At 38.6% G+C, this 106339-nt stretch overlaps 2 protein-coding genes across 7 annotated transcripts; one reads left to right on the forward strand and one right to left on the reverse strand.

The window, feature by feature from the left end:
* Positions 1-18587: 18587 nt before the first annotated feature.
* Positions 18588-66837, reverse strand: ZBTB25 (zinc finger and BTB domain containing 25). 5 transcript variants are annotated; one of them, XM_021004703.2, is made up of 4 exons: positions 66719-66837; positions 31650-31829; positions 31399-31455; positions 18588-23807 (listed from the first exon to the last, which is right to left on the reverse strand). In XM_021004703.2, the coding sequence occupies exons 2-4, from the start codon at positions 31820-31822 to the stop codon at positions 22670-22672; spliced, it is 1368 nt and encodes a 455-aa protein (XP_020860362.1). In that variant the 5' UTR covers positions 31823-31829; positions 66719-66837; the 3' UTR covers positions 18588-22669. The 5 variants fall into 5 exon arrangements, with proteins under 5 accessions (XP_020860362.1, XP_020860366.1, XP_020860368.2 ...); XM_021004707.2 differs by lacking the exon at positions 66719-66837 and adding an exon at positions 39749-44423; XM_021004709.2 differs by lacking the exon at positions 66719-66837 and having other exon boundaries at positions 18588-20845; positions 22861-23807; positions 31650-35163.
* A 180-nt stretch (positions 66838-67017) lies between these two features.
* Positions 67018-93761, forward strand: ZBTB1 (zinc finger and BTB domain containing 1). 2 transcript variants are annotated; one of them, XM_021004698.1, is made up of 2 exons: positions 67018-67087; positions 89229-93761. In XM_021004698.1, exon 2 carries the CDS (start codon positions 89249-89251, stop codon positions 91388-91390), a length of 2142 nt encoding a protein of 713 aa, XP_020860357.1. In that variant the 5' UTR covers positions 67018-67087; positions 89229-89248; the 3' UTR covers positions 91391-93761. The 2 variants fall into 2 exon arrangements, with proteins under 2 accessions (XP_020860357.1, XP_020860356.1); XM_021004697.2 differs by lacking the exon at positions 67018-67087 and adding an exon at positions 68168-68255.
* The last annotated feature ends 12578 nt before the right edge of the window (positions 93762-106339 follow it).

Genomic DNA, 106339 nt, shown 5'->3' on the forward strand with positions numbered 1-106339 from the left:
TTGGCAGTTATAAATGCTTACCTTGACTTCTCCCTTCTTCCTCCTCTATACAATTACATTGATACTCTTGTTCCTACTTTTTCACGAGACATCCTTGAAGGAGGGAATAGGGAGAAAAGTGAAGCGTCTCTACTTATTAGGCCATGGCTCTTCCTTAGGTCATGGTGCTAAATGAAACCCATTCTTTCAAGAAATCACCCTGGAATTAGCCATTTGCGGTTCCCCGTCGTTCTAGCAAGTAGGTGGCCTCAAAGGATAGCAAGCTCAAAGAAAGATAGCCTGGCAGCTTAAAACCCTCTGAAGAGCTCAAACATTTTCATTTTGGGAAAGTGTCAGTCAAATTTGGCCAAAATACCAAGTTATTTATTATCTCCTTTATTAAGATATGTGTGATGTTTCCAAAAAATAATTTTTACTTTAAACAAATCAGCTCTGTGATGAAGAAAGATGGATAGAGCATTTTCCATATTCTATTCAGAGAAGGGTTTTTTTTTCCTTTCAGATTTTAGCTACACCAATTATAGAAGAGATCTGTATAACAAATTAAAAGGAATTTTGTTTTCTTAAAGAAAAGAGAAAAATAAACACATTACTACCTTTTGTCATTGCAAGAGTTGAACCAAATAATAGATATGACTGGCACAATTTAGACAATCTCGAAAGGAAAGGTGAGCCACTATTATTCAGAAATAATTTAGGATAGGGTCCTTGTTAGCTGCATTAAGAAGGGGGATGAGGAACTCATGATTTCTGGTGTTGTTGGTGATTGCCTTTCTAGCTCAGAGGGAGTCATTTTGCTGCCTCAGGCTCTCATCAGAACAAAGGCCCACAATGTTTCACAAGACTACCTCACAGGTCAGTTGTTTGGGTCCTAGAGCTTAATTGTGGCAAGCTCCAAATGGGGTATTCCTGAAGGTAACAAAAAGCTTTGACCAGATATGTAAGGTATCTGCAGTTACAGAGAATTTCACATCAGGCAAAAATCAATTAGTTAACCAGACAATTAGAAATGCTTTCCTGTGTGAATTCTTATATTTTATGGGTCACATACAGTGCATATTACTAGCTTGGCATACAAAATCCTTCTTGTTCCATTCTGTATACACATTCTCAGCAGAGAAAATTCTTCACCCTGAAATGGGAAAATTAAATCAAATGACAGATGTGTCATGGGAATTTTTACTCCAATATAAAAGTGCAAAGTTGCCCCCCAGATTTATATGTCCTTTGTGCTTCCAAATCTGGAAACAAAATACCAGCAATTTCTCATGCAGTCAAATATATCATTCACAGTTGTCTTCAGGATATATCTTTTAGGAAACATGAGGAAAGAACCCAAAATCAAATTTTTTTAATTGTATAAACTTTACTTTTAAAAAAAATGACTTTGGTCAATTACCTTGATCACAGTATATCTCTAATTCACTCTATGTGGTGCTAACAGATTTGGATTTGTTTTTATAACTACCAGCAAATACCATGCCATATTTATGAAATAAAGAATTAAAAAACCCTTATGTACATCCTTATGTACTTTAGTTTCATGACAGATACAGTATCCATCTATTGCAAATGCCTTTGTGCCAGTGGACTTATTTTAATTTTAAGTAATCATTCATAGCAGATGAAAGAGCTTTTACTAAACACTGAAAGTGTTTTGAAAGAGGTGCCATACAATTAAGCGAGCAAAATTTACAATATAAATTTTATGTTGTACCAATAGCATATGAAAATAGCACTATCACTAAATGCAGAAAATGACTTTTTTAAACTAGCACTGTCAATTGCTATTGGTTTTTATTAGCATATTATATTGGATTATTTTTACAATGAGATATATCTTTGGTTGCTTGCATACTAAACTTAATGTTGTTTCATTATCCTATTATAAGTGATCAGCTAATTAAATTAAATAGGACTCCAGCCATAAAAATTAGTCCAAATGTAATTGATTGATTCTATTCAGTTATAGGCTAAATTTTGACATGTCTTCCAATGAGTTGTCTAAATAATTTCATTATGCAGGAATCTAGGGCTATCAGTTGAGGCTTAGAAATATTTATGTCAAAGATTTCCTGCAGTAATAATGTTTTAGGGGCAGCTACATAGTGCAATGGATAGAGCATCAGCCCTAAAGTCAGGAGAACTTGAGTTCCAATCCAGCCTCAGACACATAACACTTACTAGCTGTGTGACCCTGGGCAAGTCACCAAATTGGGGCAACCCCAATTGCTTCACCAAAAAAAAAATTAATAATGTTTTAAATTAGTTGACTTTAAATATATTAAACCAATTAAAAGAAACAAAATTTTTAAAATTCTAATCCTAATTCATTTGTTAATATTATTGAAACAATCAATAGGTAACCTAAGGCTTCAAATATGCACCCATAGGCTACGATTCTGAGTCTCACTTAAATCTCAAAATTTTGTTAGCTACAGTGGATTATTGGCTCAAAAAAAAAATCTTACCCTGGTTTCCTTGGTTCTTGTTACAGTCTCTTGAATATCAAAATTCCCCTCTGTTTTATGCACATTATTCACTTAGCATTTTCTCTGAGCTCTTAACAAGGTATAAAAATAGTACGCAGTAACATTTAAGTAAAGGTGACAGGAAACAAAAGAACCTTCAAACAGAAAGTGTTCTCTGGCACCACCGCCCCCTCTTCAAAGAATAATAAGCATATGGCAGAAATTTATGCCTGTGTGATATGGGCTCAAGAGAGCTACACGCACATTCTCTTTTGAGATGATCACCAACTTACGTCAACTACATTAATTAAGTCTACTTAATAGAGTTGGAGGAGTTTTCTAATTAGTTGACATAGATGCCCTGTGAATTGTACTGGTAAATAGGGTTTTTGTCTTCTCTAGGCTACCAAGTGCAATTCAGTGTTAATCTGAAACAGTTTGCTTTAACTTTTTTTTCCCTTTCCCCCTTTGTAACAATTCAGGACTCACTGCCTTTGTAAATCAGTTTAAGACCTGTTTTTCCTAGGGACCAAAGTAGACTGCCCTTGACAATATTTCATTACCTGATTTCATCTTCCCAATTACTTAGGTGTTATCTGTAGTATTCTAACCCTCTAGAACAGGGACTCTTAACTTGGAGTGGATGAACTTTAAAAAAAAAACTGTTGTGATAATTATCTCAACATAATTGATTTACTTTATAATCCTTTGTATTTTCTTATGCATTTAAAAACATTATTCTAAGAAGGGGTCCATAGGCTTTACCAGATTTACTAAAGTAGTCCATGTTACAAAAAAGATTAAGAATCTCCTTAGAGAAACTTAAGTTTTATTTTGTAGTGCAATTCCATTTTAATGTGTAAGATGGGTTTTGAAGACGGCATTTGATTCTGCAGTTGATTGTGTACTTTTCTTTTTTTTTTGTATTTCCATATAGAGGGCTTTAAATTAATTTTTTAAAACTACCTGGTCATATTACAGACATTTTGTGAGAGCCCACACAGACAGAAGCTCTTCATCCCACATTTGGCGGGCCTGGCTTCTGACTCTTAAGAGAAAACCTAAACTTTCAAGGAATCCCTACACATTCAATTGTGATTCTGCCATATAACAACAGAATGCCTAGAATCACTTCATTCTAGAGCAAATTCTGGGCACACCTTAGTTTGATTTCCAGGCTCTGAATCTCAGATTTTTTTTTAAACTAAAGTTTTTAAGAACATAAAAAGAGGATTGTATATAAAACCATGAATCTCTCTTCCATACTGCTTGCCCTTTTAAAAGCATATAAAAAATTCAACACATTACTTTCAAAGCTGTCCTGATCGTGTGTTCCATCTGAACATCCTTCTGTTGTCTTCTATGAATAATTTCTGTGGCCCCCTTTTATGGGCATATCATGATTGGTAGACCTCCTCTGTTACCCAAATCCTTCCCAATTAAAAACAGGAGGAAAAAAGAAATCACGTAACAAATCTACAGTCAAGCAAAATAATTCCAAAAGTGGATGTCTCTATTCCCTGAGTCCATCACCCCTTTGCCAGGAGGTAAGAGATACACTTTGTTTGGTCCTTTGGTTAATCATTGCTTTGATCAAAGTTCTTAAATTTTTCAAAGTTGTTTTTTTTTTAACAGTGTTGTTATACAAAGCGTCTCCTTGATTCTGCTCACTTCATGCTGTATCAGTTCACACATCTTTCTAGGATTCTCTGAAATCATCTTTCATCATTTCTTACAGCTATATTCAATGTAATTTAATTACATTCATATACCATAATTTGTTCAACCATTCCCCAGTTGATAGGCACTCCTTCAATTTCCAATTCTTTTTTTTTCCTTCAATATTTCCCTCCTTTTATGATCCACCCTCCAAAGGTGAGGTTTGTTTTGCTTTAACTATTCTTTCCCTGGTATTATCCTCCCTCTTAACCCTACCTTTCCTATCCTCATCAGTTCCCTTGTTTAGTTTAATGTATTTATACACCAAACTCTGTGTGTGTGTGTGTGTGTGTGTGTGTGTGTGTGTGTGTGTGTGTGAGAGAGAGAGAGAGAGAGAGAGAGGGAAGGAGAGAGGGAGGGAGGGAGAGAGAGAGAGAGAGAGAGAGAGAGAGAGAGAGAGAGAGAGAGAGACAGAGAGAGAGACAGAGAGAGAGACAGAGAGAGAGACAGAGAGAGAGACAGAGAGACAGAGAGAGAGAGAGAGAGAGACAGAGAGAGAGACAGAGAGAGAGACAGAGAGAGAGACAGAGAGACAGAGAGACAGAGAGAGAGACAGAGAGAGAGAGAGGAGACAGAGAGACAGAGAGAGAGACAGAGAGACAGAGAGAGAGACAGAGAGACAGAGAGAGAGAGACAGAGAGAGAGAGAGAGACACAGAGAGAGAGAGAGACAGAGAGAGAGAACAGAGAGAGAGAGAGAAGAGAGAGACAGAGAGAGAGACAGAGAGAGACAGAGAGACAGAGAGAGAGACAGAGAGACAGAGAGAGAGAGAGAGACAGAGAGACAGAGAGAGAGACAGAGAGAGAGAGAGAGAGAGACAGAGAGAGAGAGAGACAGAGACAGAGAGACAGAGAGAGACAGAGAGAGAGACAGAGAGAGAGAGAGAGAGAGAGAGAGAGAGAGAGAGAGAGAGAGAGAGAGAGAGAGAGAGAGAGAGAGATCCTTTGGTTCAAATAAGAGTGAAATTCACTGATACCTGCTCACCCCACCCTTTTCTCCATGTTTGTTTACTCTCCTTATGCCTCTTCAATTAGGAGATAAAGCAAATTCCAACCGTTTTTTTCTTTCTTTTTATATTAGTGTATTCCTGACTCTCTCTTTTCTTTCCTTTCTTAAAACTCTCAGAATACAACCAATCTATCCCCTGGGACCTCTGATGGTGTTAACTCTGCCAACAGCTTTTAAGGACATTTAAGATCTGAAAAAACACTTGTTTCTTCTTCCCCACTTGAATATTAGTGCTGTATCATAATATACCCCCCTCCAATGGCTCAAATACATTGACCTTTCTAGGCTTTTCTTTGCTCATGTGTTAGCATTTCCAAGTTCCTACTCAGCTCTGGTGTCATAAGGAAGGTTTAGAAGTCCTCTACTCCATTAAAAATTAATTTCCCCCCTACAGGATTATACGTAGCTTTACAACATCCTTTGCTTTTTGAATTACTGTATTTCAAGATCTCCTGTCACTTATAAGAGAAGTAGGTAGGTCTTATGTGATTCTCACTATGCTACCTTAGTATCTGAATTCTTTCTGGTTGCTTGCCACATTTTGTCTTTGACATGGGAGTTCTGGATTTTGGCTTGACATTCCTAGGTGTTTTGAGTTCAGGGTTTTTTTTTTTCTTTCAGTAGGCAATAGGTGAATTATTTTTGCTTTGTGTTCTGGTTCTAATAGATTGGAAAGTTTTCATTAATGATTTCTTGCAGTACAGTGTCCAGGTAAATGATTTTCAAGAAGTCTGATGATTCTTAAATTATCTATCCTTGACCTGTTTTCCAGGTCAATTACTTTTCATAGTGAATAGCTTACTTTTTCCTCTATTTTTTCTAATGGCTTTATTCTAATATTTCTTATTTCATAAAGTTCTCAATTTCTATTCCAATTTTCAAGGAATACATTACTTGAGAAAGATTTACCACTTCCTGTTCTAAGTTATTTATTCACCTTCCAACTCTTTCATCCAGAACTTTGATCTCTTGCTTCCTTTCTTCTGGCTATTCATTTGGTCTTTGTGGAAGATTGATTTTTTTGTCCTTTGGAGTCTCTGCTTGTGGAACTCCTCTCTTCTTCTAGGTTGCATATTTGATTATCTCTGGATCTATAATAATTTATAGTGGTCAATGTCTTCTTATGTTTACTCATATCTTCAGCCTTAGTTCCTAAACTGGGGCTTTGTGCCAGGGCCAGGCTCTGCCCTCTGCTATGCTTGTAGGTGGGGTATAGTGAGCCTTTCTGGTCTTGACCTGAGTCACTTGTTCTTGAACTGACCTTCACTTCCCAGGATGTGTCTATGCTAAATGCATAGCATTGGTTTTTAGGCTCCCCCCACACCAGATCTTTGAGATTCAGTGTGCTAGATCATCAGGGTCCTTCAACAGCATCTCTGGACAGAGTGCTATGGACCTCAAAGCCCCTGGGCCAGTAGTGTCCCAATCTGAGCATACTCCAGGGAAATCACCCTGGGTATTTCTTGTGGGAGAGCCCTCTCTACTCTTGCTGTCTCTGGATACAGAGCTTTGCAGGCCATTGGTTTCTCTGGTCTGTCGTTGGGAGGGTTGTTCCTTCTACCTATGGCACAGGCTTTTCTGGAAGGGCTCCTTTCTTACTGCCTAAAGACTTCTGGCTGACTTTAATTCTGGGATGGATGAAGTCATTTACTGTAGTTTCTCAGTGGACTTCTTGATCATTATTCAGTCTGGTGCTATTTTTAAGTTTTTGCTGAAATAAGTATGTAGGAGCTGGGACGCCAGCATTTGTTCAAGCAAGCCATCTTGGCCTGACCTTGACTGTGCACTTTTGTAAATGGGACTATTTCTTCGAGAAGTTGTTCTCATGTAGTAACTGAAATTTTTCTAAGAGGCAGTAGAGAGCACCAGACTTGTAGTCTGTAGACTTAGACTCTTCTTATCTCTACCACACCTCAGATGTTGGACAAATCTCTTTGTTTCTCTGGGCCTCAGTTTCTTCATTTGGAAAACAAGAAGGGATTGGATTAGATGATCTCTATTGTCCTTTCCAACTCTAAAGGCCTATGAGTCTTTGGCAAGGGTTCTTAACCTGAGTTAACACTGAATTTGTGGGGTCCATTAACTTGAATGGGAAAAAATAAATCACATTTTCACTAACCTTTGGTTTTCTTTGTAATTCTATGTATTTCATTTTATATATTTAAAAGGATTATTCTGAGGAGTCTATAGACTTCACCAGAATGTCAAAGGGGTCTATGACACACACACAAAAAATTTAAGAACCCTTGTTGTGTGGTCTATGATTCTACTATCAAATGGAAGTATTATTAAGTGTAATTATTTCTGTCTTGACCTAGCCAGAACTAAGTAAATCTGAAAGTATTTAGAGCTTTTAAACAGCTACATGATGTATTCATTTTGAATATGTGAACAGGTGCAGGAACAAAAATACATATATTTATAGTAGTACTTTTGTCTTGAAAATGTTAAGTAGAAGAGATATTACAAAAGTTCAAGTTGCATTTGTGGCTCTCATTAAAATGGCTAGAGTTATATTTCTGTAGAACAGATACTACTGTCAAAGAAACTATGGAGAAAAAAGATGTCAAACTGAATTATTATGTAAAAATTACTAATACAGATTAAATATGCTTTATCAGGTCCATGTTGTCTTTTGCATAATATGGCTGGTCTATCTCTTGTATGTGAAACATGAATACATTATGTTTCTTTTCTGAGCACAGAAGGCTCATAATTAAACTACTAAACATAGCTCAGTTATAAAATCTCATCTTTCATTTACGCTTTTGATTGGGCAAAATACAAGAGAGGTCAATCAATGCTTTTACATCACGACCCCATCTTATTATCACATACCCTTTTTTTTTTTTTAACGAGTGCACCCGAGGTAAAGGATAGTAGACATTTAAAACATGAAGGAGATACTAGTGAATTTCACATAAGCCAAGGGGCAACTGGAAGACAAATTAAGGACTTTGGTGGGACCAATTCCAGATGCACTCCAGTTATTGATCTTGAAAAACGCCACGTTTACTTTCCTAATGTTTTACCATTTTTACTGCAGTGGACTTTTCATTACTTTCATTCATTGTAATTTTTATCACCTTTTAAAAAGGTTTATTATTTTTTGACAGTGTTGATGTAAAAAAATCCCTCTTAGAGGGTGGCAAATTATATTCTTCCTTGAGGTTGAGGTAAGCACTAATCTATCCATTACAATTTCTTAGGAACTTAACCCGCTGTTTCTTCTTAAGCAGTGTAAGAACTATGCTACTCTACTGGAACTTCTACACATAACACTCTCTTTGGGGTGTTTATGCCTATGTCTGTGTCTTTTAAGTAACATGTAGTAAGATCCTTATAAGTGCCAAATCCTGCTCTAAAGCAAAAATGACACTAATAATAGTAATAATAATGATAGCTAGCATTTATATAGCACTTTTAAGGTTGGCAAAGCACTTTACATGTTATCTCATTTGACCCTCACAACTCTAGGAGGTAGGTGTTACTGTTATCCCCATTTTTACAGATAAGGAAACTAAGGCACAGAGGAGATGAAATGACTTACCCACGGTCATATAGCTGGCACCTGAGGCAGGTCTTCCTGATTCCTATATCCACCTAGTGGCCTCAATTTACATACTTTGCCATAGAGCATCACTTCATCTATTTCTATAAATACACCCATACGTGTATGTATACATGCTGTGTATGTATGTACACAAACACACCACACCCACGTTATCTCCTGATTTTCCCTGATGGTGCCTTGTTCCTTCAGCTGGACTAGACTGGCTGCCTGGTTGGTGGCAATACACTGGTAGTCGGAGATGGCAGTTGCTTCATCACAAATGTTGCTTCCCTCAGTGACTGCCAGGTCAGGATGTATGGCCAACTGGGGGCGGAGGGGGCAGGAAAGTGGAGGCACTGCTCTTCCCTGGGCTCCTGGCCCTCAAGGGGGTAGTAGTAATGGTTTAATACCCTCCCACACACCCCATCCCCTGAAGCCCTTCCTCCATTAGTTGCCTCCTATCTCGTCCTCCAGGTGCCATTCAGCTAGTCTGACTTACCTGCCCCTTCACAGGCAATTTGGGTTGTGAACACAGGAGCTCCTGGAAGTCTTGCATGTCCATCACAGTCTGCTCTCCAGTCCACACGAGGGATCAAGGAGAGGAACTCTATGGGAACTCGCACCTTGACCACAAGTTGTCCATCTCCAGTGTCTATTTGTCTATGCTACCCAAAAGGGTGTTCCCTATGCCTGTGAGTATTATACTCAATTGTACAGAGGCCTAGGTTCTAGCTTACTCACATGGTCCTTTTGCTCAGCAGGTATTCCAAATTTGGCTCCACAGTTGAAGAATGGAATACCATTTGTACAGAGCTATATTTACCTGCTTATAACTGAAAAATGCCGTAATACTTTGGAAAGGCTTTATTTTCATCACTGTGTGGGCACTTCCTTTGGTGCTGCATGTTGAAACCCTTCTGGGTTTTCACGTCCAAAAAGGTAATCCAAGTGAACTATCTAGCAGCTAACTTTCTGGTGATGAGCCTCTCCAAATCTCACTAAGCTCTGAAGTCTGAGGAGGGAGGTAGTCCATTTTAAGACTCTACAGAGCTTTACACTCCACTAGGGTAACCTTTGAGAATTCCGAACTCCCTCCACATCTAATGACACATCAGGACAGGACAAAGCAGTACTCCAGTGGACAGAAAGGTACAGGCGTGAAAATGGGAACAACTTTATGCATTAAACAACTATGACAAAACCAACTAGATACAAATGAGTCCAAGAGAGAAGCTATGAGTCTGGAGGCGACGGCAGAATTTTATTCTTCCAAATTATAGGAGCAGCTAGAGGAAGAAAGAACCCCCGAACCCATAAATGTGTGGAGAGCTAGTTAAATGTTAGATAAGGTTGTCACAAACAAGGACGAAGCAGAAAGTCATTCCTGAGATGAAATACAAGTCTTTTGAGTGGTGATAATTTTATTTAGCTCCTTGATAATGAGACAAATGGTATTCTTTTCATTTTAGGAACAGCTGCTAAGGATATATACATAGTTCAGAAATTTAGATATGGTGGGGTTTCCTTTCAAGTAGGTCACTGCCACTATGACCCTTTTCCCATGCTTCCCCAGGATTCCTAGTGGAGAGGGAAAAAACACTGGTTAGCAATGCCCACCCCTCCCAAGCCAATCTCAAGGTTTCAGGAAAATTAAAAATGGCTCCTTACAAAGAGTCTGGGGAAGGCTGGCCAGTACTTTAGTATTATATGTAAAAATGAAAAGAGGAGGTTAGAAATAAATACCTGTTTGTTCAACCAGTCCAAGTAGTATCAGACATTTTATTTTTTATATAGAAGTTTTAAGCAGCCCTTTTAAAATGAAAAAAAGTGTATTAAACATGTAATTAGACATTATATATGTAATATATATATAATTTGCATACCTTGCCATAAGACACCACTATGTGTGTGTATGTGTATATGTATTTAAATATGAAAAGCTTTTAAGTAGCCCTTTTTAAATAAAAAAGTATAAAATATAAAACAGACATTTTATATATATATATTATATATTATATATATATTACATGCAATAGATATAATTTGCATACTTTGCCATAAGGCACCACTATGTGTGTGTATGTATATATTTAAATATGAAAAGCTTTTAAATAGCCCTTTTTAAAAAATGAAAAAAGGATAAAATATGAAACATATAATTAGACACGAAGATTATGAAATTTTGAAACGGGAACCGTCACCTCCCTCGCTACTAGCTCTCACCCTCGAAGTCCTTGAAACTGCCAAATGATTCAACATCAGAAATGGTTCCACAATGGCAGCGTCATTAAAGAGGATGCATCCCCTTCCTTTGGTCCCTTTGTCCCAAGTTCCACTGAGCCTCTTCCTCTAACTCAATCTGAAACCTCCTGTAACATACCGTCTCCCCCTTTAGGGGGTCAGTTTCTCGAGAGAAGGGGCTGCCTTGACCTTCCGTTTGGGTCCCCAGGGCTTAGCAGAGTGTTTGTCCCATTCATTCTTCATAGCTCCTCGGCACACAAAGGGGTGCTACCACACATAAAGTTATGACCCTAGAAAGCTGCAGGTTTGCCCTGGAAAACATATTGCTGCTCCAGGTACAGTTCCTCACAGACCTCGGTAAAATTTACTCAGTATTTTCCAGTTCTAGGTTTTCAGTCTCTAAGTTAGGGGGTCTTGGTTACTATTTTGGCTTATAATGAAAAACTAAAGTTCTGTAAAATACCCAATTAATTAATTCCCTTCAGGAATCAGGGGAGCATAATCTCACTTTTGGGGGTAAGAGTAGGGGAATATGCATTTATTAAGTATCTATGTGCCAGGCATATAATGTTCAACCCTGGGAGGGAGGTGCTATTATTATCACCATTTTACAGGTGAGGAAAGTGAGGCAAACTGAGGTTAAGTGACTTGCTCAGGATCACACATCTAGGAAGTGTCTGAGGCTGAATTTGAACTCAGGTCTTCCTGACTCCAAGTCCAGAATTCTATCCACTGTGCCACCTTAGCAGCCTCAATGCATATAGCATTTTTCTTTTCTAGTTCCCAAAGACTTTGTTTAGAATAATAGAGCAAACACATTCAATGTTTGACTGACATATTTCTCTTGACTAACAAAAAATTTAAGGGGAAACTGTCATAATTACATTCTAACACTAAGTACTCAAAGTTGTCCACATGCTTGGACCCGAGTTCCTTCAAAGCCCGTCACTTGTTTATTCTGCGTCTTTTGCTCTTAGGACATTTCCTGGACATGTCACTCAGGGCTGCTGATCACAGAAATTCAAATATATATTTTTCAAAATGAAAGATGAAAGCAAAGTTATGAAGGGTTTGCAGAGGCAGGAGCTTCAAAGCTCAGAGCAGTGGGTTTAATGGTGAGACGTGGGCCATGTGAAAGAAGGAATTCTTCACATCCAGGGTAGCTGGTGGCCGTAATTGGTTTGGAGATCCACTAGATAAGAGCTCTACCCACTGCTGCTCAGAGTTCAACACTATTTGTAAAGGGCAAGGGCGGGCAGTTAGGTAGCCCAGTGAATAGAGCTCCAGCCTCAGAGGTCAAATCTGGCGGCCTCAGACACATAACACTTGCTAGCTGTGTGACCCTGGGCAAGTCACTTAAGCCTGTTTGCCTCAGTTTCCTCATCTGTAAAATGAGCTAGAGAAGGAAATGGCAAACCACTCCAGTATCTTTGCCAAGAAAACCCCAAATGGAGTCACAAAGAATCAGATATAACTGAATAACAAACAACAAAAGGCCATGAAACTAGATAAAAGGAAATGAGAGGGAAAGGTCACTTCTTAAAGAAAGCCAATTTTGGAAACCAGAACACTGGGCCTACTTCATGAGGGTGGGTGTGAGGAACAAAAGCAAGCAGGAACAGACCAGAAAGTACTTTGGCCCTGGCTTCCTCTCCTAATTTTGTAGCACATCGCAAACTGCACATAAGGCTGCCTGACTGTGAGTCTCCAAGAATATCTAAGCTGGAAATCCAAGCCCCAGAGTCACTGGTACCCTAAAGACCCTTGGAAGTGCTTTCAAGCACTTGCATAATCCTTTCAACCAAGCTGTTTATGGCTATTATGCGTTTAACGACAAACTGGAACCATCCTAAATCTGGAGATGTCAGGGGATGATGTTGTCTTGGTTTCAAACCCATGCAAAATAAAGCAAGTTCTAGGAAGGACTGAAGTCAGGTGATAAGCCAAAAATAATAACGAAACTGAATTTATGAACATTAAGTTGAACACAAGCTAAATGTAGACATGTTTTGTCTTTTTTTCTCCCAATGTGAGACTTGGTATAAATGACAGAGTGTTGCCACCTTCTGGTCAACCTAGCATTAGCACAACTAACCAATAAAATGTTCTTTCCTGCAAATGAGGGCGGGAACAGGCTTTTATTAACACCTAGTTTCAAGCAGCACCACCCTCCCATGTACCCTATCTCCACTAGTTTTCCCTTCTCCAGCCTAAACAAACACACAAATGATCTTCAAACAGGATGATCGTCGGGCCCTTCACAGAACTCACTCCCCTCCTCAGGACGTGTCCATCTTTCAAGAACGTGTTGCCCCAGACTGAACTCAGTCTTCCAGGCTGGGTCTGACCAGGGCAGAATAAAGTAGGCTGTTAACTCTGAGGGGCGCCATGGATGGAGCATTTGGCCTGGAGTCAGGAAGACTTGAGTTCAAATGCAACTTCACATACTAGTTGCACAACCCTGAATGGGTTGGGGGTGGGGTGAGAAGGAAAAGCTTCCTCCCCCCGTACTTCACATTAAGGTAGAGAAACTAAAAGGAGAAGCCATTAAAAGCATAGGATATGTATATGTGTGCTGGGTCCATGCAGTTTGAATGTTCATGTGTATTTTTTTAGATGTGACTCAGAGGCATGAAGGCGTATCTCTGGAGTCACCTCTGCCTGTCCTCCTTCAAGGGAGGCTGTGATTCCTGACACGAGGGGATCAGGAGGCTAGGGCCATGATGCTAGCTACTCTGCTGCCCTCAAAGAGGGGTCACTGGGCTGGAGTTGTATCTATCTATCCCCTCCAAATATAGCTAGTCAAAGAGAAGTGGGTTTTAGGTTCAAGCCACTCTCCTGATCATTAGTCCTTAATGGGGGGAGGGGCGGTCATCCTGATCTGTATCTCACCACTGGTCCCGGATGGCTCCAGAGGACAAAGTCTGAGGCTGGTAACTGCACAGACCTCCCTCACTTAAATCCAAGTCACCTGCAAGTCATGGCATCACCTTCCTGATGTCATGGTTTTCTTCAAGGAAAAAAAACCACCAGGTGTCAGAAACTGTGCTAAGCACTTTAAAAACACCACTTCATTTGATGTTTCCAACAACCCTATGAGTCAGGTGCTATTAAGACCCCCATTTTACAGTTGAGGAGACTTGCTCTGTATTGGAAGCTTGAACCTGATCAGGTCTTCCTGACTCTAGTTCCAGCGCTGTATCAATTCAATAAAATGAGGGGAGAGGCTGGCATGGGGTGGGTATGTGTGTGTGTGTGTGTGTGTGTGTGTGTGTGTGTGTGTGTGTCTGTGTGTGTGTAGAAAAATAGGCAAAAGAGAGCGTGGACCCTCAAGGAGCTTACTGCCATCTACCTGCCACAAGGAAGGGTCTACCCTGGACAAATTTATTTTTCTTGCAAGGTAGAAAAATTATGAAGTGTGTAGGAAGGAACAGAGAACATGAATATGGAGTGTGTATTTCATTTTTATAAGCAAATAATAAAGAGAATTAGGATCAGCCATTGGGACTAATAGTCCAAATGAAAGGTCAGCAGAATACAAAGGATGGTTTTTAATCTACATACCTTTAAAATTTTTATTGATATTCATAGCAGCCCAACATAAAAGAGCACATCATGCAATTTAACCAAACCACTCTGAATACTTAATGTTACAGGTAATTATAATCAAACATCCATAAGCCCACTTTTCCTCCCTGACTTCAATTCAGACATCCCTTTACTGAGGCCTCTCCAGAAACTACCCACACTTTCACTTATTGCAAAAGTTTCCCAGCCATTGTGAAAAAACATATTTTTGAAAGGATGGGCTTAATGGTGTATGCCCTACTACCACACACCTCTCCGTTGTTTACTGAGTTTGGTATCTTTTTCCAGACTGAAATTTAATCTCATTTCTTATTAAAATCTCAGATCACAAAAAGAGTTCCTCTTCAAAATACGAAAGAAAGTTATGTTCCAGTCTCTGACCCTGGGCTTTGTGATCCCGGACAAATCACTTAACCTCTCCAGGCTTCAAAGAACAGGCAGATTGTAAACTTTTAAAAACTACCAAAATTATCTCACTGCTTATCCATCTCTAAATAAATGTTTCTAAATTAGCACAGTTCAAATGTCCAGAGAACACTTCAAAGCAGATCTGGCAGTAAGACAAAGGGGACAAAAATTCCAAAGCTCAAGGCTGTGCTTTCATGGGAATCACTTGATTTCCACAATAACTGAGAATGCAAATTGCTTGCTTTGTCATTTAAGCCAGTCGTTATCTGATCTACCTCTCCAGGCTTATTACACATTACTGCCCTTCATACCACAGTCCAGCCAAAGTGGCCTTCTTGCCAGTCCCACATACCTTAAACCCGCCACTACCTCTAAGAATCCCTAACTTCCTTCAAAGCTCAGCTCAAAAACCATGCCCAGAATGCTCCCCTTCCTCTCCTCCAACTACTATTGCCCTGACTTTAAGTTCCAACTAAAATTCCATCTTTTTTTTTAATATAAATTTATTTTTAGTTTTCAACATTCCCTTCCACAAGTTTTTGAGCTCCAAATTTTCACCCCGTCTCCTCCCTCCCCCACCCCAAGATGGCATGCATTCTGAATATCCCTTCCCCTCCTCTGTCCTCTCTTCCATCTCTCTCCCCTTCTCTTATTTTCCTGTAGGGCAGGACAGACTTCTGTTCCCCATTTCCTATATTTATAAAATTCCATCTTTTACTGGACGCTTCTCCCAACCTCTAATTCCAGTGCCTTCCCTCTATTAATGACTTCCTACTGATCTTGCATGTAGCTTGCTTTGTATATATTTGTTTGCAGGTTCTCTCCCCCATTAGATTGTAAGCTCTTTGAGGGCAGGGACTGTCTTCGCCTCCTTTGTATCGTCAGCACTTAAGCACGGTGCCTAGCTTGTAGTAAGCCCTTAACACAGTTATTCCTTCCACATCAAGGGGATGGGGGGGGCAGCGCCCACACAATCTGGAATTCATGTAAACTCTTTTAAAACTCCCTACATACCAGAGAAGTCTCAATTTTTTTTCTTTTTCTTTTATGGGGTGTTTACAGTACGTTATTGTAAAATTTGGGTTAAGTATTTGGTCATAGGCTCTGTGTCGTCTGCAGCCTCCACAAAACTCCCATTTAATTTCTTATGCCGACTCACGACATATCAAAAGCACGATGGGGAAAGTCGCACTGTGGAAGGATAACTGTAAATGTCTGACTGACTGACTGATTAAATGACATCCCTCTAAGAAGCATTTCCTCATCACTACTAATGCCTTCCCTGTAATCCCCAATAACACAAACCCACACAAATTACTTTGTATTGTTTTGGACAGAATCTGACATTTCATTGATACGGGGAACTCCTGGGAAGGAACCCCCTCTATCAAGGCAGATCAGCATTTGCTCCACAACTAAAACACTAAGTGACTGTCACCCAGACAGTACGTGTTAAGAGGTGGAACCTGAAGCCACATCTTCCTCATGCACAAGCCAGTTCTCCGCCCACTACCACCATACTGCTTCTCACCGTGGATTTTCTTCTACGTGTACATGTTGCTTCCTGGACAGAGCGTTAACTCCTTTAAGCTAGGGATCAAATTCGTTTTCTGCCATTGTATCTCTAGAGCTTGATACAATGCCTGGCACACCACAGGTACATAATGCTTGTGGACTGATATTCATTATGAAGCTTACATTTCAAGCTTTAGGAACATTACTGTTTGGGCGTAGAGAGAGGACAGAGGATGGAAGAGAATGGCCAAGGTAGGTTACTTTTTTGTTATTGGAGGCAATCAAGGTTAAGTGATTTGCCCAGGGTCACACAGCTAGTCTGAGGCTGGATTAGAACTCAGGTCACCCTGACATCAAGTCCAATGCTCTCTACCCACTCCACCACCCAGCTGCCTAACACAGAATGTTATCCAACACAAAAGAATACTTACCAAAAGGTTATGATGCCAAGCTTTAGTAGACACTGCTGTAAACTAAAAATTAATTCTTTAAGCAGAGCCAAGGAAAAGGTTTTTAGTTTTGCTTTAAGTAAACATGATCCCACATGATAAAATAAATTTAAAATACATAAACTCTTGGTTTTTCTTCCTTAACCTTGGTCTAAAGCAGTTTGCTAAACACACTTGTATTTGGCTTCAACATTAATGACGTATATTTCTTAATATTTACCTTCTCCATTTCATCTGGTTTATTAACTAACACAGGCAAACCCTGTTTTATTTGCACTTCACTTTACTGTGCTTTGCAGATACTGAGTTTTTTTACAAATTGAAAGACTACATCAAGGCAATCCTACATCAAGCCAGTCTATGGGAGCCATTTTGCAACAGTATGTGTTCACATCATGTCTCTCTGTCATATTTTGATAACTCTCACAATATTTCAAACTTTTTCATTATTATTAAATCCGTCATGATGATCTTCAATCAGTGATCTTTGATGTTCCTACTGTAATTGTTTTGGTGTGCCAAGAACCATGCCCATATAAGAAAGCAAATTTAATCAATCAATGTTGTGTGTATTCTGACTATTCTCTGACCAGCCACTCCCCCAATCTCTCTCTCTCTCTCCTGAGACACAACAATACTGAAGAACGTTACATAACCTTAGTTGATAAAGTAGGGGCAGGTTTGATTCCAATTGATTCCAATTTTGAAAAAAGTTCTACCGTGGGTAAAATGCTATCAAACAGCATCACATGCCACAGAGAAATCTTTCATGAAAGAAGGAAGAGTAAATCAATGCTGCAAACTTCATTGTTGTCTTATCTTAATTGCCACAGCCACCCCAATCTTCGGCAATCACCACCCTGATCCATCAGCAGCCATCAACACTAAGGCAAGACCCCCCCTCCCCCCCCAAGCAAAAAAATTATGTGTTGCTGAAAGGCTCACATGATGGTTAGCATTCTTAGCAATAAAGCATTTTTTAATTAAGGTACATACTTTGTTTAGACATAATACTATTGCATACTTCAAAGACTACAGTATAGTATAAACATAACTTTTATATGTACTAGGAAACAAAAAAACTCGTGTGACTCACTTTATCGCAATATTCAGAACCTGCAATATCTCTAAGGTATAACTGTATTACTAAATTTATTTTACAATCTCAAATTAACATCAGCTGAGTGACTGGGGGAAAGCAACCAAGGATAGTAGAAAAGAGCTATTCTGAGAATAAAAAACTGATCTCATATAACTTCATGTGGGTCATAAAGAATATGAGATATTCTCTTTAAAAACCACAACCCTGTCAGTATTGGGATTACAAGTATTTATCAAGTCACATGAAAGATGGGGGCTACCTGTGAGAGGCCAAAAACTTTGGTTTCGGAGCTGATATATAAACAGTGTCAATGAGTAAAGGCAAACAGATCACCTGCCCATTTTTTTCACTTCTGTATGTTGAGATATACTTAAATAAAAAAAAATAAAAATAAATAAATACATTTTTAAAATACGATAAATTTAAAAAATAAATAAAAATAAAATAAATAAAAAACAATTAATGACTTATCACAATCCATCTGTTTCCCGAAAATGTTTCACAAATCGATTGTTTTTGAAAACAAGCACAAATAGTCTTTTAAATTGTCAAATTTATTTTTTCTTGATAAAATACATGAAAATGCAATTGCTTTATTCCAATTAAAAGATGACAGTTTTATTTTTTAAAGGAACAGGTATTCTAAACATTTTAAATTCATTATAAATTGAGCTGCATAACTTTGTCATGCAATAATACAGTGTATTTATTATTGGTATTGGTCTGCTCTATTTTCTGTGCATTACCTGTCCCTTGAAAGCTCTCTTATGGGGGCTTTATTTTTTTTAAACTATGCAAGTTTTGCAATCCAAGTATTTTTTAAAATGCTTCCAGTTGATATTTTATCTACCTGACAAAACAGTAGGCACACAACAGAGACAAGTCAGTAACAGGGAAAAAATGTAGCAGGATGAGCATCAGCCTAGGTGTGCAAGGTGTGTCATAGACACATACCGAGTTAAAGCACAATGGATTGGCTCCTCCAAGCCTGGAAAACTCACGGGCTTGGCTTTTCTGGTACTTAAAAGATTCCATCTTGGGAGAGGTGGGCTGGGGGAAAAGGTAGATAATCTCACCACAATTTCCCCTGAAAGTCCAATATATCACAGAGTAATCACGGATTCTGGCATGAAGAATTTTAAAGTCAATGGTCATAAGAAAATACTATACAGCTACATTTACAGTTTAAAACATACAAAGACGCAAAGTCTAAACTAGGTGGGGTTTTTTTGTACTCTTCACACAGTATTTTAATCTAATTTACTACCAAAAATGACACTCAGTCTTCACTTTCAAGATTAAAAACTTGCCTAAGCAAAAAGGCTTTTTAAAAATGAAACTGTCCCATCCCAAGACTATTATTTATTTCCTTTAACCTTGAGGTCTTGCGTCCAATAGCATGGATGAAAAAGGACATGAACTGATATGTTTCATTATCCTCTTTTTCCTTTTCTGTTTGTATTATCTAGAAACAAAGGGCTTTCCCCTCATTGTTCAATGTGTTTTCGTAGGGTACAAAGCTGAAATTAGCTGGTTTTTAGTAATGCTAGAGCATATGTTTAAAGTTCACATTCATATAATATCATATCCTAAGTCTCAGATATTAGGCATTAACTCATCACCTGATGCCTCCTAAGATGAAGGTTTTCACAGGCTAGAGAATTTCCATGTTTCTAAAGGCCTGAAATACTGAAGCTCCATGTTTAGCTAAAGAATAGAGGAAAGCAACAGCAAAAGTCTCCTTGCATGTGGGATTAGCAATACTGAGCACTCTGACAGTTTCACACATTAATTCTCACAACACCTGTGAAGTAGGCATTTCTCTGATACTTTTTAAGGACAGGAAAACAGAAGATCAAAGCAAGAAATAACAATCTGGACAATTATAAATCAGAAAGTTCTCAGTCTCCTTGTAAGGCAGACGAAATTAACTTTCTCTGGACACTGACAAAATCCATAACAACAATCAGACACTGTCTACCTGATTTTTTTTTAAAATACTGTTACATCATAACCAACATCTTTAAAAAGTACAGCATTTTCTGGAATCTGCTTGGGTCCACAGCTGTCACATTTGAGCTAGCAGATGGTAAATGCAAGACAAGGAACCCACTATATTTAAGGTCTGGAAAGTGACAGGGGAGATTTCTAAAGATGATTCATAAGGGACATCTGTGTATTGTATTTGTTAAATAATGTGATAATGCTTATTAAACAAGAGTGGCAGAATGGACAGTCAGAAAGCCTCGGAGTTAGGCAGATCCAGGTTCAAGCTCGGACTTTATTGTCTGTGACCACAGACAACCCTCAAAGGCTCTAAGTAAGTCATAGACAAATTACTGATCTGAATTCAGTGGAGTTTCTTACACCAATGAATTATAGGCCAAAAAACCCAGCTTATACAGCACTATGTATTTTGAAGAACTCCAAATTCATTACTGAACAGATTCACACTGCATCCCTATGAAGTGGGTTGATATTGCACCCCTATGTGGAAGAAGACAAAATGAAGTCCCAAATTATTTCACTGATTTTTTTAAACATCTTTCTTTGCCAGTCTTTGTGTCTATTATAATAACACCAGACTTAGAACATTGTGTGAAGCACACAGAAGGTGCTTTAACAAAAGTGTGCTAAACAAATGAATGAATGCGAATATGTATGTATGTATGTATGAATAAATGAACAAATGAAGGTTGGGTTCAGTCCCCACACCACCACCACTTGACCTCTGGGATTCAGGTTTTGGGGTTTTTTCTGTAAAATGGAGTTAGTAGTGCTTTTCCACTTCCTAAAACAGAGAGATAGCATGAGGATTAAGGAAAGACCATACATATAGACTTATTTTGCATTTCAGCCAACCAATACTTTTCTTAAAATCATCCAAACAAATCAGAATGAACTTCTTTAAATCAATGTTCTTCAATCTGAGATTTCTTGGGGGCAAGGGTAGGATGTCTGGCAGCCCTCTCCCTATATTCTCATTCTTCCTTCCCCTGGCTCTACACCTAACAACACATGAGACAGATATACCTAATGCCCACTGTTTAACTCTCTACTTCCTATTCAGTGACCTTTATCAATGATAGGGGAAAGAATTAAAGAAATAAAGTGAAAAACAGGAAAATTACATTCTTAAAGGGAAGCATAATTACATTTTAATTTAAAGTATTATTTTAAAATAAATTATGAATATACTTGTAGCCAAATGCAGCCAGTTGTGGCTTGAGGCCTAACTGGAATGAAAGAATAAAGTTCAAGATTAATTTACTTTGTTTAATATCCCAAAGAGCAATCCTACCACAACTCTCCAACAAGAAACACTTGAATGTGATTCCCTATGTATTAACCTGGAACCTAGAAAGTTCAGTGAACTCTTGCCTTCTTTTAATTAGTGTTTGGAAAAAGTTTATTCCCTTCAACTTAAATGCTCTCCCTGAAAAAATCATCTGTGTCAATACTAGCTGGAATAGTTTTCTCAAGTGACTTCTTACTGAAAGGAAGACAAATGTCATGGTACATTCAGGAAACAACACTATTCAGTAAATAAGCTTAAACAAATCTATTATTTTTAATATTTCAGTTTTAATCACAAGTCACTACCAAGAACCTTCAGTTGTTTTGGAATTCTGGGCGTTTTAACATATTTTAAAAATAGAAAAAATAAGTTAACTAGACTCTATCCTTCAGCATTCTAATAACTGAAGTCCATGAGCCTAGTCAAAGTAACAAAATGAATCATCCCCCTCTAACGATGTTAGTTTTGTCTTAGTCTTGGGAAGAGCAATATTAGAAATGGGAATCACATTAAACTTACAAGTGGGAAGGTTTTAGACATGGTCCTGGAATACTGAATTTAATTCCTTCATGTTGGGATAGTTGGCTAAAATAAACAGTGAACTGAAAAACTATTTTTAAAAAATTAATATTATCTTTGTTGTGTGGGTGACTATTTTGAGACGAAGGGAAGATGGTTCACATTTGTTATGCTTTAATATTTATAATTCATATCATTATTTTAGGATTGGGAGCTTTAAAAAGTAATTTTAAAACCATCATCATAGCTAATGAAGGTTATGCTTCAGTAACCAACTCTAATATTTTTATATTTAGCAGGTTTATTTAACAATTACTTATTTTCTACATAATGAAAACATTATGGAATATTCTTCATAGAGTTGTGATTTATGTGAGATATTAACCAAGTGAGATTCTGGAATACCCTTTCATAACATAATTGATCTACTTCAAATTCCATAGGACAACTTCAAAAATTCTACATTCTGGAATAATTTAAATGAACAACTATAAACAAATTCCTGAATTCCGTCTGGCTATTTTAGCTGATTTCTAAAGAAGTATCTAGTTAATTAATGGAAAGTTTGCCTTTAAATTAGTCACTTCATTGTTGTACTGTTATCAAGGGCAATGTGATTTCAAATTAATCTTACCACTTTGGAAATCAAATCTTCTGGCTTTTAAAATCTTGGATGACTGGGTGAACAGTCTAGTAATACTAAAAAGGGGCTGAGGGATTGGAATTGCAAATAAAAACTATTATATAATTTTCCCCTTCATTTTCAAAACCAATAATGCTGTTTTAAGGGAAAACTAGCTACTCTACGAGGATAGTGTCTACATTTTCTTGTGTGAGAGCAGACTCTAAAGTACATGATGAATCTAAGTGTTCTTGAGACAGGCTAGAAATTTTCAGAGGGCCCTCAGACCAGCTGTTACAATATGACTGAAATCTCTGGGCCACTGTATTACCAAAGCCTCGACACCGGTTATATTTATAAGGTTTACCTTTATGTGTGTACATGTGTTCCAGCAACTGGCTTTTCCGGAGAAACTTATGACCACAGATAGTACAGTGGATTTTTCTTTTCCTTGAGAAAGAAAAGTTGCAGTTTAACTCCACAGGTTCTGTGTCTTTGGAGATCAGGGACAGCTGACTGATCTGTAGTGGTTCGATGGTGCCCCGGCTTGGGTGGTCAGGCTGCTGCTCATTTTCTTTGACAAGGAAGGTGTTGAGCCGATGGCACTCGCTGAGAGCCTCGCTGCTTTCACCGATTGGATGCACCTCCCCGAGGTCATTGCTCTCCAAGATGGAGGCTGGGACACCAAAAGGAAGAGACCCAGACACGTGAGTGTGGAGGTGCTCTCGTAAGTTACTACGGGAATCAAAGCGTTCCCCACAGTAATGGCACAAGTGAATTTTGATGCCACTTTCAGTGAAAGTCGGGCCTGTTATCTCTGAAGAAGGTGAGGGGTGGCTCTGAGAGACAACAGACTCAGGGTCGCACCGTTCTTGCTTGATTGACACTGGTGGCTTCTGGAGCTCCTCCATTGACTGGGAAGAAGCATGCGATATCTGCTGGTCTGGAGTGCCATCATCTAGACCAATAGCAAGAGAGAGTTGTAACTGTGGGTGGTCCCCTTGGGCAACGCTTCTGTTTCCATTGCTGTTGGAAGGGTTTTCTTTCATCTCCAGCCCTTCCTTGGCTGTGGTTTTTTGTGTGGTTGAGATCTGAATCCCATACAAATTTGAAGACTGCACAGTCTCTGGAGAAAATACTTGGTTCATTTCTGTAGCAATGTGAGAAAGGTAATCTGCATGAAGAAATCGAATCCCTTCTTCCAAACGGCCATGATCCACAGTTTGCTTTGGCCCTTTCCCAGTGTACATAATGTGCAACAAATAGCTGAATATATCAGGTTGGATGTCAGTTGGTTGTATTTTTATGCATTCACTGTTTAAAAGAAAAAAAATTACATTAAATTTGTCAAAGTAGACAACTTAGTTCTACCCCATGTTTAACACAGTTACTTTCATAAAGTGACATAATGTTAAACTAAAGGTACTTCTTTACAATCAAACCAGACTTGGGGATCTCACTAGATACAGTAACCTGAATTTATACTTATCACTTTCAGGTTTCACTGGCAATTCTTCATTTATTTGGTGTCACTGTCATGTTTTTGGTTCTAAATACTCAAAATTGAAGGTGAGGTATACAGATGGAAAATGGAAAATTTTAATAATTACTATACTAAACTTGTTTCTGTCTCTAAATTATTTACCTGTGATGACATTTATACATACACACACACACACACACATGTTTGGTCAGACTTGTGATTGCACTGGTAAAGGTTATTTCTAGGGAAGAAACTCTCTTTACCAATACAGATCCAGAAATTACTCTGCAACTATAGTCTATTGGGTACCTGACAGGTTAATAGGGTCACATAGCCAGTACCAATCAAAGGTTTAGATCCAGGTTTCCTGACTCTAGAGGTTAACCCTCTATCCCTTACCTATACCAACACCTCACTAACATATAAGGTAAACTATTTATTGAACAAATAAATGTATACAGTTGCAATAACTTATAAAAAGGAATTTCAAAACCCCCACAAAACACCTAATCTTTGTAGGTGAACTTAGTATTCAAGTAATAGGAGATACCTAAACACTGAGGGGAGCTGTCCATTCCCATCCCCAAATGAAATGTTACCAGTAAAGGAAAGGACTGTTGCTGGCCAAGGTATGATGCCAGCAGTGGACCTATTTTGGGTCTTTGTGAGTTCCCTATTTACTTCTTGAGTTGATTTTCCTAAAGTAGGTGTTTATCTGCACTGTCTATCAGCATGCTCTCATGCTCCTGGGGTCCTGGTCTCTGCAAGACCCACTGCCACTCCAACTCATGGAGCCCCATTCTGGCTTTGGCCCGCACCCCTCAACATGGTCTGCTGGGAGTAGTTTTAATGCCAGTTGTAAGAGTTCCTTTATTCAATGGACCTACTGATTTTTTTTGATGTGGGTACTCCCTTAATTAGTACAGCTTATGATCCATTCACACCTGCTCCTATAAGAATCTATATCTTCCCATAAATCAGGCCTGCCCAACATACAACCCACGAAAATGGCCCATGGGTGGTATGTTGTGCAAGCCTGCCACAAATCCTCCAAAGAAGATCTATCGACCCAATATAGTGAAAGCCCTTCTCTTTTTAATGTTTTGTAGGTTCTAGTTACAGAGTCAAGCTATCCCTGTTATTATGTGACTGGCCCATCTTTGTTTCTGATGGCCAATGTACATTCCCAGGATAATATCTTTAATACCACTTAATTCTACTAACTAAGATTTGCTACTTACAAAATAAAAGTCACCATATTTCAAGAATGTTAAAAACTCTCAAGGATTTTTTAAAATGGGATAGCTTTGAAAGCCATTAGTTAATCCCTCTCTCTCTCTCTCTCTCTCTCTCTCTCTCTCTCTCTCTCTCTCTCTCTCTCTCTCTCTCTCTCTCTCTCTCTCTCTCTCTCTCCATATATATACACTATAACGTCATAAATATATATATATATATATATACACACATACACACACATATAAAATATATATGTTTTTCTGTTCTAATATAAGCTGTTAATGCTTAAAGCTACCCTAAGACTTTTGAAACACCCTGGATATGGCAAAGTTCATTTCATTTGGTGTTTGAGTTCAGAATAAAACTAATTTAATTCTTTTTTAATTTTTTTTAAATTTTATTAATTTATTTTGATTTATCAACAATCACTTCCATATGCTTTTGAGTTGAAAATTTTTCTCCCCCTTTCTCCCCCCCACCCTCCCCAAGACGGCGCACAATCTGATATAGGCTTTACATTTACATTCCTATTAAACCTATTTTCACATTAGTGAAGTTGTAAGTAAAAATTAAAACCAACAGGAGGAACCATCAGAAAGATGAAACAAAACTCAACAGAAGGTAAAAATAAAAAATAATTTTAAAATTAATTTATTTTTATTTATCAACAATCACTTGCATATGCTTTTGAGTTGAAAATTTTTCTCCCCCTCCCTCTCCACCCCCTCCCCAAGATGGCACACAATCTGATATAGGCTATATACATTTACATTCCTATTAAACATATTTTCACATTAGTGAAGTTGTAAGTAAAAATTAAAACCAACAGGAGGAACCATCAGAAAGAGGAAACAAAACTCAATAGAAGGAAAAAAATAGCAAATAGTATGCTTCAATTTGCATTCAAACTCCATAGTTCATGCTTCGGATGTGGATAGCATTTTCCATCATGAGGACTTTGGAAATATCTTAGATCTTTGTATTGCTGGGAAGGGTTAAGTTTATCAATATTAGTCATCACATAATGTGGCTGTTATTGTGTACAACGTTCTCTTGGTTCTGCTCACTTCACTCAGCATCAGACCATATAAATCTTTCCAGGTTTTTCTGAAGTCAGCCTGTTCATCATTTCTTATAGCACAATAGTATTCCATTACATTCATATACCATAACTTGCTCAGTCATTCCCCAATTGATGGGCATCCCCTCAATTTCCAATTCTTTGCCACCACAGAAAGAGCTGCTATAAATATTTTTGTACATGTGGATCCTTTTCCCATTTGTATGATCTCTTTGGGATACAGCCCTAGAAGTGCTATTGCTGGGTCAAAGGGTATGCACATTTTTATAGCCCTTTGGGCATAGTTCCAAATTGCTCTCCAAAATGGTTGGATCATTTCACAACTCCACCAACAATGCATTAGTGTTCCTGTTTTCCCACATCTTCTCCAACATTCATCATTTTCCTGTTTTGTCATCTTGGCCAATCTGATAGGTGTGCTGTGGTACCTCAGATTTGTTTTGATTTGCACTTCTCTAATCAATAGTGATTTACAGCATTTTTTCATATGACTACAGATGGCTTTAATTTCTTCATCTGAGAACTGTCTGTTCATATCCTTTGACCATTTACCAATTGGGGAATGGCTTGTATTCTTATAAATTTGATTTAATTCTCCATATATTTTAGAAATGAGGCCCTTATCAGAGAGACCTGTTGTAAAAATTCTTTCCCAGTTTTCTACCATCCTTCTAATCTTAGTTGCATTGGTTTTGTTTGTGCAAAAACTTTTCAACTTAATGTAATTAAAGTTATCCATTTTACTTTTCATAATGTTCTCTATCTCCTGTTTGGTCATGAATTTTTCTGTTCTCCATAAATCTGATAGGTAAACTATTCCTTACTCTCCCAGTCTGCTTACAGTATCAGCCTTTATATCTATATCATGAACCCATTTTCACTTTATTTTGGAATATGGTGTGAGATTTTGATCTATGCCTAGTTTCTGCCATACTCTTTTCTAGTTTTCCCAGCAGTTTTTTTCAAAGAGTGGCTTCTTCTCCCAGAAGCTGGGGTCTTTGGGTTTATCAAATAATAGATTACTATAGTCATTGACTACTGTATCTTACATACTTAACCTATTCCACTGATCTACCATACTAAGCAGTTTTGATGATTGCTGCTTTATAGTACAATTTAAGATCTGGAATGGCTAGGCCACCTTCCCCTGCATTTCTTTTCACTAGTTCCCTTGATATTCTAGACCTTTTGTTCTTCCAAATGAATCTTGTTATTATTTTTTCTAACTCTATAAAATAATTTTTGGTAGTTTGACTGGTATGGCACTGAATAAGTAAATTAGCTTAGGTAGAATTGTCATTTTTATTATATTAGCCTGGCCTACCCATGAGCAACTGATGTTTTTCCAATTATTTAGATCTGATTTTATTTGTGTGAAAAGTGTTTTGTAATTGTGTTCACAGAGTTCCTGGGTTTGTTTTGGGAGGTAGACTTCTACATATTTTATAATGTCTACAGTAAGTTTAAATGGAATTTCTCTTTTTATCTCTTGCTGTTGGGCTTTGTTGGTAATATATAGATATACCAATGATTTATATGGGTTTATTTTATTTATAGCCTGCAACTTCACTAAAGTTCTTTATTATTTCAAGTAGTTTTTCACTTGATTCTCTAGGACTCTCTATAAATATATCATCATATGATCTGCAAAGAGTGATAGCTTTTTCTTCTTTGCCTATTCTAACACCTTCGATTTCTTTTTCTTCTATTATTGCTAAAGCTAACATTTCCAGTACGATACTGAACAGCCGTAGTGATAACTGACATCCTTGTTTCACTCCCAATCTTACTGGAAAAGCTTCTAGCTTGTCCCCATTACATATGATGCTTGCCTTTTTAATGAGGGTGGGTGGGGTGGGAGGAAGGGAGAAAATTTGGAACCCAAAGTTTTAAAAACACCCGTTTAAAAAAAATGTTTTACATGCAACTGGGAAATAAGAAATACAGGAAATGAGGTATAGAAATCTATCCTGTCCTACAGGAAAATGGAAGGGGAAGGGGTTAAGAGAAGGCGGGGAGAGATAGAAGGGAGGGCAGACTGGGGGAAGGGGTATTCAGAATGCATGCCATCTTGGGGTGGGGGAGGGGCAAAATGGGGTGAAAATTTGGAATTCAAAATCTTGTGGAAGTAAACGTTGAAAACTAAAAATAAATACATTTATATTAAAAAACAAAGAATTTGGTAAAACTCCTTCTTCACCTATTTCCCAAATAGTCTATATAGTATTGGAATTAATTGTTCTTTAAATGTTTGATAGAATTTGCTTGTGAATCCATCTGGCCCTGGAGATTTTTTCCTAGGGAGTTCATCAATGGCTTGTTCAATTTCTTTTTCTGAGATGGGGTTATTTAAGTCTTTTACTTCTTCTTCTGTTAATCTGGGCAATTTATATTTTTATAAATATGTATCTATTTCACTAAGATAGTCAAATTTGTTGGCATACAGTTGGGCAAAATAATTCCTAATTATTGTTTTAATTTCCTCTTCCTTGGCGATGGAGTCACCCTTTTCATTCTTGATATTAGTAATGTGGCTTTCTTCTTTCTTTTTTTAAATTAAATTAACCAAAGGTTTATCTATTTTATTGTTTTTTTCATAAAACCAGTTCTTAGTTTTATTTATTATTAGTTCAACAGTTTTCTTAATTTCAATTTTATTAATTTTTCCTTTGGCTTTCAATATTTCTAATTTAGTGTTTAATTGAGGATCTTTAATTTGTTCTTTTTCTAGTTTTTTTACTTGTATGCCCAATTCATTGATCTCCTCTTTTTCTATTTTATTTATATAAGCATTTACAGATATAGAACTTCCCCTAAGAACTGCTTTCGCTGCATCCCGTAAGTTTTGGTATGTTGTCTCATTATTGTCATTCTCTTGAATGAAGTTATTGATTGTTTCTATGATTTGGTGTTTGACCCAATCATTTTTTAGGATTAGATTATTTAGTTTCCAATTATTTTTTAGTCTATCTTTCCATGGCCCTTTATTACATATAATTTTTATTGTATCATTATCTGAAAAGGATGAATTTAATATTTCTGCCTTTCTGCATTGGATTGTGAGGTTTTTATGCCCTAGTATGTGGTCAAATTTTGTGTATGTGCCATGTACCACCAAGAAAAAAGTTTATTCCTTTCTATCCCCATTCATTTTCTCCAGAGGTCTATTATATCTAACTTTTCTAATATTTTATTCACCTCCTTAACTTCTTTCTTCTTTATTTTGTGGTTAGATTTATCTAGTTCAGAGAGGGGGAGGTTGACGTTGCCCACTAGTATAGTTTTGCTCTCTGTTTCTTCCTGTAACTCCCTGAATTTCTCCTCTAAGAATTTCTCCTCTCTCTCTCTCTCTCTCTCTCTCTCTCTCTCTCTCTCTCTCTCTCTCTCTCTCTCTCCCTCGTGTGTGGTGTGTGTGTGTGTGTGTGCGTGTGTGTGTGTGTGTGTGTGTGTGTGTATGTGTGGATACAAACACATATGCGCTATATGAGAAACAATAAAGTCATAAATATATACATATGCATACATATATAAAACATATATCTTTTTCTGTTCTAATATAAGCTATTAATGCTTAAAGCCACCCTAAGACTTTTGAAACACACTGGATATGAAAAAGTTCATTTTATTTGGTGTTTGAGTTCAGAATAAAATCACATTTCTTTTTAAAAAAGAGAAAAAAGAAGGAGGACTTTTATGGACTATAATCAATGCCAGATTTGTTGTGTTGTGTTGTTTTTTTGGGGGTTTTTCGGTAAAGGATCAATCATCAAAGGTACATTTGATATCCAATCTGATAAAGTTTGATTTCATGATGAAGAATTAAAAAAAAAAACCTCATGGAAATAAAAATCTCTAGTAGGAGGCTGATCTAAAAGTCTTACTTCTAAAGTGAAAAAGGTATTCTACGCTAGACACCGATAAAACCAGCTAATAATAAGGATTTAGCGTACAAGGAGAAGGAAGAGCACCAGATTTAAACTCTGATAATCTGACTTCAAATCCTGGCTCTGCCACTTACCATCTGTGTGATGTTGAGCAAGTCACTTCCCCTTCTGTGCCTCTATGAGGGAGTTAGATTAGATGACCCCTCTGTCCCTTCTAGTCTAAATCTATGAGCACATGGTTTTATCACCTAGAAACTGATACTGGGAAATTAATTCTCCATTTCACACAGGGTTTCTTTACTTTACTCTTTAAAATAACCCAGGCTACTGCCAAACTGGGATAAATTTAAATTGATAGTTAAATGATTTATCCAGGGTCACATAGCTAGTGTGTGTCAGAGGCTTGGATCTAGACTTTCAACACTGGATTTTACAAGAACTCTCCTCCTTCCTCCACCTTTCAATGTATCTTAAAATCAAATCATATCCTTTTGAGGAATGTGTGTAGATGTATATATGTTTCTCCGTGTATATATACAATTGTTGTTGTTGTTCAGTCATTTCAGTTGTGTCTGACTTCACAATCCCATCTGGGTTTTTCTTGGCAAAGATACTACAGTGGTTTTGCCCATGTTCACACAAGCTAGTATCTGAGGCCGTATTTGAACTCAGGTCTTCCTGACTTCAGGCCCAGCACTACCCAGCTGTGTGTATATCTGTATGAAAAACTTTGACTCTGAAGCAAAACTTAGTTGCAATCATAGAGAATTACTGCTCTATGAGTTATCTGCTTTCTGTATTTCTTTAGGAGTCATTTTTCACATTTTATTGGTGAGAGAGTTAATATATACCTACTACCTAAAAGAAATGTTGGAAGAAGAAGAGATAGCATATATGAAGGACTTTAAGCTCCTTTTCAAAGCTTTCATCTGAATACAAGGCGTTACCATAAGTTTTATAACGGAACCATATTATATAACATAATTAACTATGTAGTAGAACTCAAAAGACATGTCTATGTTAGACTCAACTGGGGAATGAAGGAATCAAATTTTAGTTACTGATATAACAAAAAGATGATTCTTTAAAAAGATGATAATATAATTTTACTAAGTAAGGCAGTCCCACATCAAGGTTCACATTATAAGATACACCATTATCGTAGAATTCAACGATTTCTAGTATTAAAAAGTGTTCTGATTTGCAAGAATACATCCTTACCTGCAGAATAGGTATGGGTGATACACACTTTCCTCCTCTTGGTAGAGAGGTAGTAGACTAAAAGTAGAAAATATGGCACAGACTATCAGATGCATTTGCTGTGACGGCTTATTGTCCTTAATTTTTCCTTTGCTATAAGGGAAGGTGCTATGGGGGTACAGGGCTTAAAGGAAGTGACAGTTGTGTTTTAAAAAAAACAACAACAAAAAATATCAATGAATAAATAAATATATAAATACTTGTATCCTTACCTAGTCTGGTGAATAAATATCATTTTGAAATAGTTAGAAAAAGCGGCAAGCACGGCTCGATGAGCTTTGAAGTAAACATCTCCAATGGCAACTGTGCAATCACAGAGAAAACCAAATTCCCTCTGCATATTCAGCTGCTGCAGGAGGACAAGGCTATGGCTAGCAGTGTCCATGGTGGCTCTAGGAGAGAGAAAGGAGGACATACAGATGTACGCTTAACAAAGTCAGCTGTATTTTAACCCAACTCTGTTTATTTCCCCTGCAGAGATTCCAAAGAACACAGCATAATTTAATTGTAAATTAAATTGTAAAATTGTAAATCTTCAAAACTGCTCAATACTGGTAAGTGTGCCACAACTGGGTAATTTTTTCCAGTACAAACTATTTAAAAATATTGATGTTGACATGAAATTCAAGCTGCCTTAATTAAAATTACATTTTCAAAAAAGAGAGAGGTCCAAAATGTCAGTCTTTTTATTGTCCCTTTGCCACTTACCTCTTCTTCTCACCCAAAAAAAAAACCCTTTTCCTATCTCATTTCACCCCCATCATCTCATGAAAACACATTTATTAAACACTAAACTTCACATGGCACTGTGGAAAACTGCATAATTAGTGCTATAAGACCAGACTGATCCCTGCTCTTTAAGAAGCTCAAGCCAACATGTGGTGACTGTTTCCATTTAATTAAAACAATACCTATTCCATTTAAAGTAAATTAAAGATTCATTAATTTAATAAACATTTATTAAGCATCTGCTATGTACCAAGCAGATTTTAAAAAACAAAACATTTTCCTTCCCTCAAGGAGCTTACATTATATTTCGGAGGGGGAAGGAAAATGCACATAACTTGAAAAGGTAAAAAAGAAAAAAATATATATATTGTATGTATATACATACACACATTATATAAATTTATACATATGATTCAAAATAATTTCTGAGGGAACAGGTTACTAGTAACCAGAAGATTCAAGATAGGCTTCCTGTAGGAGGTTGGTGGGGGTATATTTTCTGGCATGACGAATATAGCCAGTGCAAAGGAATGCAGAAAGGAATGTAGAAAGGAAAGGAAATGTAGTAAATGGAGAACAGCAAGAAGGCTGGTCTGGCAGAAACACACAGCATCACGGACAGCAATGTGTAATATACTTCGAAAAGTAAGCTAAAGACACACAGTGAATAGCTACATAATGCCAATGAGACTTCCAGGTCATACAATCAACAAGATTAGACATTTTCACCATCTTCTCTCCTCAGTAACTCTCCAAAAAACAAAACAAAACAAAAGAGGAATCATATACTAGAGGCAGAACAATTACAGCTGAATTCACGGGAGAAGAAAGTAAGATGACCACTAGAGAACTCTTAATCCTTAAGGCAATTTTAGCAGTGCTTCCTCACCAGCTGCCACACTATGACAAGGGCACACAAAGCCAGCCATGGGATTGGGCTTTAGAATTTACAGAGGGATTCTTCTCTTACTGAATAGATTCTGCCAGGAAGCAGACATTAACTTTTGCCCAACTACATGGGAGAAGGCTGAGGAAGTTTTGCATTCCAGCTTTGAAAGTATTCTGACCATCAAAGGAGAGGAGTCAGAAAGTGAGTGAAAGGAAAATATAAGGAAAAAAGCCTAAAGCCACCAAAAATTTCAAGAAGAAGAAAATTCCATTAGAAATCAGGAAAACAAGCAGACACATCAACAAGGACAATACTAAAATTAGAAAGAAACATTCATACTAAAACCTCAAAAAGATTACAAACTTCTCAAAGAAATATTATAAGACGAAAGAAACTGAATTAATACCTGATAAAAGACAGCCCCTTGAAATCCCAAGGGAGTATGGAACCACAAGAAGATGTTCCAGAATGGTTCAAAAGATGAATGGAAACCATAAGTTAGAAAGGAATAAATGTCAGAATTTATGGCCTATGCTTAAGGAATAATTAGCAGAACAGAAAAACTGAATCTCTCCCAAGAAGTAAAAGAGAGAACAATAGATACGGAATACAAACATAATGAGATAAAGGACAATCATGAGGAAGAGAAGCAAAAAGCAATAATGCTAAAACCAAATGTGATTTCTATATGAGCAAAAGATATTGATTTCCAAAGACAAGATGCATAGAAACAACCTAAGGATTATAGGTCTCCTAAAAGAACATCGCAAAATAGGGGGGGAAAAAAACCACAATACAAAAAATAGTGCAAGAAAACTACCCAGAACTTCTGAATGCAAAAAAAAAAAAGCATCAAACGATTCACTGATCATTTCAAAAGAATCTATTGATCACCTCCAGAAAAAACCTTATGTTTCAAACTCTAAGACACAACCCTCTGATTAAGCTTAACAATTCCAATGACAAACAACATATTCTGCAAGTAGCTGGGCAAAAGACTTGCAAATGTAAAGGAAATTCAAATAACACTATTCCACATTCTACATTCACTGGAAACTACAAGAATATATTCCAAGAAGTAAAAGAACTCAAGATGCGACTCAAAATAACACAGCCCATGCGAATCTGAAGCTAATCATCAGTGGAAAATGTGTGAACATTTATTTGACTTGCAAACACTCTAAACAACAGAAACATAAGAGGTAAATCAATACAACGCCAAAGAAAGACTAAGCACTGAATGAACAAGAGTGACCCGCTGGTTTAAAAAAAATAAACAGCAAGACTTTTAAGAGGTTTTCTTAAGTATATAGGAGGATAAAGATGAAATCAGAATTTAAAGAGAGAGAAGTAACGATAGAGAAGCAGGCCTGAAACACCAAAGGCTAAATAAAGCCCCCTAAGCCTTCCCTCTTGGTGAATCAATATACACTCTGTGGGACTAAATCCCAGAATGGCAAGGCACATAAATGAAGAAAGAAGAGATCGAGGAGAGAGGAGAATATGTGACATACACTAATCAAGTCTATGACCACAAAAGGAGTTCTAACTCTTGGAGTGTCTGAACAAGAAGGGTGAAGGCGAGTAAGAGAAGCATCAAAGGGAAAGCTATTAGTGGGGGAATGAAAAGGACAGATATCTCAATCCAGTGGAGAAAGGAGGCCTACTGAAGAGCACTATAATGACAGATGGAAATCAACAATGGGTTTAATCTGAAAGAGTATCGCATCTCCATGGACAACATTCTTCCTCAGAAAAGAGGGAATTAACCAGGATCAAGAAGGGTAGAAGGACACTGACTACCTGGCAAATGGGAAGGACAATAATGGAAAGGGAAAGAGGTAAAATGATAGTGCAAGATTGAAGACACTGTAATCTCTACTATGGGGCAATGCTTCTGTCCTCATCACCTCTCTCACACACTGATACTTCTAAGAGTGATGCACAACATAAAAAGAGATGATGAGAGCAAGAACTATCTACAAAGACATTAACAGAAACTGGTGAGAAGAGGAAACTCAAACCTGGTACTTCAAAAGCTTTAATTCCACAAGAAGATTAAGGAATAAATAAATGTATAGATTGTAAACCAAAGAATAAAGGTTCAGAATAAATATAAAGAGAAAATAATTAATGAAAAGAGCAAGGCATACAAATCCTTCTTAGAAAAAGGTTCAGAAAAACTAATAAACAAAATAAGTTGAAGGGGAGGAGATTCTGAAATGACCATGTAATTGAAAGGGAAAAAAAAGGGGAAGAATTGAATAACTAAATAAAAGAAAAAGAAATCAGTAAATAAAACACTTAAACTATAGAAAGGTTGTAAAACAGGAAGGAAGGGGTGGGGAGGAATGGGAGAAAAGACAGTCTATGGAAACAGAGTTGCATCAAAGTAGATTAGTCAAAAATAATCTCCAAAATCACATGGCTATCTCAATAGATTTCAGAAAAGCCTTCACAAAATACAACATTCATGTTAAAAACAACCCCTCCCACAAAAAAAACTGACAAAGTGCAGGTACAGTAAAAGCTTTTTTTTTAATTATGATTTTTTTTTAAAAGTATCTAAAACCAAAAGAAAGCATTACATGCAATGGGGATACATTAGAAGCATTCCCAATAAGTAGAGGAGAAAAGAATGGCCCCTTTTCCTGCTATCATTTGATATAGTTTCTAGTAATGCTAGCAACAGTAATAAGATAAAAGAACAAAACTAAAGATATTAAGATAAGCAAAGAGGAGACAAAACTCTTTATTTACTACTAACATAACTGTTTACTTAGAAAATCCTAGAAAAGTCAGCACAGGAACTGAATCAATTAATAATTTTAGCAAAGTTGCAGAAAATCATGAAAACCAACAGCACTTCTACATACTAATAACAAAATCAAAGAGGAAAGGAAATCCCATTCAAAAGAACTACAAAGTATATAAAATATTTTAGAGTCAGTTTACCAAAGCACAAAATTCTTGTTGAAGAAATTAAAAGGCAACTTAAAATAGCTGTAAGGATATTCAATGCTCATGGCCGGGGTATATCAATATAATAAAAATGATACTGGTACACAGTACTACTATAGATATAATGACATATCAACCAAAATACTAAAGGGATACTTAACAATACTAGATGTAATAAAATTCTCCAAAATATCCAAAAATCCTCCAAATAAAATTTGGAGGAAACTATCTAGAACAGTTAACTGTGTTAAACTGTGGGTTGTGACCCCATGTGGGATTGCAACCCACAGGTTAAGCAGCACTGAAGGGGTCGCAAGTGAAAAAAGTTTAAGAAGCCCTGATCTAGAACATGAAGGAAAATAGTGAAAAAAATGTAGGAATAAAGGAGGAACACCACTTCAATACTCAAACTATGTCATAAAGCAGCAATCATCAAAACTATCTCGTATGAAAGTCACAAATAATTTAATTCATAACCCAGTATTTAATAAACCTGAAAATATAAATTACTTAAGAAAGAACTCGCAAAAGTTAATAGCTTTGAGGAAAACCAGAGAGAAGTCTGGAAGAAAGAACAGAACAATAATAGAACATCTTACATAGTAGTTTACAATAAATTCAAAATAGATAGATAATGTGAGTGTTAAAGATCATACCACAAAACCATTAGAAGAGAATTAAATCATATACTTTTCACAGTTCTGGGTTAAGGGTGAATTCTTAATAAGAGAAAAAGGAAAATTATAAAAGATAAAGTAAATCATTCTGATTAGATAAAATTGAAAACTTGCGCAAACAATATTAATAAATTTAGGATAAGAAGGGAAGTAGTTGAATGACAAAAAAAATCTTTGTATTAAATATCTCTTATAAGGGTTTGATAACCAAGATATATGGGCAACTAATAGAAATACGTAAGGCCAAAAGCCATTCCTTAATACACAAATGGTCAAAGGGCAGAAACAGATGGTTTCCCCCAAAAGAACTGCAAACGATGAATAATCAGACTGAAAAATGCTCTAAATTACCAATAATAAGAGAAAAGTAAATCCAAATAACTCTCAGTTTTACCTCACACCGAGGAAAGATGGCAAAAGATGAGAAAAGTCAATGTTTGGAGGATCTGTAGAAAGACAAGCATTGTTGGTGGAGCTCTGAATTGGTACAAACATTCTGAAAAGCAATCTGGAACTATTAATAACCATTAATAAGTGGCAGCTAGGTAGCACGGTAGAGTGCCAGGCCGGGAGTCAGGAAGGCCTTGGGCAAGTCACTTAACCCTATTTGCCTCAGTTTTCTCATCTGGAAAATGAGCTGGAGAAGGAAATGGCAAATCACTCCAGTACATTTGCCAAGAAAACTCCAAATGGAGTCATGGAAGAGTCCAAAATGACTGAACACCCACATCACTAACAATAAAGTGACTAAAATGCCCATTCCCTTTGACCCAGAGACTCCACTGCTAAGCATATACACCAAGGTCACTGACAAAAAAGAAAGGCTTCATGTACAACACAATTTGGACTTTTTACGGTAACAAAGAAGTGGAAACAAAGTGGATTCCCATCAACTGGGGAATGACTAAACAAACTGTGGAATGTGAATGTAACTGAGTATTGTGCTGTAAGAAATGATGAATAGGATGGACACAGAGAAGCATGGAATAACTTACATAAGCTGATAAAAAGTAAAATAAACAGAGCCAGAAAAACAATGTACAAAATGACTACAACAAGGAGCATGGAAAGAACAACCACCAGGAAACAATCAAAACTGAGTGTTGTTAAAGTTAAAGGACTTAGCTTGGACCCAAGGAAGAGAAGTGAGGTGATACCTCCCCTCACTCCTCTGCAGAGATGGGGGTTCTGCAGGTTAAATATTGCATATAATGTCAGGGTTTTTTTTTTCAGTATGCTGATAAACTTTGCTGAATGTTTCTCTTTTATTAAAAAAAAAATTTGTAGGGGCAGCAAGGTGGTGCAGTGGATAGAGTTCTGGCCTTGGAGTCAGGAAGATCTCGGTTCAAATGTGACCTCAGACACTTGACACTTACTAGCTGTGTGACCCTGGGCAAGTCACTTAACCCCAACTGCCTCACCCAAAACAAAAACAAAAACAAAACAAAAACAAAAAAAAATTTTTTTCTTATAAAGGATGGTCGGGGGGGGGATAAGGTGATACAGGGTGAAATCTAGATAATATAAAAACAAGCCAAATAAATAAAAATACATTATTCTTTAAAAGATAAAGAGGCCCCATCACTACCATCTGCCTGGTGAAGAGATTACCAAGGGGGTACAAGGGCCCTCTTCAGGTTTTCCCTCCCTATCATCACCCTAACCTCTCAAGAAACCATCAAGAACCATCTTCTATCCAGGAACAGGACCATGCAGACCCCGCAAAAGCTTTTCTTCTTCCACTGGCCTTGATGCACATCGCCAGCACCTAAGCACAATACCCCCTAGCTTTTATCCCACAGTGCCACCCCATAAAGACTACAAAATACTTCATGTCATGCTTCTGGAGGAGACAACAATGTGAAAGTCTATAGAAGAGCTGAGCTTCTCCTATACTCCAGAAGATAAAATCTTTTTAGGAAAGTAAATTATCTTTAGAAGAATCTAAAAAGAATCCAAAAGAGAATAATAAAAAAGAGGTTAAATGCTTCCATCCAATCCAGAACTTCACAAAAAGATGACCAGAAGCTAGCAGTGGCTAAAAGAGGTGAGTGGGATTTGGACCACTTAGTCAAATAAAAACTCAGAGGTGTCTCCAGGTAGAAAACAGGTTTTATTCTACCAAGTCTGGCGCGAGAGTTGGGCGTCACCTACCCAGGGCAGACTGGAGTAGGGAGGCTCAGCACAAACAGCAGCAAGCACTTACATAGTCCTAGGCAAACCATTCCAAAAAGCCCCCTCCCCACCTGTCTGTCTCAATCTCTTTATCCTCATTGGCTGAGGCAAGAGACCTCACAGTCCATATTTAGAACCCAAGAGATACATTTTACTCAAAACTTGCTTGAGAGCTAGAAGATTGCCTTATTTGGTAAAGATAAGGCACAAAACAACAGAGGGGGTGGTTACAAAACAAGGGAGGGGGTGGGCAGCTGGTGCACAACCCCCTTCCCCAGAAATGAAAGTGAAACTTAGGCCCAGCTCATGCTGAAGCCTCACTACATTTTGGAGCATAGCTTACATCTTACATGAGAAACTTTCACTTGTCCCATACAGTTCCCCCCTCTCATTTCATAGTTGAAAGTTTCTCACACCAAAACTGGTAGGTTTCTTCAGTTTCCCTATTGGCTATTTCATCAAAATTGGGCCTTCCTTCCTCCTGACTGACTGTCATCCACCCTTGATTCTTTAATATCATTAGTCTAATGGACTCACTGACAGGTTCTTTTAATGTAATCATTCTAGAGAGGGTCTTTTGTACTGTAGTAGTAATTAATTGCACAATGCAAGGGACACACAATGGGAGTAGTATGACTCCACATACTGCTATTAACAAAAACCATAATACTGCTTCCACCAAGTTCCCCCAAACCAGGACCACCAGGAAGTATTAAATGAAGAGGACCAAGTCTGAACTAGAACATGGGCCATCTTTCGAATTTCCTTATTAATGTCTCCAATGGTTTGTCCCACATCGTCTATTTTCATACAACAAGTGGACAGGTTCAGCTTCCCGCAGACACCTCCCTCCTCAGCTAAGAGATAATGCAAGACTAACCTGTGTTGTAAGACAGCCTCCCTGCTTTGGTCTAAAAAACAGACAAGAAGTCAGTAGTCATAGCAGTTTGATTAGTAATAATTTCCCCCACCGCTTGAAGTCTAATTATTCTGTTAAGCAGATATATATTGGGGTCTGATATCCCCAGCTCCCATCTTGTGCCCAAGTAGCAGGTCCATATTCCTTTATGATCCTTTCAGGGGGCCAAGTATCTCCCCATCCATTTGCATTTCCCATGCTAGCAATAGAGGTATCAATGGCTCACTGGTTCCTTTCTAAATCATCATATACTTGTACACCCAGATGTTTGCCTCCTTGTCCCAGGAGGAAGAAGAATTTAGGTTGAATTAGTTGCATTGTGGGGAGACATACCAGGAGCAGGACAATAATTCTTCTCAAATTTTACAATCTAAGAATTTTAGAAACAATACAATTTAGTATATCATCACATATACAAATCATCATTCTTACGATATCTTTAACACTTGGCACTCTTGGTACCTTTCACAATCACATTAAATAATTCAAATTCTTCTCCGCTCTTTTTCTTCTCTCTCTAACCATCACCCCTTTAAGTAAATTCAGGCATTAATCTAAACATTGACAAATCAAAGAAGCAGTCCCTTCATAAATGCAGATACAGAGACCCAAAAGAAAACGATAGTGTAATTGTCCCTTTAAGAATCCAAAAGTCTTTTCTTATACAGCTGTCTGGCAGGGAACACCACCAATGAAGTCCTCTTGTCCTTGGTATTTGCTCCAGCCATCTCCAGCACAGCATCTTCCTCTTCTTGTCTTCTTGCAGGAACCAGCTTTCTGTCCATTCTCCTATAAAAGTGACCTTAGCACAATTTTAAATTACTATTTCCCAATCTTTATAACCCTGATCATTTCACAGACTCAAAATTGGAACCATGGCTAATTGTCATGTTTAAGAAATTCACATCAGAACCCAGTGTCTTCTACTTTACATCAATCCATTATTAATTTCCTCACCAGGGGATGAGACTTCACTATGGAATTAATCACAGGCTCCAGTACGTACATATCAGTTTTTAACACAACATATATGAAATCTTAAAATTTTAGCCATGCCTTGTTTCTTTGATGGCATTTACACCATAAACCACAAGCCATTCTTTTAACATTATTAATCAATAGTAACAAAACTTTAGACAAGTATGATATTATCCCAATAACAAAATAACATTCTCACAAGCCCCTGATTATCTCCATACCATTAGCAAGAATCAAAAAACCCCAACTCATACAGGAACACTAGTTCCAGTTCTATAATAACCTAAAATGTTCCATAATCAATTATTTTAGTAAATTTGTCAAATCTTCTGATTATAGAAACTTACTATGAAGGAAAAAGAGCAGGGAAATGTGACATGTCACATATGACAGGATAAAACATCCTTAGCTTTGTTTAAATTCAAATGGAGTCGGAGTTCTCCAATCATGCGGTATCTGTTCCATCTCACAGCCAGACTCAGAAATAGTCAGGTGGGAAACATTCCTTTCCCAAGGAACACAATGGGGAAACTAAGCCAGGAGGATCCCATCCTAGACTGAGGCTAAGACTGTCCCCTCAGCTTTTCCCCAAATAAATCACATTTCCTCTAAATCGACCTCCACCTGTTCTTGTGACATTTCTCTCAGATACTGATTTAATGCAGACAACTATACCCAAATTCAAACTCAAAACAAAATTAGTTATAGTCCCAAAAGCCTTTTTCCTCAAACAGCAAGTCTCACTAATCACAGCTTAAAGCCAGATCTAGTTACTTTTACTCTCATGGAGTTGCAATAAGCAATAAGAATTTACCAGCACTCATACATACATAACAGATCTCATTTTACATCTTTCCTTCTCAAATTCAAACTTGCCCTGGTGTAAAAGCCAATCATCAAAAATCATTTCTATCTACTGAACATAAACTGGCAACTTCTCAGCAAACCAAATTCACTGTCTAGGAACTGCACAATCCCAACAAGTTCTCTTCTCAGGGCAGATAACCTTGCCCCCTTTCCTCCCAGGTTCTCTCAAACATATGTACTACTCCCCAGGCATACTCTGAATCAGTGTAAATGCTGCCCTCTTTCCCTTTTAATAATTTTAATGCCCGAATTAAGGCATATAGTTTGCATATTTGGGCAGACCAATTTTTTGGTAAACTTCCCACCTCATCCAAGTATTCTTGATCCCCATTAATGACAGCATATCTGTTCCTTCTTTTCCCTTCCACCACCCTAGAGGAACCATCAATAAACAAACTGATTCCTCTGGGAATCGGGGATTCTTGTAAATCCCCCTGAACCCGAGTTTGAAGGTCAATAAAGTCAATACAATAATGCTCTAATTCAGATGCATCTCTGCCCCCTGAAGTCAGAAAAAGAGGCAGGACTTAAGTTATTCTCTTGTGATAATATTAAATCATCTTTCTCCAGTAATATGGCTTCATATTTGAGAATTCTGGAATGTGTAAGCCACCTCCCTGCCCTTTGATTCAGGATGGCTCCTACCTGATGGGGAACGCTCACTATCAAGTTTCCCCCAAAGGTCAGCTTTCTATTCTCTTCCACTAGTAGAGCAGTAGCCGCCACTGCTTGAATACAGGTCGGCCATCCTCTAGCCACAGAATTTGAGGTTTTTGATAAGAAAGCCACGGGTCTCTTCTGCCCCCCCCATTTGGGTCAAGACCCCCAGTGTTACCCCTTTGTCCACATTCACAAATAAGTGACAGGGTATCTCCAGTGAGGGGAGGGGAGGACCTCCTTTAACTTCTTAAATCTCCCCTCCCCTTCAGGGCCCCAACTAATTTGCTCTGGTTCTTCTTCCAGTAAGTATTGGTACAAGGGTTTTGTGAGGGACGCATACAAATCAATCCAATTTCTACAGAATACTACTAGCCCCAGGAACTTTCCGAGTTCCCTCTTAGTTTTTGGGAGGGGAGTTTGAAGGATATCTGCTACCTGCTCTGGGGCCAGCTTCTACTGCCCCTTACTTATTAAACGTCCCAGATATTTCACCCCTCATTCCACAAACTGTAATTTATGTTTGGAAATCCTCAAACCTTCTGATCCCAAATAGTTTATCAATTTGATCGAGGCCTCACTAATTTCTATTCTCTGGTTATCTGTCACCAGCAAATCATCTACATATTGTAATACCTGGGTCCCAAGGGGAGCTCTAAACCCTTCCAGGATTCTCTCAAGGACTTGTCCAAACAAATTTGGTGATTCGGTATACCCCTGGGGCAGGACACACCACCTACGCTGCTGCTTCCTCCCATTCTCAGGACCCTCCCGCTAGAAGGTAAAGATATCCCTACTACTAGGGTCTAAGGGACAGGCCCAGAATACATCTTTTAAATCAATTACACTGAAACACCTACTGTCTTCATTTACCCTTCCCAAGATCGTGTAGGGGTCAGGTACCACTGGGTGGGATGGTAATACAACCTTGTTAATTCCCTTAAATCTTGGACTAGTCTATATGTTCCATCCCTTTTCCGGACCGGCAAGATGGGAATACTGAAGAGGGAAATAGAGGGTTCAAGAAGTCCCCCTTCCAACAGCCCCTGAATCACCGGTCTGAGTCCTCGCCTCTCCTCTAGAGATACAGGATATTGTTTTACTCTCACCACTGTAGTGGATTCCCTCAATTTGACCTTAAGAGGGGTTATGTTAACCTTCCCCAATGTTGGTTTCCAGGGATATTGGCAAGTTTTCAACATAAGGAGTAATTGCCTTGTGCCCCTTCTTTTCACACACAAATAATCAATTAACAATTCTAGGTTTTAACATCAAAACAGTAACCCACAAACAACCTAGTCAACAATCTCACAAATGTAGCACAACAATTTTAGCTGAAAATGCCCCTTAAATCAAGATAAAACTTGGAAATTTTATGCTTTCTTAAATTACAATACTTAAAAAGGAAACGTTACAAAACAGGATCATATAGAATACCCCAACAGCCAGATTCATTCCTTTTTCTCTTTTCCCTGAAGGCACAATTAATTTAACATTCCAGATTATAAAAGAAATTGCCCTTCCAGCAACATAACTAATACAACTGAAAACAGACTCAATAAAAAATCTTTCTTTCTTTCTAGACCCCTTCACCAGATTCAACAGTCTCCTGGGGCCACATAGTTAATAAATTTCTTACTGCCAAATAACAATATGTGCTCTTAAAATTATACAAATACACATTTCTAAATTCAATACCCTTGGCCCTTATAAAGGGATATTACCCACAAATTCATACATTTCTTCAGTATTTCAGTACCCCATTCATGTCCACATTTTCTTGCAAAAGTTTTACAAACAGTTTAGAATCACCTATTGTAATCAGGTCAGTTTAAAATGTACAGGGCCAGTATTCTAACTACTTCTTTTTGCTTTCCCTCCAGGTAGGCACCTCTGGAGCTTAATAATTAATTGAACAGTAATAATCATAACTCACAATAACTAAAATCTTTACCATAGCCAGTATCCATATTATATTTAATAGAACCCACCCATGGATCTAGCCTGAAAGGCAGGTGGACATAATTCCTTCCATCTCTCCATAACTTTATCTATTGTTTTTTAAATTAGGGGAAAAAAAGAATTTTATTTTTCCATCCTTCTACTTTAAAATATACCACTTCTTCACACCTCTTTTTAAAATTTTATTTATTTTGATTTATCAACAATCACTTCCATATGCTTTTGAGTTGAAAATTTTTCTCCCCCTTCCTCCCCCCCACCCTCCCCAAGACAGCGCACAATTTGATATAGGCTTTACATTTACATTCCTATTAAACATGTTTTCACATTAGTGAAGTTGTAAGTAAAAATTAAAACCAATAGGAGGAACCATCAGAAAGATGAAACAAAACTCAACAGAAGGCAAAAATAAGTGACAGCGATTCGACTTCCATAGTTCTTTCTTTGGATGTGGACAGCATTTTCCATCCCGAGGCCTCTGGAGATGTCTTAGATCCTCATCGTGCTGAGAAGGGTTCAGTTTAACAATCTCAGTCATTGCATAACGTGGCTGCTATTGTGTACAAAGTCCTCTTGGTTCTGCTCACTTCACTCAGCATCAGACCATATAAGTCTTTCCTTCTTCACACCTTCTTAACTTACTTAAACTATCTAAAGCTATTCAGAGGATATCCTCATCCAAGGGTGGGGAACTTAAGATCCCCACCCAAATTACACTCACCAAGACACAGCTTTCTTTTTGCATTTCTGAAGGGAGATAATTGCTCTCCCTCCCTCTCTCTTCCCAAACTGCTTTTACAATTTTACTACGCATTCTAAACCATTCACTTTGCCTTACACAATTTTTCCACTGTTCTTTAGTTCTTTCACTTTACTCTAGTGCCAAACAGTATAATAAGTTCTGAAAATAAAAACATCACATTTTTACTAATTTGAATGAGTTGGGGCTCGTGGGGAAACATCATGGTCTCGGCAACAGTCGAACCCAGTCATCCCCAACAAGCTGAAGCCCTCAGCACAGCCAATCCCCCCCATCCCCCACCCATAAATTACCTTTTGTTTATGTTCTGGTACACAAAAACTTTTCTCTCTTATGAGATGCAGAAAAGATTAAGTGCTACCTCTCTTTCTGATCTGAGGGGAAAAGTTTCCCTTTTTCTCTCTTTGCCTCCACACTCAAATTTGGCCAGAATTAGAATGCAGAGAGAGAGAGAAATTATTATTTTTCCTCCCAAAGGTTTCAAAAACCTTCTTACTTTCAAAACCCTCTATTCACACCGTGCAAATAAATTATACCATCCTTAAGCTTTCTACACATACTCCCTCTCCTACATGTTTAAACTTTCTTGCCTTTCTTTTTAATGGACTTTGATTAAAGTCCTTTTAAAACTGCACCTATCTTACTTCTTTCTAATTATGACCTGACACTTAGAAAATCCTTCTCAACTTGCTTTTTACCAATCATATAACCTAAATAATAAAGTATTTTTCTCTCTTTCTCTCTTCCATTCACCCCTCTGAGGCTGTCGTTATCAGTGAGTGAGAAGGGAGAGAAAGAAAGACACACTCCGGAGTCCAGCTGCAGCACTTGGAATGCTTTTCTTGCCAAATCTTTTACTATCAAATACTGTTAACACTCATTCACACCACACACAGACACAAACACAAAAAAGGGAAATAGACATACAACAACCCTCTGCCCTGTAGAATCCTCAAATCATCAAACCATATCCAATCATTTTCCTTTTATCTTTTCCTCTGTATCCTGGCAGTTCATTCCAATTCTGCAGTCGATTGCCTAAAGGACTGTTATAGGTACTTCACATTTGCACTCCGACTGAGCAGATTTGGATTGTCCCTTACATTCCTAGGGACCCCTTAGGCCCTCACCTAGGGAATTTACAGTAGCCATCGCTGACTCCCCAAGTCTAAAGACAGACCCAGCCGAATTACTGAGGAGGGTCACCCACCTCACCTGTTACCCATGAAGCTTTCTCAGTGGCGTCCTTCTGATGAGGTCTCTATTCTGCAATTTGACTAGGCCCAGACTCTGCCCAAACTAGAGCCTGTCCTAAAGGGCCCTCACCCCATGCCAATTACCTCCAGACCCCTGGGTGCTTACCTCTGGGTTGCACACGTATAACTTACATGACTGCTCTTACCCACCAGCCAGCCGGAATTTTGCAGTTTCGTTTTTAATCGTCGGAGCCCTAACAAGCCTTCCATTTCTCCAAGTCCCTCTCTTTGGGTTTATTTCAATGACTGGGTGGTAACTCCCCTCCGGAGCTCAAGGCCTCTGAGAAATCTCGGATGCGAGCTTGGCCTTGACCTCGGCAAGGAAGCCCCCTCCCTAATCAAAGAAAATCCTGGACGAGCCCCCACTGAGTGGGATTTAGACCACTTAGTCAAATAAAAACCCAGAGGTGTCTCCAGGTAGAAAACAGAAGTTTTATTCTAGCAAGTCTAGCGCAAGAGTTGGGCGTCACCTACCCAGGGCAGACTGGAGTAGGGAGGCCCAGCACAAACAGCAGCAAGCACTTATATAGTCTTAGGCAAACCACTCCAAAAAGCCCCCTCCCCACCTGTCTGTCTCAATCTCTTTATCCTCATTGGCTGAGGCAAGAGACCTCATAGTCTAGATTTAGAACCCAGGAGATACATTTTACTCAAAACATGCTTGGGAGCTAGAGGGTTGCCTTATTTGGTAAAGTTAAGGTACAAAACAACAGAGGGGGTGGTTACAAAACAAGGGAGGGGGTGGGCAGCTGGTGCACAGCCCCCATTCCCCCAAAATGAAAGTGAAACGTAGGCCCAGCTCATGCTGAAGCCTCACTACATTTTTGGAGCACAGCTTACATTTCAGGTGAGAAACTTTCACTTGTCCCACACAGAGGGAAGCCAGTTAAAAACCCCAGTTTTTAACCTGAAGCTTTCAAATACAGGGAGAGGGGCTACATCAGGGAAAATATGAATAAACAGAAGAAAATCCCAAAGATAATGAAGAAATACTATTAAAAGAATCCCAAGAGATAATCCCAGTCAAAGAGAATAATTTCCTAAGTAAGAGTAGAACCACACAGAAAAAAAAGTACCACAATATAGGATGGGCTAGTTTTTTCCCTAAAAAAGTACTGAAACTGTCTCCAAGATTTAATTGGCTAAAAGGACCTAGGTTCCACCCAATGATGTATGTAGCTGGTGCCCGAGTATAAAAAGGGTGAGGATTCACAACCACATGAAAGAATGCTCCAAAATCACTAATATTAAGAAAAATGCAAATCAAAACACTGAGGTTTCAACCTCATTCCCTGCAAACTGGCAAAGATGATAAAAAATGGTCAGTGTTAGAGGGGATGTAGACTAAAAGAGACACACTGTTGGCAGAGCTATGAAAAGTGACTAAAATATCTATACTTTTTGAAACAGAAATTCCATTACTGGGCTTATACGTGAAGGAAACAATATACACCAAAATATTTATAATGTATTTTTTTGTAACAGCAAAAAACTGGAAACAAAGATGTCCATAGATTGAGAAGTGGTTGAACAAACGGTGGAACATGTATCTAATGGGATATAAGAAATTATGTGATACATACAGATCAGCACAGAATGACATACACAAACAAAAGCAGTGTGAGGTGAGCAGAGCCAAGAAAACAATGTACATAATTACTACAACAATGCAAATGGGAAGAACAACCACATACAAAAAAACCCAAAACAAAACCCAAAAGTGAATGTTACAAAATTATAAAAATCAAGCAGGACCCAAATGAAGAGATATGAGGGCACATCTAACCCACCCTTTATGGAGGTGGGAAATCTAGAGATGCACCTGTTTTCAGACTTTTTCAATAAATTCTGCAGTCGTGCTAAATTTTTTCCTTTTCCTTCAAAAAAAAAAGTACTTTTTGTTATAGGGGATGACTTTCTGAGGGGTTAGGAAAGATAAATGAAGATAACTTTGAGGATGTAAAAAACAGAAAATATCAATAAAAACTTAATTTTTTTAAAAAGTCAAGGCAGGAGAAGCTGCTCCCTGGAGCTTTTAACTGAAGACCACAGAACAGCCAACACCAGCAGTGCAAAGCTACACTCAGTGAACACCTGTTCACAGGCCTCAGGGTCCTCCACCTCCTCTGAACATCCTTCCCCTGCCACAGCTGAGTAAACCTCTTTCTATTAACTGTTAGACCACAAGTATCTCATTTCATTTGAATCTCAAACCTAATGTACCAGCCCAGCCTAAACTAGGTCTGGCCTACTACAGAGAATAAGCAGCATATAACAGAAGATAGAAAACCTCACCCTGGTTCAGGACTCCTTAAAAAACAGACTAAAAATATCAGAATTTCATAAGACAACAAATTATTAGAATAGAGTCAAAAGATTAAAAATGGGAGAAAATGTCAGGTACCTACTAGCAAAAAGAATGACCTAGAAAAAAGATCAAGGAGAGATAATTAAGAATTATCGGACTGGGGGCAGCTAGGTGGCACAGTGGATAGAGCACCGGCCCTGGAGACAGAAGGACCCAAGTTCAAATCCAGCCTCACACACTTGACACTTACTAGCTGTGTGACCCTGGGCAAGTCACTTAACCCCACTGCCTAGCAAAAAACAAAAACAAAACAAGAATTGTCAGATTATACCATATTTCAAGAATTCATAAATGAAAATTGTCCAGATCTAGGGAAAAAAAGAGGATTAAGTGAAAAGAGAATGAATCCACCAATCACAACCCAAAAGAAAATCCAATCTGAAAACACCCAGGAATGTCAGAGCCAAAACTCAGAGTGTAAAGGAAAAAACATCAGGCAGCTAGAAAGAGAATGTTCAAATGCCAGGGAACCAAAGTCAGGTGCATAGATTCTATGGTGAAACTATGACAAAGAAGGCAGCATTGCAAAAGGCAAAAAATATGGGCTTATACCAAAGAACGCTACCCTGTCAAAGTGCACATGATCTCACAGGAGGAAAAAATGTGCCTTTAGCGGAACAGAGGACTTCCCCACTTTCTTCTAGCTAGAACTGCACAAAGGCTTGGAATGTGACATGCCAAAAGGCAAAATAGATGAGGATCACCAAGAATGATCTATCAGGCAAAACTGAAGAGAAAAAAACCAGACCATTAATGAAACAGAGCACACATGGAAAAAGTAGGGAAGGTTTAAGAAGTAGGGCAGGATAAAGGAACAAGCAGTTATGGTGGTGCAGTGGCTAAAGCACTGGCGTCAGGAAGACCTGAGTTCAAATCTGGCCTCAGACTAGCTGTGTGACCCTGCACAAGTCACTTCATCCTGTTTGCCTCAGTTTCCTCATCTGTAAAATGAGACGGAGAAGGAAATGGCAAACCACTCCAATATCTTCGCTAAGAAAACCCCAAATGGGGTCATGAAGAGTTGGACATGTCTCAACAACAACCAAAGTTATAAACAAAAACTCCAGCCCCTGAGAGGGAAACAAAAAAGCTACCAAAACAATCTTTGCAGCACGTTTCTCTGAAACAGGTCCCATTAAAGATATATAAGAAACTGATTCAAAGTTGTAAGACCAAAAACGATTCTCCTGTAGAAATATGGTCAAAAAATAGGGACAAGCAGTTTTCAAAAGAAGAAATACAACCCGGGCAGCTAGGTGGCATAGTGGACAGAGCACTGGCCCTGGAGTCAGGAGGACCTGAGTTCAAATCCAGCCTCAGACACATGACATTCACTAGCTGTGTGACTCTGGGCAAGTCACTTAACCCCAATTGCCTCACCAAAAAAAAAAAAGAAGAGAAAGAAATACAACCTATCAACAACATTATTTTAAAAATGCTCGAAATCACTAATAATTAGAAAAATGTGAATTAAAGCAACTCTGAGGTTGTATCACACCCATCAGATCAACAAAAATGAGAACAGAGGAAAATAACATATTGGAGGGGGTTCAGGAAAACAGGTACACACCAATGTGCTGTTAGTGGAGGTGAATTATTCCAACCATTCTGGAAAGCAATCTGCAACTATGTCCAAAAAGTCACTAAACTGTTCATGCCTTCAGACCTAGAAAAACACCACTACTAGGCAACTACCCCAAAGAGTAAGCTCTTTTTGTAGTGCCAAAGCAGTTCTTTTTGTAGTGACAAAGCCATGGAAATTAAGGGGGAATCCATTAATTGGGGAATGGCTAAGTAAATTTATATTATATTAATCTAATGGAATGCTATTGTACTATAAGAAATTATGAAAAGGACGGTTTCAGAGAAACCTGGTAAGACTTGTATGAATTGATGCAGAGTGAAGTTAGCAAACCAAGGATAACAGTTGATACAATAATATTATAAAGAAAATCATTTACAAGACTTGAAAACTCTAATCAATGCAATGATCAATTAGTGTTCCAGAGAGTTGCTGTGGAGCGTACTATCCACCTTTTGACAGAAAGGTGATGGATTCAAGATGCAGAAGAAGAGAGTCAATATGGTAATTTGGTTTGTTTTATTATGCATACTGTTGCCAGGGTTTTATTTTTCTTTTTTGTTTTCCAATGGTGAAGGGGTGAAAAGGTAAGGATGAGAAGGATAAGAATAAGGTAACAGAGAAAGAAAGAAAGAAAGAAAAGGAAGGAAGGAAGAAAAAGGGGTCATTGTGGCATCTCTTTAAGAAACAGAAAAGAAAGCTAAAAAGAATAGACAAGCAGAAAAATTTTAAATGCTGCAGTTTGAATTTAGTATATATACATAAAGAAAACTATACATAATAGGAATATGCAATTTCATTATAATCCTCCTTTTCTGTTCTACTATGCAAATGGAAATACCCATTTTCTTCAATGCTTGTTAAATTCAGAATAAAAATAAATTTTTTAAAAATTTAGCTCGCGTCATTTGACCAAGCGATACTACTACTAGGCCTATACCACCAAAAAGATCAAAGAAAGAAAGGACTCATATGAACAAAAATATCTATAGCAGCACTTTTTTCTTACGACAGCAAAGAACTGGAAATAAAGAGGGCACCCATCAATTGGGGAACAGCTAACCAAATGATGGTATGTGAATGTAATGGAAAATCAGTGGTACATAAGAAATAACAAAAAGAGATAAATTCAGAGAAATTTTTTTTGGAGGGGGGCTAGGCAATGGGGTTAAAGTGTCTTGCCCGGGGTCACACAGCTAGTAAGTGTTATACGTCTGAGGCCGAATTTGAACTCAGATCCTCCTGAATCCAGGGCCAGTGTCCTATCTGCTGCGCCACCTAGCTGCCCCTGATTCAGAGAAAATTAAGAGGACTTCTATAAATCCATGCACTGAAATGAACAGAACGAGGATAATTTATATGTAACAGGAAAAAGGTAAAAGAAGAACAATGACCAATGAAGTGACCCATCATGACTTCAGAAGAGGGGGGACGATTTATATTTCCCACCACTGGACAGAGAGGTTAACAGCCTGATGGAAAATGAGACACTAGTTTTTAGGTACAGATGATGGGTAGATTTTATTTTGGTTGACTATGCTTGTTTGTTACAATGGAAGATTTTTCATTTTTGGAAGGGGGAAGAGTTATGAAGGAATGGTAAGGTAGTAACAGCTGCATCTGAAAAAGAAAGGAAAATATCATCACAATAAGTTATTTTAAAAATGCATAGAAGACAATAGAATGAGTTTCAGAAGTAAACACACAAGAAATATATTGTTGGAAATTGTATATATACTTGAATGGGAATTGGTCCAAGTACTCTGATAATCAATTTGGCATTATGTGAGAAAAGTCACCAGATTTTTCTTATCTTTTGACCCAATGATCTCACTTTTGGGCAAAGAGGCCAATGACACAGAGAAGAATCAACAAATTATTCACAGAAGTACTCTTTGTGATAGCAAAAAAAATAAATAAACACAGAAACAAAATGCATCCTCATCAACTGCAAAGCAGATTAACAGGTGGAGCCAAGATGGAAGAGTAAAAGCAGGGACTTCTTGAGCTCTCCCCCAAACCCCTCCAAATACCCTCTAAACAAATTCTAGGGCAGCAGAACCCACAAAAAGACAGCCCAAGACAACCTGGATGGCTGACAGGAAGGTCTGTTGCACTGGGCTAGGAGAGTCTAGCATAGGCCACACCTGCACAACCTAGGCCCTGGGAAATCCAGAGCAGGCCTCAGGGAGCTGAATCACTAGAAGCTGTGGCAATTTCCAGACTTCTCAACCTACGAAGCACAAAGATAACTTAAAAGGTGAGTGGGAAAGGTCTGTCAGACCTGGGTGAGAAAGGAGAGGAGTCTACCCTGGCCCCAGCACAGCCCTGGGGCAGCAGTGGCTGTGGTGGCAGTAGCTGCTTCCAGAGCTTTCAGCCCACGGATAGTAAGGGGACTGACGACTGATCAGGAGAAGATTACAGAGATCTCTTTGCTGGCGCTGAGGCAGGATTCTGTTGCTTTGCCCACACTTGGATCTGGGTCGTAGTCCTGGGTAGCATTCCTGGGACAAGAAGGAACACTGACAGAGCAGAGCTTGTGGCAGCAGTGGAGAGGGAACCCTCCTCACAATTCCAGGGCAAAAAAGAGTGCTTGTGGTCACTCACTGGCCACAACAAGGCCAGGAGAGGAGTAAACCCCAGATCATAGCACCCTGGAAGAACTGAAAACTTACAGGTCCCTAGAAGTATCTCTGAAAACAGCTATACAAAACCCCCAAAGCTTGGGACAGTGCATTCTCCACACTGAAAGCAGTGTCCCACCTTAACAGAGTTAAAAAATCAAGTAACTGGCTAGTAAAATAAGCAAACAGTGGAAAAAAACTCAGACTGTAGAATCTTACTTTGGTGGCAAGGAAGATCAAAACATAATCAGAAGAAGACAACAAAGTCAAAGCTCCTACATCCAAAGCCTCCAAGAAAATATGAACTGGTCTCAGGTCATGGAAGAGCTCAAAAAGGATTTTGGAAATCAAGTAAGTGAAGCAGAGGAAAAATTGAGAAGAGAAATGAGAGTGATGCCAGAAAATTATGAAAAATAAGTCAACAGCCTGCTAAAGCAGACCGCAAAAAATACTGAAGAAAATACCAACTTAAGAAGTAGACTAGACCAAATAGCAAAAGAGGTCCAAAAAGCCAATGAGAAGAATGCCTTAAAAAGCAGAAGTGGCCAAATGGAAAAGGAGGTCCAAAAGCTCACTGAAGAAAATAATTCCTCAAAAATTAGAATGGACCAAATGGAAGCTCTATGAGAAATCAAGAAACGATAAAACAAAACCAAAAGAATGAAAAAATTTTGGACAATGTGGAATATTTCATTGGGAAAACAACTGACCTACAAAACAGGTCCAAGAGAGAGAATTTTTAAATTATTGGACTACCTAAAAGTCATGATCAAAAAAAGAGCCTAGACATCATCTTTCAAGAAATTATCAAGGAAAACTGCCTTGATGTTCTAGAACCAGAGGGTTAAATAGAAATTGAAAGAATCCACTGATCACCTCTTGAAAGAGATCTCAAAAGGAAAACTGCCAGGATTATTTTAGCCACATTCCAGAGTTCCCAGTTTAAGGCAAAAATATTACAAGCAGCCAGAAGGAAACAATGCAAGTATTGTGGAAACACAAACAGGATAACAAAGATTTATCAGCTTCTATGTTGTGATCGGAGGGCTTGGAATATGATATTCCAGAGGTCAAAGGAGCTAGAATTAAAATCAAGAATCACCTACCCAGTAAAAATGAGTGCAATCAATGGGGGGGCAGGAATTGACATTCAATGACGTAGATGAATTTAATGCATTTTTGAGAAGCCAGAACTAAATAGAAAAACTGACTTTCAAATACAAGACTCAAGGGAAGCATGAAAAGGTAAACAGAAAAGAGAAATCATAAGGGACTTATTAAAGCAGAACTGTTTACATTCCTACATGGAAAGATATTTGTAACTCATGAGATCTTTCCCATTATTAGGGTAGTTGGAGGGAATATATAAACAGAGGGCACAGGGTGAGTTGAATAAGAAGGGATAATATCTAAAAAATAAAATTAAGGGGTAAGACAGGAATGTACTGGGAGAAGGAGAAAGGGAGGGGTAGAAAGGGTTAAATTATCTCACATTAAAGAGGCAAGGAAAAGCTTTTACAGTGGAAGGTAAGAGGGGGAGGGAATGAATGAACCTCACTCTCAACAGATTTGGCTTAAGGAGGGAATAATATACAAACTCAACTGGGTATGGAAATCCATCTTACCCTACAGGAAAGTAGGGGGGAATGGGATGAGGGGGTTTAATAGAAGGGAGGGCAGATTGGGGGAGGGGGTAATCAGAAGCAAACACTTTTGAGGAAGGATAGGGTCAAAGGAGAGAATAGAAAAAATGACTATTATTACAGTGTTTTGCATGACTACATATGCACAAACTATATCAAACTGATTGCCTTCTCAATGAGGGTGGGTGGGGAGGGAGGAACGGAGAAAATTTGGAACTCAAAGTTTTAAAAATGAATGTTAAAAGTTGCTTTTAGTGGGGGTAGCTAGGTGGCACGGTGGATAGAGCACCGGCCCTGAAGTCAGGAGAACCTGAGTTCAAATCCAGCCTCAGACCAAATTCTTGACACTTACTAGCTGTGTGACCCTGGGCAAGACACTTAACCCCAACTGCCTAAAAAAAAAAAAGTCCAAAACAGTTGTTTTCACACAGACCTAGGAAATAAGATACACAGGCAATGGGATATAGAAATCTATTCTACCCTATATGAAAATAGAAGGGGAAAGAAATAAGAAAAGGGAGGGGGGAGTGATAGAAGGCAGAACAGATTGGGGAGAGGGTAATCAGAATGCACACCATCTTGGGGGAGAGGGGAGGAGAAAATCGGGAACTCAAAATCTTGTGGAAGTGAAGGTTGAAAATGAAAAAACAATAAATAAATTGATAAAAAAAACAAATTTTACATGAGAATGCATTTGATAATCCCACATTAGATGGTAAACTCCTTGAGAACACAATCTGTCTTCTGCCTCTTTTTGTATTCCCAGCACACAACTCATTATTAGGGGCTTAATAAATGTTTATTGTTTAAGTATTTGAAACTATTATTGTGGAAATATATAGACTAGATCATAATACAATTAGATGATCTATAACTGGTTTGATGATTGAACAGTCATTAATGGTTCCCTGTCAGTCTGGCAAGAGAATTTTATATTGCCCAAAGGATCTGCACTCAGCCTTGCACTCTTTAATATTTTTTGAATGACTTGAATAAAAACCTAAATGGCACACATCAAATTTGCAGTGGACACAAAGCTGGGATTGAAATCAAACACACTGCACAACTGAGTAAGGATCTAAAGAGATCCAGATCCTGACAGGATCAACTATTAGACTGAATCTGGGATGACATTCAACAAAAATAGCTGTGAAATCCTATACTTGGGTACAAAAAAAAATCAATTTCACCAGTACAAGATGAGGGTAGGCATAGTTAGACAACAGTTTAGTCTTTAAAAGGGATAGGGGTATTACTAGGCTGTAAACTTAATATTGTTCAGCAGTGTGATGTGGAAATTAAAAAAAATTATCTATTGAGATCTTGTGAGGCATAGCTTCCAGGAATGAGGAAAAGAGAATTTCTTTGTACTCTGATTTAATCAGACTACATCTGGAATACTGCATTCAGCTCTGGGAACTAGTTTAGGAAGAATACTGCTAAGTTGGAGAGCTTCCAGAGGGCAACCAGGAGAGTGAAAGACCCGAGCTCTTTTGATAAGCTGAAGGAACCAAGACTGTTTAGTCTGGAGAAGACACAAGGACATGATAACTATCTTCAATTAAAAGAATGGGGAAAAGAGACCAGACTAGTTCTCTTTGGCCCCAGAGGGCATAACTTCCACTGGTGGAGTATGATGTCAGGAAAAACTTCCTAACAATCAGAGGTACCCTAAAGTAGAATGGGTGGCTTCTGCTGGTAAAGAGTTTCCCTTCCTTGGAGGTCTTCAAGGAGGAGCCAGATAACTTATCAAGTATAGAACAGTGGGGATTTCTTTTCTGAGTTGAATTGGACCAGATGGCCGATGGGGCCTCTTCCAATTCTAACATCTTAGGATGCTGATTCAATGGAAAGGAATATTATTGTGTTGTAAAAAATAACAAATATGAGGAATTTAGCAACATAGGGAGACATCTATGAAAGCAGAGAAAGGAGCATATTATATACAATGACTATAATAAAGATAAGCCATAACACTAAAAAGCACTCGAATCATGACGAACTATATCGATCCTAGAGATTCCTGATAAGGAAACACACTGCCCTGAGCAGAGAAATGACAACAAGGGAAAAGGCAAAGTTAACAATAAAACTTTTTAAAAAGTTAATGTATTTTTAATTTAGCCTTGCCAATTTTTTTAAAAAAGCAAATAAACATTTTTATAGTTCCCACAATCAATTCCATACCTGATAAATACAATGGAATTGAGGAAGAGTGACCTGAAAAAGTATAATATAATAGGTTTGGTTTTCTTTTTTGGTCAAACTCATTTATCAATCATCTTACTTCTTTCCTGTACCTGTGATTATTTACTAATTATCATATTAAGCAATAGCTTCTGCAAAATATAAAGAGGATAGGAAATCACTACTAAAATTCAATTCTAGATAACTTTTTTTTTCTACTTTACATTAGAATTTCCAACAGACACCTGGATTGAACTTCTTAAACGCAAAGAAAACACAACACAGCTAAAGGAATAAAATACTAAAAGGTTATAAAACAAACATTATTTATCTGATTAAAAACTGCAATTATTTGCTTCCAGAACAGGTTTTCAAAGGATAAGCAAGAGGCAACACGGTTCCAATGTGGTGCTTTTAGGAACAGCTATAGTTGTGTTCCATTTGTTGATGTATTTCTCTCACCAATATTTTTAATTATTTTTTTCCTGCAAAAGAAACAATGTGATAGGGTTTTTGTGTATCTGTATATGTGTGTATAAATATGTATAAATATATATATATGAATATATATAGGGGACAGCCGGGTGGTGCTGTGGATAGAGCACTAGCCCTGGATTCAGGAAGACCTGAGTTCAAATCCAGTCTCAGGCACATAACACTTACTAGTTGTGTGACCCTGGGCAAGTCACTTAACCCCACTGCCTAACCCCCCTCCAAAAATATATATACACACACTATACACACACACACACACATATGTGTGTGTGTATATATATATAATAAGATACTTTTGACAATAATTAGTGGAAATTGGAAATGAGCTGTCAAATTTAAAAAAAAGATTTACTGAATAATTTTATGATGATTACAAACACGGGGCCAGAACTATGATAGTACAGAGAGAAATTTAAAAGCATTTCTGTGTGTGTGTGTGTGTGTGTGTGTGTTTGGTCTGGACCCATTTCATTGGTTTAAGGACCTCCCACAATGGACACTAAGGCAGCTAAATGGTTCAGTGGATACAGAACTATTATTTGTCTCACACAGTTGTTATGAGGATCTATTATGCATGTGAGAACACTTTTTTTTTGAGAAAATATTCTTTTTTTTTTAAATTTTTTTTCCATATGCTTTTGAGTTGAAAATTTTTCTCCCTTTTTCTCCCCCCCCATCCTCCCCAAGACAGCGCACAATCTGACATAGGCTTTACATTTACATACCCATTAAACATATTTTCACATTAGTGAAGTTAATTAAATTAAAACCAATAGGAGGAACCATCAGAAAGATGAAACAAAACTCAACAGAAGGTAAAAATAAGTGAGAGCGAATCAACTTTCATATTTCTTTCTTTGGATGTGGTCAGCATTTTCCATCCCAAGGCCTCTGGAGATGTCTTAGATCCTCGTAATGCTGAGAAGGGTTCAGTTTAACATTCTTAGTCATTGCATAACGTGGCTGCTATTGTGTACAAAGTCCTCTTGGTTCTGCTCGCTTCACTCAGCATCAGACCATACAAGTCTTTCCAGGTTTTTCTGAAGTCAGCCTGTTCATCATTTCTTATAGTACAATAGTATTCCGTTACATTCATATACCACAACTTGCTCAGCCATTCCTCAATGGATGGGCATCCTCTCAATTTCCAATTCTTTGCCACCACAAAAAGAGCTGCTATGTATATTTTTGTACATGTGGGTCCTTTTCCCATTTGCTTGATCTCTTTGGGATACAGCCCTAGAAATGCTATTGCTGGATCAAAGGGTATGCACATTTTTGTAGCCCTTTGGGCATGGTTCCAAATTGCTCTCCAAAATGGCTGGATCATTTCACAACTCCACCAACAATGTATTAGCGTTCCAATTTTCCCACATCCTCTCCAACATTTAGCATTTTCCTGTTTTGTCATGTTGGCCAATCTGATAGGTGTGATATGGTACCTCAGAGTTGTTTTGATTTGCATTTCTATGTGAGAACACTTTGTAATCACAAAGGACTACATAATTATTGAGGCAGGTAGGTAGCACAGTGGATAGAGTGCTGGGCCCGAAGTCAGAAAGACTTGAGTTCAAATACAGCCCCACACACACTGTGTGACCCCGGGCGAGTCAGTTAACCCTGTTCGCCTCAGTTTCCTCATTTGTAAAAGGAGCTAGAGAAGGAAATGGTAAACCTCTCCAGTATTTCTGCCAGAAAAAGCCCCAGTGGGGTCACAAAGATTGAGACACAACTGAAAACGACTGATCAACACCTGGAGCCTGGGTTCTGGTCTCTGAGACAGTGACCAGTGACCACAAGGCTCCCCCACTTTTCACTCTGGGTGGTGCCAAGCGAGTTTCATAGCACGCATGGACCATAGCAGATCTCCTTATGTTACTTCTCTTCCCCAAGCCCCTCTACCTGCTAAGTTTCTCTGTTACTATCAAGAGCAGCACCAGTAAATCTGGGTTCACAACCTCACGGTGTCATCTTCAATGCCTCACCCCCTCTCATCCCACATAACCAGTCAGTCGCCAAATCTTCCTATCTCTGAAGTACATGGTCGTTTCTTTCTATTCACACAGCCATCACTTCAGGTGAGGCCCTCACCACCTCTCCCCTGGATTACTGAGACAGCCTCTCCTCAGGGGTCTCCTTCCCTCAGGTCTATCCATCCAGTCAAACCTGCCAAGTGATATTCCTCAAGTATAGATATAACCTTGTCATTCTCCTACTCAATAAATTCCAGTGGCTCCCTATTGATTCTAGGATCAAGAATTATTTTATATTTAACTCATCCTTTTTAAAATTTTATAATGTAGTGGTGCAGTAGACAGAGCACCAGTCCTGTATTCATGAGGACCTGAGCTCAAATCTAGCCTCAGATACTTACCTTGTGTTACTCTGGGCAAGTTACTTGATCCCAACCGCCTCCAAAAACAAAATAAGTAAACCACCTTATAATATGCATAAATATTAAATGGTGGTATAACTGTAATTTACAAATACGTACACACATATCAGGAACACCTGCTCAAAAATATTTTGCTGATAGGACAGCACTATCAAAAAAGTTTGGAGATGACTGCCTTAGGGCACTCGAGGTTAACTGACTGACTATTTAATAGCAAGTCTTCCAGTATTACATGTCAATGTGGGAAACAAGTGCTAAAGAAAACTGTGGATTTTACCAAGAGAGGGTCAAAATGGATACATGATTTCTTTTCTTTTTTTTTTTTTCCAGCTAGGCAATGGGGTTAAATGACTTGCCCAAAGTCACACATCTATTAAGTGTTATGTGTCTGAAGCTGGATTTGAACTCAGGTCCTCCTGAATCCAAGGCTAGCGCTCTATCCACTTCACCACCTAGCTGCCCCAATACAAGATTTAGATATAAAGGAAGATATCGTAAGTAAATCAGAAGAACGTGGAACACGTTACCTATCAGACTTGTGGATAAGAGAACTTACGAATACACAAGAGGGAGCACTGTGAGATGTAAAGTGGACAGTTTTGATTACATTAAATTAAAAAGCTTTGTACAAATAAAACCAATGCAGCCGAGATTAGAAGGAAAGCAGAAAACTGGAGGAAATTTTTATAGATGGTTCTCAGACACAGGACTCATATCTTAAATATGTGGAGAACGTTATCAAATTTAAAAGAATGAGTCATTCTCCAATTGATAAATGGTCAAAGGATATGAACAGGCAGTTTTTCGACAAAGATATCAAAGCTATATAGAGTCATATAAAATGCTCTAAATCATTACTGATAAGAGAAATGCAAATTAAAACATCCTTGAGCTACCATATCACAGCTATCAGCTTGACTAAAATGACAGAACGGGAAACTGACAAATGTTGGAAGGGATGTGGAAAAACTGGGACATTTATACACATTAGTACAACTGTGAACTGTTCCAACCATTTTGGAGAGCGATCTGGAATTATGCCCAAGAGTAAATACTGCACATATCAGCTCTCTTTGTGGTAGCAAAGAACTGGAAATGGAGGGAACATCCATCAGCTGGGGAATTACTAAACAAGTTGGGGTATATAACTCTGATGGAATACTACTGTGCTGTAAGAAACACAAAGCGGGTTGATTTTCAGAAAAACATGGAAAGACTTGCATGAAATAATTAAGAGTGAGATGAGCAGAACCAAGAGAACATTGTATCCAGTAACAGCAATATTGTTTTATGAATAACTGTGAATTAAGTTATTCTGAATATTGCAAATACTCAAATCAACTACAACAGACCTCTGAAGGAAGATGCTATCTACCTCTACAGAAAGAACTGATAGACAGAAGTATGCATAGTACAGTGGCCTTCTCTAGTGCAGGATGAGAGAAGACAGGTCAGAATTGAAAAGGCAACCCTTCCCCCCCCAAAAAAAATTTTTTTTTAAAGAAATAAAATTGCGGATTAACCAAGCTGCAATGAAGAGATGTATGATGGGAGTAACTACTGAAGGAGTACCTCCATCACTGTGATCAATCGAAGCATTAAAGCATGTGAGATGTGATCATAATTTTGTATTTATTGACTTTCTATGGCTAGTTTTCTTTCTTTTCTTTTTCTTTTGTCTAAGATGGACAAAAATATCCATGATAGCACAATCTAAATTCTCTTTTGTGAATCTTTACTACATCATCTCCACCAAGACCTACGGGTACAATGTCTATAATAGGTATTTCATTCATGTATTCATCTCTCAATGAATAATTTGTTACAATCAGGCTCTTTCTCTCTGTTACTGACCTCCTTGGACTTAACGATCCTCAAAAATGAGAAATGTAGGACTGGGCAGCCTACTGCACAACAAAATTAATGTATCAGATGGTTTCTGTCCAGTTAAAAGAAATCTGTCCTATAGATAAGCACCTGAGTGCTTGTATGGGACTTGACCCATTTCGACAAGATCAAAATTCTGATGTCTCCAGGGAAAACCCTGAGGAGGGATATAAACCATTAAGTTATTAGTGAGAAGTCTCAAGATTGATCAGGGTCCACTGGAGTCCGAGGGAGCACAGAGTTTCAGAATATGAGCCATGCTACATTTTACATTTACTCCCCGGTACACTGCAAATTCCACGAAGAAAGGAATCATTTTCAATTTTGGTCTTTTTTGTCCTCTACTCATAGTACAATGCTTTGCATGTAGTAGGTGCTTAATAAATGTCTGATGAACTAAATTCTCCCTTACATTCCTTCTGTCCACATGAATGTGTTACAAAGGGGCTAATACACATCTTCTGAGCCCATAAATATGCAAAAATAAAAGGTCAACAAATTTAAAATGCCTGACAAATGCCAAGAAGCCATAAATACTTAGGTTAGCATTTCTAACTCTAATGTTCTGAGTTTAGTAAACTTTCTTTATGTCAGAGGAAAGCAAAATGTAATAAAGATAAACATTCAAAAATCAATGGCATAAACTCTAATTCAGAGTCCAAAACTCCAAGATAAGTTCATTGCAAACTAAGAATATTACCATTTTGAGAAATCTTTTCTGAGAAAATATTGGTGGAAAGCATTAACTTCTAACTCCCTATATTTATGTCTACAATACCTGACCCAGGGGCGAAAATCCAAAGACTGAAACCAGTGTTCAAAATGTTCATGTGAGCCAAGTGCAGGAATTTCCTTTAATATAAAAAAATATTTAGAACACTGACACAGGGCAGGAGAGACGAGAGGAAGAGATGTTCTAAATATCCTTAAAGGGGCAGAAAAATTGTAACTTGCCAACTCCCGAATGTTGATGTTCAGTTCTCTGCACCTATCACACTGCTCCTAGGATACTCGGGGGCCCCTGAAGTATGGTTTTAAAAAAAAAAATGCTAACACCAGTGGTGAAGTAGATAGAACCCTGGGCTTGGAAGCAGGAAGATTCATCTTCCTGATTTTGAATCCTATCTCAGACACTTACTAGCTGTATGACTCTGGGCAAGTCACTTAACCTTGTTTGCCTCAGTTCCTCATCTGTAAAATGAATTGGAAAATGAAATGGCAAACCATTCCAGCATCTTTGCCAGGAAAACCCCAAAATGGGGTCACGAAGAGTTGAACATCACCATCACCACTAGAACAAAAATATAAATGGATCTAGCACTCTTTCACCCTTCATCTCCACCTCCTGGCTTCCCTGACTTCCTTCAAGTCTCAGCTAAAGTTCTATCTTCTGAAGGAAGCCTTTCCAAGTCCCTTTAATGCTACTGCCTTGCCTCTCTTGATTTATGGCCAAAGTAATGTGCAGAACTTATTTGTACATAGTTGTTTACCTGTTGTCTCACCCATTAGACTGTAAGCTCTTTAAGAGTATGGACTTTCTTTTGATTTTCTTCATGTCATCAGCACTTAGAACGTGTAAATGGCACATAGCAGGCACTTAACAAATGCTGGTTAGTTGACTGCCTAAAAGACACCAGCAGCCTTCAGTAGGAAAGAATAAGGAAATATATACTTGTTTAGGTAATTAAAAAATGGAACTATAATTTTTTTGGGGGGGGAAGAGGAGGTGAAGAGCCTGTGATTTCAGCAATCTAAAGACTTTCTTCCCAGTGTAGAATACCCTCCACAGATGCAGATCAGCAACTCATCTGCAAAATATAACAACTTGTTCATAATCACACAAAATATGTCAGAGGCGGGCACTGAATCTTGACTCTAGGACAGGATTCTCTACTATGCCAGGGCACTTCTCTTTTATTATTCATGAACAGAAAATAAGATCAAGGATATCTTAAAAGAAAAAGAGGGATTTAAGAAAACAACGTAAAAGTAAAGGCACACCCACAGCACAGTGCAAGAGTTGAAAAGGATCTGATATGAACTGAGTCTTCTTCCTCAATCCAGCCATACAATACACCAGGAAGTCATTATTCCTTAGGGGCTAAAAAGACACTGTCCTTGAAGTGCTCTGAGTTTCTTCTTATATTATTATTATATATTAATGATAATTATTATTTATATTATATATAACATCATAAATCAATTTATTACGGAAAGCAAATCAACTGCAAAGGATTCATAGAATAAATGACCATAGTACAACAGGAACTAAAAGACAAGACGTTCATATAGCTTCATATTAACAAAAAGGAAGAAAATAATTCAATCAGTACTTCCACCTTCTTTTCCCTCCCTACTTTCAGTAACTTAGCAAGCAAGAAGGATTGTAATGTTTTCTACTGCAGATTTTTCTTTCTTTTCTTCTAAATTAGAAGTAACATTGTCTTTACAGAATTCACTTGGAAGCAATGTAAAGCCCCTAACTCTTTTCCGAACCTAATCTACTTTATAAAATGGATGAATTTTTCATTACCAAGTGTGACACCTCCAGGTCACATTAAATCAATTCAGCATAACAGCAGGAAAAGTACTATGTAACACTTCCCAGCAGAGCCCTGACCAGGACTTTTTTTTTTTTAATGGCCCAGACACTTAGGCCCCTCCTCCCATCTAGACAGCCTGGCTCCTTTAGCATCCCCCAACTCTGGGGCTGGGATAGGGAGAGTGCCACTCTTCAAGGGCAATAGAGAGTCTTGGAACCACAGGCGCCAATAACCCAGTCACAGGCCTCTTCCCTCAGCCTTCCTTCCCGATCCCAAAGGGGGAGGGAACAGACAGCAACCGCCCTCCCCATTAATAATGCACATTCAAACTGGGCCTGCTCCAAGCCAAACTGTGAGGTGGGCAAAGGGGGACCCAGCCATCCCTCTTCTCTAAGCACTCAGGCTCTAAGCACTTGCCCTTTCCATGCCTAGAATCATCTCTCCCCTCACCTCCCCAAGGCTCCTAGTCCTCATTCATTCATTCATTCATTTAACAAATATTCACTGATTAGGACTTCAAAAATAAGCCGAGTCTTGAAAGAACAGGAATCCAAAGACTGGGGAATGAGGGAAAGAGTTTTCTAGGTGACTGTAAATAAAAATCCCATGACAGAAATGTCTAGGGAATATTTAGACCAGTTTGAAAAAGTTATGGATGAAGAGTAGTTAAGAAGGAAACCCCAAAAAGCAGGATGGGGCCTGTCTGGGTATGGTCTTAAAAGACTTACAAGTGAGAAGACTCATTATATAAGGATTGTTGTACTCTAAGTCCATCATCTCTCCATCTGGAGGTGGGTAGTCCTTTGGAATTCTGGTTGGTCACTGCCTTCATCAGAGCTGCTTAACTGTTCAGAACTGTTGTCTTTACAGTATTGTTGTGGTATCAATTGTTTTCTTAGTTCTGTTCAGGACATGAGGAAATTCTTTGAAGTGGAGGTGAGAAGAGAATAGATTGTAAGTGTGGGGAACGACCAGTGCAAATACATGGAGACAGGAAATGAAGTATCATAACAGAGGAACAGAAAGAAAGCCAGCAAATACCCACCAAGCCACACTTATTGCTGAGAGGCAGCATCATAAAACAGAATCAGCCCTGGGTTTGAAATTTCAAAGATAAAAATTCAAGTCAAGACTTTACTATTCACTAACTGCAATTCTGAAAAGATCATTTGCCTTCATCTAACTTCAGTTTCCTCATCTATTAAAAAAAAGTCTCTTTGCATCCAAAAAATGCACCACAAAGTCCAAGCACTTGAAAATTCCTAAAGGCTGCTATCAGAACTTCCAGAAGAACCTTTTTACTCTGATTTAGATAGGCATGGTTTCAAATTTAGCTTCCCCCCCCATTCCATCAACAGACTACGAGCAAATTAGGATGGATTAATTCCAGTGCCTAATATAGTGTCTACAACAATCCTTATATAAGTGTTTAATGAGCTAATTTTTTGTTGGCTGACACATTGTCAGATCACAAAAAGTTCGACCAATGCCTTCACAATAAGAATTTCAGGGCAATTAACAAGCCCTGGGAGGGGCTGACACATTTTTGCTCCTCAAATCACAACATAGGTAGTCTTTGTTCTTTACCAAATATTTGGTTTTATCCTAAAACACTCACTCAAGGTATGAACTGGCATACACTAGCACTGCTTGATTCACCAGGCCAGTCCATAATTAAAATTCATTTATTTTACAATTTAAGTGAAAGTTATGATGTAGAGAAAAGAAAAATAACCCTAAAAGTCGGGAAGATGGCACTACACTGTTGTGTAGGCATGGGTAAAATGCTCAATAAAAGTCTCTGGGCCTCAGTTTCTTCAATTGGGGGAGATGGCCTGGATGATCTGGAAGCTCCCTTCCAGAGCCAATATTCTGAATTGTACTTTTGACACCTGAGAAATTCCTGTGGAAGGGAATGAAGGGACTTGAGAGGCCTCAGAAGAGCTCCCGCCTAACCTGTATGGAGTACTGGGGGAGGGCGGTCAAGCCGTATGGAGCTGGGTAAACGATGATGACCCTGTAAAAAAACGGGGGCAAAGTAACGGCAGGTGGAGAATAAAGGTACTTGACCGGTAGACTAAAGCTGGTGTGAGGTGATGACAATAAACTGATGAAATGAGTCACGGGAAGAACTTCGCGCCCCAGGAATCGTTCAAGCCCAAACCGGGCAGGGGCGTGGCTGAACGATGGAAGAAGCATCGCGCTTCGGTTCTGCATAATGAGAACGGACCACGGGCAGGCTGGACTGGGGCGGGGTGGGGGTGGGGGGGGGTCTTTGCGGGAAGAGGATTTGCAGTCCATCCCAGAAGCAGGCAGATCCCCTACATCTGGACCCTCAGATTCACACCTGTGTCCCCCCTTTCTCTAGGCAGAGGGAGCCCAAGCAGAATCCTGGGGGCTCCCCCACCTGAGACAGACGGAGAAACTCCAGATTCTAGCGAGAGGTCCCTTTAAGGCGGCCGTCTTCAGGCCCCCATCCCCCTGTAGCGGCCGCCCCATTCCGGGCAGAATGCACTCAACACCGTGGCCCCCAAGGGCACCACCCTGCCACCCGGAGACTAGGGAGGAGGGGAGGGCAGCTCCTGAGCATCCTGGCCTCGGAGGGCGCTTCTGGTTGCCATTTTCCTCCTCCCTTTTATGCACCTCCAAAACTAAAGAAAAAAAAACGAAAACAAAACCAATAACAACAAAAACAAAAATCCCACCCCTCTCCCCCGAGCTACTTGCATCGGTCTCGCGACGGGTGCTGGAAGCTTGCAAGCCTCCGCGGAGCGGCTCAAGCCCGGAGTCTGCGATCGGAACGGAGAAACCCAAAAGGGCTATGGAGGTGCATCCCTTACCCAGGTGCCGCCGCGGCACTGCCCGCTGCTCGGCGGGGGAGGGGCCGGGAAGACTAGTGGGGGGAGGGGGAACAGGCGAAGGGAGCGGGGGGAGCTGCAGGCTCCTAGCGGGGGACCTGGCAGCGGCTCGCGCGCTCACCCAGCGGCCCCGGGTCTCGCGCGGCTTCATGCGACACCCCCCCCCCCGCCGTCGGAGATGGCCCACGTGACCGCGCGCGTGGTCGTAGTGGGGGAAACGAGAGACTCGAAAACGAGGGTAAGCGCGCAGGTGGCTGGACGGGCGAGGTTTTGCTTTGCGTTGCTCCAGCCGCCGCGCCTCGGGTCCAAGATGTAGGGAGCGGGTTTGCGCGTCGGCTGGCGGATTACACACTGACGAGCGCACGCGCATGCTGGCCCCCTTCGATGACTTACTAAAAGCGTACAAAAAGCATGGGCTTCCCTGCTGAGAAACGTGAGGGTGGGGGAAGACCGGTGAAGCTGACTGACTCTGGGTTGTGACAGGACCTGGGGTGGGGGTGGAATCTCAGGCTAAGACCATCGGTCCTTGGTGCCTCGACACCAGTGCAGCGTTGGGCAGGGTGGAGCACGAAGGGGCTGCCGAACCAAAGCGGGTGGGGGCTGGCGTTTTTGTGACCGCCGACCCTACCGTAGGGCAGAGCCCACGGGCTTTTAAGTGTTTCGCGAAAAAAGACACTGTCACGGCGCCAGTGCTTTGCAGATCTGAGGTGCGGGGAAGAGTCCCTCTGTTGGGCCCTACACGTCAGAAGCCATAACGTGTGGGACTCGGGGGCGGAAAAAAAAAGCAGCATCCGGACCCCGGGGGAGTTGGGAACGCCAGCCTAATCAATGACCTTAGGTATACAGCCGTGGAAAAAAAAAAAAAAACCCAAAACCCCAAAACACCGCCGGGAGGAATCCCGAGATCATCCCTTCCCATCCGTTCCCGAAGTTTGTGGAAACCCTCCCAGTACGGATAGCGCCAGCCCCGACGCAGAAACTTGTTGCAGAGCCACGAGCTGCCGCGAGTGCCCCTAGGAGCGAGCGAGGGAGCGACTGAGGAGGGAGTGGGTGGGCGGGAGGGGAGGAAGGGAGGGAGGGGAAAGCTGGCGGACGCCGCCGCCGCCGCCGCAGCGAACGGGTGGGCAGACCCTGAGTCGCCGCGTAAGCGGGGCCGGCTCAGTGCGGTGCAGCAGGCGCGGCTGTGCGGCAGCGGAAGTCCTTTGTTGCAGCGCAGTCCCTGGCAGAGCAGGAGCCGAGCTCGGGGAGCCGCCGGAGCCCAGGGCGCCTTCGCTGCTGTCGCGGCCGGGCTTCATATTTTTCCTTCGCCCTTTCGCCTTTCCCCGCTCCGCCGCCCCCAGCTTTGCCTTCAAAGTCCCCCCGGGCTCCCCCCCAGTTGGCACACAACTGCAGCGTCCAAGTGGCCGGTGAGTAGATTGGAGGCGCGGGAGGGTGGAGGCCGGGGGGCCGGGACGGGACGTTCGCCCAACTTTGCGGCTCAGCCTTGGCCTGGCCGAGGGCGAGGGCCGGGAAGGGGCGAGAGGACACGCGGCTGGCGGCGGGAGCGGCCCGGGCGCCTCCAGCCTTGCCTTTGGGCCTGCGGGGCCGGGCGGGCTGCGGCCGTCCTGGCCGGGGAGCCCGAGCCGGCGGCCTCCGAGCGGACGGATTTTGAGATGACTTCGCTTCTTCTCTTTTCTTTCTCTTGTTCTTTTTCCGCTTGCTTTCTTGGCGGGAGGCGGGAGGGTTCGGTTTGATTGGCGTGCTCGGAGCCCCGCCACTGGGTGGGGGGGGGGCTCGGGGGAAGGGGGAAACGTCCCGGAGCTCGGGCTGACGTGCTGGGCCGGCGGGGGAGGACGCTGCAAAGCCCCGGGGGCTTTCCGTGCTGCTCTGCCACCCACCCACGTCCTCGGTCCCGCAGCACCACACGCCGTTGGCTGTGCATTGGAAAGTGCGTGGGTTAGGAGTTTGGACCCTGTTAGCTAAAAAAAAGAAATCCCTTCCGCTTTCAACCACCTACAAAAATGGTTAGCGCGGGACCGCCCAAAATATAAGTCTCGAGTTCGATTTCTACCCCCTCCCGTTCTTTACCTCTGAAGTGTCTTAAAGAGAGAAAAAGATTTCCAAACTGAGAATAGGAACCCTCCTACCCCCTATTATTGAAATAGCGCTTTGTTTTAGAACACATGGTAATAAGTATATTCCTATGATTTATTTTAATGACAGGACGGGTCTTAAACGTGGCAACTCGACTCAGCCTTATCCGTCTGTCAAAAGTGTAACGCTACACTGCAGGGAGGTTGCACCAGTGTGTGGACGGAGCCTGGGAGAGACTGTAACTTTGGGTGGGTTCCAGAGGGTTTTGTGGTGTCTCGGAGTCGATTTCTTAAGCCAAAGTTGACATATTCTCGAGGAGATTTTAGCGAGGAATTCAGTTGCCACGGTAGAGGAACTTTGGCACACAACTGCAGCGTCCAGGATTAGCTGCAGACTTACATGGTTTTTGTGCAAGTAGGACAGTGTAACTTGGGGCTGAAGATGGAGATAATTGGGAAGAAATGGGGAAAACTGAGACCAAAAAGCCAAAACTTTGGTGCTGGAATGCTGTCGGCTACCAGGTTCTCCGAATCTTAAAGGTTTTGGGGGTGGTTTTTTTGTTTGCTTGCTTGCTTTTTGTTACTCTCCTGCCCCAGCATAGTGCTAGACAGGTCATAGGCCACAATACTTGATTTGACCTAACTTGTCACCTTGCTTGTTTCTCTTTTCTTTGGTAACTAGTTAGGAGCCAGCCAGTCTACTCATTTTTAAATAAGGGGATGAAACTGAAAGAGGGAGAGGTGGTTTGCCAGAAGTTAGACATAGAAAGTCAGTAACAGACCCCAGTGCTATGCTTACATTCAGATTTATCCTATCCACCAGAGCCAGAATTCTTTACCCAGACGGTGACATCATGGTGGACATATTTCTAGTTGAACTACCTTTGCTAGTACTTTTGCCACTCTCTTTAACATAGTAGTTTTGTGGGGAGTCCAAGGGCTGCCCACAAGAAAGGGAAACCATGCCTCAGCTTGAGGCCTTGTACTGTGTTGAAGCAGGAAATCAAATATTCCACCCACAGAGCCTGGGTACAGAGGTGACCTGACTCCTCATACCTGCTGTGCTTACTTTCAATTTATGGGGCTTTCCCAAAAGTTGAGAAGCACAGCATTATGGTGTATCAGTAGTGGTTCTCAGCAGATTTTGCTACTGCCAGGATCCCAACCCCAGCAAAATAGAAGTGTGTATACCTTCATGTGCTATTTGTGCTGTGATTTGGGTTCCATTTATGTGTCGGTCTCATCACCTCTAGTAAAATGGTGAGCCCCATCAGGTGATCTTGTTTATTCTTGTCTCCCTCAGGGCCTCCTAGCACAATGCCTGGCACACAGTGCTCCCTTCTTACTGTGTCATCTCCTGTCTTGATTTCACTTTCATTAAGCTCTGCAAAGTGCTGGTGTTCCTGGTGCTTCTTCCCCTGCCCCAGAGGAGGGATGTGATCCCTATATCTTTCTTTTCCTCACCACCCTCTTCTATTTCTAATGGAAGGAGGAGTGGATGCAGTTTTGTAAGCTTTTCCTCACCCTCTTTTAGGAAGCTAGGTCTTTTTCCTACCACTTAACAGTGATAACTAGAAAGAGAAAGAGCCTGTTTGTTTATCGGATCTTCTGTTTGGTAATTGAAAAGCACAATTAATATTAGGCAAATAGACCCTCCGAACAACATAATTGAAAATTTTATGGAATGTAAAATGGTTGTTTTGTTTTCCGGTAGGGTATGTACTTAGTGGGGAAACCACGATACAGGGTCTTATTTTCAACTTTGCACATTCAGGAAGTCACTTTTACCAATTCATCCATGTGAACAGGCTCTGAAAACTTAGCAAAACTAAGCAAATTCACATAAGATTGATTTGTAAAATAACACCAGGTGGTTATTATTAGGGCACATGCCTGCTCTAAAGACCAAAACATTCAAGCACGATATCAAGGTACCTTGAAAACCTAATCAATAATTTAAAGGTTTCTTGAGATCAAGGAGTTCATAAGGTGGGGATTTGTAACTGACAGGTCCCAAGGGGGAGGAGGGAAACAATGGCACAACTGCAGCTGTGTATTGGTACCTAGATGGGATTCCTAGATACACCTAAGTTTTTGGCTGGTAGCGCTCTATTTATTATAGGTCAGGGTGATTTAGTGATGAATAACACTGGATTTGAAGTTAGAAGACCTGGATTCAAATTTTAGCTCTTAAATTTGCTATTTGAATAGCCTTGAGCTAAGCATCCCCCTTCTCTGGCAGGTAGTATCCTCATCTGTAAAATGATAGGACTGGACTGGGTAATCTTTATAGCTCTAAATTCGGTGCTCTTGTATAAGAGGTTTTAGTAAAAGTAAAGCATTACTTGTTTCAAGTCAAGTATTAAGCAACTCCACTATATCAAGGGAAGAAAATGAAGATACTGCATAGGACTCAAAATGTTACCCAGAAAGAGAATTGTAAGCAAACTTACATTGTAATCTATGTACAATGTATTTATTACTTTTCTTTACAGATTAACTGATCTTTTTATTTTTTTTTTTTGATTCATAAGTCTTATCCATTCAGTAAACATAGGTGAGGATAGTCCCTGCTCTCATACAACTGAGTTTCCTGGAGGGATGAAACAAATATATAGGGGCAGCTAGGTGTCGCAGTGGATAGAGCACTGGCCCTATAGTCAGGAGGAACTGAGTTCAAGTGTGGCCTCAGACCAAACACTTAACGCTTAATAGCTTTGTGACCCTGGGCAAGTCACTTAACCCCAATTGCCAAAATATATATATGTATGTAATGTGTGTGTGTGTGTATCACTACATTACACAATATTACATGGTAAATGCATCATAAAATTGCAAAACAAAGTGATATTGTGGCAGCAGGAGGAGGATTTCAGTCATTAGTGATCAGGGGAGTTGTGGAATGATCCATAGCGGAGCTGACAATTGAATTAGACTTTAGAAGATAGGTCACAGTATAACAGGTTAAGAGAGTAGACATAGCAGACATAGAGAAAAAATGTGAGCAAAGTAATACTGTAAGAAGTAGTGTTGTATGGGGATATCAGGCTCAGGCAGGAAGAACAAACCCCGTGCTTCAGAAATTTACTATTAGGTCACTGAGCCTCTCTGTGAGCCCCAAGTCTCCTCATCTGTAAGTGGGGGTAATAGTAGCACCTTTCTCTCTGGGTTTTTGTATTAAATGAGGCAATGTAAAATACTTGTAAAACTGAAAACCCTATAGAAATGTGAGCTATTATGGTGGTGGGAAAGTACAGAACATAATTCAGTTAGAGTGGAGCATATTAATAACAATCAACATTAACGTCTCATTTAATCTTCACAACCATTCTGTGAGACAGGTGCTACTGATATGTGGAAAGGAATATGAGAAAAGGTTGGAAATATACAGAGGCACTAGATGGAGCAGGGCCCTGAATGCCAGAGAGGAGCTTGAACCTAATTCAGGAAACAGTAGGGAGACTGAAGATTTTTGAGGAGTACCATGCTAGATTATTCTAGTCTTCGAATTAGAAGCAGATTGGGAGTGGAAAATCCAATTAGGAGCATTGGCAGGGTTGGTAATAAAAGCCTGTAACTAGCAGTGGGAATTGGGTGGAAAAAGGGAGAGATACTGTGGTGGGAGGAATCCGTGGAACTTGATAACTTGGCCTCTGGCCTGCGCAGATGCAGAGTATTAGGGGAAGGTGTATTATGAGTTACCAATGGCAATGAACAGATGGGACAAAAAGATGAAGTGTCAATGAAGTCCACCAGAAAAAGATGACAGAATAATAGCTCATATTTACATAGCACTTTATACTTTACACAGATCCTTTTAGATAGCTGAGCCCCGGCTCCTAGTGCTATCTGTCCTACAATTACCATGTATTTGTTTTATATAGACTACATATACTTCTATATACGTGTTGTCTCCCCTAATAGAAAGGTCCTTGAGGGCAGGGCCTTTTTCGTTTTTGTCCCGTTGCATCCTCAGAACTCAGCATGATGCCTGGCACACTGTAGCGACTTAATAAATGCTTGTTCACTGATAAGATGTGAGCTAGGAAATCCAGGGAGAAAGCAGTGGTAGCTATAGGTTCTAGATATTTCACAGGAAGGATTCAAAGCTAATATTTGCCCACAAAACTGAAGTGAAAATAAAGGTTGAAAGAAATGATAGAAAAACTATATGCCTGATTGCTTTTGCTGTTATACATTCCCTGGTGTGCTTTGGAATTGATACAAGGCTGTAATACTTTGCTGAATCTGTGATCTCATCAGTGTGGGCATTTCCTGGAACAGTGGGGAACACAACCCGTTTGTTATATTATGACTGGTCCACGCCCACGAGGGTGGGTGGTAGGGAACGACTTTTTTCTATGTTGTTGAATATTGTGTGGATACCCCTGGATCATGAGGGCTGTCTGCTGGTTATCTTGTAATCTTAGAACATGGTGACCTTTCTGGCTATATCTTTGACAGTCTCCTTAAATTCCCTTCAGTAGTAGTATGTTACAGCTTTCTCATACCCATAGTGCTTTCCTCTCTTGCTCTTTGGGTGATGTGACTAATTCTGAAGAGACTGTGTTATTCTATGATTTGTAGCAGTTTAGCATTACTGGAATATTCAGTCAGTCAATAAATTGATATTTAAAAGGTGGGCCTTTCTTTTGGAGAGAAGTTCAGTGTCTTTAAAAGCACTGCCATTTACCAGATTTAATTCAGCCTGCTCACCTCCTCTTGTTCATTTCTGATCCTGGTCTATTTGCAGCATGTGTTAGATGTACTGATGGACTAGCTCTGTGGGCTGTCCATCCACCTCTTTTGTAGTCATCAACCATAGTAGGCTCTTGTTTTCTCTGTGTGTGTGGCTGTAAAGATGTAATCTGTTGTAGAATTTCATTTGTAGCAAGTTTACCTTTTCCTTTTCTCCTACCTTCATCAAATATGTCCTTCATTATTCTCATAAAGATTTTGTAGGAAAAGAGGAAGTGACATCGATTGGTATGTTAAATTTACTTAAAGGTTTAAAAATTGAGTTATGTGCTCCTTTAAGTTAATAGATTTGTCTTTTATTTTGGACTTTTCGCTGTTTCATTTCATTGTGTGTTAATCAGGGTATATGTATTGTGAAATGTCCTAGAACCAGAATAGAATTGAACATGAAAAAAAGCCACATGTGAGAAAGCATTGTAACCACAAAATTGCAGGGGGGGAGGGGGGAGGTAATAATTCAATAAAATTACAACTCTAAAATATTGGCTGACTAGGGAATGCTAAAGAGGAGAGAAAAGCTGAGCTACTCCCAGAGCCAGGAGAAGTATCTCTCAGGATGCCATCCATGGGAACAGAGTAATTATGGGCATTTAGAAGTCCCCTGGGCCTAAGGTACATAAAAAGAGATATTTCCTGGGTTTTTTGTTTTTGTTTTCTATAGACAGAGAGAAAGCTAGAATGCATTGCCTTTTAATGGAGGGATCATTGTTGCCTTTTTAATGAAGAAACTGAGATGTAAAGAAAGTAAAATAAATTGGTCTTGGTCCTACATAGTTACAGAAAATCAGAATTGTAGGTCTCCCAACTCAGTAGTTCTTCTTTTACCACAATCAATGAACATGCATTGATTAAACACCTACTTGATGGCACTTACCCTGCTAGGCTCTGAGGACTCGAATGCCACCCCCCCAAAAAGATGGCTGTCTTCAAGTTAATTACATCCTGTTGGGGTAGACCTGTGTTGCTCGAACAGGATAGATGCTTGTTTGTGTGTTGTCTCCCCCATTAGATTGTGAGAGTCTCAAATGCAGGGACTGTCTTTCGTGGCCTTTCTTTGTATCCCCAGGGCTTAACTTGGTACCTGACACATAGTGAGTGCTTAATAAATGCTTACCTGACTGAGCAAGTATGAGGTAGTTAAGGGGGATGGGCATTAGCAGCTGGGAGAATCAGGAAAGATTTCATATAGAAGATAGGTTTTTGAAGGAAGTGAAGAAGGTCTTCAATTTTTTCCAAAAGAATCTGCCTTTCTTCCTCATACCTCCTTTTCACTTCACCTCCCTGGCAGAAAACAAGACAACAAACTCTTCGTGAAAAAAAAATAGCAGTCTGCTGTCTGTCTGTGTGTCTCATTCTGCACTCTGAGTCCATCATCTCTCCATCTGGAGGTGCGTAGTCCTTTGGAATTGTGGTTGGTCACTGCCTTCATCAGAGCTGCTTAACCGTTCAGAACTGTTTGTCTTCACAGTATTGTTGTGGTGTCAGTTGTTTTCTTAGTTCTGCTCAGGACGTGAGGAAATTCTTTGAAGTGGAGGTGAGAAGAGAATAGACTGTAAGTATGGGGAATGACCAGTGCAAATACACAGAGACAGGAAATGGAGTATTGTGAGGGAGGAACAGTGAGAAGGCCAGTAAATACCCACCAAGCCACACTGAACTGCTGAGAGGCAGCATCATAAAACGGAATCAGCCCTGGTTTTGAAATTTCGAAGATAAAAATTCAAGTCAAGACTATACACTAACTGTAATTTTGGAAAAACTCCTTACCTTCTCCTAGCTTCAGTTTCCTCATCTATTTAAAAAAAAAAGTCTCCTTGCGTCCAAAAAATGCATCACAAAGTCCAAGCACTTGAAAATTCCTAGAGGCTGCAATCACAACTTCCAGAAGAACCTTTTTACTCTGATTTAGATAGGCATGGTTTCAAATTTAGCTTTTTTCCCCCCTCACTCCATCAACAGACGAGGAGCAAATTAGGATGGATAAAAGTCTCCTAGAGAATGGCTTATTGATAGAGTGATAAGTGATAGGAGCTTGAAAAGGAAGGAAAAGCCAAAAATAATATAAAAAGTGAATATCATTCAGCATATTCTTAGGAAGGCAAGGGAGAATGTGACCAAAAATGGTTAAAGTTTGGCACTAAAAAGATGCTGGTGAATGAGATGTTGTAGTATCAATGCTTTCAGTTACGATTAATTCTTTACCTACTTCAGTGCCTCAGCAGGTGGCCCAGAACTGACCCTCATTTCTCAAAGGCCACCACAGCAAAGCAAAATCAAGGTCAGTCTTGTCCAACTGGGAGGACTCGGATAAAGGCCCAGCCTCAGACTCTCCCATTGATACCAGAATCGTTAGGGTCGGAGAGGCGGGTCCTCAGGACCCAACAGAATAGCACAAAGTGCTTTGTAACTGAAATGTTCTGTATGTGACAGTGAACTTTTCAGCCACAAAACTTCATGAAGGTTTTCTACTGGGGCAGAGAGGCTGTTTAGTATTTTTTGGAATGAATACCCCCCCGAAGTAGAACTGCTCTAAAGAGTAACAGCCAACGTTTATATAGTGTGTTAAGGTTTGCAAAGTACTTTGCCAACGTCTCACTTTACACTCACAACAACCCTGGAAGGTGAGCGCTGTTATCCTCATTTTGCATGTAGAGAAACCGAGGCAGACAGAGGTGACGTGGTTTGTCCAGAGTCACAGAGCTAGCAAGCATCTGAGTTTGGATCTGAACTTGGGTCTTCCTGACTCCCAAGTGCAGCACTCTGTCTACCATACTGCCTAGCAGACTCTACTTCTATGTCTGACGTGTCTGTGACCTTTTAACTGCGGCTTTGTAGTAAAAATTCAGAGCCATCCATGCCTGCCTCCGGTCTTCCGTAAGTGCTGCATGGAAGAGATTTCATGGGCCACAGAGCAGGCTGCGGGCCTTTCTGTCTCTTGACATTACATGGATAACAGTAGATTATCGGTTTGTCACACCAGCCTCTTAATTAGATGACCAGCGTTTTAATTTTTTTCCAGTCATCTCATTTTCTAATGACCTCCTCCTCCTCAGTACAGTGTTGCCTGTAGCTACCACTGGGCACCTCTCCATTGTCTTCTGGGTGACCAGTAACTTTAATTCTTCAGAACTTTGTTATTTCATGACTTGACTCTATACAGCATTACCAGAAGAATATTACTATTAAAAATAGATATTTGTTTCAGGAAGCAGTTTGAGGTCATTAAAAGCATTATCCAGTTTCCTCCATTCGGTCTAGGCCCAGCTCTTTGTCCAGTTGCAGTGCCGGTCCAAGATAGATTCAATGGTAGGCCGGCCTGGAAACCTAAAAAGTATAACATTGTTTGTTTCTCAGACCCAGATGGCCTTCTTATAAGTGAATTTTTTAACACGACTGTTTTATGATTAAGGAATATCCTACACCAGTGTTGAACTCAGAGCCATACACAATTTCTGTAATCTAGGAGCCAGACCAGAGGTGGAAATCAGTGATCACATACTTAGGTATCTAGGTGAATCTGTAATTTAATGGGTGTGGGGATCCCTTCTGTCCTTATATGTCACAATTCAATTCATACCTTCTCATCTTCTTGTCCATATTCTCTGTAAAGAATCTGCCCAATGCAATAAAGGCCTAGGTCTTTTACTCTTTCACAGGCTGTCTATATGTTAACCCTCAAAGTAGCTACGTGTCTACCCCCACTTCTTTTTCCAGTCATATGTGCTCCTGATGAAGACTTTTATACTTCTTTTTGTTTCCTGAGTTATCATGATAACCTGCTGCACCCTTACACTCACCTTGTAGATCCTTTGGGCCATCTAGAATTAATACTTCTTTGGGGTTTGTGATGTTATTACTTGCAGGCATCACCAGGAAAATAGCATACTTATAAAAAATGGGTTTTGGGTGGTAGGGAGAAGCTTAAGATCATGGAGAGTACTATATACTTTTCTAAACAAGTTGCAAACCATTCTGTTCTTCAATTCTGGGCCCAGATCATTCCTATTGCAGGTATATAGCCAGAACCACAGGGTTTAAGCACTGAATTATTCCCTACTGTGCCTACCTACCACATAGTAAGCACTTAATAAATACATGTTGACTAGACCAGAGGCAGAGTAGCCAAGTGGACAGAGCACATCACTTAGTGTCAGGAAAATTCCTGCCTCCTTTACATCCCGCCTCACACACTTAGTATGGGGACTCAGAATAGACCCATGCTAAAGTTAAAATCTCAAGCTGCATAGGAAAGAAGACAGGCCAGGCTGGGGTGGGGGTGGGGTGGAGAGACTTTATAGTTATCACTTAATCTCCCTCAGCCTCAGTTTCCTCATCTGTAAAATGGGAATAGTCCTTTCACTGTTCTTATAAATGACTTAGATATATGTTTTTAAAAAAAAAAAAAGAGTAGACAGTATCCCTCCAGTCCCAGGGTCCCTAACCTCTTTTTGTACCATGCGATCCCTTTGGCCGTCTGGTGAAACCTGTAAAGCCATTATCAGAATATTTTTAATTGCAAAAAATATATAGCATTACAAAATAAACCAATTATATTGAAATATAGTTATTTTTTAAAAATGTTTAAACTTTATGGATGCAGGTTAAGAACCTCTACTCTGTTTAAATTTCTGATATACCATGTACACATTGGGGTCATTAAAAGGATGCAGTGTAAAACTAAGCATAGAAATACATGACAGAATAAATATGTCTTAAAAACTCCAGGGAGACTGAGAAGGACTTCAGTTGAATAACTCCAAACACAGAACTGGAAGTGAGTTGACTAATTCTCCTACTGCTGATCAGAACCTCAGCATCTGAAATTTGAAGGAGACCCTCAGAGGCCGTCCAATCCCACACATTCTGACCAAGAACTGCAGTTACATGACTGATGAGTGGCTGTCCACACTCTGCTAGACCTCCCAAAAAGGGACACCCAAGGCATTCTGCTCCACTTTTGGACAGCCCGCGATTGTTGGAAAGTTCTTCATTATCAAGAAGAAAATTGACTCTGCATCTTCTGATTATTGGTCCTGTTTGTGTCCTGTGGGAGCTCACAGAACAAGTCTAATTAATTACTCTTCCACATGATGGCCCTTCAAGTACCGAATGACCCAGGAAGTTTCTTCTCCAGGCTAAACATCCCCACTTCTTTTGTCTGATCCTTGCGTGGCTGCAATCTCTGGACACACAAGTTTGTTTACATCCTTCTTAAAATATACCACTCAGAACTGGTGTTCCATCCAGGGCAGAGTATACAGTGGAATTAACACTACTTATTCTGAATATTACCTAGTCCGTTTTTCAGCTAGAGTGTTAACACCTTGTATAAATCCTTCTCTGTTATTTTCTATAATGCTAGTACTATCTATGCCTCAGTTGTGCCCCCATAAGAAAAAACTGTTCAGAAAACAAATCAATTATAAAGTTGCTTTATGTAGTAGGGGAAACTAATATTTGTTTTACACAAAATCATTCTTACACCTGGAGCTAGTCAACAGGGACTTTAAAGCCATATTATAATGCCTGTTGAAGATTAATCAGAAATCATAACATACCATGCAAATTAGCATACTTGACAGTAGATGGGAAGTCAGTATTGGAAGGGCTGTGGAAAGATAGGCTCATTGATGCACAATTAGTGGAGTTGTGAAGTGATCCAGTTCTGGATATCATTTTGGAATTATGCAAGAAAAGTGACCAAACTGTCTATGGCCTTAGAGCCAGTGATCCCCACTATTAGACATTCTTTGTAGTAGCAAAGAGGTGGAAACAAAGCAGATGCCCACTTATTGAGTATTGACTAGGGAAAAACAATCAACTGTGGCATATGAATGTAATGGAATATTATTGTGCAGTAAGAAATAACAAATAAGGAATCTAGAAAGGCATGGGACCACTAAATCAACAGTATATGAACTTCTGGGGAAAGGAACCAGACTTGCAGATGAAGAAGGTCCCTCTAAGGCAGCGTAGTAACCCTTTCTACACTTCATAGGGAAATATTTTGAGCAGGGAGAGGTTAAGTGATTTGCCCAGAGTTACACAGCCAGTATGTGTTAGAGGTAGGAGTCAGTCTTTTTGGCCTTAGTAATAATAGTTAACATTTATATAGCATCTGGGGCAGCAAAGTATCAAAATGGATAGCACAGTGGGCTTGGAATCAAGGAGACTTAATCTTCATGAGTTCAAATCTAGCTTTACACACTTCCTAGCTGTGTGATCCTAGGCAAGTCACTTCATCCTGGCCTTAGTTCCTTGTCTGTAAAATGAGCTGGAGAAGGGAATGGCAAACCACTGCAGTATCTTTGCCAAGAAAACCCCTAGTGGGTTCACAAAGAGTCTGACATGATGAAACAACAAGAACATACAGCACCTGCTATGTGCTGGGCATTGTTCTAAGTGCTTTTCAGATATGTCATTTGAGCCTCACATCAACCCTGGAGTCAGGCCTTTCTGTTATCCCCATTTTACAGTAAAGAAACTAAGGCAGACAGGGTAAGTGGGTTTGAACCTAGGTCTTCCTGACTCCAGGCCTAGCCTCTGTTCACAGTACCACCTAGCTGCTTTAAGGCTGGTTCTCTGTCCACTCTGCCACACTTCTCATATACTGATGCAGAGGAACATAAACAAAGAGAACCAGGGGAAGCAGTTATACAAGTTTGATAGATACACACACTGATTTCAAAAAATGTAAACAAAAAGATTTAAAAGGAAGTCAAACTCTGAGGACCCAAAAAAATCATTAAAGAGCCCAATAATAATGAAACATACCCTCCCTCCTCATGGAATAGAAGCATTACTAGGACAAAATAGCTCATATACTGTCAGGTCTTTTTCTCAAAACTGTTTTGTTTTGTTGCAATAAAAGACTCAATCTAGAAAGGAAGAGTAGTGATCAAAAATTAAAATAAAACACTTCTGAAATAATGTCTCTGGAAATTATTCAAATATGGAAATATATTAATTTACTGAATTCCTCTTTATACCTACTCACTTTACCACCTCCAATTCCTTTTCCTTGATATTTCAACTCCCCCAATCCCTAGAGTAAGTAATGCAGTCCTTCCCCTCTATTTTGGCACTTTATTCCCTTCCATAATTTATACTCTAAAAACCTGAAATATTAACCTCCCACCTATTCCCCATACTTTGATAGCATACAAAAGACATTTCAAAATGCTTTCAGCTGAGAACATGGGAATTTGAAATAAATCCATTAAAAGTTAAAAGGCCAAGGTCCATAGGAGAGAAGATGTGGAGAAGGATTTGATAGTCATCTTTAAATATTTGAGGAGCTAGTTGGAGGTGGGATCAGACTTTTTTCTTTTCCCACCTGAGAGAACCATACTGGAGCAAAAGTGACAGGGTCAGAATGTTGTAGGTTTCTTCTCACTGGAAATCTTAAAGCGGAGGCTGGGTGACCACTAGTTGGCAATGTTGTAGAAGGGAGTCCAGTTCAGCCGTGGGTTAGACTAAATAACCTCAGAGATCCCTTCCCAACTCTAATATGGTAATTCTAGGCATATATATCATTATTATTATTTTTTTTAAGGCAGTTGGGGTTATGTGACTTGCCTAGGGTCACACAGCTAGTAAGTGTCAAGTGTTTGGTCTGAGGCCAGATTTGAACTCAGGTGCTCCTGACTTCAGGGCCAGTGATCTATCCACTGCACCACCTAGCTGCCCCCTAGGCATATGTATTATTACATAAATCCTGGTCTTTCAGTAGCCACAGGATTTCCATGGTGCAAGAGACTTCAAAGGCCATATACTTTAACTCTTACCTAAAAGAGCAACCCCTCTGTAACATACCCCCCCAAAAATGCAGTCTTTGCTCTAGTAAGGGGGGGGTTGCAAGCAGGGATGTTGGGGTAGAGGAACACGACCATCACTAGAGGCATCTCATTCCACTTTTGGATAAGTCTGCTTAGGGAGTTTTTCCTCAAATCGCGCTTAAATTGCCTCTGCAGCCTCCACTCATCATTCCTAGTTCTGCTCTCTAGAGCCAGTCAGTCTGATCCCTCTTCTACTGGGAGTTCTTCAAATACTTGAATGCAGCTATCATGTACTCCTGACTTCTCTTCCCAGGCCTTTTCTTCTAAATATTCTCATTTCAATAGATTTGACCCCTCTACAGCATGAATTTGAGACTTTCAGTGTCCTTCCTAAAACATAGGAGGGAAACATAGTAGTATTCCAGATGTGATCTGATTAGAGCAGAGTCAACCACTTTGAGGTAATTGGCTAGTGTGGGGTAGGAGGTGAATAACAAGTAGTTTTTTAAGTAATTATCTCCGGGCAGCTAGGGGATGCACCGGCCCTGGAGTCAGGAGGACCTGAGTTCAAATTTGATCTCAGACCGGACACTTGACCCTTACTAGCTGTGTGACCCTAGGCAAGTCACTTAATCTCAATTGTCTCGCCAAAACCAAAAAAAAAAAGAATGAAAGAAAGAAAGAGAAAGAAAAATTATCTCAACTATGAAAAGTTAGATTGGACTTTGAAAATGGTTAACAAAACCTGTGAGAAATTAAATAAAAATCAGTTGCGTTAGTTGCATCAAACTCTAAAACACTTCAAAGGTCCCTCAGTTAAATCCACTACAGTGTCAGAGAGGTTTCAGCCATCACAGTGGAAACACAGTGGATGAAAAACGTACTGCTTAGCTTGTGCTGTGTAGCTAGATGGATAGCCTGTTGAGTTCTAGATAGGCTAAGCAGATGAACCCAGAATTAAGTAGAGAGATAGTATTTTGGAAATTGCCTTATGTTGTTAGATGCCACCAAGGTCTCTTTCTTCACACTGCTGGTCTCCTGATGTAATCCAAATTAACATAATGCAAAAAAGATCAGTGGAAAACTGGATCATAGACATAATTAGGGTATAGCATCTTGCTAATAATGGCCATGCAAAAAGTGGGATAAAAGACAAAATTCAAGACAGATACAACTGGCAAAGGTGTAGTAAAAATGTGAAACAACAAATGGACAAGCCTGAATAGTAACCCTACCATGTTGAAAGAATGAGTGGAAGTCCTCTTAATGTCTTTCTTACCAGAACACTTAATGGGCAAACACAGACAACACTATGCAGATGAGAAAGGATACAGTGATCATAAAATTTAGACCTAGAAAGACTATCAGTCACAGTTTTATAGACAAAAGAACTGAGGCATAAGGAGGTTAATTTACTCGCCCAGTCATACTAAGCAGCAGTGTCTGTCTCCCTCCCTCTCTCCCCCTTCACATATAACTAATATCCTAACTGTAAATCCTACCATATTTTCACTACCAACATTAATGAAATTATAAGTCTCATCAAGTATGATAACTGCTACAAGTGCTGTGCAAAAAACATTGGAGGTCAGGAGTGCTAGGGCTGTGGCAAGTTACTTTACCTTTCTACCTCCGTTTCCTCTTTTTTTTTTGTTTCAAGTGACAATGTTGGACTAGATCTCTTAAATATATTACAGGTTTAAAATTCTGTGAATATATGTGTGCAAACTTGGCTTAAAAATCAACTTATTTTAATTTATGCTTCATTCTTGGAAAACTGTTGGAAAAAGTGTTCACATAGCCACCAGGGGGACTCCTTAGGATGTGTGGACAGCTGCCTATATACAAGAGACAATGAGTTCTTTGAACAGAACCCTGTTGTTTATGTGTTCAGCTTTAGCTATAGCAAACCAGTTTTACTAGTGAGGTAATTGGCACTGTGTAACCGTGAGCTAAACTAACGTAACTCATATTTTATTCATACAAACAGAAATAGTCGGAGTATAAAGCACTTTTATTTTAACTTCTGAGAAAACTTTGCTACAATATAAAGTCTGTAGCCTTTTGGTAATTTATTATGTGTGGTCTATACTAAAAAAGAATTCAAGGTTAAAACTGACTTGTTTAACTTGAGTAAAATGTGTTTAGGTAAGAAAACTGAATGTTTATAGAAGTTGTCATCCACGGGCAGCTAGATGGCATAATGGATAGAGCACCGGCCCTGAAGTCAGGACTTGAGTTCAAATTTGGCCTCAGACCAGACACTTGACACTTACTAGCTCTGTGACCCTGGCAAGTTATGTAACCCTGGCAAGAGAGAGAGACAGAGACAGGAGTTACCATCCGGAGGTAATAACACTAAATCTGACAGGAATTTACTCAATAATTGCTCTTCCTAATTAAATAGCATAATTGACATAAAAGCTACTATAGTGACAACAGTGAAGCATTCTGAATAGCCTTTGTCAAAGCAGAGCCACAAGTTCCTGTGTACAATTTGCACAGGATCATCTTTAAATATCAATAACCTCGGCATAGTTTTGCTTCATGTGACTATCCTAAACAACAAAACCTATATAGGGAAGGATGAAAATACCACATTTACTGTGAATGATCTGTGATTTCATCATCGCGTCATAGATTTTGAGCTGGAGGAACATTAGAAGTCGTTTAGTCCCAGCTCTCTCCTTTTACAATGAGGAAGCTGAAGCAAAGGGGGCGGGGGTGTAGAGGGACTTGCCCAAGGTCACACACAGTAGTACGTCACAGAACTGAGATTTGAATCCAGATCCTTGGACTTCATGTCCAGCATTCTTTATGTTGGACCATACTCTTCCTATTAAAGATACTTCCTATATCACTGCACACTGCATCCTTACTCACCTTAGGTTTAATAAATTTCTGTAATCTAGTCTTAATCCTCAATAAACTGGTCTCCTCTGGTGATACTGTTACCAGGCCCATACTTTTTAGCTCAGGAGGGCCTCTTAGTACTTTTCTTTTGCACACCTAGTCTTTGAGAATCCAAAGTCACCTCCATGTAAGAATAAAATATCAGATTAGGATTTTAGTCAAGTGGAAATACCAGAGACACACAACTTTGCATAGCTATCAAAAGTTTGTGTCATCTCATGCCACTTTAGAAATTATAGATTTTAGTTTCTCTGTTCTCCCAAAATGACATAATAGTTCCACAATGCCTGAAGTTAGGAGTACAGTGAGAAAGGAGACTTAAGTATTACTATAACAACTCAGATTTATATAATGTATTATGATTTACAGGGTATGTTTACCACAACCCTCAATACCTAGCTAAGGAAACTGAGGCTCAGAGAGGAATTGAATAGGGATTTAGGAAATATTGGGATCGAGTTGGTATCAGTTATAATTGTGACATTAATAGAAATGTAGACATAATACAAATAAAAATCAGGACTCAGAGCACAAGATTTTGCTTATTAGCTTTCCAGGTTCCCAAAACTAATTTTTTTCCAGTATTTAGGCAAAACATTCACAAGGGAGAGAATTCATTACAAAAATTAAAAAGACAAAAATGTTTAGTGCTATCAGAAGAAGCCTCATAAATAAATTTGAAAAATTATTGTCTTTCAGTCGTATCGCACTCTTTGTGACTCCGTGGATGTTTTCTTGGCAAAGATACTAGAGTGGTATACCATTTCCTTCTTCAGTAGATCACCTTTTTGTCAATGATCCATAAGGCAAATAGAGATTAAGGGATTTGTTCAGGGTCACATGGCTAGGAAGTATCTGAGGCTGGATTGGAACTCAGGTCCTCCTGGCTGCAAGCCCAGTGGGCCACCTAGCTGCGCCAAGTATTTGAATTATACTTAATAATATTTGGAGATCTTAGGTAAGCATGACACCCTGACACATGTTTAATATCACAGAAGAAGCCCAAAAGGGAAATGTCTGGAAACAAGAGGTTCCACTCCTTAAAACCTGACAAACATGAGTTGTGTAGTAGAAGTGGTAGATTATTTGGGATCAGAGGACATCGGTTTAAATCCTAGCTGCACCACGTACTACCAGGACATCATGAAGAAGTCAGTTTAACTCCTTTGGCCTGCATTGCATTACCTGTACAATGAGAGGGTCCCTTCTAGCTGTAAATTCTTAGAATTGGAAGATCCCCTATATGGAGCATCCATTTCTGTTATATCTGAGAGATAAACAGATACAAGATAATGGCAGTAAGACCTGTCATGGGAGCCCCTGTTCCACAATAAAAAAGAAACTGTATTCAGTCATAGACTTAAAGAGTTTAGGGTTTGAGACAAGGGGAAAAGGTGTGCTTTTTAGGAAAGACCTGGTTTCCAGTTCTGCTTTTGACATTTAGCCAAATGCCACCCCACAGGGCTGTTGCTGGAATCAAAAGAGGTAAAGTACAGTGTATCATTTGGCAAATCTCAAAGCCATGTGCTAGCCAAGCTATTAGTATTATTTTATGTGATCCAGTTATGTAAACAAATAAGTGTGGACCTAGACAACAACTTATGAGCCAATCTGAGGAAAAAACATGGTTGAACTGCCTGAAGAAGTTATTGTAAGACTAGGAAAATGTTGAGTAACAGCAGTTGAGGGGCTTATTTATTGAAATCGTTGTGATTTTTTTATATACCATCAGTATAATTTCTGATTAGAGATTTTTTAAAATCATAATTCATTACACATAGCACCATATAAAGTGAACAGCACCCAGAATTAAAACGTCAGACCATGAAGGGACTTTGAAATCATCTAGTCCTGCCCTTCATATATACTGCTGTCCAACCAAACTGGCCTTTCTTTCCTGGACCTTACACAACATTCTGTTACTCATCTCTTTTCATGTTCTCTTCATGCCTGCAACAGACTCCCTCTTTGAGAGAGAGAGAGAGAGAGAATGTGTATGTGTAAAATTTATTAAGTTGTGTTAAAATACAAACCAATCTTCAACATAAAATAATAATGTAGCATACATATTTGTAATATAACTATAATGTAATTTGTAATATGACTATAATCACATTAATGTGTTGGGTAGGCTTGTTTGGGGGTATGAAGTTTCTCAAAATGTGGAATGTTTTCTCTCTTCATCTGTACCTCTTGGAATTTTTAGTTTAGTTTCCTTCAAAGCTCAACTCAAGTGGCACTTCCTACCTGAGTCTTTTCCTGATTTCCACCAGCTACATTATTAGGCCCCCCACCTCCACCTTGCATTTATTATGTAAATATTAATATATGTACATATTGTCTCCTTGAGGACAGGGACTGTTTAGTTTCAGTCATATCTCTCCTCAGTGCCTACCCTAGTGTCTGGCACATAGCAGGTGTTTAATAAATATCTGTTGGTTGATTGACTGATTTTACAGATTAGGAAACAGAATTCCTCATGATTAAATAGCATGGTCACTTAATCTTAGCCTTTTGAAAGGAATGTATTCTTTCAACATTTTGAGCCCTGAAATACTTTTTTTTCTCATTTGTATTTTCCTCTTTCCTTATGTTTGGCTGAGGTCCCTTGCCATATTGTAAGTTCTTCTAGTAAGGCTCCTGTTGCTTTTTGTATCCTCCTACAACTTCCAATAAAATGCTAGGAGGTATATAACAAATGCTTTTTTAGTTAATTGACTAATCTAGAAATAAGATCAGAATTCTTCTTGAAATTACATACTTTTTTGTAATGAGTTATCAGCCACAAAGTTTCTTATTTCCCATGAAAGTACATGAGAATTTACTTAAACACATTAAAACAAAGTTAGGTCTAATTATTTCCACATGAGCTTTTGGCTAACATTAAAAAAAAAATCACATGCTTTATGAATATCACACCAGCCTACCACAAGTCCTCTTTATTTTTGTCTGTTGACTATCATACTTTTTAACATTCATTACTAACTTATTCCCCTTAAAAAAAAACCTTTTATTCATTTAGGAAGAGATCTTAAAGCTTTAAATGTGTGGTTGGATTTTTTATTTCTGTTCTTTTGAGACTGTCCGCCACGCTCCACGAGGTCAGAAGTGCAAGTGGCCACTCATGGGTTGATCAGTATTGGAGCTTTGACCAGCTCTGTTTCCAGCCTAAGCCAGTTTACTCCTCCTTAAGCAATCTGTTAGTCCCCTGCTCCCAGAGGCTCACCATGTCGGTGCCAGACTTAGTGTTGACACCTGACCAGCTCAGAACTCACAAACTCAAATGATCTACTAGCTTCAGAGTCCTTAGCAGCAGGGATTAGGCATGTGCCACCATTACAAGATAAATGTCTTTTCAAGCCTGGGATATTTTGTACCTGAAAGTTACTAAACTCTGATAGCTGACCTTGATTTATTATAAATTGGCTTGAGTCTGATCCTTACTAACCCAGACTATTTCAGTACATCTGTGATCTCACTGATGTAGAGAGACCTGCGATGTTTGTTCATATTTCACCATAGATCCTTCACAGACAGTTTATCCTTCACCATGCTAGAAGTCTTCCTTTAGGTCTTTTTACATTTTGAAGGTACCAGTGGAGCACTCAGGATGTCCATTGTCTCTAAATGGCAAAGTAGCTATAGATTCTTCCTGCAGTCAGAAATGACATTTGTGTAAGTTTTCGCAAGTTGGCCAAGGTCTGAAATAACAGGTTGAAATACTTGAGGTACAGGCTTCATTGGTAGTGATTTGAAAGCTACAGGCCTTTGGACACCATCAACAGCACAGTAAAGAACCCTGTTACCTCTTTCTTCTGTGTTCCTTTCTGCCTTTGTGAGGAAAATGAAGAAATGGAAGATGAGTGAATCTATAGGTAGATTGATAGATATCCATTTATATAAGATAACATATTTTTATATACTATATATACACACACAAATGTGTTTAATATAGTATCAGATTGACTTGTAAAGAAAAGGTGGAAAATCAAGAAATAAAAGTTTTGATGGGGAAGTAAACTTGAAAAAAATTATAGTTGCACCTAGTTTGAGCTGTGCTGATGATGTTTTTGGGATAAAGGTTGTTTCCAAGTTGAGTGCAATAGGTTCAGAAGTTTTAGATAATGCCAATTAAAATTTGACTGCAAACTAAAATTGGATGTTAATTTTATAGCATTGTGTAAGAATAAAGATCTCTAGAGCTTTGGGGATTTTCTTCTTCATTTAAAATCCAGTCTGCACCAGAACTTCCAGCCATCTTTGTTCTGAAGCCCTGCTTCCTTAAATATTGTTGAGTAGTCTATGTGGTATTCATTCCTTTGGAGAGCCAAACTTGGTTCATTTCTTCATGGGAGTGGGGGGGATGGGGTGGACCAAACCACAACAATCACAATCTTTATATCTGCTTGGGACGATTTCTTGGTCATCTTTCTGATACTGTACTAGCTAAGCATTTACTTTGGATCTCTTCAGGTTTACTTGAATTACTGTTATTTTCACTTTATGGTCTTTTCAACCTTCTGAAGCAAATGTCTTTTCTGGTCTTTTTTTATTCTTTAAAATTTATGTTTATTTTCCCCCATGTATTTCTAATAAAGCCTAAATGGCATTGGCTTTTGATACATATGTACACATTTCTTATTTATGTATATAAAACCAACATTAATATCTGAAACAAATAATGGGGTTTTCTTTATTCTTATATAAATGGCTTCTAATATATTTTTTATATTTAAGATGAGAAGTTCCTAATTTGATTATAATAGGAAGTCAAATGAATCTAATTTTAATTAAAATTATCCTTTTGCCATTTTTTCTGCTACCTTTTCTGATCCTAATATCTTTTTTTTTTACATAGGTCCATAATTAAAGTAGAAGATGGCAAGACCCAGCCACAGCAGCTACGTCCTTCAGCAGCTAAACAACCAAAGGGAATGGGGTTTTCTTTGTGACTGTTGTATTGCCATTGATGACATTTATTTTCAAGCTCACAAAGCAGTTCTAGCTGCTTGCAGCTCTTATTTTAGGATGTTTTTCATGAACCATCAGCACACTACTGCACAGCTGAATCTTAGCAACATGAAAATTAGTGCTGAATGCTTTGATCTAATTTTGCAGTTTATGTATTTAGGAAAAATTATGACAGCCCCTGCCAACTTTGAACAGTTTAAAGTGGCAATGCACTACTTACAGTTGTACAATGTTCCTGAGTGTTTAGAAGACATACAGGATGCAGACTGTTCTAGTTCAAAATGTTCGTCTTCTGCTTCCAGCAATCACAGTAATAAGATGATATTTGGGGTACGGATGTACGATGACACCCTAGCTAAAAATGGCAGTGAAGCAAACAGGTGGTGTGTAGAGCCAAGTTCAACAGTAAATACGTCACAAAACAAGGAGCCTGATGAAGAGTCTTTACAGTTAGGCAGCTTTCCGGAGCAGTTGTTTGATGTATGTAAAAAAAGCTCTGTGTCCAAATTGTCTAACCCAAAGGATCGTGGGTCACGGCGCTTTGGAAGGAGCTTTACCTGTGACAGTTGCGGATTTGGTTTTAGCTGTGAAAAGTTACTGGATGAGCATGTGTTAACCTGCACTAATAGACATTCCTATCAAAACACAAGGGCATATCATAGGATAATAGATGTTAGAGATGGAAAAGACAGTAATACCAAAACTGACTCCTGTGAAAAAGATTCTTCTAAAACATTTTCTGTACAAATAGACAAATATAGAGGGGACACAAGCCAGACCACCAGTGATTCATCATCATCCACTGGAAACAGAAAAGGCAGTACAGCAGAGCCTGAAGTCACTGGTGAAGAGAAGAGCAGAGCTGCTGAGAGGAAAAGGATTATCATCAAGATGGAGCCAGAAGATCATCCTAAAGATGAATTTAAAGACTTCAACGTTATTAAAGTTTCTGATAAAGACTGTAATGAATCTACTGACAATGATGAATTAGAAGATGAACCTGAAGAGCCATTTTATAGATATTACATTGAAGAAGAGGTCAATATGAAGAAAAATGCTAGGAAACTTTTAAAACCTCGGATGTCTGTAAACACAGATGAAAGAAGCAGTTTGGAAAATACGAGGCACCCTACCAAGGACAGTCCTGTACAAGGGGATACTGAAGGCGCATCGTGTGAACTGTGTGGACAGACAATAACTGAAGAAGATCTGTCATCTCATTATTTATCAAAACACATAGAAAATATCTGTGCTTGTGGTAAATGTGGTCAAATATTAGTCAAAGGTAGGCAACTTCAAGAACATGCACAAAGATGTGGAGAACCCCAAGATTTGACTGTGAATGGTTTAGGAAACAGTGAAGAAAAAATGGACATGGAAGAGAATACTGATGAGCAATCTGAAATAAGAGATATGTTTGTTGAGATGTTGGATGATTTCAGGGACAATCATTTCCAAATAAATAGTCTCCCCCAAAAGCAATTATATAAACATTCTGCATGTCCTTTTCGATGTCCTAATTGTGGTCAGCGTTTTGAAAATGAAAATCTAGTGGTTGAGCATATGTCCAGCTGCCTAGACCAAGATATGTTTAAGAATGCCATTATAGAAGAGAACGAAAGAGATCATAGAAGAAAACATTTCTGCAATCTTTGTGGAAAGGGATTTTATCAGCGTTGTCACTTAAGGGAACACTATACAGTCCATACCAAGGAAAAACAATTCGTTTGTCAGACATGTGGAAAGCAGTTTTTAAGAGAACGTCAGTTGCGACTACATAACGATATGCACAAAGGCATGGCCAGGTATGTCTGTTCCATTTGTGATCAAGGAAACTTCCGAAAACATGACCATGTACGGCATATGATTTCTCATTTATCTTCTGGGGAGACTATATGCCAGGTCTGCTTTCAGATATTTCCAAATAATGAACAGTTGGAGCAGCACATGGATGTTCATCTATATACATGTGGAATATGTGGAGCAAAGTTTAATTTGCGAAAAGATATGAGATCTCATTATAATGCCAAGCATTTGAAAAGAACATAAGTGATTCCTACTGTGAGAGTATTAACTTGACAGCAAACAAAACACCAAAGCAAGGAGTATGATATATTAGAATTTGATTTTATAAAATGAATTGTTGGAAAAAGCATATTTTATGACCTTTTTACCTTTTAATATCTTTGTTTAGGATCATTAAGTATATATACATGTTTATCGTTTTTACTGTTATTTTTACTGCTAATAGAAATTTTTATGTTTTTAGTTTTGTCTTACCTATGATTAAAATTACTTTTAAATGTAGACTAAAAGCACAATGTTATCCCTTCAATGACTTATTAAACTCATAGTTCTATATCAATAAGATGATGATCTCACTATGTTCCACGTGTTTTTACTTAAAAGTTAACCTTGTGAAGTTTTAAACACATCATCAGTGGACATCCTTGACTTTCTTTTTTTAATTTAAAAAAGGAAATCAGTTCTGAGAGACTAGTCACTTTTCCTGTAACTGTTCTGTCAATACAGCAGTGACTTAACCATTGTTCTTATTTTTATCATTAATGAAGTCCAGATTCTGAAGTTGATAAGGATATTAGGTAGTTTGGTTGAGCTAAATCTAACCTTATAATTTACATAGGCTAGAAACAAAAGAGGTGAAAAAATTTAAAAAAAGGTGAAAAATACCTGCATGAATTGAATTTTAAAAGTATATTGAGTAAAGAAACAAATACCTTTACTCCACTTAAATTAATGGAGATAAACCAACCAGCTTTATGCTACAAATTAAAATATTATATTGATGCTATATCTTTTAATGTTAAAATTTACTAAATCAAAATATCCTAAATTCCATAGTACTTTAACTTGATTACTTATTGCTTTTAAGTGGATTTTAATAACATTATCACCTAATTAGCCAAAGGAAGATGATTTTTTGTCTTTAAAATTATATAGTTTTGAAACTGATTTTTAAAAAATTTTAGCTAAACCACTGTATAGTAATAAAACTAATAAAAATAAATCAGTTCTAAATATGGTTATTCTATAAAAGCACAAGGCTTGAAGAGCAAATATTATTGTGTTTATATATTACCTAAACTTTGGAGAAAATGTGGGGCAAATACTAGTTTTTAATCATGCTATTTCTCTGTCATGGGCTTGTACAATTTTTGACAATGCCAAATATATGCATATGTATACACATCTGTGTGTGTGTGTGTGTGTGTGTGTGTGTGTGTATACACACAGACACACCCATATATATATATATATATATATATACATCTATAAAATGATGTGATTCAGAGTATAACCTAAAGTGTATTATAGTCAAATCAGTATTATTGTTAGATGCTAAAGCAGGGTCTATTTAATTACATGTGAGCTGAGATATAGACATAAATTTATCTATTAAAGATGTTATAAGCTGTCATGTGATTTTTAAAAATAAATGTATTGCCTGGACCCATTTAAATGCATGATACAAATGTATAACAAAAAGAATGTTTTTAAAACAGTATTTTATATTCTTTCAGTATTATTTTGTGTACAATATTAATTTTTTTAAATTACTGTTTCACATTGAAATTTTAAGATACATACACAAGTTGTGTTTCTGTGTACATTTTGCAGATAAATAGACAAAGTGGCCCATAGAACTAAGATGCTAACACAGGCTTGATTGAAAGGGAAGTATTGTAGCACACACACAGTGAGCTAAGATATTTGCAATGCTATGGAGAGGTGCCAAATAACACAGGAGACAAAGCAGAATTAGAGCAACATAATTTTTTAATGACATTAATAAGCAACATAGCAAAATGAAAAAATCCAGAAGAAAGCAAATAAGAAACCCGGAAAGCAGAACAAGTTTTGTGGATATGATAGAAAGTGACTCAGCTTAGCATTAGATACTTTTCAGATTAGAATATTAACTTTTCATGGCATAGAATGTCACTGAGGCACAACCATCTAATGTTTACAAAATAATTAACAGATTTTGAAAGTGCAAATTAAAGATAAAATTGGGACTATCAAATCACCTGACGGACAATTAAAGTGTTAGGACAAATGCAGGTCTCTGGAAATAGTTTTTAAAATTAGGTAGCAGCAGACAAAACCAAAATTTCAGAATTCTGATTATTGTATACTATTGAATGGGACTTTTCCTTGAGATAATTTTATCTTACAGTGCCTTATTATAAGTAGGTGCTTAATAAATACTTGTTAGTTGAATAAATAAGGAGGCAGCACAGTGCAATACAGATTACTCTGAATGCAGATGTTGGATTTGGAATTAGAAGTTCTGGACTAGATTTCCTTCTCGTCTGTCAAGTACCTGTGTGATCTTTAAGTCATAGCCCCTCTTGGCCTTATTTCATCATCACTAAAAAATAAAAAGGTTAAACTAGAATGTTCTCAAAGGTCACTTCTATCTCTAAAATTGTCTCTATGAATGAATGGATTTTCCACGCTGCACAGGAACACATACTAATTTTTGTTCCTATATTGAAACTAACTTAACAGCCATTAGAGGCTTTTAAAAGTAGGACACTTTCCTTACCCAGGAAGACAGTGTTAGCTGACAGATTGAGTGAGTAAGCATTTATAGATGGCTGCATCTTGTTATGTGTAGGGCAGGGGTAGAAGAAAATTAGTGTTCTTATGCCTGAATCCACTTACCTCTTGCCTCTCATACTCTGAAATGGCAAGATTCTCCATTCAGTCCCTTAGTGTAACTTTAGCCTTAAGAGAGGTAATAGGGAGCAAGGAGTTTAGCATCTGCCTACTTGGCCTTCCCTTGGTCCTAAGATGCTTAAACACTAAACCTAATGTCAAAGAGCCATAAATACTACCTTATCTTGCAGATCATGCCCCCTTCTTTATTTCTCTTAAAACATCTTTCCCCCCCAAGTAAATAAGCATTTATTAAGTGCCTACTATATGCTAGTCACACAGCAAGAAATCTTGGAGAAATATTAGTTCCGAAGTGTGCCAGTGATGGCTGTGTGATTCTGGCATGTAGCAGAATGAGGTTTCTCAAAGATTAATGAAAGTTGTCCAGAGGTAGATGATGGTATGAATACTTTCCCCTCCCCCCACTTAAAAGTGAAAATAGCAAGAAGGATGAATGATGTACAGTATATAGTAAATATGTGAACTTAAGAGAAAATACAAGAATCCTAGAATGTCTAGTGATAAAATTGTGGAAGGACTAGAACACAGCAAAAAAAATTATAGGATCTCAGGATTATAAGGGATCTTAGAAGCCATCTATCTAGTCCAACCCATATCTGACCTAGAAACCCCTTGGCAACATCTCCATTAGTTGGCCATCCAGCTGCTTAAAGCTCTTAAATAGGTACTATTTCCTGAAGCGGCCCTTTATATTTCTGTATCCATCTGTTGGGAAGTTTCTCCCTGCATTAATGCCAAATCTGCCTTTCTATAACTTAAACCCATTACTCCCAGTTCTGCCCACTTGGGTACCAAACAAAATGTTTAATCCTTCCAATTCAGCTTTTCAGACACATGAAGACTGTTGATGTTCCCAATGCCTCTTCATGCTAAACACTCTCAGTTCCTTTAGCCAGTTACTGTGAGGACATGTACTTGAATCCCTTCACCATTATGGAAGTTCTTCCCTGTATGCCCTCCAGCTTATCAGAGTCCTTTCTAAAATATGAAGCCTGTACTGTAAATGATCTAACCAGAGCAGAGAACAGTCACCTCTCTAGTCCTAGACCTTAAGTCTGTTGATATAGTTTTAAATTGCGTTAACTTATTTGGCCGACTCATGTTGATAAAACCTCATCTTTTCCCATAGAATTCTTGTTTAGTGACACCTTCCTTACCTTATATTTGGGTTAAAAAATAAACTTGATAAGTATGAGATTTAACAATTTTCCATATTTAAATTTAGATTCAACCCAATATTTTAGCCTGTCAAGGCTTTTTTTTTAATCCTATTATCCAGTGTATTTACTATCCTTCCCAGTCTTCTGAAAATTTAATAATTATGGTATCTATACTTTTTCCAAATCATTGATGAAAAATGGTAAATAGCACAGGTTCAAGCACAAATTACTAGACTCTGTACTGGGAACCTTATTCCAAGTTGACTTCCAGCCATTACTAATCCATTTTCTGGATACAGTTAATCAACCTGTCCAAAATACAACTAACTTCTTGTGCTCATCTGCATTTCCATGATATAAGTAAATTTAGTTTGGCATGACTTGTTTTGATGCTTTGTGCACACTACTTGTTCTTATAGGTGTTAAGAATCCTGCTTTAATAACATTTTCTATGATTTTGCCAGAAATAGGTCAAACTATAATTTGTAAATGGTACTCTATTTTTCTGAAAATTTGGATAACAACATTTGCCCTTTTCTAGTGTGGTGGCACTTCTTCCACTCTCCAGGATCTTTCAAAGAAAAGAGTGGCTCAACAATCCCATTCTCCAGTTCTTCCATTACACTTTGATGTAATTTGCCTGGTCGTCCTGACTTGGCATCAAAAGTACAAGACACTCTTATTATCTTTTTACCTATCCTGGGATTCAGCTTCCTAGCAACCATTTTTTCATCCTTTTCAGTCCAAAGATCATTCTTTGGTAGAGAAAACAATAAAAACTAGTCCAAGAGTTGTGCCTTATTTCTAATCCATTATCATCATCATCCTGCCTAGGATGCCCTAGCCCCTCTTTGATTCTTTTTTCTCCAAAATTATTTTTATTCTTTGTAGTTTGTTTTAATTTCAAGTTATGACCCAGAAAATTCTCAACAAAATTAGCATTTCCACATAAAATAAGTCTAGGAAAATAGAATGACATATGAAACTGTGCACCTATCACATGTAGTTTTTTAAGAATATATAAGTTTAACTGTTAGTAAAAACGTTGCTCTGCTTGTCTGTGATTCAGTAAGGTTTTTATAAAGGACTTTTTTTTTAAGCTAGGCAATGGGGTTAACTGACTTGCCCAGGGTCACACAGCTAGGCCAGATTTGAACTCAGGTCGTCCTGAATCCAGGGCCGGTCTCTATCCACTTTGGCCTTTTGGTTGAACCTAGTATTCACTGCTAGTCTCAATACATTGTGTTCCAGTGCTCCTCACACTTCTCATACAGGTCATCTCACCCATTCATTTTCTGTCACCTGCCCTTCCTTCTGTCTTTTGTGCATGTCTTTGTAAAACTGAAGAAGACAGTCCCTTCACTGACATTGGTCTCTCCAGACGATGCCTTTTCCTTCCAACTGGAGTTGAGATCTGTAGAACATCCCAAGGATCACAGCACAATAGGCAGAGATGATGCTTACAAAGGAATGGTAAACTAGTCACGGTTAGTACTTTAATTCCAAAATTCCACAACTGCACCACAAAAAGTCAAAGACAACATCAGACTACTAGAAAGTGACATGTGTGCACACTTTTAAATATCTGTAGATAAACATAGAGAACATTGCTACATCTCTTAATTCTTCCTACGGTCTCTAATGATAAGAAAATTATTACTTTTGCCCCATTTTTTCTTGTTTTCAACCCTAGTAAGTTCTGGGAGGGCCTAACTTTAGGCCTGTCTTATTGCCTGGAGTGGGATAGAAATGAATGGAGCCTTAAGAAATGCCAGCAAGTTGAATTGACTGCTCACTGGAATTTGCAGTTGTAGTTTCCTGTAAAATCCTATGAATTAACTCTCCCGATCCATGTTCCCAAGAAATATATTCACACACAGTCTCAGCAGAATCAAGGGAAAGAACAATGGGTTTGGAGTCAAGAGGACGTGGATTCAGATCCCACCTCTACCACTATATTACTTCTTGGGATCTCAGTTTCCCCATCTATAAAATAAAAGATTGGACTAAATGGCTTCAGTAGCCCTTTTTATCTCTACATCAATGAGCTGCTCTTCCTCGGCCTGCCTATGTTATCTATGAGATCCTTAAGTCTGTATGTGGAAGCTAGGATTAAAGATGTCTGCTACCTTCAATTCTGTGCTAATAAGGCAAAAGCATAGAAAGAGTACTGTGATGGACTAGGAATTAAAAGTCCTAGTTCTACAAACTAATGAGCTTTGTAACCTTGGATAGCCTTTTACCTGTGGTCTTCCTTTGGCAGCTTGGTGGCATGGTGAATAGAGTGTTGGGCCTAGAATCAGAAGTCCTGAATTCAAATGCAGCCTCAGACACCTACTAGCTGTGTGACCCTGAGCAAGTCACATCTCAGTCTGCCCCAGTTTCCCCATCTGTAAAATGGTAATGATAATAGCACCTACCTAGCAGAGTTGTGAAATTCAAATGAGATAATATTCATAAGGTGCTTTGCAAACTTAAAAGGCTACATATAAATGGTATTCATCTGTATAAATAACATTAACATAGTGTTTAAAGGTTTACAAAAGCACTGTATGTATATTATCCATTTTCTCAATACAAGTTTGTGACAAGCACCATAATATGTTGGATAGAGAAATGACCTCTCAGTCGAGGAAACCAGGGTTCCTACCTTGCTTCTGACACATAATGGTTTGTGTTACTCTGAACAAAGTCACTTAACTTTTCAGTTCCCCAACTAACTCCTGAAGAGACTGTAAATTGCAAAGCAAGCGTAATCATACCTGGTGGAAAGTTTCCTAATCAGGAGTTCCCAGTACCAATGAAATCACAGATGAAATCTTCCCCTTCTCTTCCTCCCCCCACCCCCAAAAAAATGCTGTGAAGTAGATAATAAATGTTATCCTTATTTTGCTAATCAAGAAATAAGCTCATAACCATGTAAGTAACTTGCCCATATTCACACAGTTTGCAAGTCTCAGAGGTGGGATTTGGACACAAGTCCTACCTGATTCTAAGCCCAGTGTTCTTTCCACTACACTGCACTGCCTCTATAAAATGAGGCTGCACCAAATGATCTCAAATCACTTCCAGCTCTATAACAGTATGATTCTCTATGCTACCATCTATAATCTGTATTCTACAATGCACATGAATAGTAAGCACATACATATTTTTAATTCCTTAAAAAAATTATAAAACAATCCTCAATCTGTTGTAGCCCCCTCCTACTTCTGCAGTGATAGTGAGAGAATAATGTAAAGAATGCAGGGGATGCTAAGAATCACAACTTTCAGATTATCTAGAAACAACTGTTTACACCGTAAATGTAATATCCTTGTCCAGTGACCAACAAGGGGGGTATATTACTGGGGAAAAATGAATTATGTCAATATTGACTTTTCACTATAAACGAAACCAAAAGAAGGAAGGAAGTTGCAGCTAAATAAAAGGATGACTTAAAGGTTCTCCTTTGTCAGACAACTAGAGGAAGTGGCATAGTTACTTTATGATGCAGCTAAAGAAATCAAGAAACATTATATAAGCACTCAATTATCTTGCATTGCATTGTAAGTAAGAAGCATTTGTAGAAAATCCATCAAGGAAATAATTGGTATTTACTTTCCAACATCTGATGCAAATGATTTACCTTCTAATAGAGAAATTCTATGAAGAATTCAATAAGGCTATCCAAATAAATACTTTAATATCCAGTGACTTTAATGCAAGTTGGAAAATGTGGTTTGGGAGTAAGAAACAAGCTAAATGCCTGTAGGCTAAACAAAAGCCTCACATCTAGATCATTAATATTCATTAATACTTTTTTCAAGAAGAGAGGTGATTGACAGTGGACATGATGAGTACTGAAATAACCACCAAAAAACAAAATTTATCACATTTTGACAGAAAACAGCTGATTACTGATAGGAGAATCCCTTTCCAAATCAACTGCCTGTATACAGTCAGACCACTGAAAAGTCCAAGGAAAAATAAATACTAAATTAGAATAAAAATGGAAATATGCAATTAAAATTATCTTCACTCACATGGCTACCATCCCAAATTAGACCCCAATTACTCTCCTGGACCACTGGAAAAGCCTCCAGATTGGTCCACTTCCAGTCTCTCCCTTCTCCAATTCATCCTCCACATGGTTGTCAAAAATACTCTTCCTAAACCACAGATCTGATGATGTCACTCCTATGCAAAAACTTGACTTCCCATTGCCCATGGGATAAAATAAAAGCCCATCCTGACAAAAAGCCCCTGATCTAACTGACACCTACCTTTCCAGCCTTATTCCATACTACCTCCCTTCTCAAACTCTACATCCCAGCCAAACAGAATTATGGACTGTTTCCTAAACTTGCTAGTCCAACTTCCATCACCATAAATGTATACGAAGTGTTGGCTATGCCTAGAACGACCCCACTGAATTTTCGTCACTCTCAGCATTCTTGTCTCCCTTCAAGTCTCAATTCAGATTCACCTTCCCCTCCATAAAGTCTTTTCGCATTCCCTTAGTTGTCAGTGCTCTCTCCTGCCTCAATTTTCCTTGTGCTGTACTTAATTGGTTTACACGTTTGTACACCCTCCCTCACCAAGCAGGATGAATATTCCTTGAGAGCAAGGACAATGTTATTTTGTCTTTGTATCTAGGATAGTGCCTTGCAAAGAGTAGGTACTTAGTAATTATTTGGTGAAGCGGCCTACTTAAAGCCAAATCCCTAAAGCATTTAAGGATGAAACTGAAAGGAGAACAGATAAAAAATGGGAAAGACCTGTCAAGACTTCTATGGGGTAAATCTCTTTTTCATCAATGGCAGTGGGGATGCCACATATAGACTAATTTAGCTGTATAAAGAAACCAAGAAGGAAAGAACAGCTGGACTAGACCAATTACATACAGAAAAAATCCACCTAAATACAATTCTAAGGATTTTGATAGGTCAAGATATCTGAAACAGGATACCAAATATCTTGGGGGAAAAAAATATGGGTGCTGGGATTGCTGAAAAAAAGTTATCAAGAAAACATCAATAATGACTGACCTGCATGTCTACTTTCCCATACCTACAAAAATCTTTTTGAGAATAACATACATATATATTTGGACATCCTTGATTAGGGAATGAATAGGAAAGAAAACGGCTTTTACAAACTGTTATACAGCAGGTCATATCTTTATAGTAATACAAATGACTGCAGCATGCAGTGAATATGATCCCACAGTGATTCTTTGTTGTTTACTGACTATAAAAAAGCCTTTGATGCAGTAGAGCAAATGCTGCCTTAGAGGCTCTCTTCCAACAAAGTATCTTCCCTGCATACATTAAAATCATGCAAAATTCCTTGATAGATGAAATAACAGATAATTGTGTCCAATAACCCTCCACATAAAGATATTAAAGCATATCAATCGGATATGTATGTTCACTGAATGTGTTTGCTAGTCTCTTGAACAATGTCCAGCACCTAATCTAAATTGGATAGGAATTCTCTGTAGATGTTTGCACAGAACATCATGTTAATCCTGTTATGTTTCAGAATATTCAAAGTCCCCTAAAGGAAATCCATAATCACTCAAAAGCGTTTGGCATGTAGATGAAGAATGTCTGTTGTCTAGACCGAGTTACTTTAACTTGCTCCATTCTCGACTCCTCGGACTGTGATATGTAATATCATCACATTTTCTTTGACAGACACTAGACAGACAATGAGTTAGGCTCAAAATTGAAGTAGATCAAGCTAGATCGAATTTCTGAAATTGTTCTGTGCTTTAAATGCCTCCAGGCTTCTTATGAAAATAAAAGGCCTATTTTTTTTTAACACTAGTATTCTCCTAGTGATGTCATGTGGCTATAAGTTGTGAAGTACCCAAGTCTTTGAGGAATTCAAGTTGTGGGTCTTCTAAAGAGTAACGGGGGGGGGGGGGGGGGCGGGGCAGAGGTTGCATATGGAGTATAGAATGACAGCAGCATATTACCAGTGAAGAATCATGTCCAAGAAACAGCATAAAAAGTATTATCAAAAAAATTATTAGACAGGGTAGTTGGTTAGTCATGTTGTGAGAGCATGGAGTGACTAATGGACAGCCCACATGCTCCATGATTACCCATTCACTGCCAAGAGATCACACATATCGGGTAGATCTTTGTAAAGTATTTATGAGAGAATACGGACAAGAGTCTCACGTAGCATAAGAAAGTGTGAATGGGTGATGATTTGTACCATTGCAGGGAATATTCATGTCAATGACATCACAAATATAACCAAGTATTGAAAACGTTAAAACATGAATCATTGATCCAGAAGGATGTTTCACAGATACAAAGAACTTACTAGCTCTCATTTTTTAACTAAACCTGAACCCTAGATAGTAGCATTTTGCAAGTAATCATGACAGACACATAGTAGAATTAATGTGTTGTTTGGTTCCTTCCCTGGGCATCTCACTTTGATCATCATATGCCTGTAATTACCCCTTCCAATTCCAACATCCCTGTCACCTCTTACAACTACTTACTGATGCCCTTCTTTTATCCCCTTCCACTGATTGTCATTTCTTTATACTTGTCTCATACTCAAATATGCTGAGTGGCCTTATAATTTTGGCAATAAATAATTATTAGGAAAGAATAATAGGGCTGAATTAGATGGTTTTGTCCTAACCAGGTACCACTATATTTCATAAAAATAAAACCTACTTAACCTCACTTACTATGATTGTCATGATTTCTTAAGTTGTTTTTTAATTATAATTTAACACTTCAAGAATCTAATGTTTCACCAGTGTGGTCACTCACTCCAATTGCAGCTCCTCTACTCCTCAGTAGATGATATTTATGAGTTGCTAAAGTCTTAAAAACAACTGTTACCTAGTGGTTAATTCACACATAAGTCTCTAAACTTAGGAACTAGTATGACAGACATGCATCAATCATTTGGTCCACATTCAAAGCTTTTCCAGTTTATTAGAACCTGCCAGAGCTAGTGTTCTACCAGCATAGGCTTTGAGAACCTAGACACTGGGGTAAAACCTACTGGCTTGCAGTAGGTGCTCAATAAATGATTGTGGACTTGAAGCAAAAAAAGGGAAAGAAATCAACCAGAATTTAATGAACCTCTATAATATGCCAGATACTGTGCTAGGCACTAAAGATACAAAGATAAAAAGCAAAACAGCCACTACCCTCAGAACTAAATACAAAAGGTACCTATGGGTGAGTGGCTAAACTAGTGAGAACTTGTTTTCTCCAGAAATGATGCAGAATGAGAGACTGGGTCAGCAAATGTGTCACTTTTGTCATAGGATTATAAAATTTGACATGGAAGAAATCTAGCCCCACTCCTTCATTTTACAGATGAAGCAAAAGAGGTCCAGGGAGGTATAGTGACATACTCAAGGGTAGAGTCAGGATTTGAACCAAACTCCTCAGACTCTAAATCCAACATTCTTAGCACTACGTGATGTGTTAATCTTAATGACAATAGTATCCAAATGTCATTTATCAATTGTCTCAACTGATAAATTGATAAGTAGTAGATAGTCATCTACCTACTGTTATATCTGGCCTCTAGAGCCAACATATACACATGACCGCAGGCCATGTATCAGCACCAAGACCTGTCAAGGTTTAATGCCATACTTGATGCCTACTAGAGCCTACGACCTGGTCCAAATGAAATCATAGCCTTGTTTTCCTTCATCATTTTAAAAAGTAGGTGAGTCTAACACAGGCCCTAGCCTCATCACCTGGACAGCTGCCTTAATATTCATCTTACCTCCTATAAAATATATATTGGTTTGGAGTATTTATTTAGGAGCTATGATGATAAGTATTTTATAAATAACCTTGAAAAAGTAATTAAAATTTAAAAGTCATACAACATTGTTTCAAGTAGTCTAGCCATAGCTTTTTTAAGTATTGAAGTGACTTTAGAGGTTTTTTTAAAGTAATAAATTGTTTTAAAATTTTTAATGTTTTGTAATTATTGGGCAGCCAGTTCCTAATATTATTTTTCTTGAGCTCTGTATTTTTCTGTGTGGCAGTGATGAATTAGGGTCTTCTAAACTTCTGGAGGACTAAGAGATCCAATTTTGGAGTGCACATGAAGAAGAATCAATCAGCACAAAATGAAGTCCAAGAAACAACAGATATGAAGTGGCACCATCTTTGACTTTTTGAAAGAGTTCAGCGGCCCCAAAGGTTCCAGATGCAAACTAGCAAGATAAATCAGCAAAGATCATGTGACATTTGTAATTAGGACAAAACTAAAATTAAGTGTTAGATTTTGATTTTCCTAAAGGATCTTTTACAAAATCAAAAAGGCTTTATAGACTGACAAATATGTATTAAGCTGTCAACTTCCTGAATTATGATTTGCATTTTATTAAATACAATTAAAATGATTAATAGAGGGGAAGAAAGCAGTCCTTTCTGAAATTTGTAATCTAGACCAGTGGTGTTAAAGTCAAATAGAAACAGGGTCACTAAATCACACATAAGGATCCCTACAGGCTGTATTGATGTAGAAAACAAAAAATTAACATTATGTGTTATTGTATTTTTTAGTTACTTTGTTAAATATTTCCTAGTTACATTAAATCTAGACGGCACTTGGGAGTGTTGTGGGATACATGCACTACCTGTTTTTATACCTCTGATCTAGAGTATAAGCAAAAACCAAGATTAAGTGTATTAAGAAAGAAAAGTTAATTAATGTTCATATTGGGGAAAAAAATTCACTCCTCATTTATTATGATTTAATAGTGTCCTCTCCTTTTCCTTCTCATTATACTGAGGGTGCATAAATTTCTGAATAAATTTATTAACCACAAAGATTACTTTTTATGTGTTGCCTAGAACAGAAATTGTGTTACCTTCAATTATAACTTTTTACTCATTTGACTAGACAATTAAGATGATTAGTTGTTTATTCTGAGACATGGGTTATTCTTTTCTGAGTTTATCAGCATCAGCTAATAAAAGAGGATTATTTTCTTTTGTAGTAAAGCTAACTCTAAGTGAACATAGCTTTCCTATATTGGAAAGAGCCCTGATTTTGGAATCTGACAATTTGGGTTCAATTCTTAACTCTGCTATTTACTGTGTGGCCTTGAGCAAATCACTTTGCCTTTTTGAGACTCAGTTTTCTCATCTGTAAAATAAAGGCAGTCACACTTAGACTCCCTACTTTATTGTGTTATGAAGACAAATAGGAAAATGCATACAAAGTATTTTATAAACTTTAAAGCACTCTATGAAGATCAGCTATTTGTTGTTACTGTTGTTTGTGCCTTGTGATTTCAGATAGGCAACTCCATCTACCCATGAAGATAGCAGCTGTCTTGAAGCATGGAGTCTTAGGAGAGTTTCAAGGGAGCCTGAGAGCTTAAGCAACTTGTCCAGTCTCCCACTGACAGTGTAAGTCAGAGGTGGGACTTCAGTCCAGGTGTTCCTGACTCTCAGGCTGCCTCTCAGCCTATAATGGTCAAATTTAGGACACTTTGATACTGTGCTAATTTAATGAGTACCACTCATATTCCAGATAAATTTACAAGGGTTCAAGAAACATAAAAAGCATTTTGGAAATAATGAGTTTTTAAAAGTGCTTGGTTGGATCTTTAACCTGACTAAAACAGATTAAGGAATAATTCATCCTAATATCATTATGCTTTTTTCTACAAACACATTTTTACCTTCCTAATGTATTACCAATAATAACATTTTAAAAATCTGTGGTTTTAACACTGTGAGTAGCACTCCAGACACTGACACAGATGGCAACCTCAGTAACTTAGCTGGGCAAAAAAATCATCATGCTGCAACCTGGTGCTGAGCCTTTCTAAAGTTAGACTTAGCTGTTCTTAGATGAGAGAGTCTACCAGAAGGCCAAACCAAAAACCTTTCCAGTGTGGTAGGATCTGACAGAGTTTACACTCTTCCAGAATAGCCTTTGAGAACCCAGTGTCACCTCCAAACCAGGATGAAGAATTAAGAATAGAAATATCTTGCACTCATGTTGGGTTTTAAGGTTTATGAAATATTTTGCACACATTTTCTCATATGATCCTCACAAAAACCTTACAAGATAGGCAATTGTAATTGGGTTATTTCTTTTAATAATGTCCTTCGAACTTCCTTTTTGATATAAGCTATCATGTTCTTATTATCTTTTTTATTTTTAGTGTAATAGAAAAGATGTTATTGATCTTCAGAAATATACTTCACTGGATACCTATACCGTAAATATTTTAACAAGCAGGAATGCAAAGAGACCTAACTTCACTGTATATCATCTAAAGCATTAATAAGAAAAGCCTAGATAGACAGTTAGTCATGTCTAAGGCTCAGACTGATCTAGGAAATATAGGGAAAAAAAGCAAAGATGTGTGACTGTATTAGTGTCCCAGAGAGTAGAAAAATAAAATTAAATAGATTAAGGAGCATGCAACTGAGTCTGTTAATAATTAAGAAGTATTGCATGATACTTTTAAAAGTAGGTTATCTATTTTTAAGAGTTGAGAAAGCTTATAAAATTGAAGACTTTTCAACTAGGCAACTAAAAGAAAGAGCATGCATCATTAACAGAAGATAAATAGCATGAAGCATATATTTGTTGAAAGATTTCATGTACTTGTTGAAAATATGGACCAAGTTGTAATGATACTAAATCTGGAGACAAAGTAAGTTGTAGTTGTAATAAAATAACACGATTATTTATATTCTATAAAGATACCAAAAATTATTAGCCAATAGAGCGTATTTTCTCTGAGAATAATTTAGAGAATTAGAGAATAATTTGTTCATGTTCATGTCCTTTAATCTACTGTTTTTATTTAATAAAATTTCTCTATTTTTCATAAGTTAAGTTTGTTACTTGTTATTCCTATATATGTGTATCTACCTAAACCAATTTTTTTTAACCTTTCTAAGGCCATGGTGATGAGTTATATGATATATCTGACCAATGCACATCAGTAGCTTTAAAAAGTGCCATAAATCACATTTTTACTTTTAATAAAGTTGTTACTGCCTTTCTCTTACCTAATATTTTAGCCACACCAAAAAAAGAACTGAGAATGCAGGGAAATAACAGGTTTTATTTCAATATGAGATAATGAATACAAATGAAAATGAAGGAGTTATAC

Source organism: Phascolarctos cinereus, unplaced genomic scaffold (assembly GCF_003287225.1).
Source record: "Phascolarctos cinereus isolate Bilbo 61053 unplaced genomic scaffold, phaCin_HiC Scaffold_3;HRSCAF=262, whole genome shotgun sequence".
In the NCBI taxonomy this organism is placed as follows: Eukaryota; Metazoa; Chordata; class Mammalia; order Diprotodontia; family Phascolarctidae; genus Phascolarctos; species Phascolarctos cinereus.

What these genes read in the sequence shown, in the direction of transcription:
- ZBTB1 (XM_021004698.1), top strand. Translation starts at nt 89,249, where the DNA reads ATGGCAAGACCCAGCCACAGCAGCTACGTCCTTCAGCAGCTAAACAAC.
- ZBTB25 (XM_078151524.1), bottom strand. Translation starts at nt 31,852, where the DNA reads ATGTCCTCCTTTCTCTCTCCTAGAGCCACCATGGACACTGCTAGCCAT. An exon ending in ATATTTATTCACCAGACTAG is followed by an intron (nt 31,456 to 31,649) that starts GTAAGGATACAA and finishes TTCTACTTTTAG; the next exon opens with TCTACTACCTCTCTACCAAG. An exon ending in CACCCATACCTATTCTGCAG is followed by an intron (nt 23,808 to 31,398) that starts GTAAGGATGTAT and finishes TCTTTTAAACAG; the next exon opens with TGAATGCATAAAAATACAAC.